A 144,179-nucleotide genomic window follows, 5' to 3' on the forward strand; every position below is an offset into this window, starting at 1 on the left:
AAATTTAAAGATTTTGAAAAAATATTGAAACTAGACTTGTTTTCTACTCACTGAAACCTGGGCCAAGAATTTAGGCGGTGATTTGACATAAATGAAAATTAAATTGATTTTTAAAAAAAACAAAAACCCCTCTATTGCATAGAGTATTTTTGGACAGACACGGAATTGCAAAGTAATGTTCTTTATTCTAATTACTATTAATTCCTTAGAGGAAAGCCTGATACATTCATTTAAATTACAATAATAAAACTATGTCTCTAGAGACTCAAGTGTGCCTGAAGGAGAAAATGGCATCATTGAACTGCAGATCTGAGAACAGTAGAAAGATTAGCTACTTTCCTCTAGCACCAATTATGTTACACATATATTTTTTCAACATAATTTCTTAAAATAATCTAATCTAGAGCAAGATGTAAAAGATGTGTTTGAACACTAGTGCCAATTTGCTTGAGATTAACTCCATTTTATTGGTGGTTACAATTCCTCTGATGCTGAAGTTTTAAATTTTGATACTGTACTACAAGTATCTGGAAAGACAAGAATCATCATTCAATCTAATTTAAACTTCGCTGAAATCCTGCCTATATTTTGAAATGAGAATGATTATGCTGCTCAAAAAAATAAAGGGAACACTTAAACAACAGAATATAACTCCAAGTAAATCAAACTTCTGTGAAATCAAACTGTCCACTTAGGAAGCAACACTGATTGACAATCAATTTCACATGCTGTTGTGCAAATGGAACAGTTGTGCAAATGAAATATTCAATGACAATATTTCATTCATTCAGATCTAGGATGTGTTATTTGAGTGTTCCCTTTGTTTTTTTGATAAGTACATTTGAGGTTTCTAGAGTTTTAGAAACTAAGAAACAGGTAATCATTTTAGAAGTTCCGATTCATTGAGGTTCGGCCCAAACATGCTCTTCTTCCTGGTGAGAACTGTCAAGAATTTAAATGATATCTCCACCATGGATGCTGAGCTTCTCCTCACAAAAGTTTAAATAAAAAAGTGTCTGTATAAGAATGCCTTGATGATGAACAAGCTCAATGTCTTGGACAAATATAGGTTGATTTCTGGAGACAGATTGATTTAAGAATTTACAAACAGACAATTGAGCTTTTTTATCTAGAGGAAACACTTGGCCAGAACCTTTAGATGCTACACTTCAATTTTCAATATGTCTAAGAGGGAGAAATCTTCAGGAATATTCCCAGTCTCCCTGTTGAGGAAAGAACCATGATGTTTGTTGCATTTCAATTTTTGTTCAAGGCATTTGCCATTAAAAAATCCACAAAATCATGTGGATATGGTTCCATTTCAATATAACTTTACAGAATGAAGCCCCTTGATTGCTGAGTTCAGCCATGAATCAGTATTAGCATTCATTCTTCCAAACATTGAAGTGCATTCTACTTGAAATTGGCCATGGCTACTTTAAATTTAAGTACGGCAACAGCTTTCCTGCTTGGGAAGGCAATGAAGGAGAAGAGGAACTCTTTCAAGAAGCCTTCTCAGAGGGCACCTGGTTTGATCTTGCCTCTGATCTGGGTTGCCTTTACTGCTTGAGCACTGTCTACATTTCACATAGAGAAGGAAAACATAAATGCTAACAGGTAAGCAGACTAAAGTGTGTGTGAGAATGAGCCTGTGAGCGCTATAGAAGATATAAAAATATACACATGCTAGCAGCTGTACGGATTTGTCTTAATAATAATAATAATAATAATAATAATAATAATAACAACAATAATTTATTAGATTTGTATGCCGTCCCTCTCCGAAGACTTACTAGTTAATTTTTGCTAAAATAAGGATATAACAATATATATTCACAATATAACAATATACGGTATTCACAACACATGAAGACAATTTTATTTGTTTGTAGCATACTGTAATGCATGAAAGTAGCCAAGAAAACATAAATCAGTGTTGGCGACTTTTCGGCAGAGTGCATGTGCACATTGGGAAGATGATCTTCCGGTTTCCGGCACATACATGCACACTAGCCAACTGCTCTTTGCACTAGAAACCAGAAGACCAAGTCGCCAGTATGCACGCAAGTGCCGGAAACTGGAAGAGCAGCAGCCGGGCGTTGTTCTGGTTTCCAGTGTTCCAGTGCACATGAAGACCAACTGGACAATGCTATTAATTCTCCTAGAAAACGGATCCAACAGACCTAGCCTCAGAAGAGTCAACCTATCTGCATCTCTGCAAGTTGCAGAAAGAGCAAATAGGGTTAATTTCATCACATCCTTAAAAAAACAGCAATTTGGGATCTGCCTTTTCTTTGAATAGTTTACAAACTGTCTATTTCTGTGGTGGGTTGCTCCCGGTTCAGACCGCTATTTAGAACCAATAGCACCAGCAGTGGGAGGCTCTGCACACCCACTCGAGACTCTTTCGCGCATGCGCAGAAGCATTATGCACACACACAATCCAGGGGCAAAATAATTTACAACTCACCACTGTTCTATGTGTATTACAGCTGTTTCAGCCTTTACTTTTCTGCATTGGGATTTCTTTCAATTGATGTTTATCATCAGACACAAGCAAAGGGTGTCAGGATAAAATAGCACTCGCTTTCTTAGTTATTTTAAAGGGATAAAGAAGAATTCGGGGGGTGGGGGGAATGGGCAAAAATGTAATTCTCATGAAATAAAACATACAAATCCAGGGATTTCATGTCCATGATGTCTATAAATAGGTTTTAGGCAATTACATTCTCAACACATTTTCAATAAATAGTGTTGAGCTACTGCACAGTTTGGAAAAATGTAATGGATAAATGAGAAAGATGATCTCAAATAATTGGGGGTATGAAAGAAAAATGCTTGGAAAATCAATTCAATATTACTAGCAGCTTAAGAAAGCTCTTCATATCCACACGGGAAATCGATTAATATTTTGCACTGCTAGCTCATTAGTACACTTCTTCAGGCTGGTGCTGTTTTAAAATAACATATAATCATTCGATGTTTGCTTCTACCTTTACCATGTTGCTAAATTTTCTTCAAATCAAACAAATCTTTGCTTTAGCATTTACTTATTTTTGCTATTTAGAAGATGATATATTTTAAGGTGAAGTAACGTGAGAAAATATTATTTTATTGAAAGAGTAGTAGATGCTTGGAACAAACTTCCAGCAGACGTGGTTGGTAAATCCAGAGTAACTGAATTTAAACATGCCTGGGATAAACATATATCCATCCTAAGATAAAATACATGAAATAGTATAAGGGCAGACTAGATGGACCAAGAGGTCTTTTTCTGCCGTCAATCTTCTATGTTTCTAAGTAATCAACATCTGAAAATTATTTTTCTTTCTTCAGATTAGAAAACAATATAAACGGGACACTTTTGAAAAAAGGCACATTTCCTCACAGAAAACATTTATTGGTTAGTTTACACAAATGGCTGCTTTGTGGTATGATTCTTCAGTTGAAAATAACTCAGCTAAATCAACAAAATATTCATTTATCCAGCATAATATGTTATGCAAATATATACTGAAGTGATTCAATCTGACAGTGAAGACTTCTAAATTTAAAATATGATACTAAAAAAACCCTATTTATAGCATATTTGAGCAGGCAGAAACTACCCGAATATCCATTGTGAAAGGAATTTGAAGCACATCCTACTTCTAATTCCCTGACCAGGATATTTTTCTTAGAACTAGTTAAGGGAGTTAAATATTACAGGGACTAGTGTTACCTCTGGTTTACTTTTATGTTTCATAAGTGTGACTTATTAAAAGGGACATCTTTTATAAATAGAAATAGTTGCAAGGCATAAATTAAACACAAACTTCAAAATTACCTTTTTAAAATGTGGTAGCTCCATTTCTTTTTATAAAAACAAAGTCTTTCATAGAAAGTTCTTAAAATGTGGCTTGAATATGACTTCTAAAGGCATACAATGTATTGAGTTCAGTATTTGTCAATGACTAAACTCCTGGTCAGCAAAAAACAAAACCATAACTTTCCTATATTGGAATGTTACTAAAAGCTTGGCATTTTCAAGATTTGTTCCAAGATTGTTTAGATGACATCTCTAATATCAGCACAATATCTTGCTGCCACGATCCAATAGGTGCATGGCAATACTTTCAGAATCATCCGTCTCTTCCTATGCCTCTCACTAAACTTTCTAGCTACTCCAAGAACCCTCCCTCCTCCACTAATTTTCAACTGTGTATTTAATGGAAATAGTGAAAGCAAGGTTCTGAGTGCTATTCAATGGGTTTTCTATGCTGGGAAAATTACATTTCCCACAATTCCTTGTACCCGACATGCAGCACAAATGTAGGTGGGAGAATTTCAGTAAATAGTAAGGAGGTTGGAAGAGGCTTGAAAATTATGCAAATGCAGGAAGCTTAAAATTCCTCTCCTGCTCAGACTAGATGTTGAATATTTTCTTAGGGTTAATATTTCAAAGCCTACAAGAAAATTGGCTAGTTTTGTGGATCCATCACTAATTGGGACTAGTTTCAAGTTCTGTTTCTTAAACAGAAACATTTTTTAAAAAGTCACATTTTTAGCAGATGGGGTTGATTCTAAAGTAACTCCTTGATACTGCAGTTTATTACCATCAAGCAATTAGAGGTACAATTATCTTCTTTTTATTCGTGGATCATACCTGTAAATTAAGAAAAAGGATGCAAATACAGGTTACTTAAGAAATATTTAAAACTTATTTTGTGTTTAATAAACAGAACCTTAAATTGACTAACAAATCAAACAATTAGGAAACAATAAAGTCACTAGAAATCCTACAAAAATATTAAATGATATAAAGTAATGCAATTTGACTACAGTAAAACAAGCTATTTATTAAAATTCCTATATAAGCCATGAAGGAGCCTGGGTGACTTCAGTCCTATCATTAATATACGGCCTAACTATTTTTGAAAAATTGTCACCAGGTCACGACAGGAAACCTGGAGGAATATATGAGATCAATAAAAAGAATCTTGAATACAATGGCAGTAAACAAGCATCGGAAGTTTATTAATATTTCTACTGAAATATTTTTTTGACCAACATGATGAAACTATTTGATTTGATTGGATTGGATTGGATTTGTATGCCGCCTCTCTCCGCAGACTCGGACCAGCTAACAACAGTAGTAAACAGCATATAACAATCCAATATAAACAGTTAAAAACCCCTATTGTAAAACCAAACATACAGACAGACATACCATGCATAAAAAAACTATGCAGGCTGGTCGTGTTGGGTGCTCTCAGATGCAAAAGAACAAAAATGCCAGGTCCATACATGAAAGTTCAATTAAAATGATTAATTGCTGTAGCCTAAGCACAAGAATCTTTTCAACAAATGGTTGAGACTAACCTTCTCTAACTGCTTAAGAATTATATAAGGGTCAACAGCACTCAAGAAGGGTTGGATTTAGTTCAGTTGTGGCTATGTAGGGATGTTAGATTGATCCCTCTTTTCTTATATTCCTTCTCATACAGATGCATTAATACTGAACTATTCTGATGTTAATGTAAACATATAACATCAAACCACACTCTTCCATTCCACTGAATCTAACATAGGAGATTCCAAGTTTCATATATTATATCTTATATCATAATTTCGTCATAAAACTGAACATCATTTAATATTAACTTTCCAAAATACAGGTCTCCATCCATTGTCCAGAAACATGTAAAATTACAAACAGAACAAAAAATATTGACATACAGTGATCCCCCGGTTATTGCGTCCCCGACCATTGCGAACAGGGTAATTTGCGATTTTTCAACCCGGAAGTCAAAATACCATCTACGCATGCGTGCCCTTTTTTTTCTATGGGCACGCATGCGTAGATGGCAACCGGGAGATCAGCTGCTGGGCGGCTTCCCTGGGTCTTCCCCCTCTTGCTGGCATCAGCGAGGAGTTTCCCCACCGCCCACGCAAACTCCTCGCTGCCGCTCGCCCGCCCTTCGCCTGCCCACGCCGTTCGTTCCCCCTCTTGCTGGCGGGAGGGCGAGAAGCCCTCCCCAGCACCCGCTCGCCCGCCCTTCGCCGCTCGCCCGCCCGCCCTTCGCCCTGGCGGAGAAATTCCAGCCCCCACCTGGTCCTGCCCGATCCTCCTCCCTGAGGCAGCTCGCCCTCCCATGGCCGCTTCCTCCACCCTCCATCGCAAGCCCTCGCCACCGCAGCCAACGCGCGCTGCGATCTTCAAGGCCGGCTCCTTTCGGCCCAGCATCCCGGGCCAAGCAGCTGCCTTCCGTGACTGAGCCTGGCTGGCCCTGAAGATCGTAGCGCGCTTTGGCTGCAGCGGCGAGCGAAGCCAAGCCGGCAGCAATATCGCCGCCGCTGCAGCCAACGCGCGCTACGATCTTCCGGGCCAGCCAGGCTCAGTCACGGAAGGCAGCCGCTTGGCCCGGGATGCTGGGCCGAGAGGAGCCGGGCTTGATCCGCTGAGCCTGGCTGGCCCGGAAGATCGTAGCGCGCGTTGGCTGCAGCGGCGGCGACATTGCTGCCGGCTTGGCTTCGCTCGCTCGCCGCTGAGGAGCCGAAGATTGGGGGGCGGCGCGGCGAGCGAGCGAGCGAAGCCAAGCCGGCAGCAATGTCGCCGCCGCTGCAGCCAACGTGCGCTACGATCTTCCGGGCCAGCCAGGCTCAGCGGATCAAGCCCGGCTCCTCTCGGCCCAGCATCCCGGGCCAAGCGGCTGCCTTCCGTGACTGAGCCTGGCTGGCCCGGAAGATCGTAGCGCGCGTTGGCTGCAGCGGCGGCGATATTGCTGCCGGCTTGGCTTCGCTCGCTCGCTAGCAACCCCCCAAACCCGGGTTGGGGGTTCGGGGGGGTGCTAGCGAGCCCCCCATGTCGTCGGCGATGTTTTAAAAGAGCCGCGCCGCCCCCAATCTTTGGCTCCTCGCTAGCGCTGCGGAAGTTTAAAACACCATCTGCACATGCGCAGATGGTGTTTTTACTTCCGCAGCGCTACTTCGCGAAAACCCGCTCGTTGCGGGGGGTCCTGGAACGGAACCCTCGCAACGAGCGGGGGATCACTGTACAGGAAATTATCCTCTCTTCTGATATTGAAATAGGTTTAAAGCCCCCCATTCACTTAATGGAGAACAAAATGATACCAAAAATTAAGAGATAAACAGTAAGAAAAAAATTATAATCAAGTGTTTTCTTCTAAAAGCATACATGGCCAAAAAGCTTTGGTTTGAAGAAATAGCTACACATTTCATATATTTATAAGCAAAGTTACTTACCGGAACAGATCATCTGCAAGTGACTCTTCTCTTGCTTGACAATTCTGTTCCTAGGAAAAAAAAAAATTTCTGTAAGAACAGGTAGCAAGAATTTTTACTATCAATTTTAAATAGAGACATTCATAAATAATATTTTATGCTGTACAACAACGCTATTTCTGTTTACAATACAGTGATACCTCGGTCTTACAAACCCCTCATCATACAAACTTTTCGAGATACAAACCCGGGGTTTAAGATTTTTCTTTCCTTTTCTTCCAAACTATTTTCACCTTACAAACCCAAGCTGCCGCCATTGGGATGCCCCGCGTCCGGACTTCTGTTGCCAGCAAAGCGCCCGTTTTTGCGCTGCTGCGATTCCCCTGAGGCTCCTCTCCATGGGAAACACCACCTCCGGACTTCCGTGTTTTTGCGATGCTGCAGGGGAATCCCTGCAAAAACGGGTGCTTCGCTGGCAACGGAAGTCCGGAGGTGGGGTTTCCCAGCGAGGGGAACCTCAACGAAATCGCAGCATCACAAAAACATGGAAGTCTGGAGGTTGGGTTTCAAGGACTTCCGTGTTTTTCCGCTGCTGCAATTTCGCTGAGGTTCCCCTCACTGGGAAACCCCACCTCTGGACTTCCGTTGCCAGCGAAGCACCCATTTTTCCGCTGCTGGGATTCCCCTGCAGCATCACAAAAACATGGAAGTCTGGAAGTGGGATTTCCCATGGAGGGGAGCCTCAGGGGAATCCCAGCAGCGCAAAAACGGGCGCTTCGGCTGGCAAAAGGGGTGAGTTTTGGGCTTTCATGCATTAATCTCTTTTCCATTGATTCCAATGGGAAACATTGTTTCGTCTTACAAACTTTTCACCTTACCAACCTCGTTCCGGAACCAATTAAATTCATAAGACGAGGTATCACTGTATTTCCTTCCTACTGCAAACAGGCAATATCAAGACTTTCCTGAGGTTGAGGATTGTGTACATGAAAGACTCTAATAATTGCACTCAACGTTCTGCTGTGTCCAGGAAGAATAAGGATTCAATAAAAACAAAAATCTATAGTTTTTTTGAGGTATGTTATTTAGTTTTTGTAATTTCAATAGTTCTTCGTTTATAATTGTTATTAGCATTGTCAGCTGCCCAGAGTTGCTTTGGATAGCAAGATAGATAGCATATAAATGTAATAAATAAAACGGGTTCCTAAGAACTCTTAATCACAGCAAGTATGTCTCTAAGAATCATGCATATAAAGATAAATCATGTTGCATCTTCTATAATATAAAGGATAATAAGCTCTCTACATGGGGCTACCTTTGAAGAGTGTCTGGAAATTACAAATTGTGCAGAATGCAGCCACACAAGCGGTCATGGGCCTGCCCAGACATGGCCATGTCTCTCCTACACTCCACAGTCTGCACTGGCTGCCAATTGGTTTCCGGACTCAATTCAAAGTGTTGGTTATGACCTATAAAGCCCTACATGGCATGGGACCAGATTACTTACAAGACCGCCTCCTGCCGCATGAATCCCAGTGACCAGTTAGGTTCCACAGAGTCGGCCTTCTCCAGGTCCCGTCAACTAGACAATGTCGCTTGGCGGGACCTGGGGGAAGAGCCTTCTCTGTGGGGGGCCCGGCCCTTTGGAATCAGCCCTTCCCCAGTGATTCGTACTGTCCCCACCCTACTAGCCTCCCATAAGAGTCTGAAAACTCATCTATGTTGCCAGGCTTGGGGTCATTAGACACTGCCTCCTGTGCGATGAATGTAAGGTGAGTTTGTTGAATGAATATGAGTGCATTTTTATTGGTTTTTAGATTTTTAACTTAATTAATTGGATTTCGATGTACATTGTTTTTAATATTTTGTAAGCCACCCTGAGTCCTCGGAGAGGGGCAGCATATAAATCCGATTAATAAGTAATAAATAAATAAATATAAAAACGGCAGCTTTCATTCATTACAACTTGACTTAAAATTGCTTGTGAGAACAGTCATGCCTGGAATGTATCTCCCCAACTCTTTTCTTATAATAACCACAGATTTGCTTTTATTAAACCCACTAGTAGACTTATGAGTGGAACAGTGTCCTTCCTTTACTAAGCCAGGATTCACTGATCCCAGTAGTAGAAACAATTCAAGTATAACCATTGATGTCATTAGTATGCATTTAAATCCTTTGTAAAGTTGCCCATATTAGATGAGGTTTGCTATTTTCTCAGGGAACATTGTATCAAATAGCACTAAGGATGGTAGAACAGGCATCAAGAACCAATCTAGCCTCTGAGCATATGTTGTCTAAGATTTCTGATTTATTTAAAAAACTATTTTACTATAGGCATTCACTTATTATTATTCTTGGCTTATAAAATACATCCATCCATGCATATATACATACACGCATACATACATACATACATACATACCTACATACATACATACATTACATAAAGCTATATTGTGTCTAAGCCGTCACTGAACCAGAAGACATATTCCTAACATTTCTGTTCAACAAAATTATCAATAAATTTAAAACATGACTCTAAATTAGAGGCTTGTTTTAAGCCCCCTACGATATGTGTGTGTGTGTGTGTGTGTGTGTGTGTGTGTGTGTGAATATCACAGAAAGGTTAGAATACAGAAGACAGTGAGACACTGAAAGTAAGAAATTAATATTCTACACCTACTTTACATGCTACAAAGTTGTATCCTTTTATAAAGCTAACAACCTTCTTTACAAAATATTTTGAGCATTAGCAATGTTTATATTAGATTTTTTTAAAAAATGTTTGTATTTCCTACCTCTATTTCTTGTCTCAACCAATCTTCCATGTCAGGGTTCCTTCTAGCATTATGAGCTATCAGATCTGATCCTCCAATAATATTTGGAAGCCTCCCTGCCCCAGGATAAGCTATCTGTCCAGGAAATAAAAGGCATATTAATGTGAACAGAAACATTAATTATTGCCCGCGGCTGCAAAGCAAAAGAAAATAAATGCAAATTTGGACCTTGCTTCATTTATTTCTTAAACTAATTCAATACAACATATGCCAGGATGAAAAATTAATTACTCCACCAGCCCTCAGGTATGTATTTGGGACTCAAAGAGGGTCCGCAACTTGGGCGTCCTCCTCGATCCACAGCTCACATTAGAGAAACATCTTTCAGCTGTGGCGAGGGGGGCGTCTGCCCAGGTTCGCCTGGTGCACCAGTTGCGGCCCTATCTGGATCGGGACTCACTGCTCACAGTCACTCATGCCCTCATCACCTCGAGGCTCGACTACTGTAATGCTCTCTACATGGGGCTACCTTTGAAGAATGTTCGGAAACTTCATATCGTGCAGAATGCAGCTGCGAGAGCAATCATGGGCTTCTCTAAGTATGCCCATGTTACTCCAACACTCCGCAGTCTGCACTGGTTGCCGATCAGTTTCCGGTCACAATTCAAAGTGTTGGTTATGACCTATAAAGCCCTACATGGCAGAAAATCTTCGGGACCGCCTTCTGCCGCATGAATCCCAGCGACCAGTTAGGTCCCACAGAGCGGGCCTTCTCTGGGTCCTGTCGACTAAACAATGTCGTCTGGCGGGACCCGGGGAAGAGCCTTCTGTGTGGCGGCTCCGACCCTCTGGAACCAGCTACTCCCAGACATTAGGATTGCCCTCACCCTCCTTGCCTTTCGGAAACTCCTTAAAACCTCTGCTGTCAGGCATGGGGGAATTGAAACCTCTCCCCCTTGCCCATGTAGTTTCTGTGTATGGTTCGACTGTGTGCTTGTTTTTTATATATTGGGGTTTCTTTTGGATTTTTTAACCTAAAACTGTAATCTAGATTGCTAAATATTAGATTTGTTACTATGTATTGTTTTTTACCATTGTTGTGAGCCGCCCCGAGTCTACGGAGAGGGACGGCATATAAATCCAATAAATCTAATCTAATCTAAATGTTATGTTGAGAACTTCACCATGATGAAGAAAACAAAAGTTTGTGGCTTGAATAATTTCAGCCTTGATTTTCTAATGGTCTACTCACACAACATATCTTTTAAATTAACTACTGAACTTGAGGAACATTTCTTTTTCACACTGATATATATGTTATATTATTATTGTTTATGAAATAAAAGAAACAAACACCCATTTTTTATATTTGTTCACTAAAGCTCCTATTCACGTCAGCAGTACCCACATCAATCTCTCAAAATGCTTTTACATATGCAAACATTCAGAAAATACAAAAGGATGCAAATACTTTTTAAAGGTTACTAATTGTACACATGCAAAATCAAGAGAGGAATAAAACAGGATTAAACAAACATTCTTTAATTTTAATATTCTGAACACAACTCCCCTGTTACTATATACAAACCTTTTTAAATTTTTTAAAGTTGCTCAGATGCCCGTAGTCTGAATTTGCTGGAGGAATGGTTTTCTTTGGTTGACTAACAACCAAGGATCTGAATTCCATTAACAAAACCTTACTAGGGAGATAACTTGAAATATCTCCACATTTACCTGGATTCTTATTTAAGGAGAGAAAGGAAGAACAATTAATAAAGGCACTCTAATCAAACTTCTCTATCATTAATGAGATTACCAGAAATACTGTATGCCCTCCTCCTACTCTGGAGATTATAGTGTTCCCTCGATTTTCGCGGGGGATGTGTTCTGAGACCGCCTGTGAAAGTCGAATTCCCGCAAAGTAGAGATGCAGAAGTAAATACACTATTTTTGGCTATGAACAGTATCACAAGCCTTCCCTTAACACTTTAAACCCCTAAACTGCAATTTCTCATTCCCTTACCAACCATTTAGATTATTACTCACCATGTTTATTTATTAAAGTTTATTAAAAAAAATATTTATTAAAGGTGGACGAAAGTTTGGCGATGACGTATGACGTCATCAGGCAGGAAAAACCGTGATATAGGGAAAAACCCCGCAAAGTATTTTTTAATTAATATTTTTTAAAACCGTGGTATAGCCGTTTCGCGAAGTTCGAACCCGCGAAAATCAAGGGACCACTGTATATACCAATTCAATATTTCCTCACGTTTTATAATTAAACCCATTTTATCATGAAAAAAAATCAAACAATGTGAACTCATACAAGAATTGTGTGCTATGAAAAAAACCCTGTGTATCTAATATACACAGGGTTTTTTTCACTCTGACAATTCTTGATCTTTCGGACAATTGGGAAGATAAAAATATTACATACTTTAAATGCAAAAAGCGAAGCAACCACTGGTGGGTTTCTACCAGTGCAGTAGGCGACTCCGCACCAGTAGTGGCTGCCAGATTGCACAATTTGCACGTGGCCACTCCAGTGCCAGTCTGTATGACAGCTCCATCTTTTTTTCTTGAATTTTTCAGCTTTTTTGCTTTCTGCACATGTACAGAAGCAAAAACTCACAAGGGGATGCTTGTGTATGTGAGATTTTGGCTTTTTTTTTTTGCTTCCTCACATGCATAGAAGCAAAAAACCACCAAAATCACACAAGAGCAAGCATCTCCTCATAAGATTTCAGCACGTTTTTGCTTCCCGCCACTGGAGGGATCCATCAAAGTTGCTAAAATGTAGGGACTCTTTCTGATTTGGGAAGCTATGTGAAAACCCTCAGGATCTTGATTAGCCACCTCTGATCTGGGTCATTCTTTGTCAAGTGGACCAGGTGAAATTGAAGCCTTATTTGAAAAGAAACCATCACAAAAACAACATATATGTTGTTATTTCTAATGAAATAAAAATGAAGATGATTGAAAGTGAGAAAACACATTGTAATTTAAAAATTGCTGTTTATAATGAAAATGATTGAAGGTGATGAAACAGAGCTCTCTGTTTTCTCACCTTCAATCATCTTCATTTTTATTTCATTAGAAAGAGCACATTATTTCTATCATGTATGTTGTTTTTTTTGGTGGTTTCTTTTCAAATAAGGCTGCAAATATCAGCCAAGTGGACCCCTGGTCCACTTAACAAAGAATGACCCATCTAATAGTCTCAACTTTTTCTTTTATAGACATTTTCTTTTTAAATCTTCCAACAGTTTCTAAGAAAAATAAAACAAAATACTCCTAATTCTCAAGTGGAATAATTACTGTTTGATCGCCTGACAAATAATAGCAATAGCAAAGGAGAATATTTGTAGCTTGGGGTTTAAATGAAGGGTCCTTGGTGCTCTCTGAGCTTTGTTGTTCTCTTGCAGATACCCAAACTAGGAAACATCATCAATGCTAGTAAGGATTTGAGTTTGCTCTCAATTAATAGCAAGAAAGAGGAAAAGAGTCAGAAAGCACATGGACTATTTTCTTAATGCTACCGCCAATATTGTTTTGGGTAAGAAACAGTTATTTTTAAAAGCTTTGCTTAACACTTTAAGCATTTTTTATTTTAAAAATATTTTCCTTCTATATTCACCTTTTACTAAACTTATTTCTTGCATTTACATCCCACCTTTCTCCAAAGCTCAATGCACCATAAACAGCTGTCCCATTTTACTTTCACAATAACCCTGTGAAGTAGCTTGAGATAAACATGAATATATTCCTTAGATCTGAGTCACTTCTTACGGGTTCTGGTGGCTCTTCTTTGATTTCTTCTTTCTGGTTTTCTGCTGGAAGGGATTCCTCATTTTTTTCCTGTTGAACAAAAATATATAGCCCTTGACTTATGACCACAATTGAGCTCTGAATTTATGTATTTAAACGAGTTTTAACCTCATTTTACAACTTGTCTTGCCCCTTTTGTTAAGTAAATCACTTCAGTCGTTAAATTAGTAACACGGTTGTTAAGTGAATCTGGTTTGGCCACTGACTTTGCTTATCAGAAGGTCACAAAAAGGTGATCACATAACCTTGCGACACTGTAACCATCATAAATATGAATCAGTTGTCAAATCATCATTGTCAATTATGTGACTATGGAGAGGTTGGTCATAATCACTTTTTTCAGTGCCACTGTAACTTTGAACAGTCACTAAACAAACCGTTGTTAAATCAAGGATTACTTGTATATATTGGTACAAAATCCTCCTCCATTTTGTCCACACCTAATCCTATGGGTAGGTTGAGCTAAAAGCAACTGGCTAAAAGTTGTACGATCAACAATGGATGTAACTTAACCTAGGTTTCCTCAGCTCTTCTCTAATGTGTGACTCATCGCCCTATACTCCCAAGAGCATTCCTTTCATGTAGCCACTATTCTCCCTCTTCCATTTTTGGAGCTCCTAGTTTTTCATTTTACAGACAAGGTTCTTTTGGATTTTTAAACGATAATATAAAACAGTTAGCTTTCATTCATTAGCGACTTTATTTAAATTTGCTGCTACATTGTAAACATGAGAACAGCCATGCTTATTCAGGCCTGGAAGGTATCTCCCCAACTCTTTTCTTATAATAACCAGGGATTTACTTTTATTAAACTTACTAGCAGACTTAAGAGTAGAACAGCATCCTTCCTTTACTAACCCAGGATTCACTGATCCCAGTAGTAGAAACAATCCAAGTATAACCGTTGATGCCATTAGTATGCATTCAAAGCCTTTCTAAAGCTGATCATATTTTGATCATCACCAGTCTCATGAGGTTCCACAATCTTGAACTATTCTATTGAAAAACAATTATAAGAATCTTTCTTTTTTTAAACAATAAATTTAATAATAATAAAAGTCCACAAACACTGTGAGAGCAATCATGGGCTTCCCTAAATATGCCCATGTCACACCAACACTCCGCAGTCTGCATTGGTTGCCGATCAGTTTCCGGTCACAATTCAAAGTGTTGGTTATGACCTATAAAGCCCTTCATGGCACCGGACCAGATTACCTCAGGGACCGCCTTCTGCCGCACAAATCCCAGCGGCCAGTTAGGTCCCACAGAATGGGTCTTCTCCGGGTCCCGTCAACTAAACCAGTGTTTCCCAACCGGTGTGCCGCGGCACACTGGTGTGCCGCGAGACATGGTCAGGTGTGCCGCAAAGAAATAAGCTCAGCTTCTGGTCTCGCAACTTTTTGCGAAGAGAAAAAAGTTGTGAGACCGGAAGCTGAGCTTGCTTCTTTGCGCCTTCCAAGTTTTCCAGCAGTTGCGGCGCCCCGCCCGGCTGGAGCTTCCCTGTCAGCAGGTGAGCTTTGGGGCTTGGTGGGAGGGCAGCGGCAGCGGGAGGGCGGCGCGCAGGGGGAGGGGGAGGGTGGCGGCAGCGGCAGCGGGCAGGAGCCATGCCGTGGGGCGGTGGCAGGGTGGTCCCTCTCTCTCTCCCCCTCTCTTGCTTTCTCTTTCTCTCCCCCCTCTCTCCCTCTCTCTTTCTCCCAATAGCCGTGGGGCGACGTCAGGGTGATCGTCGGTGCCTCTGTTCCTCTGTTCCGGAGGCGGAGCTCCGGAACAGAGGAACAGAGGCACCGACGGCGGCGGCTGGAAATGCTGGAATTGCGTGGCTGGCACTTGCCTGCTGGCTGGACCAGGACGGAGGCTCAAGCCCCACGTCCATGCCCAGCGCAACGCCAGAAATGTACGGCGTCTAGCCACCGCCGTCTGTGCCTCCGTTCTGGAGCTCCGCTTCACAGCTGATCACCCTGCCGTCGCCCCACAGCTACTGGGAGAAAGAGAGAGGGGGAGAGGGGGAGAGAAAGAGAAAGCAAGAGAGGGAGAGACAGAAATAGAGAGAGGAAGAGAGGGGGGGAGAGAAAGAGAGAGAAAGATATAGCAAAAGAGGGAGAGAGAGAAAGAGAGGGAGAGAGGGGGGAGAGAAAGAGAGAGAAAGAGATAGCAAGAGAGGTAGAGAGAGAAAGAGAGAGGAAGAGAGGGGGGATAGAAAGAGAGAGAAAGAGATAGCAAGAGAGGGGGAGAGAGAAGGAGAGAGGGAGAGAGGGGGAGAGAAAGAGATAGCAAGAGAGGGAGAGAGAAGGAGAGAGGGAGAGAGGGGGGAGAGAAAGAGATAGCAAGAGAGGGAGAGAGAGAGGGGGGGAGAGAGAAAGAGATAGCAAGAGAGGGAGAGAGAGAAAGAGAGAGGGAGAGGGGGGAGAGAAAGAAGGAGAGAGAGATAGCAAGAGAGGTAGAGAGAGAAAGAGAGAGGAAGAGGGGGGGATAGAAAGAGAGAGAAAGAGATAGCAAGAGAGGGAGAGAGAGAAGGAGAGAGGGAGAGAGGGGGAGAGAAAGAGATAGCAAGAGAGGGAGAAAGAGAGAGGAAGAGAGGGGGGAGAAAGAGAGAGAAAGATATAGCAAGAGAGGGAGAGAGAGAAAGAGAGGGAGAGAGGGGAGAGAGAAAGAGAGAGGAAGAGGGGGGGATAGAAAGAGAGAGAAAGAGATAGCAAGAGAGGGAGAGAGAGGGAGAGAGGGGGAGAGAAAGAGAGAGAAAGAGATAGCAAGAGAGGGAGAGAGAGGGAGAGAGGGAGAGAGGGGGGAGAGAAAGAAGGAGAGAGAGGGGGTAGAGAAAGAGAGAAAGCAAAAGAGAGAGAGAGAAAGAGAGATAGCAAGAGAGAGGGAGAGAGAGGGGGAGAGAAAGAGAGAAAGCAAAAGAGAGAGAGAGAAAGAGAGAGAAAGAGAGAGGGAGAGAGAGGGGGAAGAGAGAAAGAGAGAAAGACAGCAAGAGAGAGAAAGCAAGAGAGAGAGAGAAAGAGGGGGGAAGGAGGGTGAGGGAAAGACAGAGAGAGGGAAGGAAGGAGGGAGAGAGAAGGAGGGCAAAAAAGAGAGGAAGGAAGAAACAAATAGAGATGCAGAGAGAGGGGAAAGAAAGAGGAGGGAAGGGAGAGAGAGAGAGAAAGAGGGAGAGAGAAAAATAGAGCGAAAGGGAGGAAGAGAGATATTTTTGTCCAAACTTTTTTTTACACCCACCCCCCCCCCCGCTCAATGTTCCCCAGGATTTTGTAAATGTGAATTATGTGCCGCGGCTCAAAAAAGGTTGGGAAACACTGAACTAAACAATGTAGCTTGGCGGGACCCAGGAGAAGAGCCTTCTCTGTGGCGGCCCCGGCCCTCTGGAACCAACTCCCCCCAGAGATTAGAATTGCCCCCACCCTCCTTGCCTTTCGTAAGCTACTTAAAACCCACCTCTGCCGCCAGGCATGGGGGAATTAAGACTTTTTTCTCCCCCTAGGCCGTTACAACTGTATACATGGTATGTTTGTATGTATGTTTGGTTTTTTATATATTAAGGGGTTTTAATTTGCTTTTAGTATTGGATTTTATTGTATATTTTCATGATTGTTGTTAGCCACCCCGAGTTTTCGGAGAGGGGCGGCATATAAATCCAATAAAACTTGAAACTTGAAACTTTTACAATATCACCATTCAGCCAACCCTTAAGCCCATGAATTTAAGAAAAAAATGCTTGAAATAATGCATTCGACTGTACTACTGTAATTTAAGAGGTTTAGATTTATTCAACGATTACCACAATGTTATGTTTTGTGTATGTGCATTTTTGTGCTTTCCCGGAATGCAAATCTGTAATTGCTAGTTACATTACATTGTACAGTACTACCTCTAGATACGAGCTGCTCCACATGCGAGTATTCCAAGTTACGAGCTGAGACGCGAGCAAACTTTCTGTTCAACACCCGAGCTCAAATTCGGGATACGAGACGAGCTTCCACTAGGTGGCGCAATAATTCCTTGCTTCAAGTTATCTCGGTGCGAAAAACAAAGTCTAAAGGCATTTGTTCGAGATGCGAGTTGATTGACACACGAGCTTGGGTCTTGAACGTATTAGACACGTATGTCGAGGTACCACTGTACAACCAAATTAAGGCATTACATGCAAGGATAGATACATGAAAGGAAATCAAGTAAATGCTAACTGATTAATCTAGTAAAATGTCTGCAATTTGAAGGACTTAATATCTCAATAGATCCCATGAGGAAAAGCAGGTCTTACCAAAAATCTAGTGGCTTCTCCTTTTGATTCTTTGTTTCTTAAAGTGCTTTCTTTAAGATCCAGTTTCACCTTCTTCTTTGCATTCTGAGTGTTTTTCTCATACTGATCTCCTATATTCTCTTCTGGATACAACTCTTGACTTGCAAACACAAGTTCTAAAGAAGCTTCATCTTCCACGGGATCTTCTATTTTCTTTCTCTTCTTTGATGCAGACATTTCAACAGGGATACTTTCCATTCCTGTTTGCTTTGACTTGTCATTTCCCACTATTAAAGATTTTCTTGAGTCCATCAATGAGTCACTTACTCCTTGTGTTGCTGCACACTTTCCTCTTTGAGAATCCACATTGGTTTCCCGTAGCAAAAAAGGTACAGATGAAATTTGTGATGACTTCTTATCCACCTTTGCATGTTTTGAAAATGGTGTTTCTAATTCCTCATTCCTTTCTCTTAAAATAGAAAAAAGAGACTGAGAATTGGCCTTACTTTGAAATACTTTTTTAGTCAACAGTAGATAATTGAACAGTTAGAGGGACTATGAATATTTCAACAAGATAAGGAAGTGGTTAATCCTGCTTTAGAAGCAAGACCAATTCTAAATCCCATGGAATTCTAAGCCCCAATTACCCTGTAATAACCATTATTGGAATAAATATAAAATAACAGCTCCCTTTAAGACCTACGAAACTACAGGAGTATAAGAGGCACCTTTTTCCTCCCTAAAAGAGGCTGATAATTTAGGTGTGTCTTACACCCTGAATGTAGCTGTTTTTTCAGCCCTAACTAGCTGCTATCTTCCCAGCTCTTACCTTGAAGGCTCTTTCATTGTTACTCTTTGCAAAGAATGTTTTCCAAGCGTCAAGTCTTTGCAGAGTTTTTTTCATTGCTCTAACTTGCTCTGAATAAGTTTCTTTCCAGCCCTTACCAGCTGTTAGTAATGTTCCCAGTTCTAATCGGCTTACAAGCTCTTTCATTGTTACTCTCTGCAAAGAATGTTTTCCTAAATCTTTGCAGGTTTTTTTTTCATTGCCCTAGTTGATCCAAATGTTTCTTTCTAGGTCCTAATTATGTTCCCAGCTCCTACTGGCTTGCAAGCTCTTTCACTGTTACTCTCTCTGAATAAGGTTTTTTTAAAGCTCTAACCAGGGGATAAAATAATGTGCTGAAGCTGACCAGACTAAGGACGCTAGCAAGATGAATATCTGGTAAGCAGATACTTTTCCCTATTTTCCTCCCCAAAAAATAAGGTATCTTATACTCCGCTGCGTCTTATACTCCGAAAAATATGGTAAGTTAGCTACATTAAAATAAAAGTTAAGAAAGAGAGCCCTTCTTTTAACCTTAATACTCAATTCTGAGAAAAAAATGTACCTTTTTTTAACAAAGTAATTTTTAATTGAATTGGGTTGCTGTGAATCTTCCTCTCTGTTCCTGCTATGACTTGAAATTTCAGAAGATAAACACGCTAGACTGGTGAGGTCAGCTCCGTGTGTCTTCTTTAGCTGGGGCAGGATTTTCTCTCTCTTTACACTTCTTGTTCTTTCTGGAGTTTCCATAACAGTAATTATACCCTGTGACTGGGTTACAGGCTTTGATTCCCCTTGTGATAATTCCATACTGTAAAAGCAAACAGATTAGAAAAAATATTAATCAAAACCAAGATAAGCGCACTCCTTGAGAACTATGACCCACAGAATCCTGGAAATAACTGAAGAATTCTAAATTGTCTTGACATATAAGAAAATGTAAACACAATGCAAAACTAAATCTTATCCCAATCAAAATTTGTCTACTTACTGATCCACAATGATTTTAATCTTTTCCTATTATCTAATACAGGAGTATCAAACTTGATTTCATTGAGGGCCGCATCACAGTTGTGTTTGACCTCGCGGGGGGGGGGCAGGGTCGAAGGTCAGGGTGGACATGGCCAGCTCAACATCACTCCTGTTAGGGGTGCCTGTGACGTCCCGAGTGCTTGGCCATGGAAAAGAGGCTCCCAAGATCGGTTTTTGGCTGGTATGGCCTCCTGCAACCTTCTGCCAGTGAAAACGGAGTTCGGGAGGGTTGCGTTGCAGGAGGCCATAGCAGCCGAAAACAGAGCTTGACCCCGTTTTCGCTGGCAGAAGCACTACACTTCAGTTCTTTTCTGTTTCCAGAGCCGTCGCGCAGGCCAGATCTGCCCAGGCCTTGAGGTTGACATGAGAAAAAGTCTATTACAGTAATACCTTGTCTTATGAACTTAATTGGTTCCGGAAGTAGGTTCATAAGGCGAAAAGTTCGTAAGACGAAACATTGTTTCCCATAGGAAACAATGTAAAAGCGATTAATGTGTGCAAAAAGAAAAAAAAATCGCAAAATGGCGCTCCGCTGGGCGCCGCCGCTCGGCTGTCACCTTTTAAAACAGCCGGGGGGCTTCTCAACATTTTCCTGAACGCCAAACCCAGAAGTTCGGGTTTGGGTTCTGGAGGCCGCCGAGAAGCCCTCTGACTGTTTCAGAAGGTGACAGCCGGGTGGCAGCGCTTCTCGGCAGCCTCCCGAACCCGAAAAGTTCGGGTTCGGGAGAATGCTGAGAAGCCCCCCGGCTGTTTTAAAAGGTGACAGCTGGGTGGCGGCGCCCAGCAGAGCGCCATTTTGCGATATGTGGTGGGTTTGTAAGCTGAAAAAAGTTCGTAAGAAGAGGCAAAAAATTTCTGAAGCCCGGGTTCGTATCACGAGGGGTTCGTATCACGAGGTACCACTGTATTTAAGATTGTGTATTTGCATGCTATTTCAAAAAAGATCGGATATGTCAAAACAATTAAAACTTTTGTTAATTGTTAATTTGTTAAAAACTTTTGTTAATTTTGTTAATATAGAACAAAATACATGTATTTAAATATAAATATATGTTGTGAGCCGCCCCGAGTCTACGGAGAGGGGCGGCATACAAATCTAATTAATAATAATAATAATAATCATCATCATCCAATTAATAGTCCAGTGCAATTAATGTTGACATGGTAAGTGTAGGTTGCTATTTTGTAAAAAGAAAAATCTTGTTTGCTGAAAATAGCAAATTTCAAACACCAATTCCTATGAATGTATAGTATAGTATACATTGTATACTTAGATGTCCATCCACAATTGACTGATTATTTATTTACTCATTTTCTATAACTGCCCATCTCAGCCAAGTGATTCTGAATTGAATGAACACGCAACTCGAGTCCCCTTAACAAGCAACTTAATTGTTTAAAACGATCATTTGAAATTCAGTCCAGAAGTTGTAAATGTTTCATTTACAGTATTGGTGAACCTTTTCAGCACCGAATACCAAAATGAAAGCACATGCGCGCGGTTTGGAGTGCCAGAAACTAGAAAAGCAGCTCCCCAGCACGCACGCATGCAATCCCCAATTTCAGCAATTACTAAAGTTTTGGAAACAGTTAAAAAAAATTGGAATGATAATTTACAGTAATGTGTCCATCACTTCATCCATTTCTGTGTCAGCTACAAATGCACTGATGTCCTCTTGGTTAGAAGGCATTGTTGTTTCGTCAACTGCCACACTCTGAGCCTGACTTTGTTCAGGGACATGGGATGCTACGGCAGCAGTTTTTATATCTGCAATTTAGATACAAAGGTAAAATGAACAGCCATTTTATCAGAGTTACGTAAATTAAATTCATATAATTCCAGTATTTGATGTTTATTTTTACATAGAGCATTAGGTTACAATACTTACACTCCTATTTGCTTTACAGAATACAGAATCTCTAAGGCTAACATACAAAGTAAAAATATTAAACATGTTATTCCTACTATTCCTAGTGATGTTTTCATTTTATATACGAAGTGTATAAATGTTGCCTTGAGTTCCTCAAGGAAAGGCAGATTATACATCTAACAAATTGTGGTATTTGCAACCCACAACCTCATTGCAGTTCCAAAAAAAATCAAAACATCTATAATAAAGTCCACTACTATTACTGTAAATCATAGCAAGCTTCATAACTGAATCAGTAAAACATAACAGGTAATGGCAATACCAGGAAGCATTCAGGTAATGCAGGTGTGATGTAGCCCATGGTTTTATGACAGGGGTCCTCAAACATGACCTACTCTGCACTTCTAATTCAATTGTGGTCCCCAGGTGTCAGTATAGATCAGGGGACCCCTAACTAGGCAACTTTAAGACTTATAAACTTCAATTCCCAGAATTCTCCAGCCACCTCTGCTGGGATTTTGGGAGTTGAAGTGCACAAGTCTTAAAGTTGCAAGGCTTGAAGACTTCTGCCTTAAACACAGGCAAATAATGGGCTCACCGTAAATGTGATAATTTGCATTGGACTAAATGCTATTTTAAAAGATGGTCACTGCTTAGCGCTGCTAATCAAACAGCACACACTTATTTGGCATTTTTCGTGAAAAAAAATAGAAGACAGAAAGACAAACATATTTTGGAAAAAGAAACAGGAAAATTATAAACTTCAGAATGCAAATTTACAATGATAGTGTTATTTGCTAGCATTCCACATGAAGGTCTGTATTCAAAGCACCACTTGTTCATTAAATATATTGAATATATAATATCCAAAGTATCTAATCAAACTTACAGAATTACTGGTATGATAATATGAATAATAGGAGTGGCTGCTGCTATATAAATATATCTGAGCTGGAATTAAATCTTGGGCTACTAGGCTTTATTCATCAACAGCAACATCTTTTATTAGGTAACTATTCATTAAAATATTCATTGTAATATCAACTTTTAACAATTTTTCCCTTGTGAAATATTTTATCAAAAAAGAGAAAAAGCAAATAATTACTTTTACTGTATAAAAAGGAAGTTACATGTGATTTTTCCCTCTATATATGATTTCCCTCTCTTTAATGTATTGATGAAATTATAACTTGTTGGGGTTGAACTTTGAAAAACAGTTCGAGTTTCATTGACAAAAAGATGACATCTATATGGAAGGAAATTAGAAATTATATCAGAAATTCTCTCTGAGTTAGTCAATGCTGATGGGTTTTGGTAATTCAAAACTCACTTTTTGCTATATAACAAATTTCAGTGTGCTGCTCTCAGTTATGGTGGTGGGGACGTTCTCCCAGGTTCACCTGGTGCACCAGTTGCGACCCTATTTGGGCCGGGAGTCTCTCCTCACAGTCACTTATGCCCTTATCACCTTGAGGTTCGACTACTGCAACACTCTCTATATGGGCTACCTTTGAAGAGAGACTTCAGGTGGTGCAAAATGCAGCTGCGCGAGCAGTCATGGATCTTCTCAGATACGCCCATGTTTCTCAAGTATTCCACAAGCTGCACTGGCTGCCGTCTGGTCTCCCAACGTAATGTTGGTTATGACCTATAAAGCCCTATATGGCATTGGACCAGATTATCTATGGGACCGTCTTCTGCTTCTTGTATCCCAACAGCCGGTAAGGTCCCACAGAGTTGGCGTTCTCCAGATCTTGTCAGCTAGACAATGTCACCTAGCAGGGCCTAGGGGAAGAGCCTTCTCAGTAGCGGCCCCGGCCCTATGGAATCAACTCCCTCCAGAGATTCGTACCACCCCTATCCTCTCTGCCTTCCATAAGGCTTTAAAGACCCACCTCTGCCAACAGGCTTGGGGCCACTAAGTTTAATATCTAGCCTCGGCCAACAAATTAATTTATATATACGATTAGGTGGAGGTGAGTGACTGGTTTTAAGAAATTGGGGTTTTAGGATGTCTTTAGATTTAATTTCTAGATGTTGTACTTTTTTCTTGATGTGAGCCGCCCAGAGTCTGAAGAGAAGGGTGGCATAGAACTTAAATAAATAAACAAACAAACAAACAAACAAACAAATAAACCAGGTAAACAGCTATCCTAGTGCTATTGACTAAATATCAATTTCTGAAACGACTAAAGAGAAAAGATAAAGGTGAAAAAAGGGGTTTTGTTACCTCCACTGGATGAAATTTGAGGATTACAGTATTTTTCTGTAGATACAAAAATAACTGCTAAACCGATTTCTGCCTCTGAAATTGTTCTATAGTTCTTCCTAACAGAAACAAAATGTGTTATTAAAGAAGTATCATTCATCTAAAAATATCCAGGAAAACATTTAAAAACAGACTTCCACAGAGAATTCAGAGTAGGACAAAAATAAATTAAAGTAGGCGTCCACATCTTTCCCTATTCTTTAAAATGTTTTCTTGAAATACAGGGAATCAATTCTATTTTTTAATGTGCAGTTTTAAGTCTACAATCCACAACTGTACCAGTTTGGAAATCCTAAAGGTCCTCATGGAAAAATTAAAAATGATTTCCTGTAATTGGTAATAGCACATATACTGCTTCACAGTGTTTTACAGCCCTTTCTAAACAGTTTAGTCAGCATATTACCTCCAACAATCTGGGTCCTCATTTTACTGACCGGGAGATGGAAAGCTTGAACCTTTCAGAATTGAATTGAATTCCTGGGGTGAGCAATGAGTTAGCTTTGCAATACTGCATTCCAACCACTGCACCATCACGGGTCTTTCTTTTAATCAATCAATTGTGAGGTTCTTTTTAATTATTTCACATTGGATAATTATATACAGTGTTCCCTCGATTTTCGCGGGTTCGAACTTCGCGGAACGTCTATACCACGGTTTTTCAAAAATATTAATTAAAAAATATTTGCGGTTTCCCCCCCTATACCATGGTTTTTCCCGCCTGATGACGTCATATGTCATTGCCAAACTTTTGTCTGCCTTTAAAAAACATTTTTTAAAATAAACTTTGATAAATAAAAATTGAGAATAATAATCTAAATGGTTGCTAAGGGGATGGGAAATTGCAATTTAGGGGTTTAAAGTATTAAGGGAAGGCTTGGGATACTGTTCATAGCCAAAAATAGTGTATTTACTTCCGCATTTCTACTTCGCGGAAATTCGACTTTCGCGGATGGTCTCGGAACGCATACCCCGCGGAAATCGAGGGAACACTGTATTTCAGGTTTTGGTAGCTACAGGAACCCTAGTATGTTAAATAAAATCTTAGAATGTCAACCTATGTGTCATCTTGAAAGTTTATTTTAAAATTAAATTTTACAGAATTTAATTTTATTCTGTAAAAATACATTTCCCTGTAACAACTGATAGTGGGTTACACAGCAAAATGTTCCAGAATTTCTCTAAAAGCTCATCTAGAATCCTCATAGCAAATTGTGGAATGAAATGAAAAAATCCCCTCTTAATCAAATTCAAATTGTATTTTCTTGCACAATAAACTACGGTGTAAGAGGAATACTTCCTTTGTGTTTTTAATGTTGTACCATGTCACAAAATGTTGATGACTCAGCAATTCAGTTTGAATTATAAACAGTAAGCCACACCTTTGCAAGGCAGCTGTAATATTATCAATCCATTTTTTGTCCAAGGTAGAACCTGATAGTTGGGAGTTTGTAGATCCTACTTCAATGACACAAGTGTTAGATGTTATTAAAGCAGCAGCATCTTCTGTTTTGTCAGTCAACAGTCTTGCTTCTCCTCCGCCAAGCTTAATTGCTGAACTCAATTTTGCATGCTAGAATGAAATCAAATTTAAATAACTGAGCTGGTATTGATGTGTACTTTTAAAATAAATTACACACACACACACACCTACATACATATATATACATATACATACATACAAACATAGTCAAACTTACAAAGAACTGATAAATAAAGGCGCTATGCTCCCTTTTGGGTATATTTGGGTATATATTTTCACATAGCAAGTACCTTCTCTGACATTTTTTTTTCTCACTGAAAAAGAGGTCTTTTTGGTGGTATTTCATCCGTAGACAAATCAATTCCAACTCCACATAGCCCCTTGGGAGCCCTAGACAAGGGTTTGAATACTGAATCATTTACCTGCTTTGCTGATAGAAACATAATTTTTTTCCCTCTGAAAATAGTTCTTCTTCTAGGACACTTGGTCAGATCTATATTTTCATTCTCAATACTTGGTTCATCAACTCGTGGAAAAAATCTAAAAATGGAGGAAACTTATAAAAATACATAACTTATTTATAAAGAAAGCCTTTAAAAAAAACAAAGTCATGTGGAAACACATTTAACTATCGGTATATCATAAAATTGTAATTCCAAGCTCAGCTACAGCCATAAGATGAAGCCTTTGTATCCCACCTTTCTTCAGGAGGTCAATTTTCCTTCACAGTTAAAACAACGGATATAGGTTAGACTCAGAGATTGTCTCAAAAACCATCCAAGGTTTTTCTGTGGCTAATGGTGAACTAGTCAACATCTTCATCATTATACTAGTAGGGATCCATTATGTACCCACACCATATATCACTTATCAGAAGAAAAGTTGGTGGATCCAAAAAAGATATGTGATGTTGAAATTTAATTAAACTGTTCAAATATGAGCTCCTCTGTAGTGATAATATTAATTTCAGTTTTAATTATCAAATCTGACCAAACTGCAATGTTTAAGTTTTTCTGCTAAGATATTGATGAATATACACTGAAATTAGATACATATGTACAGTGAACCCTCGAGTTTCGCGTCCTCAAGGATCGCGAAAGGGCTATTTCGCTAGTTTGTAACCCGGAAGTAAACTCCACCATCTGCGCATGCGTGCCCTTCCACGCATGCGTAGATGGTGGAGTTTCCCCGCCGGGCAGAGGCTTCCCTGGGTCTTCCCCCTCTTGCCCCGTAAGACCCCAGTGGCGGTGGGCTGGAGCGAGAGCTTGGGGCACCCTAGCTCCACTTCCCAGCTGGGAAGCGGAGCCGGCAACAGCGTGGGCGGGCGCGCGGCGCGCGCGAGCTTGGGGCAGCCTAGCTCCGCTCCCCAGCTGGGAAGCGGATCTAGGGAGTCCCCACCGCGCGCGCGTTGCTGGGGAAAGTGCGCGCGCTTGGGAACATCCCAGCTTCGCTCCCAGCTGGGGAGCGGATCTAGGGAGTCCCCACCGCGCGCGCGTTGCTGGGGAAAGCACGCGCGCTTTCCCCAGCAACGCGCGCGCGGTGGGGACTCCCTAGATCCGCTCCCCAGCTGGGAGCGAAGCTGGGATGTTCCCAAGCGCGCGCGCTTTCCCCAGCAATGCGCGCGCGGTGGGGACTCCCTAGATCCGCTTCCCAGCTGGGGAGCGAAGCTAGGATGTTCCCAAGCGAGCGGGCACCCAGGGAAGCCGTTGCGCGAGCAACGGGGTGGGCGGGCGAAGGGCGGGCGGCAGTAGAAGCAAAAACACCATCTGCGCAAGCGCAGATGGTGTTTTTACTTCCGCACCGCTACTTCGCTAAAAATCGATCATCGCGTGGGACGGAACGGAACCCTCGCGATGATCGAGGGTTCACTGTATTCATATTTTAGAGAATATTATTTACTGCACAAAATTATTATAAAGAATTATTTAAAATCTTGGTTAGTGTACCTACAGTATCTCCTACACCGTCTTGAATATATTACTATAGCAACTTGATGAAATTAAGCCAATGATGTTCTTATAATACCGTAATTGAAAATACATGGTTACCTTTTCAAAGTGCACATAGCCCTGTATCATAAATGTAATATACACAGTTTTGACTGTGGTTTCTGTAATGGCCAGGAAAAATGTTTTAATTATGTAATGGTCCTCATAAAGAAAAAATGGGAAAACATACAGTAGGTATAGGTAATAACTACTGTATTTTAATGGAGGTCCTATAAAGATTCTCAAAACAGAAACAACTGTGATCATCTTTCTGTGAAAAAGTTAAAGATGTCTTCTAGACTCCCAATGATTACATGGATATAACCAGTAATAGGCGGCCAAAATTTTTACCGCCACACTGTGGGTGTGGCTTAAAGTCATGTGACTGGGTAGGAGTGGCTTGCCAGCCACGTGACCAGGTGGGAGTGGCTTGAACGATCATCATCGTTCAAGTGAACTGTTCAGTCCTCGACATACAACCTTACCAATGTCACTCGCTGAGGTGACAATTTCCTTCACATTTCCAGCGCTTTCCTTCCTGGGTCGCCCCCCCTTCTCTGGCTGGGTAGCTAGGTGAATGGGTGCTGCCAGAAGCATAAATGCTGCCAGCACCACTTCCACCCACACCTTCTGCTTGCATCTCAGGCAGGAGGTGGCCGCGTGAGGCTGGAGGGGAGCCAGGCAGGGGAGCTTGTCCGAGGCCAGGAAGGAGGAAAGAGGAAAAAAACAAGGAACGCAGACGCAGCAGCAGGGAAAAAGAGGAGAGCCGAGCCGAGACCAGTAATCCAGGAAGTGACAGCTGCCGATCAGCTGGAGCTGCGCACATATCTTCATTTCCGCCGGTGGAACTACATTCCACCCATCCTGCCTGCTGCCCACCCCTGGATATAACTATGTCTAGCGGTGGGTTGCTCCCAGTTCAGGCCAGTTCAAACCACTGGTAGCAGCGGCGGGAAGCTCTGCCCACCCACCCAGGATGCTTCTGCGCATGTGCAGAAGTGTTACACATGCGCAAGAACAAACCGGTAGCAACAGGATGTAGAACCCACTATTGACCATGTTGTTTACTTGGCAGCAATGCAAAAATGTTTTGCCATTGCATTTTTTCTGCATTTCAGGACATTCTTCAATTTTCCAGTCTAGCCTGATATTATCTGCTTATCTTCCATACCAGTCTAACCAGGGTTAATCCTATTTAGCTTTTAAGTCCAGACAAGATCAGCCAGATGCTGCCATCTGAGGCTACCTGATAATTGGAAGTTTGCAAAGTCAAATGCTATAACCTTTAAATCCCATGAACCCATCTTCAGCCATTCCGACATCACTAGAAGCATTTTCTCATCCGAATGGACTACTCTGTTTAATTGACCCAACTTTGAAACATAGTTTTAATTGTAATAGGTAATTTATACTGTAACAGTCCTTTTCCAGATCAGACCATTTCAATTACTATTAGAATAGCCTTTTTCAGAGCTTTTCCAGAGATTGCAGCAGGAAGAGATCATATTTAGTCCTCAAAACATTATGCACCCTTTGTTCAATAACCTTCACCCAGAAAGAGAGTGAAAGTACATGCTATGTCTTCTGACTTTTCACAACATTCAAGAATAGCAGGTTCTGTTACTTTCTCAGTGGACAATTATAGCGTACAATATAAGGCGGAATCTTTCTGTTTTTATGAAGTACTGACTGGGAGTTACAGAAATATATATTATTAATGAATAGATTATACAGTGGTCCCCCGATTATTGCGAGGGTTCCTTTCCAGGACCCCTCGCAATGATCGGTTTTTCGCGAAGTAGCGGTGCGGAAGTAAAAACACCATCTGCGCATGCGCAGATGGTGTTTTTACTTCCGCCGCAGCAGCGAGGAGCCGAAGATTGGGGTTTCCCCACCGCCCATGCAAACTCCTCGCTGCCGCTCGCCCGCCCTTCGCCCGCCCACGCCGTTCGCTTCGCGCCGTCCCCAGCTGAGTCCTGAAGCCAATTCGCTTCAGGACTCAGCTGGGAAGCGGCGCGAGCGAACGGCGTGGGCGGGCAAAGGGCGGGCGAGCGGCGGGCGCGCGGGCAGGCAGGCGGCGGACAAGCCGTTCGCTCGTGCCGCTCGCTCACGCCGCTTCCCAGCTGAGTCCTGAAGCCAATTCGCTTCAGGAATCAGCTGGGAAGCGGCGCAAGCGAACGGCGTGGGCGGGCGAAGGGCGGGCGAGCGGCAGCGAGGAGTTTGCGTGGGCGGTGGGGAAACTCCTCGCTGATGCCTGCCGCTCGCCCTCCCGCCAGCAAGAGGGGGAAGACCCAGGGAAGCCGCCCAGCAGCTGATCTGCCCGGCGCCATCTACGCATGCGTGGCCATAGAAAAAAAGGGCGCGCATGCGCAGATGGTGTTTTGACTTCCGGGTTGAAAAATCGCCATATAGCCGTTCGCAATGATCGGGATCGCGATACCCGGGGGATCACTGTATTCAGCTTTTTTTTCTATTAGAACTGAATATAATGGCTGAGTAACATCCTGAAATCTGTAATAGGGCAGGTAAACATGAATACACTAAATTACAATCCATTTGTTGTGCCCCCTGGAGATATGTTTACACCTTACATGCTAAGAATTTTGTGATGCTTACAGACAATAATAGATTAAAGTTATGTTGCTTTCAATAATACTATACTTGCAATTAAAAGAGGACTTCATCAAGGAATATATCTGGCTTTTAAACTGATAGCAGAGTCTATCTTTTTTAAATGATGCAGTCTGCTTTGGAGATGGTTTTTAAAAATCTGTTTCTTTAAATTCAGGATGAAACTCTGCAGGACATATACTGTATATGCCAACAACTGGTCAATTCTCAATTTACAAAAGTATTTTCTGGAATGAACATGAAATATAGGAGTAAAATCGCTTTATTCTCATGTTGTCTACCTCAAATTTAAGGACAGCCCAGAAATATACAATTCTTAATGGTATTAAAACTTGTTTAAAAATCAAGACAAGTAAGAACTTGTTGTTTTCATTGCTTATCTCCTTTTTAATCTATTCATTAGGATAAAATTGGGTCTACAAGTCTGAAATGTTTCTTTGCTTTGGCAAAAATCCAGAATTTTTTTTTGGATAAGTTTATCTTCCATCATAAAGATTTTATATATTTTATTAACTTTCATCATCTGAGGTTTATCAAATCCAGGCGCTTCATTGATATAAGTATCCAGGGTTTTTGGACTTTTAATCCTTAAAAGATACTAGGATACACATGGAGCTGGATACCAGTGTCTCATTATTGATCCACTTATTGTTTAAATTAGTATTTTTATGCTTTATTGTTCCCTGCATAGATAAATACTGAATTGCAGAAAGAATGCCATTCAATAGCAAAAGGCCATGCATAATCAATAGAAGAATGTAAGCTATTTTCTTATGAAATAATAATAGAAGTAGCATTTCATGCAAAATGAATTTCTAATACAATTAAACAAAACTGCATACACAGTCAAAAAAAGATACCAAACATAAAACCAATTAAAGTGTATTATAACCTAATATAGAAACTTTTACTGCACATCAATACATGATTAATGTACTTTGGATAATTGCATTTGATCAAGGCATACTTCAGCAGTTTGGGAAGCGAATGTAATCTCAGCAAATGTTAACTGGTAAATTAATATAAGATGAAATATTAAAACTTTTTTTAAAATGAGGATGTACCTTAGAACTTACCTTTCAGGCAGTGGTAACTCTTGTTTTGCTTGGATGGCTTTGACTAATTCGTCAAAATATTCTGGCTTCATAATTGGTCGACCACAAATCAGTGCACATATTGTCTACAACAGAAGTGGGAAATTATAGTAACAATTCATAGTAGTGCAAAACATGTAGTCTCCCTGATCTTAATTCAGGTTTCTCAGCCAAGTACAGTGATGGCGAACCTTTTTTTCCTCGAGTATCGAAAGAGCATGTGTGCGTGTTACTGTGCATGAACGAGTGCCCATTCCCATAATTCAATGCCTGAGGAGGGCGAAAACAGCTTCCCCCACTGCCCGGAAGCCATCTGGAAGCCGGAAATGACCTGTTTCTAAACTTCTGGTGGGACCAGTAGGCTTGTGTTTCGCCCTCCTCAGACTTCCCGGGAGCCAGGGGAGGGTAAAAACGCCCCTCCATCGCGCCAGAGGCTCTCTAGAACAGTGTTTCCCAACCTTGGCAACTTGAAGATATTTGGACTTCAACTCCCAGAATTCCCCAGCCAGCGAATGCTGGCTGGGGAATTCTGAGAGTTGAAGTCCAGATATCTTCAAGTTGCCAAGATTGGGAAACACTGCTCTAGAAGCCTAAAACGCACTCCCAGAGCTGCTGCGTGAGCCAAAATCATCTGGCCTCCACACACATGCACATTGGAGCTAAACTATGGCAACAACTCGGGTGCGGGCAGATATGGCTCCACATGCCACCTGTGGCACCCGTGCCATAGGTTCGCCATCACTGGCCTAGTACAAACCATCCCGCTTCTAAACTTATTCACTGATTATCTTCCAAATTGAAATTCCCTTACAAAAGGAACAGAAGTCCTATAATAAAATTCTCTAACCACTGAACAACAATTTGCACTGTTTTATTATATCCTCCAGTCAGTATCTTGATTTTACAATACACAGGAGAAAGGTCTGCTATGAAAGGATTCCCATTAATATAAGTAGTCTTTGTTTAGCACAATTGAGAACTGGCAACTGAGTCATTAAACAAAGAGTTGCTAAATGCCATCGCCACAGGGCATAATATCTTAGCCCAGAGTTCCTCAAAGTCTTTTTGCATAAATATCTTAATTGCAAACAGTTGCTAAACTAGGTTATTGCTTAAACAAGGACAAGCTATATTTTCAACTGTCACTATTAAATATGTGGATTTCTCTGTAAAAAAATTGAATTGGGACACGCCCCCCCCCCCCAAAAAAAATTGTGGAAAATACTTTTATGCAAACTAATATGATTCGAATTAAAATACATATAGTTCTTGGCCTATGTCCCTAGTTGATTGAGATTATTAGTTGAAAATGCTGAACACCCCTACCCACCCCCCACCCCCCAGGTTTCTGTGTCAGGAACTCTGTTAACTATCTCATTCCAATCAGTTCTTCAACTTATTGAACTCTTCAACTTATTGAACATATGACTCATTCTTCTCTTTATATCATGTGCATTTCTCTTAGCTGATCCAATATAACTGACCTTTTCTACGTTTTCTTCATTTAAATGGTTTATATTAAGTTAATTATATTTTTAATATTGAAATGTCAATATATCCTAACATTATTCACCCAGAGAAATCATTTATTAAATTACAACTCTACTATATGCCATAAATATTCTATTCCTTTTCTGTTACTTGCTGTATTGTAGCCATATGCAATATATGCATACAGTGATCCCTCGATTTGCGCGTTCTCGATTAGCGCGAAACGCTGCAACGCGGTTTTTCAAAAAATATTAATTAAAAAATAAGTCCGCGTTTTTTTTCCTACACCACGGTTTTTCCCGCCCGATGACGTCATACTGATTGCTGATTGGCCAAAATCAGGAAGGAAGGAGGGAGGGAGAGAAGGGAAGGAGGGAGGGTTGCCATTGCCATTGCCGCCAGCGCTGCCCCAAGAAAGCCGGTGAGAGGAAGGAAGGAGGGAAGGAGGGAGGGAGAGAAGGGAAGGAGGGAAGGAGGGAGGGTTGCCATTGCCATTGCCGCCAGCGCTGCCCTGTGGGTAGCGGCAAGGAGCCCGGAAAAATCACCATTGCATTGCCAGCCTCCGAACTTGCGTCGCTCCACCTTCTGCGCATGTGCGGCCATGGAACAAAGGGCGCGCATGCGCAGATGGTGTTTTTACTTCCGCATCCAGTATAACACGGAAATCGGTTAGCGTGGGAGGTCTTGGAACGTAACCCCCGCGCTAACCGAGGGATCACTGTATATGTATATATATATGTGTGTGTGTGTGTGTGCCTCTTGGCCCCACCAGGGGTTATATTCCAAGGCAGATAAACTTTTTTATAACCGACAACTATAATCTATAGATGTAACACATTTTTGCTGATAATGAAAAGGAAGGGAGACTACTATAGATCTATTTCAGACTTATTTACCTTCATCAGGTAATCATACCCTTTTACTGGGATTTGAACCTGGGGCCTGTGCCTTGTAAGCAGAGGCCTTAACCTTTAGGTTACAGCTCGTCTCCTGTATCAGCTTGTATGAGGGAAGAGTTATGTGTGATATTTTTTTTTGCCGAGTCACCGTGGTATATGGATACAGCTATATGGATATGGATACACCCTGGTATATGGATACAGCTGATACAGGAGACAAGTCTGTAGCCTAAAGTTCAAATTCCAGCAAAAGGGTATGGCTACCTGATGAAGGCAAATAAGCCTGAAATAGATCTATAGTAGTCTCCCTTTCTTTTCATTATCAGTAAAAATATGTTACATACATGCATGCATGCATACATATGCATACATATATATACATATATAGCTGCTTAGATTTATTGGATATGAATGGGTGGCAAATAAATTTCATAAACAAATAAACAAACACATTATTAGGCATCCAAGCATACACTCCTATATGGGACTTACTTCCTAAAAAATCTTGTGTAAGAGTGCAAATAAAACATTTTCCCCATCTACCCTTCCAGTGACCATTGCAGCGATGCCTCCATTTGGTTGCGTATCACTCACCTTCACAGTAACTTTGACTAGAACCATAACAAGATGAGTACATTCTTCGTTCCACTCATTTACTACATGGCCACCCAGCTGAAGAATATTTTTATTTAAAGTATTTTTCTGTGAAACATTTAAACAGGAAGAACACACTATCAGTGGTTCATATTCTACTCTGCAAAATACAATAAAACAGGATTTGATTATAAATAATGCCAAACAGCCAAAATCATTGATGATTTCTTGAATTCACTGAGACTCATTCCCTACTACAGCTCTAACACTTATTTGGCAATAAGATCTACTAAATCTGTAGATATGCTTGTACTGTAAGTTAACCTATGTAGGGTTACAACTTCATATCTAATTTGAAAGAATAGAAATAGTGTTTGTTTTTATCAACAAATTTCAGTCCTCTATAAGCTTCAAAGTTATGAACATTTTGTGTTATACATTTAATTCACCCATAATCATAATCTATCTTGTGTGAAATATGCAGTAAACTCATAGATTTCCCCTTAACTATTTCAAGGTTAGCACGAGTAAATCTATCATACCTGTAATTGCTTTGATAGACTCCAAAAGTGATTCTGTCACCAGTATTTAATTTTCTGGTAGCATTGTGTAGCTCTTCTCCATTAACAAAGGTACAATATTTTGAAGTGTCTTTTAAAATTAATTCAGGAAATGATGAAGATTGACTCTGAAAATACAAGAAAGCTCATAGCATTTAAGGTATCAAAGATAGCAAGCCTATTCATTATACTCCTCTCCTGTTTAAAAAAATCATAATATTAGTAAAACAAACTATACCTTAAATCCAATAAATTATTATTAATTATTATTATTAATGTGGTTTGTTTTACTAAGACTCTATTACTATTATTCTACTCATCCTTCCTATTACCTATCTCTTCCCACTTGTGATTATAACCACGTTGCTTGTATTTTTATTATTTATATTGTTCTCTTTGTTTCCTAGTATGGTTTGGTTGATTAGTAAGATAAGGTGTTGTATCTTATGATTCTTGATGAATATATTTTTTTTCTCTCTTTTGCCTCCTTTTATGTACATTGAGAGCATGTGCACCAGAGATAAATTCCTTCTGTGAAGTGTCCAATCACTTGGCCAATTAAGCATTCTATTCTATTCTATTCTATTCTATTCCATTCCATTCCACTCTATTGCATTCCATTCCATTCCACTCCATTCTATTCCATTTCATTCTTATTGGTTTTCATACAAGAACCAGTTTGGTGTAATGGTTAAAGGCATCAGTCTAAAAATTGGGAGAATGACTTCAAATTCTGCTATCTTGCCAACACAACTGTAAGCAGTCTGTATGGTTTAAATTGAGTACTTAGGTATAGTTATGGTATTGGTAGTCCTCAACCTATGACCGTAATTGAACCCAAAATTTATATTACCAACCAACTCATATTTGTTAAGTGAATTTGAACCTATTTTATCACCTTTCACGCTGCAGTTGTTAAGTGAATCTTTGCAGTTGTTAAATTAGTAAGATGATTGTTAAGTGATGTTAGCATCCCCATTGACTTTGCTTGTGAGAAGGTTTCAAAAGCTGATCACATTATGATAACTGCAATTGTCATGAATATTAAACCACTTGCTAAGCATCTGAATTTTGATCACATGATCATGAGAATGCTGCAATGGTCATAAGTGTGAAAAACTGTCAAAGCCCCTTTTTTGAACCTTGAACTGCCACTAAATGAACGTTTATTAAATTGAGGACCACCTGTATTTGCCAAACAAACCAACGATATTAAATAATGGCTTGAAATGGATTTGTTTGGATCAACCAGTTCAGAGGTATAATTGATTTAAAATAATTGATTTAAAAATATTTCTAATCATAAAGCCAAAATGAAAACTTTATATGAAGATGTTGCAATAAAAAACTTTTCTCAGCATTGCAGATTGACTGAATATGTATAATGAATCATATTTATCTGCAACAAGCTACCAGAATATTGTTACCTAAATGACATTGTTACCTAAATGACATAAATTACTTAATTTTTGTCAGTGGTTTCAGATCCCAATTACATAATTTGTGTATTTTCTATAATGCCATCAGGATGCATTTGGTACTACAGTGATCCCTCGATTTGCGCGTTCTCGATTAGCGCGAAACGCTGCAATGCGGTTTTTCAAAAAATATTAATTAAAAAATAAGTCCACGTTTTTTTTCCTACACCACGGTTTTTCCCGCCCGATGACGTCATACTGATTGCTGATTGGCCAAAATCTCGACCAATCGTTGCAAACGCAAAAAAAAGCTTTGCAACTGTTGGAACTTGTTCAGACTTGTTGGAAGATGCCTCCTAAACGTTGCACACGGAGTGGAGGCGGCGACGCTAAAAAGACCAGGAGGATACTCACAATTAAAGAGGGAGGGAGGGAGAGAAGGGAAGGAGGGAAGGAAGGAGGGAGGGAGAGAAGGGAAGGAGGGAGGGTTGCCATTGCCATTGCCGCCAGCGCTGCCCCAAGAAAGCCGGTGAGAGGAAGGAAGGAGGGAAGGAGGGAGGGAGAGAAGGGAAGGAGGGAAGGAGGGAGGGTTGCCATTGCCATTGCCGTCAGCGCTGCCCTGTGGGTAGCGGCGAGGAGCCCGGAAAAATCACCATTGCATTGCCAGCCTCCGAACTTGCGTCGCTCCACCTTCTGCGCATGTGCGGCCATGGAACAAAGGGCGCGCATGCGCAGATGGTGTTTTTACTTCCGCATCCAGTATAACGCGGAAATCGGTTAGCGCGGGAGGTCTTGGAACGTAACCCCCGCGCTAACCGAGGGATCACTGTATTTGTACCAAGTCAATAAATGTTAATTTTTTATTTCAAAAAACCCCATGCTTTTATATAGTGGATAATTGCCCAGGAGAGTTGGCAGAAAATTAAAAAATGTGATACTTACAAGATTCACTTGTGGATGAGTAACTGAAAGAACTGCATGACTTCGGCTGATTGATGCATCATTTGGAATTAAAATTCCACAATTTTTTCGTCCAACAACATACTCAACACCAACTAGAAGCCGATACGATGGTCCTGAAATTAAAAAGAAAAATGTTAGTTTTAAGAATGGTCATAAGCAACAAAAACATGATAAGAATGCTTAGTGTGAAATTACTAAAAGATTGAAACTAATAAATAAGAAAGGTAAATGTTAGCGTGTCACTGAATAGGCATATATTTATGCACTATAGTTTGATATCTCATGGAACAAGATTGTAATGAAAGGTTCAGTTTTTGAAACAGCTGTATCTAATTGTTTTATATGTTTATTATCTTCTATTATTGATTGATTGATTGGATTTGTATGCCGCCCCTCTCCGTAGACTCGGGGTGGCTAACAACAGTAATAAAAACAGCATATAACAATCCAATATTAAAACAGTTAAAAACCCTTATTATAAAACCAAACATACATACAGACATACCATGCATAAAATTGTAAAGGCCTAGGAGGAAAGTGTATCTCAGTTCCCCCATGCCTGGCAGCAGAGGTGGGTTTTAAGAAGCTTACGAAAGGCAAGGAGGGTGGGGGCAATTCTAATCTCTGGGGGGAGTTGGTTCCAGAGGGCCGGGGCCGCCACAGAGAAGGCTCTTCTCCTGGGTCCCACCAAGCGACATTGTTTAGTTGACGGGACCCGGAGAAGACCCACTCTGTGGGACCTAACTGGTCGCTGGGATTGCTAAGCCATTTTGAAGCATACAATAATAAATTGCCCCTAATTAAATATATTTTAAAACACAAATACAAATGCAACATGTTCGTTTTAAAAAATGATGGACATAAAGATGGTATGGAAAACATTTGAGAGAAGAAACATTCCAGAATACAGGGCTAAATAGGTAAGCTATCCCTGCAAGCAGCTGCCAGGTAGCATTCACTGGATGGCTCAGCTAAGCAACAGCACCTAAACGAATTTGGCTGATCTCAAAAAGACAAATACTGTATTTTTTTCAGTATAAGATGCACCTTCCTCCCCCAAAGAGGCTAAAACATGGGGGGGGGGGGGTGTCTTTTACTTGGAATGTAGCTTTTCTGAATCTTTTTTTTAAACCTTAACAAGTTGCTAATGATCTTCCCAGCTCGCAGGCTTTTTCATTGCTACTCTCTCTGAAGGAAGGTTTTTTTTCCAGCCATAAGTCTTTGCAGGCTTTTTTTCATTGTTGGTCACTCTGAATAAGGTTTTTAAAGTCCTAATCAGGAGATAAAATAATGTGTTGAAACTGACCAGACTAAGGATGCTAGCCAGATAAATACCTGGTAGGTAGGCAGATTTCTTTCTTCCTATTTTCCCTCGCCAAAACTAAGGTGCGTCTTATACTCTGAAAAATACGGTAGTTGGTACTTGGATGGAAGTCTAGTAGGTGATTCCCTAGGTTAAAAGATTAAGTGGGAAATCCCCCTCAGCAATCCCAGACATTAGTGAAAAATCACTTCCATATTATTTCCCAAACCATGGACTTGACCATAAAGTTATCAAGAATCAAGTTTGGCTTTACTTACTGTACAGAGCTAAGCGTAATTTTCTACTTCCTTTCCCCACTTATATATAAAAAAAGAGCAAAATGGTTCGGTAAAGATTAATTCACCCATTATTAACTAGAATAATGCCACTGGTGGTATTTGTTCTTTCAAACATGGTAGAGGAAAAAAAGATTGAAAATAATTGTCAGGATAAATTTTATTTATGAGATTGAAAAATAGGGCTGTATTTTTTCATAAAGAAGAGAGGTGTTGCTTTTTTTATAAGTTTTTTTCTCCATATTTAAAAACATACATACCACATCATATACCTTCAATACAACTTCATAGGCATATATCACTTTTTAAGTACAATAAGCTAGAACACGTTGCAATTTTGCTTTCTCTTATTCAGTCTGTATCAATCTTTCCTCTCTCCACTTCCCTCTTTCTATCTCTGGTGGTTATTCTGCTGAATAGAGAGCTGTTGTTTGGGTGCTCTTCTGAAATCATCATTGTCACTGAAGACCTATACAGTTCCTAAAACTAAAGTCCCCATTGACAGCTGCAGCCTTCAAGCATTTAGATCAAGGGTATCAAACTTGTGGGGTCATATTGTCCTCACTTGATATATCAAGACTTTTCCCCCATTTGCTAAACCTGGGGGTGGCGTGGCTAGCAAGTGATGCATCTTGCCAACAGGCTACGAGTTTGACACCGTTGATGTAGGTGCTGCTGCCGAGCTGTGTTAGCCCAAATCAGCAACCATTTGCAAGCTCAGCCTATTTCTCTTAAAACTAATGGATGGATTACTGGACAGATTTTAGGAAATAGTCATATTCAATGTTCAACAATCCATAAAAGACAAATCTAGTAATAGTAATATCAGTGGGGATACATTTCATATGGCCCCAATTTGCCTTGACTATTGCAATGTGCTCTACATGGGGCTACCCTTGAAGAACGTCTGGAGACTTCAGCCGGTGAAAAATGCAGTGGCGCGTTTAGCAAGGTACACCCGTATTACTCCATCTTTACGGGAACTGCATTGGTTGCCAGTAGGTTTCCGAATGCAATTCAAGGTGTTGGTTATTACCTTTAAAGCCCTAAATGGCCCAGAGCCAGACTATTTACAGGACCACCACCTCCCTCATACCTCACTGTGGCCAGTAAGTGCCCACACAGTCGGCCTTCTCCAGGTCCCATCCGCCAAACAATGTTGGTGGGCAGGACCTCAGGGAAGAGCCTTCTCTGTGGCAGCTCTGACCCTGTGGAATCAACTACCCCCAGAGATTCGCACTATCTCCTCCCTACCTGTCTTCTGGAAAGCCGTTAAGACCCGGCTTTTCCAGCAGGCCTGGAATTAGGATTGATTGTGAGTATACTCCTTTCTCATATGCTCCAAGCCCAGGATTAAGGAAGAAGCACTCCATTAAAGTGTATGTCAAAATAAATTTGATTTGTTGACTTTAGTTTTACTTCAACTCGATACTTCAGTTTCTTCATCCACCCAACTTACTAAATTCATCTAAGCAGAATGTTTCAAGCATGTTTCCTCTTGGTTAGGGAATTCTAGGAGTTGATGTGCATAGCAGTGTTTCTCAAACCGTGACAATTTTAAGGGGGATGGACTTCAATTCCCAGAATTCCCCGGCCACCAAGGCTTTGCCAGCAAAGCTGACAAGAGAATTCTGGGAGTTGAAGTCCATCCATCTTAAAATTGCCAAGGATGAGAAACAATGCTCCAGCATAACATTGATAAGGCTGAGATATCTGGTAAGATAAACTACACTAAAGTAAACCCTATTCAGACATTCAATTATGAATGAATGAATGAATGAATGAATGAATGAATGAATGAATGAATGAATGAATGAATGAATCTGGAAAGGACTTTGAAGGTCTTCTAGTCCAGCCTCCTGCTCAAGCAAGAGAACATATACCATTTCAGACAGGTGATTTTCTACAGTTCAGGGGTAAGCAAAGTTGGCTCTTCTATGACATGTGGACTTCAACTCCCAGAATTCCTGAGCTAGCGTGATTGGTTCAGGAATTCTGGGAGTTGAAATTCACAAGTCATAGAAGAGCCAACTTTGCCTATTTCTGGTCTAGACTTTTCTTAAAAACATCTACCTACCTACCTACCTACCTATCTATCTATTTATCTATCTAGTCAGTCACTCAAGTACGTACTGGTAATATACAAAGAAATAACAATGTTTATATACATGATATAAGTTTATATACATATGCTTATATACATATACACAGTAGAGACCTTCAAATTTCTAGGTTCTATCATATCTCAAAACCTAAAATGGTCACTTAACATCAAAAACATCATCAAAAAAGCACAACAAAGAATGTTCTTTCTGCGCCAGCTCAGGAAGTTCAAACTGCCCAAGTATCTGCTGATACAGTTCTACAGAGAAATCACCGAGTCTGTCATCTGCACCTCTATAACTGTCTGGTTTGGTTCTGCAACCCAACAAGACCGACACAGACTTCAGCGGGTAATCAGAACTGCAGAAAAAACAATTGCTGCCAACCTGCCTTCCATTGAGGACCTGTATACTGCATGAATCAAAAAGAGGGTGGGGAAAATATTTACTGACCCCTTGCATCCTGCACATGAACTGTTTCAACTCCTACCCTCAAAACATCGCTACAGCGCACTGCACACCAAGACAACTAGACACAAGAACAGTTTTTTCCCAAACACCATCACTCTACTAAACAAATAATTCCCTCAACACTGTCAAACATTTTACTAAGTCTGCACTTCTATTTCTACTAATTTTTTTCTCATCATCCCTGTCATCCTTTTCCTTCCACTTAGGACTGTATGACTGTAACTTGTTACTTGTATCCTAAGATTTTTATTAATATTGTTTCTTCATTGCTTATTTGACCCCTATGACAATCATTAAGGGTTGTACCTCATGATTCTTGACAAATGTATTTTTTTCTTTTATGTATGCTGAGAGCATATGCACCAAGACAAATTCCTTGTGTGTCCAATCACACTTGGCCAATAAAGAATTCTATTCCATTCTATTCTACTAGTAAGAGGGAAATAATAATAATAATAATAATAATAATAATAATTATTATTATTATTATTATTATTATTATTATTATTATTATTTATATTTGTATGCCACCCCTCTCCGGAGACTCAGGAACGGGGGGCGACACTGGTGCATTTATTTAGTGATGGCGCGCCCATGATTTCTGGAGGCAAGCTGTTCCACTGGTTAATATCTGAAAGTTTCTAATTGTTTTGGAAGTTTCTCCTTAATTCCAGGTTGCTTTTGTCTTTTCCAACCATTGTTTCTTGTCCGGCTTCAGGTGCTTTGGAGAATTTGACAACACAGAAAGCAACAGAGTAAATAGGCACCAAACCGAAGGAAGTCCACATATGAAAACACGCCCTCTCCCTTTTCTAGATTCATACGATTATCTGACCCACTAAATTCTGCCTGATCATTAAATGGCACCAAAAACACTCAATCACACTTTCTCTTGTCTTGCCCCGTAATGATAATCCGGAGTCTTGCAGTCTAGACTTATTCGGTTTACCTTTCCCTCCCCACACCCACCTCATGTGTTCTTGCTTACCTCCTCCGGCCTCGTCGACCGGGCACAGTTTCCACATCTTAAGCCTTCGAGGGTACCGCCGCTCTCCCGAGTCAAGAAAAGGCCCCCCAAATCCTCAAGCCCCGGAGGCGGAAAAGAAGAGTGCGCCTGCGCGCAGCTCATCTCTAGGTTGGAAAAACCCGGAAAGAGCGATCAGCGCCATCTACAGGCAGCGAAAGGAAAAGGTTTCTTTACCGTACCAGGAATGTGACTCGTCATTAGTTTTTTTAAAAAAGGGTTTTCCAGGAATAAAAGCAAAATCAATGAAAAAGTAAAGTCTTACAATGACGTTCCTTTGTGGGAATCGGGAAACAAAGTATACTCGAGGAAGCTTATTATTTTTTGGTTAGATTATTATTATTATTTGGTTAGATTATCTTCTTCATCATCATCATCATCATCATCATCATCATCATAATTATAGAATAGAATAGAATATAATTCTTTATTGGCCTTTATTCTTTATTATTCTTTAATTCTTGATTATTCTTTAATTCTTGATTATTGAAAAGCAACTTAGAACTAAGGAGAAATTTCCTGACAGAACAATTAGTCAGTGGGCCAACTTGCCTCCAGAAGTTGTGACTGTTCCAACACTGGAAGTTTTTAAGAAGATGTTGCATAACCATTTGTGTGAAGTAGTGTAGGGTTTCCTGCCTAAGCAGGAGGTTGAACTAGAAGACCTCCAAGGTCCCTTCCAACTCTGTTATTCTGTATTTTAGGTTTATTATTTTCTTATTTTTATATTTATTTATTTATTTTGAGGTTAGTTTATTGCCGGGTTGTTTATTTTGTATTGTTTTTGGTTTTTAAAAATACTTTTAACAATTGTAAACACGCATTTTATCTCAGTGCGGGATAAGAGAAGACGAATCTGCCTGTGAAGTTTACAAAAGCCGCCCAGAGTCCCACGCCCAGATTTGTGGGCGGCATATAAATTTAATTCATAAATTTAATTTAATTAATAAATAATAAAATCGCGCTTCGACGATAGGCGGGGACTTTTGCTCACCGCGGCGATAAAGTTGCTCTAAAAGTTAAGCGAAATCCTATGGGGGCAGGGGTCTCCAATCTTGGACACTTGGAGATTTGTGGACTTCAACTCCCAGAGTTCCTCAGCCAGCTTTGCTCCCAGAGTTCCTTGGCTGTGGAACTCTGGGAGTTGAAGTCCACAAGTCTTAAAGTTGTCAAGGTTGGAGACCCCCTGGTTATATAGGAGCAAGTTTGCCTTTCGTGAAGGGCAGGGCCTGCTGTTCTCTGCAAAAGAGGGGTGGGAGGGGCTTCCTACCAAGCCCCGCCCCTCGGTCTCTTAGAAGGCGGAGAGAGGGAGGGGGGCGTTTCCGAAGCGCTGCTACAGAGGGAAAGATGGCGATGGGTGTGATCGCTCGGCGCGGCTCTCAGACTTTATTTGCTCCGCGGCTTTATTCGGCGGCTGTGCGGGTGAGAATCTCAAAACCACTTCTTCTCCTTCGGGCACCGTTTCAAGCTCTCTCTTCAGGGAGGCGGCGGTTTTACACAATTGCTGTTTGTAGCCATACCCCCATGAAACTTTTACCATTAAGTAGTAATAGTTAAACCCAAACGTTTAACTATTATTACTCACTTCTGGCTTTCAAAGAAGCGTTTAGTACCTAATTTCTATACATATATGTATACATATATGTTCTGTCTAGAACAATGGGTCACAATCTGAGGTTAGTTGGGGGAAAGATTAGAAGTAACGTGAGAAAATACTATTTTACTGAAAGAGTAGTAGATGCTTGGAACAAACTTCCAGCAGACGTGGTTGGTAAATCCACAGTAACTGAATTTAAACATGCCTGGGATAAACATATATCCATCCTAAGATAAAATACAGGAAATAGTATAAGGGCCGACTAGATGGACCATGAAGTCTTTTTCTGCTGTCAATCTTCTATGTTTCTATGTCTGTGTGTATGCAACTTGTATATATTTATTTATTTATTTATTTATTTGATTTTTATGCCGCCCTTCTCCTTAGACTCAGGGCGGCTTACAACATGTTAGCAATAGCACTTTTTTTAAACTTCTATACATACTCTATACCTATAATACTATATGTATTATATGTATATAATAGTCCTTATTTTGAGCAAGTTCTTAAAAGAACTGTTGTCTAATTGCTACCTCTATTTTTTGACTACATAGGGAATTCTATATCCATTTGGGTCATTGTGTGTATAGACTTTTAGCTTTAGTTGAAATACAGAAAGTTGCCCAAGATTTTACCATTGTTGGAGGTAATCTATACTCCATACCCCATCTTTATATTATATGGTCCATATATACCCCATTATAATATCTATCCCATTGCAGTTCTATGACTCCATATTATAATTATTTTATTATGGCTTTACCTTAATTTAGTATATTACATCCTATGTTGTGTATGTGTGCGTGTTACATGTATGAAGTATAGATAGGAATCCTGCCTCATGTTGTTGGGAAGGGAAGATCTGGCTGACTTTCCTAGTTTTAGGCAAAACTTTTCATTTTGCCTAAAAATACTGTGGTTGAGTTGTGTACAGAATTATGTCTGAATGAGGTATTGAATCATTCTTGTATGAGGCCAACACCTAAGCTTCTTAAAACCAAATTTTAGTAAATATTTTTCTAATTATTTCTTACTAGTACACATAGAACAAATTCTTAGCACTTCTGTGGATTATTGAAAAGTTTGAGCACTAATTCAAAAATATTTGCTGCTGTTGCTCAAGCTAGTTCCTGCTGGAATTCCTCTCATTTCTATCACAGATAAAACTTTTGTAACTTTTACCAGTTTTTAAACTGTTAAGCTGATGTCCTTGAGAGCACACCTGGAGAACAAAGTGCTCTAGTTATCTCCTTAGTAGCCTAGAATCTTGTTTTTCCCAATTGACTCCACAGGTGTGGGGGGGGGTTTCTTTGTTTGCAACTTTATGACCTGTTTTGTCATTCTACTATTCATACTTATGTTGCACTTAAGTTGTACAATAAATAAATAAATACAGATATGGTACTACTATTAAATGCCTTTTGATTACAGGAGTTCTAATAAATAGCAAACATTATTAATCACTTAATAGAAAAAGGGGAAAAATATTCTCTAGAGATGTTTTAATGTGAACTTTGTCCTAAATGCAGCTCAAATGATGAGTAATGCTATTTCCCAACCAAAAGGAGCAGCTTGTTAATAACTTGAAGCTCCTATGTATGGTGTAATTATTTAATATGTGGATGATTTGCATAATTTTTAGATGGAGCATAATTTATTTGTAAGGATGTTCTAATTCACCCACCATAATCCTCTCTTAACATCAATGATATTTTAACCTACCACTCCTTTTTTTTCAATTTAATGATTTTAGGAAGAGCAGCATTTGTGCTAACTCATACTATGTTCATAACTTCAAATTGAAGTTTGTGTAAACTATCCAATTTCTTGTACATATAATACCTATAGCAGCCTTATTTTTAATACTAAGAATTTTTGATTTTTCCCCCTTATTTTCTTCCAAATTAACACTTAAGCAGAATAGAACAGACTTTGCTGCAATGCTTATTCTTTTATCGCCAAATATAAAATATAAAGGAAAGGAAAGGAAAAAAGAAACAAACTAGCACCCTTTACTAACAAGAAAAAGAAAAAACCTGTGTGCCAAAAAAAAATATAGCCCAAATATAAAATATATCTACATTAAACATAAAAAATCTACCCCAGCTGAATCTTGAAAAATGCATTAAAAAATTTAATATATTGTCCTCCTCTTATACAATGGTATAAAAAAAGTTATACACTTTTTCATTTTATTTAACAAAAATACTGTATTACATAAACAAATATGCCTGATATGAAAATCTATTTGAAAATTGATCCAACATCAATAGTCAATAGGTTACTCCAAAGTTAAAACTAATCTTCAAATCCCTCTGTTAACCATCTGTCATTGTATTTAACCTGTAGAAAATCCACAAACAGCTTCCAGTCTCTTGTAAATTTGTCTAATCTGTTGTCTCTACTCAGAACAGTTAATTTTGCCATCTCTGCTAATTCAGTCAATCCCACTCTTTGACAGTCAGTATCCCCCTGAAAAGAATAACATTCCAAACTATTTTTCAATTGGTTTATTCATAATATCTAGAAGAAAAGATTCAGGTTTCATTATTGTTTATATTCTAAATATTTTTTCTGAATTATCAATACTATGGTTATTTAGTATGATTTAGCATACTTCCAAGACCACCACATATAGGGTAATAGAATGTATCTGGATTTTGGTTGCATTTCCAAAACTTGTAAAACTCTATATGTTTGAGCCTAGTCTACTTGGGCTAAAATACCAATGGTACATCATCTTAAAAACATTTTCTTTGAACTGTAATCCAAAGTAAATTTTAAACCATTCATATATTTTCCCATCAGTCTAATGTTATATTGTAGCCAAAGTTTTTCACCTATCTACAGATCTAGATGTGTCATTTGAATTAGAATTTGTGTTAATGAGAGTTAGCCCCAAATACTTTACTTGTTTTATAAATTTAATCCAATTTTAAATTCAATTTCCTCTGTCCTTCACATTCATATATTTAGACAATATTGTCATCTTTAATTTATTTATTTTTAAACCTGCCATTTCTCCAAATATTTTAATCTTCCTCATAAAATATTCAATGTGCTCTAACAAGTCTTATAAAATCAAAATGTATCAGCAAAAGTCATCAGCAAAAGCACAAAGTTTATAATTATGTGCTTTACTTTGTAATCCTTTTACTCTTGTCATCTTATCTAATGGCCCTATTTAGCAGTACCAGTAGCAGGATAAATAATAAGGGGGATAAATGACACCCTTGTTTTGTTCTTTCCGGATTTCACATGGTTTTGTCAAATTCCATTCATCATAATCATGCTTATTGGAGTTTATAAATGGACTTCAAGCCCTATAAAAAGCCCAATCCAAAATGCATCTTTTTGACTACTTTAAACTTTATGTTCCAATTCAAATTATCAAAAGCTTTTTCTTCATCTAATAAGATTAGATTAGAAGATTAAAACAGGGAGCCTATTAGTCACTATGATGCTGTAAATGTTCAGTTAAAGGAAGATTACTCTCACATTGTCTTTTAATTAACTTCTGGATAACTACAGTTGTCTTTAAGATCTTCAATCTTAAAAAAGCATTGAAGTCTTTCACTAAAATGGATGTAAACATTTTATAGTCATAATTAAGAAGAGGAATTAGTCTCTACTTTTTCACAGAATCCATCCTTCTGGTATCAAAGAAGTGTAGGCATTTTTCCATGAACGAGACATAGAATTTCCTCGTAGAATAGAGTTCATTAAATCCTTCATTGAAAGAAGTAATTTGTCTTGTAAAGTTTTATAGAATCCACTTGATAAACCATCCAATATCAGAGCTTTACTCAAGTTAGATCTGTTAATTGCATCTGTTAATTTAGAGGTGGTTATTGAACTATTCAAAATTTGCTTGCTATTTTCCAATAGTTTAGGAAGATTTTGAGTCAAAATGTAATAATGCTTCATATTTCTTGCATAATTTCATCTTTTTTGTTTCATGTTTCTTAAATAATTAGTATAATAGTTTTGAAAGAGAATGAATATTTTTGTTATCAATGCAGATTTTATTTCCTTCCTGAAGCTTAATTATCTTATTTTCTGTATGGTTTCTTAATTTATGCATCAGCCAACTCTGGTTTATTTGGGGGGGAAAGTGTTGTTTTTGTATATTTCAATATATGAAGCTGTCAACAAATAATTTTTTGTTGCAAGTTTTAATTGGCTAAGAATGTTAAGATTGTCTGGTGATTTTTGAAGCTTTCTTTTCAGTTTAATTTCACTTCTTGAATTTTTACATCCATTTTCTTCTTAATGTTGTATAAAATATTCTCGTATCTTGGGTTTAAAATCATCCCAAACTGTTGTCAAATTAGTTTCCTTGCCCAGATCATTTTTTAAAAAGAAAATATAATCTTTATTGAAGATAAATAGGGGAGGAGATACATAAAGCAAAAGGACTATGCAAATATTGGTACAAATGTATATGAGTTTTGAGTGTACAGTTATAAGTTAAAATACACACATATATACTGTATATATAAAGAGCTTTGACATCACGAAGACGTCCTTCCTGGAGTCCACTTTTCTGCCGGCCAGGAAGGACATCTTCGTGACGTCAAAGCTCCGCCCATGGAATTCCCTATTGGGATTCCCCACCTCCGTTTGAGCCTCCCGACCGGCCCGACAGCTCCGTGGCTCTTTTGCAAAGCTGACAGCCGGGCGGCGGGGCTTCTCAGCATCCTCCTGAACCCAAACGCCGAACCCGAAGTTTTGCCGAACTTCCGGGTTCAGCGTTCGGGAGAACGCCGAGAAGCCCCCTGGCTGTTTCAAAAGGTGACATCCGGGCGGCGGGGCTTCTCGGCGGCCCCCCAAATGCCGAACCTGGAAGTTCGGCAAAAGTTCGGGTTTGGCGTTCGGGTTCGGAAGGACGCCGAGAACCCCCCCGGCTGTTTCAAAAGACAACAGCCAGTCAGTGGCGCCCAGCGGAGCACCATTTTTGCGGGTTTTTCTTTTCTTGCACGCATTAATTGACTTTACATTGTTTCCTATGGGAAACATTGTTTCGTCTTATGAACCTTTCACCTTTACGAACCTCCTACGGTAATTAAGTTCGCAAGATGAGGTATTACTGTATATATTATATTTGTACTGTTTATAAATTAATAAATTTTGTAAGATTACATGTATCCACTCATTTTCTTCCAGTCCATGTAGAAAGGTAAAGTTGTTTTTCTTTGTATTATGTTAGTTTGTGTTATGTAGTTGTTAGTTTTTGATTATATCACCTGTCCCAGGTTTTGTAGAATTCCGTTTCACCTTTATCCTGTAGTTCCAATGACATCTTAGTCAATTATTCACATTCTAAAACTTTGTTGATGAGTTTTAGCATAGATGGGGTTGATTCCATTGTCCAGTTTTGAGCATATATGATTCTAGCCACTGTTAAGATATGTAAAATGATGTACCTGTTTTCTTTTCTGGTCTTTTGTGATTATAAGATTTTAAATGGAATGTTAATGAGACAAATTTCCCACAAAAAAGAAAAAAGCTATTTTACTATCTGAAAACATTAAATCAAGACATGATATGTTTGCAAGAAGCTCATATTCAGGGGACTGATGAAAAATACCTAAAATAACAAAACTTTAGATTTGTAATATATCTCTGTGAATTGTAAAAAGAAAATCAATAGGATAGTTTTGTATATAAACCTCCAATTACTACTGGTTCCACGTTTATAAAGTAGATATGTAATTGTGCAAATTGAACTACAAGGAATAAAATCAGGCGGGGGTTCCACTTACCAGCAGCTATCGGTATGTTCTCTGTGCTCATTGGTGCAGTTTTTATTGACAGTAGCAGTTGCCTTGGTGCAATGTCTACAGTTGAAAAATACTTCTAGGTTAAAATGGTCCTCATTTTTTTTTCCAGCATTTCACCCATGGAACAAACATACTATATCAAACGAAGAGTAGTCAAGGCGCCTTCTTTTCACCGCTTCAGAAAGTGATGCTGCCACCAGATGCTTTTCGTGGGAAAGTGGCTTTTATCACAGGCGGTGGTACGGGAATTGGAAAAGGGATGACAAATGCGTTGTCTAATCTGGGAGCAGAATGTGTTATAGCAAGCCGGTAAAAACAAAACTTACTATATCTCCACATTCTTTTTCTTTCCCATTCATTCTAGTTGGACGATAAATTGTTCCTTGCTGGATAAACTCCTGTTTTGTTTTGTATTGTTTTGTTTAATGTTGTGTACTGGATGAGGCACAACAGTGATAGATTCTTACTACGAGGGCAGATAAATTCTTAAGAGCATGTTTGCCTCTTCATTATCTGGAGAATTCCATAAATTCTCAGAGAACCTAAGGCATACAAATCTAAAAGATAGATAGATAGATAGATAGATAGATAGATAGATAGATAGATAGATAGATAGATAGATAGATAGATAGATAGTCTCCCATAGACCTTAAGACTCTTAGTCCTTTTCGTGCATGAATCTGGTGTGAATTAGCACAGAGTAACCATTGTATAAGGCAGTGTTTCCCAACCTGGGCCACTTGAAGATATTTGGACTTCAACTCCCAGAATTCCCCAGCCAACAAATGCTGGCTGGGGAATTCTGGGAGTTGAAGTCCAGATATCTTCAAGTGACCAAGGTTGGGAAACAGTGGTATAAGGAACAATATGAAGAATCTGTAACTGCATTTTCTACACTATATACCCTATAACACACTGTATGGCGTCATATGGGACATCCAGCCAATAAACTCTCAGCTCCATGCAGTCACTCCAACTCTATCCTAAATTAAGGGATTAAAGCAGTAATTCTCAACCTGGGGGTTAAGATCTCTTTGGGGGTCAAACGGCTGTTTTGCAGGGGTGGCCTAAGACCATGGGAAAAGACAAATTTTCCATGGTCGTAGGAACTAAAGCTTCTTTTACAATCTGACCAATCAGACTTTTACAGGGGGAGTGTCCCTCTGACCTTCCTGCCAATCATCTTAAAGCTCTCTTGGGAGAATTGGCGCTTATGGTTGGGCATCACCACAACATGAGGACTCTATTAAGGGGTCATGGCATTAGAAAGGTTGAGAACCACTGGATTATAGGGTCATAAATATGGAATGTTTATTATCTTAACAATAATAATTCACATTTATAACTTTGTAGGAAACTTGATATATTGAATGAAACAGCAGAAGAAATATCTTCTAAAACTGGAAATAAGGTATTTAAAATTGCTATTAATATGTGTGCACCACATCGGAATCTAGTATGCAAAGCTGTATTTTAAAATTCTTTAAACATTTTTTTTTTTGCTGCTGGTGGTTAGGAAATTATTTTCCTATATTACTTTATTTTACTTTATTACCAGATTCATACAATTCAGTGTGATGTGAAAGATCCAGAGTCTGTTACCAATGCAGTCAGTAGGCTAATTGAAGTGGCGGGACACCCTGATGTAAGTAGCCGAAAAGTTTAATTTATTATTTCTGGAAAAAATAGTGTATAGAAACATAGAAGATTGACGGCAGAAAAAGACCTCATGGTCCATATACCCTTATACTATTTCCTGTATTTTATCTTAGGGTGGATATATGTTTATCCCAGGCATGTTTAAATTCAGTTACTGTGGATTTACCAACTATGTCTACGGGAAGTTTGTTCCAAGCATCTACTACTCTGAGTAAAATAATATTTTCTCACGTTACTTCTAATCTTCCCCCAACTAACCTCAGATTGTGCCCCCTTGTTCTTATGTTCACTTTCCTATTAAAAACACTTCTCTTCTGAACCTTATTTAACCCTTTAACATATTTAAATGTTTCGATCATGTCCCCCCTTTCCCTTCTGTCCTCCTGACTATACAGATTGAGTTCATTCAGTGTTCCCTGATAAGTTTTATGCTTAAGACCTTCCACCATTTTTGTAGCCAGTCTTTGGATCCGTTCAATTTTGTCAATATCTTTTTGTAGGTGAGGTCTCCAGAACTGAACACAGTATTGCAAATGTGGTCGCACCAGCGCTCTATACAGCGGGATCACAATCTCCCTCTTCCTGCTTGTTATACCTCTAGCTATGCTGTAACAAAAAAGAATGTCATATAAGTAAAATAATCAAGCAAAAGGCAATACATATTGCCTTTTATTGTAATTTCAATAATATTAACTACCATATAGAGTATGTATATACTAATCAATAATTGATAATACCCATAAAGCCCCATCCTATGAAACAGACCATAATATAACATAAGGTCAGCAAATCAGAATCTCATGAAAAATAATTTATCAGAAAACTAGTCAAGAAGATTAAGAGATTTGCTCCTTCTCTCTTGATTAAAAGCATCTTCGATAGAAATTTTGATTTGTACTATGAGCATATCTTCTAATGCAGTGTTTTTCAACCGGTGTGCCGCGGCACACTAGTGTGCCGTGAGACATGGTCAGGTGTGCCGCGAGGGGGCTCCTGCAAGTGGGAGCTCCAGGGCTGAGGCTTCCACTTGTGGCTGTCCCCGCCCGCCCGATCTGTCCTTCTCTTCAGCTTTCTTGGGGCGTGGCTACTCCCACAGCGGTGGCTGCAGCGGCGCTGGCGATCCGGCCGCTAGCTGCTCCGAGCGCTGTGGGAACGCCCACCCCTCTCACAGTCCGGTCCCGGGCTGACAGTAAAGGGGCTGCTTCCCATCCTCCTTCTCAGAAGGTTTCCTTCTGAGCAAGCTGGCAGGAGAATGGGAAGCAGCCCCTTTACATTAGCGGTGGCTGCAGCGGCGCTGGCGATCCAGCCGCTAGCCGCTCCGAGCGCTGTGGGAACACCCACCCCTCTCACAGTCCGGTCCCAGGCTGACAATAAAGGGGCTGTTTCCCATCCTCCTTCTCAGAAGGTTTCCTTCTGAGCAAACTGGCAGGAGGATGGGAAGCAGCCCCTTTACTGTCAGCCCGGGACCGGACTGTGAGAGGGGTGGGCGTTCCCACAGTGCTGGGAGCGGCTAGTGGCTGGATCGCCAGCGCCGCTGCAGCCACCGCTGTGGGAGGAGCCTCAGAAAGAAAATAAGAGAGAACAAGAGAGAGAGAGAGAGAACAATAGAGAGGGAGAGAAAGAAAATAAGAGAACGAGAGAGCAACAGAGAGAGAGAGAGAAAGAACAAGAGAGAGAAAGCATGAGAGAGAGAGAAAATAAGAGAGAGAATGAGAAAGAGAAAGAACAAGAGAGAGAAAGCATGAGAGAGAGAAAGAACAAGAGAGAGAGCGAAAGAAAATAAGAGAGAGAACGAGAGAGAGAGAGAAGGAAAGCAAGAGAAAAAAAGAGATAGCAAGAGAGACAGGAGAGAGAGAGAAATGAGAACAAAAAGGGGAGAAAAAAGGAGAAATGAGAAAATGATTGAGGCAGAGAATGAGAGGAGAAACAAAAGAGTGAGAGAGAGGTGATTCTTGAAGCATATGGTAAAAAGCACCCAAATAATAACACCCCCCCAGCCCACACCTGTTTTTGAAAAGAATAAAAGAGAAAAAAAACCCAGCCCTCAACTGGTTTTGGAAATGGTTCCAGTGTGTATATACACACACACACACACACACACACACACACTTAAGGGGGTGAGAGAGACAGGGATGGAAAAAGAGGAGAAGTGAGAGGGAGAAGGAATGAGGGAAAAAGGGAGGAAGAGAGAGAAATGAGAAACATGACAGAGAAAAGGGGGAAAGACAGGAGAAGTACCCAGAAATGAGACAGTGGTATAAATTTGAGGAGGGATGATTGATGATTGACTGTATTTATAAGGGGGTGTTACATGGGATTGTATATATGAGGGGGTTATTTATGTATGTATGTATGTGTGTGTGTGTGTGTGTGTGTGTTTGTTTGTTTGTTTGTTTGTTTGTTTGTTTGTTTGTTTATTAGATTTGTGTCATTTTGGTTGGTGGTGTGCCCCAGGATTTTGTAAATGTAAAAAATGTGCCGCGGTTCAAAAAAGGTTCAAAATCACTGTTCTAATGTACAGCATTTCCCATATTTCCCAGAATTGTCTGCCAATTGTTTTGGGCAAAGCCCTAGTGTGGTTTGTTTATATTTAATTTCTGGAATGAAAGTCATGATCTTGGAGTGACATGTCAGGATATGTAGTTGAAAACCATGGTCTAATGACAGAAACTAATTTTGATTTATTTCATTTCTAATTAAAATTTGTAATATTTCTTGATTTCATTTTGACATCTTAAGGTTTACATTTTAGTAAGAATTTTGGGCATCTTTGCGATCCAGCTTTTTTAAATATAAAATGTCACTCATGGAAGCATACATAAACAAACTGGGAAGCTATGGTACTATTGTCACCATTCCCTTTCACGCCTTTTCCAGCTGTATTTCCCATCATATAAAGATTGAGAAACTCTGGAATCATTCATTCATTCATTCATTCATTCATTCATTCATTCATTCATTCATTCATTCATTCGACTTCTATGCCGCCCAAGCCCAATGGGACTCAGGGCAGCTTACAGCAATATAAAAAATAAAATACAATAAAAAGAAGTCACATGTTGTTATTATTATTATTATTATTATTTATTAGATTTGTATGCCGCCCCTCTCCAAAGACTCATTAATTACTAAACCAATAAAAACACCCAACACAATAAACCAAACAAATATACACATACATACCATTTAACAGAGTTTGGTTGTGACAAATGGTAGTAATCATGCCCCCCAGGCCTGCCAGCAAAGCCAGATCTTCATAGCCTTTCGGAAGGCCAGTAGGGTGAGAGCAGTATGGACATTGGAGGGAGAGTTGATTCCATAGAACTGCGGCAGCCACAGATATGGCCCTCCCTCGAGGTCCTGCCAACCTGCATTGCTTAATCGATAGGACCTGGAGAAGGCTAACCCTGTGTGATCTTATTGGTTTCTGGGAAGGAGGTGGTCCTGTAAATAGTCTGGTCCTAAGCTATGTAGGGCTATAAGCAATAGTGGTTGACTTGCATGGATTATGTTATTATTAGCATAGTTTTACTTGCCAATTAGCAAATAAAGACAAAGCCATGAGAAAAGTACACACCATTGAAGGTTTTTTTAATTAACCTATTTCAACATACAATAATACTGATAAATATAACAAATACCCTGCACATTTGCATTTTATAGTCCATTGTGTAATTTTAAGTAAACCTCAATGCAGACCTTTGATGTGGAAAACATAAGTATCTTCCTATATTCATCACTAGCTCAAAATCTTAAAATTAGACTCAGGTACATCAGGTCAGGTCCACAGGGTTAGAACATCATTAGAGAGGATCTGGAAGGACACTATTATTTAAACTTTAGACATTCAGTTTGATTTATTCTTCATTGAGATGAGAATGATATTGAAAGAGGATTGAAAGAGGAAATGATTTAAAAAGATGTCAAATAATTGCAAAAGAACCATTCGTATTTATCACGGTTGAAAAATAAATCTCCACTGAGAAGTGGGGAAAAATTCCTGCAGATGTCAGAGTCTGATAGACGGTTATAAGAAATAACCAGTGACGGGCTGCTGCCATTTTGAGCAAAGTACTAATTCCGACCACCACCTGGGCCTGCCCTCCAGCCCTGATTTTATTTATTTATTTATTAGATTTGTATGCTGCCCCTCTCCGTAGACTCGGGGCGGCTCACAACACAATAAAACAGTTCATAACAAATCTAATAATTTACAATTTAAAATATTTAAAAAAACCCATTATTAAGCAGACATACGTACAAACATACCATACATAAATTGTATAGGCCCAGGGGAGATATCTCAGTGCCCCCATGCCTGACGACAAAGGTGGGTTTTGAGGAGTTTACGAAAGGCAAGGAGGGTGGGGGCAGTTCTAATCTCTGGGGGGAGCTGGTTCCAGAGAGTCGGGGCCGCCACAGAGAAGGCTCTTCCCCTGGGGCCCGCCAAACGACATTGTTTAGTTGACGGGACCTGGAGAAGGCCCACTCTGTGGGGCCTAATCGGTCGCTGGGACTCGTGATGCTATCCCGTTCTATATATTTCACACTGGCTCGCTCACCCTACCCTCACAGCCCAGCTGGTTTCCCGCTCTACTCACTGCTGCTGCCGGAGAAGCATTAAATATCCGTGTGAGTGACATCATGCGTAAGCATTCTCACATTTTCAGTTCACTAGGCGAACTGGTTGTTAAATCACCTGAAGGCCACTTCTGGAAACAACTACTTGAAGTTATTTCTGTCAGAGGGATAGTGCCATGTATACCCCTCAGATATTTTTTCACATGACTGTATTGAATAATACTCACATAGTCGACTGAACAATGTCATCTGGTGGGACCCAGGGGAAGAGCCTTCTCTGTGGTGGCCCCGACCCTCTAGAATCAGCTCCCTCCAGAGATTAGAACTGCCCCTACCCTCCTTGCCTTTCGTAAACTCCTTAAAACCCACCTCTGTCGTCAAGCGTGGGGGAACTGAAACATCTCCCCCTGCCTATGTAGTTTTAGTGCATGATATGACTGTATGTATGTTTTTTATATTGGGGTTCCTTGCTTTTAGATTTTTAAATGTACAAGTGTACATTTAAAGCTTTTAAAAGCCAAAAGTACATAATAAGTTTTGTCTGCCAGTCTTCTGTTTATGAAGAAATTGGTAGATGCTTATTTGTTATCTCTAAGGTATTTTTCTTTGTTTCAGGTAATAATAAATAATGCTGCTGGAAATTTTATTTCTCCTTCTGAACGTCTTTCTCCAAATGCATGGAAGGCTATCACTGACATTGTTTTGAATGGTACTGCATTTGTAACTTTGCAGATTGGAAAAGAATTGATTAAAGCCCAGAAAGGTAAACTCAGATTTATAAACATTACTTTTTCCCCCTCACTGAATGCAAGTGAAACCTATGTTTATTTCCTTGCAGATGTCCGGAAATTTCAGTTTTTAGTAAAGTTCATTATTGTGAAAATAGGCCTCATGCTTTGTTAGTTAATAGCAAACCCTTTTGAGAAGATAAGGTAACTTTTTCTACCTGTCCACCTCCTGGAGGAAAAGAAAACAGCTACTTTACAGTCATCAGGTACCAAAAGAAGAGTTTCTTTAGGCTGTCTAACGGTTCCACTCTTGCCATTGCTATACATTATACACACAGTGTATTTTGTTGTAGATATAAATTATGCAAACTATGGAGGCATGTTATGGAATGTTAGCCACTTTTCACATAACCTTTGCAACATGATTATTGAAAATGACTTTTATCGTTATCTGACTCCTCCAAAACATCTTGGCTTTATCTCACTTGACACTACTTATGCCAAGCATAATATGGCTGCTTAAAGATTATACTGCTACCATTTTTAAAGCACTTTTTAAAATAAAAAAAATAAGATTATTATTGTGTTAATTATTATTTGCAATTTAATTATTTGTCATATATTTAAATACATAAATACTGAGCCACAGTGGCTCAGTGATTAGAGTGTAGTGCTGCAGGCTACTTCTGCTGACTACCAGCTGCCTGCAATTTGGCAGTTCGAATCTCACCAGACTCAGCCCTCCATCTTTCCGAGATTGGTAAAACGAAGACCCAGATTGGTGGGGACAATATGCTGACTCTGTAAACTGCTTGGAGAGAACTGTAAAGCACTGTGAAGCAATATATTGTCTTAAGTGCTATTGCTAGTAATATTTTCTCTTTAACTTTATATTGCCAGTAATATGTTTAACATGAAATGTACATATTTATTGTTTAAGTACACGTGGTCAAATATATGCTCTGTTTCTGCTTTACTAACAGTTAGTCAACAAAACTACAGCCTTTGGAACTGAGCTGCAAAGTAAAGAAATAAAATATAATAATCCATTTAATTGTCTAATGAATGATGACTTAGTTGCAAATCACAAGTAGTACAAATAATATTTTTTATAATTATTAAACATTTATCATCCCTCTCTGTTGCCAAAGTTGTGCAGTAAATATGGGTATGAATTTCTTGTTTAAAATTGTATTCTTTCTTATTCTTTTTGAAATGGATTTTTTTAAAGTCTACAAACAGAAAACTGAAATTACTGCATTGTATGCATCCACTGTATTTTTCGGAGTACTATAAGACTCACCTTAGTTTTTGGGGAGAAAAATAGGGAAAAGTATCTGCTTAGCAGGTATTCATCTGGCTAGCGTCCTTAGTCTGGTCAGCTTCAGCACATCATTTTATCCCCTGGTTAAGGGCTTTTTTTAAAAAAAACTTTATTCTGAGAGAGTAACAATGAAAGAGCTTGCAAGCCAGTAAGAGCTGGGAACATCATTAGCACATGGAAAGAAACGCCTACAAACACAGGGTTTGAAGAACATTCTTGGCAGAAAGTAACAGTGAAAGAGCTTGCAAGCTGGTAAGAGCTGGGAACATTGTTAGCACCACATTAGGGCTGGAAAGAAACTTACTCGGAGCAAGTTAGAGCAATGAAAAAAAACCCTGCAAAGACTTAGGGCTTGGAAAACATTCTTCGCAGAGAGAAACATTGAAAGAGCCTGCAAGGTAGGAGCAGGGAAGATCGTCAGCTAGTTAGGGCTGGGGAGAAAAGCTACTTTCAGAGTATAAGACGCACCCTAGTTATCAGCCTCTTTTAGGGAGGAAAAAGGTGCGTCTTATACACCGAAAAATACAGTATATGAATAGAAACAGATACACAGATAAGTACATGTTCATAAAAGTTTAGATGGTAAATGCTAGTGTTTCAGTCTTGACTACATACATCCTGATTTCTACAAGAAATATAAGAATAGCTCAGTCAACTGTCAGGTCAAAGTTATAATGGCTCACATTTGTTTTCCTGAATTTTTCAGGGGCAGCATTTCTGGCTATTACAACAGTCTATGCAGAAAGTGGGTCTGGGTTCGTAGTACCAAGTGCTGCTGCCAAAGCAGGTGTAGATGCCCTATGCAAGTGAGTACTATTTAAAAATACATTACTTTCTCTTGAATATCCTTCATTGTCTCATTGAGAGGTAAATTTAGCTGTTTTCCTGCTTCTCTTGTAAACCTTTGTTTTAGATCTGTCTATACTTTTACATTTAGCAGCTCTATATTCTGCATCCCTCGATGCAGAATATTTAATTAATCTCTGCTGATTTCTAGGTCTCTTGCAGCTGAGTGGGGTAGATATGGCATGAGATTCAATGTGATTCAACCAGGCCCAATAAGGACAAAGGTACATTATTACCTATTAAGCAATTAAGTGAGTTCTGTTAAGGTTGGGTATGGATTTAACTTCAATTTTTGACAACACGGTTCCTTCAGCAAGCCAAGGGTTGCTTAACCATTGTGGATTTGCTTAACTACAAAAAAAGGCCACCAAAAAAGTCATCAAATCGGGTCAGTCAGACGAGCGACCTGATTTACAACTGCATTGGTACCTCTACTTACGAACTTAATTCGTTCCGTGATCGGGTTCTTTGTAAGAAGAAGCAATTTTTCCCATAGGAATCAATGTAAAAGTAAATAATGTATGCGATTAAGGAAACCACAGGTAGGGTGGAGGCCCTGTTTCTTCCCAGGAGATTCCTAGAGAGGCCCCACGGAGGCTTCTCCCCGCCTTTTCTGGCCCTGTTTCCTCCCAGGAGATTCCTAGAGAGGCCCCACAGAGGCTTCTCCCTACCCTTTTTGGCCCTGCTTCCTCCCAGGAAATTCCTAGAGAGGCCCCACGGAGGCTTCTCCCTACCTTTTCTGGCCCTGCTTACTCCCAGGTGATTCCTAGAGAGGCCCAATGGTGGCTTCTCCCCGCCTTTTCCGTCCCTGTTTCCTCCCAGGAGATTCCTAGAGAGGCCCCACAGAGGCTTCTCCCTACCCTTTCTGGCCCTGCTTCCTCCCAGGAGATTCCTAGAGAGGCCCCACGGAGGCTTTTCCGGTTAACAGTTTTGGGGGCTCGGGTTTGTAAGTGGAAAATGGTTCTCGAGAAGAGGCAAAAAAAATCTTGAACACCTGGTTCTTATCTAGAAAAGTTTGTAAATAGAGGCGTTCGTAGGTAGAGATACCACTGTATCTGGAGTTACATCTGTGTTGTAACTCAAGGAGTTCCAATAATTGTGAGTGACCTTTTAGCAATGGAAATGCTTTGGGAAGGGTGGAACGATGCTTCCTTGTGACCACAGTTTTTCTTTTCTTTTAGTGTTCTTTTTAAATTTTATTTATTGTCTTTTTTTGCAAGCCACAAATTCTTTTTCTACAACAATCGTTTTTTCCCAGGGAGCCTTCAGCCGCCTGGACCCCACAGGGATCTTTGAGAAAGAAATGATCCAGAGAATTCCTTGTGGTCGCCTGGGAACTGTGGAAGAGATCTCCAACCTTGCCACCTACCTCTGTAGTGATTATGCAAATTGGGTTAATGGAGCAGTAAGTTGATTCTGGGTGCACGAAGCTCATTGCTGGTGTTAGAAAAGTCTAATCACACCCATGTTCCACCTGGTTCCTTGAAGGTGTTTAATTCCAGCATTTTTACGGAGTTCTGTGGGCTTGATGGGAATGCTTTATGAATCACTCTTTAACTTTTTAGAAACTACCTACGGCTTAGTGGAAAGAATGCTTTATGGGGCAAATTTAGTACAGTACAGTAAGTCACAGAAGTTGAGTACTTTAAAGGCATTTCTTCTTGTACAAAAGTTCCACTGAAGTAAACTAATTCAGTCGAATAATTTCAGTTTCTTAATGGAACAACCTCTGCCATCAATCTTACAGGTCATTAGAATGGATGGTGGTGAATACGTGTCTATGGCTGGAGAATTCAATGAATTACGTAAGGTAATAATTTACAAGGAAAACTTTGTAACGAAAGGTTGCAAAATGGAAAAGCCGTTTCAGGTGTTGTAATCCTGCCTTCCGTCCTGCTATATTTCCCATCGTATTTTTCTTTTATCCCTTCCACCTCCAGGGCGGATTTGATTTAAACCAAGTGAATTTTAATCATGATTTAAATCAGTGATTTTCAACCTTTTTTGAGCCGCGGCACATTTTTTACATTTTACGAAACCCTGGGGCACATTGAGCGGAAGGGGGGGGGGGGGGGGCTAAAAAAAGTTTGGACAAAAAAATTCTCTCTCTCTCTCTCTCTTCATCCCTTTGGCTCTATTTCTCTCTCCCTCCCTCTTTCTCTCCCTTCTTTCGCTCTCCATGCCTCTTTCTTTCTCTTCCTTCCTCTCTTCCTTCCTCTCTTTCTCTCCCTCCCTGCCTCCCTCTATGTCTTTCTCTCTCTCTCCTTCCCTCCCTCTCTTTCTCTCTCTCTCTATTGCTTTCTTTCTCTCTCTTTCTCTCTCTTGCTTTCTTTCTCTTTCTCTCTTGCTTTCTTTCTCTCTTGCTTTCTTTCTCTCTTGCTTCCTTTCTCTCTCTGAGCTTCGCGGCACACCTGACCATGTCTCACGGCACACTAGTGTGCCGCGGCACACTGGTTGAAAAACACTGATTTAAATCACTAGCAAAAAGGTTTGATCTAACCAGCTTGATTATTTTTTAAATTATTTTAAGAGTTATTATTTTAAGAGTTATTTTACCTCTTAAAATTTTAATGTATTACCATATACTTTTGATTTGAATACTAAGCTATAAGTCCCATTGATTGAAAAACATTGGAAAACTTTGAGGATCTGTTCTGTTCTGGCGGCAATTTAAGAACATTATCACTGCCAGGGTCATGCCCATTATAGCGACACACTACATGATGATAAGTTTTTTAAAAATCAGCATCTCAACTAAAGTGTTTTCTTTTCTATGCTAGGTCACCAATGACCAGTGGAATATCATGGAACAAATGATACGAAAAACAAAAGGCTCATAATTAACATTTTCATGTGACTTTTTATATAGCTTCTTTCTAAATTTTTCTGTATTCTAGCAAATAAAATGCACCGCTGCTGATAATTATCTGTATGTCCACGTGTATCCATTTTACATTAACAGACTCCAATGTTGCATTCTTGATAGGCAATATTTTAACCGACATACACAACTTATTAAATTTTAATACATTCACAGTTTCTTTTTCTCTATGAGACTTTACCACAATTGGGTCCTGAATTTCTGTTATAAGTTGTTGAGGTTGAAAGTCAAGCTGGACTGGATTTTATGACACCTTTTAGACCAGCATTAAACTAATCACTGCAGTCATTAAATAAATTCTGCTGCTAAGCAAGCACAGCTTCCCCAAAGAATTGGGTGGGGTTTTTTTTCTTTTTTTGCCAGAAATCATTAAAAAAAGATTGCAAATCTTGATCACAAGACCACAGGATGCTGCAACCGATGATAAATATAAGCCAGTTGACAAGTGCCTATATTGAGGCCATGTGATTCCAGGAGTGGTGCAACAATTGTAAGTTTGAGTACAGGTCATTGTTCACTTCCAAAGCCATTGCAACTCTGCAACATTGTTAAATGGGAAGTTGTAAGTTGAAGACTGTGTTATTATTTGTGGTCAGTAGTCTATCTTGAGAAACAAGTGGATTTTTCACTTGTTTGAAATGCCTAGGACAGGGGTCCCCAAACTTGGCAACTTTTAAGACTTCTGGTCTAGAATCTTAAGAATGGGGGTTGCCTCTGTACAAATATGACCATTTAATATTAGGCTTGTGAGATAAGGAGACCACAGCTGTAATATAAGGATATCTGTACGAGGGATTTATAGACCTTGGGAATGGACATTAATAGCTGGGAAACCTTGACCGCTGATTGTTCAACTTGGATGCTAAAGATGCAGCATGGCCTTCTCCATTTCGAGGAGACACTTATTCGGTAGACTGAGACAGAGATGGATCTGCCCTCAGCGTGGAAGGGGTTGGCCTTTTTAGGCATACTAGATGCTTTTTTAGGAACTTTTACCAGATCACAATACCATAGTCTGTGGAGACTGAAGGTAGCCAATGCAATATGAGATGGGACACTATCTTTTCAGTCTACATTCATATTAAGTGAAAATCAGGCAGGTGTCCATAATGCTGAAGGAATTAGATTTGAATTTTATTTATTTATTTATTTGTTTGGATTTGTATGCCGCCCCTCTCTGAGGACTCGGGGCAGCTCACAGCATATATAAAAAAACAGAACAATAATATAATCCAATTAGTACTACAATATTAAAAACAAAAAGAGAAGATTAACCTAAAAAATTAACTTATTAACCAAACATTCAGCAATCATACTTAAGGCATTCAGTGGTCAGGGGAAGATATAAGAGTCCCAAGCCTGGCGGCAAAGATGAGTTTTTAAGCTCTTTTGGAAGGCAAGGAGGGAGGGGGCAGCGAATCTGGGGGGAGTTGATTCCAGAGGGCCGGGACTCCCGCAGAGAAGGCTCTTCCCCTAGGTCCCGCCAACCGACATTGTTTGGTCGACGGGACCCTAAGGAGGCCAACTCTGTGGGACCTAATCGGTCGCTGGGATTCATGCGGCAGAAGGTGGTCTCGGAGATTATCTGGTTCTGTGCCATGTAGAGCTTTATAGGTCATAGACAACACTTTGAATTGTGCCCTGAAACTGATTGGTAGCCAATGCAGTCCGCGGAGTGATGGTGAGATGTGGGCATTTTTTGGAAGGCCCAAGACTGCTCGCGTGGCTGCATTTTGGACAAGTTGAAGTTTCCGAACACTCTTCAGTGGTAGCCCCATGTAGAGAGCATTGCAGTAGTCGAACCTCGAGGTGATAAGGGCATGAGTGACCGTAAGCAAAGACTCCCTGTCCAAATAGGGCTGCAACTGGTGCACCAGGTGAACCCGGGCAAATGCCCCCCTCGCCACAGCTGAAAAATGGTGTTCTAAAGTTAGCTGTGGATCGAGGAGGACACCCAAATTGCAAACCCTCTCTGAGGGGGTCAATAATTCTCCCATGCCTCCTGGAAGGAGAGTCCAGCATGGGTTTAGCTCAAGTCTTATTGGTAGGACTGAGTTTCAAATTAACATAAATAAATAATAATTAGGTACCGCCCCCTTGCTGCCCCAAGTACCCACTTTTAAAAAACTCAGTCGAGGTTAAGGACATGAGTTTTATTTCTCCCTCTAGGTTGAGTATGTTTAAATATTAATAAATAATGTGTTGAACTTTGTAATTTTTTCCCTTTGTCGTTTTTACAGGTTTGCGGTTCAACTAGGGGTCTCTGCCCTCCGCGGGCACCACCCCCACCTTTTCTCCTTTTGGGGCCTCTTCTCTCCGTGGGTACTGCCCAGCGAGGAGCAACTGGGCACTTATTCTTGACCCCAGCGGTCAGACTTAGCCCAATTCACCCCAGATGGGAGGGGTCCGTCCCTTCCCATCGTCGGGGGCGGCGAGGAAATATTCGCTATTACCGCAGCCGCCGCAAGCCGCCAAACAGCTGATTGCCGCTTGCAAACGGCAAGCCGAAGACGGCGTTTTTAGTGGCAGCCGAGGCGTCTGGCAGGGAAGCGGCTGGCGGCTTCAATCTCGGCCTTTCCAATGGCGGGCGCTCGCTCTCATGAGGCGATTCATCGCGCCCGCCATGTTGTTTTAATAAAGCTGAGGCGCGAACGGCTTCTATCGCCGTTTCAAAAAGGCGCGAACCGGGCAGCTGGCCAACTTCGGAGGCCTACAGTTCTGCCTAGTGACAGCCGAGGGGGTCACGTGGGGCGCTGACAGCCAATTGAAAAACGGCTTAGCTGTCAGTTTGCCTGCATGTCTCACTTGCGAGTGAGAACTTTGCTTAAACACCTGCGGCTGTGTGAGAGTTCATTTGTGGATTTGTGAGTACGCTGCCCCGATATAATTGAATAATATGGCTGATCAAGTGGTCATCAGGGAGGAGCAGGCCCAGGCAGTCCAGACACCTGCCAAAGGGAAGGACAAGGCTCCAAGCAAGCCTAAAAGTAAATCCTCCCAGTCTGGTTCCTCTCTTCGTGAGGCTGAGAGGAAGATTAAGGCCCTGGAGCAACGTTTGGAGGCGGCCTTGTCCCCCCCCATTGTAGGTGGACTGTCCATAGGCCCTTTCCAGCCTCTTCCTCCAGCTGTTTCCATGGGTCTCCAGGGCACCGCAACTGAGAGGGACTGGTCCCCTGACAGGCAAGCCATTCCTCCATTGCCATCAACTGCAGCAAGGCCTGAGAGGCCTTCATCCTCTCATAGCCAGGCAGTGCCTCAGGGGGAGTTACAGATACCATCTTATGTGCCTTCATCTACTTTCACCCCCACGGCAGCGGGGCTTAGAGACAATGCAGATGCTTGGCAGGCCTTTGCCCCTACTATACAGGACATTGTGGCCAATGCATATACGCAGGGCATAGCTGCGGCAACACAACGAGCCAATGCCTTTCCATCTCAGCCTATCCAGCCCAGGGACATCTGGTCAGCACCACCGCCCCCTACTGGGCTGGGTTCTATGTCACTTGACCACACTGACTTTGAGGAAGACAGTGACCACGGAGATGGCCTGTCGGATGATGAATTCACTGTTCCAGAGCAGCCAGCGGTGGCGGGCCTTTTTAAACCCTCCTTGTATAGGGTTTTATTGCGCAAGGCAAAGCAAGCCTTAGATGTGCCAGGAGCGACGCCACTAGTGGAGCCATCAGACGGGCTACGCACCTCGGCTGCTTTATGCAAGGAACCCGCCCAGGAATCGGACAAGGTTCCTGCACTGGAGATTTTCCTCGAGAATGTCAAGCGCCCGTGGCAACATCCGGCTGCGGCACAAGGGCCTTCTAACCTGGAACGCAGGTTTTATACCTTTGATGACAGCATGGAGACGCTACTCCAATTTCCCCCTGTGGACAAGCCGGTGGCCACTTTGGTTTCCCGCACGGTTGTGCCTTCGGAGACGGCGGACAATTTGAAACCGGATGAAAGGAGGGCGGAGACTCTTCTCAAAAAGACCCACCAGATGGCCGCTTGGGCTCTTCGAGCAGCTTCCACTGCCTCCTTCTTCAGTCGGGCCTCCATTATGTGGATTCAGGAGGTTCAGGCGAGACTGGCTCCTGAGGAGACTCGGTTGCGGCAGGACTTGAATAAACTCCTCGCGACTGCGGAATTTTCCACGGATGCCACCCTGCATGCCGCGAAATTTGCCTCCAGGGCTATGGCTTCCACCATTTCGTCAAGGCGCCTGCTTTGGCTTAGGAACTGGCAGGTGGATGCCAAGTCCAAGTGGACTCTGTCCTCGGCTCCCTTTGAGGGTACAAAATTGTTCGGGGAGGCCCTAGATCCTGTCCTGGTGGAGGATAAGGATAAAAGGAAGGTCCTCCCAAGATCTTTCCGTCGCCAGGACCGAAGGGCTGGTCCGTACTCCCGTAGGCAGTCCTTTCGGTGGGACTCGTGGTCCGCCCCTTCTCAGCAGGCCAGACCTTACTCACAGGGTGCCTTTTCCACATCCTACAGGAATGACCGACAGTATTCCCAGGAACGAGGCAGAGGTTTCTCCCAGACCAGACGACCATACCGTGGATACCAGCAACGGAACGCCAGACGTGGAAAGTGACTGTCTGGACGGCATTCCTTTGGGGGGCAGGCTAGAAAAGTTCAGCGAGAGATGGCGAGCTACTACCTCAGACCCTTGGGTTTTAGCCACTATCTCGCAAGGGCTAAAGATCGAGTTTCTACACGACCCTCCACACCATTTTACCGCCTGCCCGGTCCCCAGAGACTTCGAAAGGAGGTCTCTGTTATATCAGGAAATTCTCCACCTTTTACAGATCCAGGCGATCGAGCCTGTTCAGGACAATTCCAAAGGTACGGGATTCTATTCACGGGTGTTCCTTGTACCCAAGGCCTCCGGGGGTTGCAGGCTCATCTTGAACCTCAAACGTCTCAACCAGTATATTCTGTACCGACGGTTCAAGATGGCCTCCCTCCGCTCCATCCTGGCCTCTGTTCGAGCAGGGGACCTTCTTACGTCAGTGGATTTAAAGGAGGCCTACCTGCACATCCCCATACACCCGTGCCATCGACAATTTCTTCGATTCTGTCTACACAACGTCCATTACCAGTACAGGGCCATGCCCTTTGGCCTGTCATCGGCCCCACGTACCTTTACGAAGGTACTGGATGCACTGCTGGCCGATCTGCGGTCCCGACCTATCCGGATTCTCGCATATTTGGACGACATCTTACTTCTGTCTCCAACCCGCCAGAGGGCGCACAAGGACTTGCAAACCACGATGTCTTGTCTACAACGTCATGGCTTTACCATCAACAGGCCAAAAAGCCATTTGGGCTCCGGCCACCAGACTCATTCATCTGGGTGCGGTGATAGATACGATCTCTCAAAGAGTGTATCTATCCCCGGAGAGACAGCACCGCATCTGTTCTCTCATAGACGGCCTTCAACAGAAACAAACGGTGCCGTTGTCTTTCCTGTCAAAGGTACTCGGGACCCTAGTTTCCTGCGTGGACATTGTTCCTTGGGCCCGTTACCATTATCGACTGCTCCAGTGGACCTTGCTTCCGTTTCAGCGTCGCAGATTGAGTCATACACACCGTCTAACCGTCGTGGGACGCGAGTTGCAACTCTCTCTCCGCTGGTGGAGATCTGCAGCACTGCGGCAGGGCACTTCCTTCGGACCATGCCATCACACGATCCTCACCACAGACGCCAGTCTGCTGGGGTGGGGGGCTCACGTCCAGTCCCAGGTGGCTCAAGGCTTCTGGAGCCCCCAGGAGCTATGCCCAATCAACATCAATTTTTTGGAGCTGAGAGCTGTCCGCTTGGCCTTGCTGGCCTTCGCCACCTTACTGGAAGGTCACCACGTCCTCGTACGCACGGACAATGTAGCGACCAGGGCGCATTTAAATCACCAGGGTGGAACGCGCTCTCTCAGGTTGATGGAAGAGACGGTCCTCCTCTTCAACTGGGCAGAGACTCATCTTTGTTCCCTCCATGCAGAGCACATCGCAGGGGAGGACAACAAACAGGCGGATTGGCTCAGTCGCCAGGAACTGGACCCGGCGGAGTGGCGGCTCGATCCGGGTCTGTTTCAGGAAGTCTTGCGTCGGTTCGGGGAACCAGTGGTGGATCTATTCGCCACCCCCCAGAATACCCAACTCCCGAGATTCTACTCCCGTTTTCCAACTCCGGGAGCCGAAGGAATCAATGCACTACATCTTCAGTGGCCAAAGGTCCTACTGTACGCCTTCCCTCCGATTCCACTTATTCCATCAGTGGTAAGGAAGATCCTGACGGAGAAGGCGGAGGTGATCTTGCTAGCGCCTCATTGGCCTCGGAGACCGTGGTTTGCGGACCTCAGAGAGCTGTCCATTTCTCGACCGTGGAGGATACCGGACGACCTGATATCCCTCAGCCAGGGGTGCGTGTACCACCCGGAACCTCAATGGTTCCACTTAACCGCATGGCATTTGAAGGGGACAGGTTGAGGAGCTGCCTCCTTCCCGAGAATGTCATCGCCACTATTCAAGCGGCTCGACGCCCTTCCACAGTCCGAATTTATCAGGCAACATGGGCTGCCTTCCATTCCTTCTGCAATGACAGGAACCTTCAACCACAGGATTCCACAGTCATCCCTGTCCTGGAATTCTTGCAGAAAGGTTTGGAGAAAGGTTTGGCGCCAAACACGCTAAAACGCCAGGTCGCAGCGCTTGCCACCATTGTAAAGCGGGACGATGGGGGACCTTTAACTAGTCACCCTTGGATTAAGGATTTTTCTTAGAGGGGCTACCAACACACACACCCCTCCTGTTCGTCATTTTCCCACATGGGACTTGACCTTGGTCCTTCAGGCTCTCACGGGACCACCATTTGAACCATTGAGGACTGTTTCATTACGTTACCTCTCCTTCAAGACGGTTTTTTTGGTGGCAGTCACCTCGGCAAGGCGGGTTTCCGAACTGTCCGCGCTGTCGGTCAGAGCAGACTTGTGTCAATTTTATCCAGACAGAGTTTGTTTACGCCTGGACCCCACCTTTCTCCCAAAGATCAACACCCACTTTCACAGGGCTCTAGAGCTGGTGTTACCGGATTTCTGTGCTCATGGTACTCACCCTTTAGAGCTTAAGTGGCACAAGATAGACGTACGCAGAGCATTGAAGCTTTACATCAGGCGTACCGGCAGTTTACGCAAAACTGAGGCTTTGTTTGTGTCATTTAGTGCTAGTAAACTGGGCCTCAAGGTATCTTCTAATACCATCAGCCAGTGGGTGAGACTATGTATAGTTGAGGCATACAAGGCGAGTGCAAGGACTCCACCGAGTGGTATTCAGGCTCATTCAACAAGGAGTGCGGCTTCTTCGGCAGCTTGGGCGTCGCAAGCTCCCCTGGAGGATATCTGCAGAGCCGCGGCCTGGAGTTCACGCACAACTTTTATTCGCCATTACAAATTGGATACCTTCGCTTCCGCTGAAGCTGCCTTTGGCAGGCGGGGTACTCCAGAAGGTGTGCGGGGAGGTACCACCCATGGTTCACAATCTCCCTCCCTGAAATTTGGACCTTGGGTATATCCCATGCTGGACTCTCCTTCCAGGAGGCATGGGAGAAGAACCGTTGTACCTACCTGAACGGTCTTCTCGATGCCCTGGAAGGAGAGTCCATACCCTCCCGAAGAACCATGGGAGTTCTTGTTTAATGATACTGTTTCTTATATTATTATTGTTGTTAATAAAGTTCATTATCTTTACATCTTTTCGTTTTTTAAAACTGGGTACTTGGGGCAGCAAGGGGGCGGTACCTAATTATTATTTATTTATGTTAATTTGAAACTCAGTCCTACCAATAAGACTTGAGCTAAACCCATGCTGGACTCTCCTTCCAGGGCATCGAGAAGACCGTTCAGGTAGGTACAACGGTTCTTCCCCCCCTCAGGGTGATGGATGGACAGATTCACGTGTCCTTGGGAGGCAGTACCCACAGCCACTCTGTCTTGTCTGGATTGAGTCTGAGTCTGTTGGCACCCATCCAAACCCTGACAGCCTCCAGACACCGGCACATCACTTCCACTGCTTCGGTGAGTGGACATGGGGTGGAGATGTACAGCTGGGTGTCGTCAGCGTACTGATGGTAACTCACCCCATGCCCTTGGATGATCTCACCCAGCGGTTTCATGTAGATATTAAACAGCAGAGGGGAGAGAATCGACCCCTGAGGAACCCCACAAGGACCTTGGAGACGACCTCTGCCCCCCCACTAACACCGACTGCGACCGACCAGAGAGGTAGGAGGAGAACCACCGTAAAAGGGTGCCTCCCACTCGCAACCCCTCCAGCCAGCACAGAAGGATACCGTGATCGATGGTATCAAAAGCCGCTGAGAGGTCACGAAGCACCAGGACAGAGGATAAACCCCTGTCCCGGGACCGCCAGAGATCATAATTATAGTGATAATATATAAAATTATTGCAGCTACAGCATTGGTAAGAGAACATTTTAAAAAATGCACTGTAAAACATTTTTTTTACGATGAAGAAAAACAAAGATGTGTTTGCTTAGACTATAGGAAACATCATGCTACAGTCTACATAAAGAAGAAATTGTGCCATTTAATAAAAGGATGGAAGAAGAGGCAGGGATTAAATCTGAATGCTTCTAATTATATCATGATTTTACGTTGACAATATTGTAAGAAGCGCAGTGTCCACCAGAGGGAACTGTAATACAATATTCTAGATATAAAAGCCTGAAAATATTTGACAGTGTATATCACGTATTCCTTCATTCGAAAACACTATGAGACATCACTGATGCAATGAATTAAATTCACATGCCATCATGAGTTGATGCTGTTCCGATTTTTTGATGCTGACAATTACTGGAATGCATCCTTGAACTGAAAATTTTTTTTGCAAAAGTTGGCAGAATCATTTAATATGATCACCTTGTGGAAGTTAAAGGAGTGTCAGTTCCCTTCATTCCAATTTGGCATTTAGAACATTGGGGATAAACTGGATGGCCCTGAAATCTGATGTGTTTGTTGGTGTCTGCTTAATGCACAACTGTTGAATTCTAATTTTGTCACAGACAAAATTGTCACAGACTTCTAAGAAAAGAATGTGATTAAGCAGGTAGAACAAGATTCAGTTCTCAGTAATTGACAATGTATTATATAGAGTAAATCAAATAATTTGTAAAAGAAATCAAATTTATACATTGCTTGAATTTGGACCACGTTCTTAAGGTCAGTTGAAGGAAACATTTTCACATTCTCTTTAACGTTTTTTTGAATTTCTTTGGCTTATTGACTTAAGCTAATCAACTTGATTGGGTTTGTGTGTGTGTAATGATTTAATAAACCTGTACTGCATAAATCCAAAAATAGATTAATTCTGTAATCCAAATAAATATCTGAAAATCCATCTTCAGAGCAGACTTGTTTTGTCTAGCTTGGCACTGTCTTGTGATGCTACATGGCAGTTTCCCTAACTTCTAGTCATCAGGGCCAGAAATAAACATAAAAATATTTAAAGACCACCGATATATCCCCTTTATTCTAATCGGGTCTTCAGGTTTCAATCAGGAATCTTTCTCAGCCCTACCTGCTAATGCCCTATATAGTTTGTGAACTCTGAAGCTGACCTGTCCGAGGCCAATTTGAGATTTCAGTGTTGCCACACTGGAGTTGAAGGATAGGGCGGGGGAATAGAAATAGCTGGGGTTTGTAGCCAAAACAAAATACTTTCTCCTGGAAACCAAGGACATTCCCACAGTTGGTTGGAGAGAGGAGGAGTGAAATTACCAGGCAACCAGGCAACTCCTTTATTGGACCATATGACTGATTGGGGAAAGAGGAAAACTTTTATTTTTAATTAGATGAAAACCACAGGAACATTTACAGTTGGTTTTCACCAGTCTGTGCCAATATGATATATCCAATAAAACTATTCTTTGAGGAATTAACCTACCTTGGAATTCTATTTGCTATATTACTTGGAACCCTTACATAGATCTTGAAAATTTGCCTGAAAATTCTTTCTATCACTAAACACTAGTGTTTTCCTTGGATGACGACAAAAAGGAAAAATAATGGTGCTGGGATCATTTCTTGAGAACATAATTTATTTTCTTTTAAGAATATGATATTGTTTTCATTTGACACTCAAGAATAGCGATGCAGTTGTAAAAGTCTAGAGAAACGATAGCAAATATCATGGTATACAATGTATGACTGTTACCTTTACATTTTCAGCTCCAGTTTGAGCTGATCCCATTCATAGAATAAGGGTTTTTTCTCTTTCATGTAAAGAGTTGGGAGTGAACATCCAGCAAAATATACATATATCCTTGTGCTTTAATTTATAATAAAATATACTAAGATTAATTGGTAATTAATATTCATTGACCTAATTTCTGAAGATTCACAGCAACTGCTCTTATTAAATGCCAGTGGGCTTTGTAGCCACACATTAACAAAAATTAGGGCATGTATATTTAGATGCTTAATTATAGATTCATCTTGAGTAACATTTGAGTCACTCGAGATTTATATTTTGATCAATAGGAGTATTGATACTGTATGAATAAATATCTACCATGGTAAATAAAAGGAATATTCTGTAAGATGAGCGTTTTCAAAAGCCATAATTATATATTGTTATTTACCAATGTCTGGTATAATTATATAATTTCCAGTTATCTAAATGTAACTATCTCTTCATAGTATTCCTAAACGCTAATAAGCAGTCCTATAACCATGTGAAGCTGCCTATTGCTGAAATAGTATGCAAATCCTTTGAACATGCAACAGCTCATTCAAATTACCATTGTTTAAATGGTTAATGCTTGAAGTAGAATTAAGACGAGCCTTCTGACCTGATTAAGCAGTAACCTTGATGCAGTAACCTTTCTGATGAAGAAACTGGTAGTACAATTTTTTTTTAAAAAGATACAAGCACTTGCTATTTGGATCTCATTTGTATCAATGAAATGTACATTCTAGTCATATGGTACCAATAGGGAAAAATTGCACCCTTATATTAAGTAACTGTCTTTGAAAATATATTTAAAGGAATATAGAATGATCAAGAAAAAATACAGTAATAAAGTAGATGCATTACAAGTTAAATTAACACTAATACAGACTTGGGAATATTATCACATTTGTTTGGAAGTTATATAGATCTGATTGGATGCAATGAATGAATGTCAACCCAGTGAAATTCAGTTTTCCCGAATCCATTAAAATAAATAAATGGATGAAGATTTGATAAGAAATATTTGAATGTTTTATTTAATGCCATTTGAACTGATATGATTGAGAGTCAACGTCTATAGCTCTCTTTTGAGATAAACAGGTAGTACAGTGTACTTTTATTGGATTGTTATAACTAAATGACAAAATCCTACCCAAAATAATTAAATGGCATTTGTGATGTAGGTATGTATAGAGTCAACACATGTTTTCTGTGCTTGCGTCATTTCTAGGTTAGGTACAGTACATGGATGATAAAGCAATTTTATTTGGACTGAATATGCCTCCACCACTAAATAAATATTTATTTAAATTGACTATTTCTTGTGCAAATTGGAGAATTTGCTAGATTTGGGAAATTAGTTGGGTTGTGAATTGATTCATGCGATTGTGTAGCCTTTATTATCTGTGATAGAATATCAAACAAATTGTGGACCAGTATATTAGCATATTAAATTTAATTATAGGTTACATAGAATGATGTAAAAACAGCAGTTTGCAAGAGTTATATTATGGAAAATGTGGAAATAGTTTTAGAAAAGTGGACTGACGTTCTCTGACATAACAGCATTTACAAATGCTAAAGATTGAAAGTAAAATATGAGACAAATTTGTGTATTGATTTTTAACTGATTAGAAATATGCCACTTGTCCAGTAAAAATACAGTGTTGTTCTTGCTAGGCTTAAAAACTCCTCAGGAAGTTCAGCACCTTCACATCCAGAGCCCCTATTGACCATGGTAGTGAATTTAAGGAAGCTGGAGAGCAAGACATTTATAAACATATTGGAAGTTGACCTAATCATAGTAAACTAAAGCACAGCTGTTGTGTCTATGTCCAAATCTTTTCTCAACTGAAACTGGTTTGCTAACAATGAACTTCTTAAAACATTTCTCAGTGGTTTCTGATATATTTAGATATGGAGTATCTCCTAGCAAGAGGTGATTAGACTTTTTGGACTGATTGACTTAAAGTACACTTGACAAAAAGGCTTACCACCACTTTCTAGAAGATGAGCAAATAGATTCTAGAAGAAATCCACCATCATCCTAAACTGATTTTTAATGTGTACTTGTTTCTGACATGGTCGAAAATCTATTTGCTCAATGGAGACCTAGCAATCTCAGCTGTGCTCTCAAAACTTTCTCCCATGTCTCACGGAAAGAAAGCCATATTTATTGGTAAATGCATTGACAGACTGGCCCCGGGGTAATTTAAGACATCCTCTTTAGTTACAAAAGCTGTACATTACACCATAGTAGAAACAAGCTGAAAAGAATATGCCACATAACCTGGCTAATTATCAATATGCGATTTTAAATTTACAAAGTATAAAAGAAATAAAGCCTACTCTTATAATGCACAGTTAATTTTGGGGGGTTTTGTTTGTTTTTTAAAGATACAATATATTACTAGTTGGAGTGGAAATGAGAGACGGACTCTTAATTTTCCCCAGCGCAGAGGATGAGTGCAAGTTCTGTTCTGTAAAGTTTTCCTCCATCAGACAAGGCCATAATGTTCTTCTTGTAGGTTGCAAGGTTATTGATATCTAATTCCTGTTTTTAAAAAAAGAAAATGTATTTTAAAGCCACTAGATAGCATTCCTCTCAACTTGACATCCTCCAGTAGTGTTGAATTGCACTTCTCATATTGACACTGATGTAGCTGGGAAGAGGAGTAGATGTTAATTCCAAGCCGTTTGAAAGGAGTCGGTTTAGAATTGTTTGCCAGGATGAGAAGCATTATGTCTTTCTGGGATGGTGTGTATGTTTCGTGCTAAACTAAATTACTGTTTGTTTTTGCAGTTGTGAAGAATTCAGCTATTGCAGATTATAAACCTGCTTTAATACAATAGGCAGATGGTCCTCAACTTACACACAAAACAAACACAACGTTAAAAAGTTAATTATATTTTTGTAGTCACTTACCTGGCACATCTAAATTACATTTATTATTTGGATTTCTATGCCGTCCTTCTCCATAGACTCAGGAATTAAAGAAATTGAAGAATTTGCTCAAGAAATTAAATATTAAAGTATCCAAAATATCTTTACCATCCCCAAGGCATGTCACAACTTTTGAGCATCCCCTAATTGTTTGAAAGTTGAAAAATTTGACATGCCCTATCAGTTCATTTAGTGACTGTTCAAAATTACTGTTCAAAGAAAAAATGAGTTACAACCATTTTTCACACCCATGAGCATTGTAGCATCTCCGTTGTCATGTAATTTACATTTGAGTCTCAGGAGAAGGGCGGTGGATGGATGGATGGACGGATGGATGGACGGACGGACGGACGGACAGACATGCTTGACAACTGACTCACATTTAGGATGGTTGCAGTGTCCCAAATGTGATCCCTTTTTGGAACTTTCTCACAAGCAAAGTCAATGGGAAAGCCAAATTCACCTAAGTACAGTAGTACCTCTAAATACGAGTTTAATTCGTTCCAGAACGGAGCTCGTATGTCGAACAACTCATATCTGGAACAAATGGCTTTAGACTTTGTTTTTCCCCTCCGAGATAACCAGAAGCAAGGATTCTTCCGCCACCCAGTGGAAGCTTGGCTCGTATCCCGAATTTGAGCTCGGGTGTCGAAAAGAAATTTTGCTCCCGTCGTGGCTCGTAACTTGGAATACTCGCATGTGGAGCAGCTCGTATCTAGAGGTACTACTGTAATTACTTATTTAAAACTGCACTAATTTTTACTTACTAATTACTTATTTAACAACTGCACTGTTACTAATTTAACAGCTGCAGTGATACACTTAACACGTGGCAAGAAGAGTCATGGTAAGATGGGGCAAAACTCAACAAAATTCTCACTTAACAAATTTTGAGCTCAATTGTGGCCGTAAGGACTACCTGTATTAATTCAATTCAATTCAATTCAATTCATTAGATTTGTATGTCTCCCCTCTCCGCAGTCAACAGGTTATTTTTTAGAAAAGTCAATAGCTAAAAAGTCCTGCTGTTTAGCATAATAGTCCTTTGCTAGGTGAGGATTATTTATTTATGCATTTGTTTATTTTTTTTATTTGCCTCACAGGTCACAGTGAGCACAGTCAGTGTTGTGGTGCCAAGGATTGAATTTCTGGGCTGGGACACTCAAATCAAAACATTTGTGTTAATAAGACTTCATGCACACATTTTAAAATTTATTCTTTGCAAAATGTGCAAAATAAAATACTTTTGTGGGAGCAAAGAGCAAAAACCCCCAAACCCACATTATTTCAGAGTTTTGGTATGAGAAGCCACATACAGCCTGTTGACTATGGGGTGCTAACCCTTGCCCTTAGCAACCTATGTGAATCCTGCCCCAGGAGTGACATTGTACCATACCGACAACTGTGTTTCCATTCTTTTGTCACTAAGTGCATGTTCCCAACCATTTTACTATGAATTAACTACCAGGGGTGTTGCTAGCTATGGGCTTCTTGTTTGACATTTATGGTCCTCTAAAGGAATATAGCTAATTGCTGCTCCCTGAGGGCTGCTTGAAAGAAAACAGTAGAAAGGAGTTTGAGGAAAGAGCAGATATATTTGTCTTTGTTAAGACAGAGTATTGTGTGGTTGTTTTCAATTTTATTGTTAATAGACACTCAGTTCAAAGAAGGAAGACACCTACTATACTTTCAGTCTGGGGATTCATCTAAGAGAAGTAGTGGCTATTTTACTAAAGCAGTGATGTGAATAGATTAAGGTAGGAGTCAACTGTGCTGCCTGGTATTACATATACAATTTCATTCCTTTTCTATCCAGAATTCTAAATACAGTAGTACCTCTAGATACGAGCTGCTCCACATGCGAGTATTCCAAGTTACGAGCTGCGACGCGAGCAAAATTTCTGTTTGACACCCGAGCTCAAATTCGGGATATGAGCCAAGCTTCCACTAGGTGGCGCAAGAATCTCCTTGCTTCCAGTTATCTTGGCGCAAAAAACAAAGTCTAAAGGCATTTGTTTGAGATGCGAGTTGATCGACTTACGAGCTCGGGTCTGGAACGAATTAAACTCGTATGTCGAGGTACTACTGTATAGAGCATTTCAAAAGAACTTCTGGAACTGGCTAGACTTGGGAAGAGAAAAAAGCCCATTTTAAGTACAATTTAAATGGAATTACCTTTTTATTCTTTTCACAGAGATCTTTTAGCAAAGCATCTAATTCCTGTTCATCTATGTAGCCATTGCCATCCTGAAAATAAAAAAAGAAAAACCAGCACTTTGAGTTTTTCTATTATTCATTCCTGCTGCTTTCATTGACTTGTTGCAGCTTAGAAATACATTGAAAACTTTGATTCATAGACTTAATTTTTTTTAAAAAAAAGAAAATCTACTTACTGAATCAAATGTATCGAAAACTTTATTAAATTCCTTTCCACACATTTTAATACCCTAATATTTAAAAGAAGGACAAATATTAGAACGGAAACGAATCAAGATTTCAGAATATGAATACATAGAACACTTTTTAAAAGGCATACCTGAAATTTAAGGAGAAAGTTTTCCTGTACTGGCAATAACCTTGGGAGAAAACAAGAGGAATTTAGAACAATTCCATAGCGAATAAAGAAGTAGAGTTATTTCAAAATGAAAACATTAATGTTTCATTGCAGGTGTTTTCCATTGGAAATTATTTCCAGCTCTCACCGCTTCTTCAGTGAACAGCTGGGTGAACTCAAAATTGAGCACTCAAATTGAAACTGTTTCTAGGTCAAAATACTTTGGCTTCGAAACCCCTTGCACGCATATAGTTCACTCCCTTTAAAGATTAACAGATGCTGAGAAAGTCAAATGAGCTGAAACTTCCTGTGTTTTGTAGACAAACCCTTTGAGAAGATAGTGTTTTTTTTAAATGTGTATTTATTTGAAGCATGGAATTAGGTAAATGGGTGACCTTGGGCCAGTTACTCTCTCTGCCCAACTCACCTCTCAGGGTGGTTGTGGGGACAATAGGAGGATAAAGGTGTGTTGGATATGTTCACTGCCTTAAATTATTTGTAATAATAATAAAGGGATACAAATATTAGAACAGAAATGAATCAACATTTCAGTATATGATTCAAGATCCAAAGACGGGCTACAAGAATGGTGGAAGGTCTTAAGCATAAAACGTATCAGAAAAGACTTAATGAACTCAATCTGTATAGTCTGGAGGACAGAAGGAAAAGGGGGGACATGATCGAAACATTTAAATATGTTAAAGGGTTAAATAAGGTCCAGGAGGGTGGTGTTTTTAATAAGAAAGTGAACACAAGAACAAGGGGAAACAATCTGAAGTTAGTTGGGGGAAAGATCAAAAGCAACATGAGAAAATATTATTTTACTGAAAGAGTAGTAGATCCTTGGAACAAACTTCCAGCAGACGTGGTAGATAAATCCACAGTAACTGAATTTAAACATGCCTGGGATAAACATATATCCATCCTAAGATAAAATACAGAAAATAGTAAAAGGGCAGACTAGATGGACCATGAGGTCTTTTTCTGCCATCTTCTATGCTTCTATGTTTCTAAGATGGCGCCGACAAAGGCTGCCTCCGTGAAATGCTCTCAAATGCTTTCTTCATTTTCTACTATTCCCTGCAATTCTCAACGGATCTCATGATAGACCGGTTTGCCCAATCTGGTAGCAAACCACTTATGATGTCACAATGACATCATGGAACTGGTTCTGTTGGTGCCAGTCTCTGGACGGCATCATCTTTTAAAAAAAAATTTCAGTTTTTTTAAAAAATATTTATTTTGGGGGGGATTCTTTTTCCCAGTTTTATTTTCTTCTATGCATGCACAGAAGCCAAGTTTCCGGCACTGTGCATGTTTCACCATCTTGTTTCTGGCTTTTTTTTTAAAAAAATGGGATTTTTCAACTACTGTGCACGCAAAGTGTGCACCCGCCTATACAGCACGGGAGGAAACTTAGAATCCACCCCTACTAATGTTGGACTATTATCTTGGAAGGAACCATTCCAGCACATCCTACTGTATAGGATTGATTTTGTATTAATTACTATTATTCCTTTGGCCCACCCATATTGTGTCATGTTCCACAATCAATCGATGAAGTTTTCTACCTTTTTTCTCCAAATATTCTTACCGGGCCATTTCTGTCAGTTCCAGCTTTCCATCATTGTTTTCATCAAACATCTGGAGCTGAAAAGATTAAGTTATATTAAGTTTATTTTTTTTAAAAATCAACCAGAAGGGGGAAAGTTTGACTAAAAGCACAGTCCTCTCATGTTTGGGAAATACGCTTAACTCGATGAAACCCAGTAGCCTCCCATGAAATCACTGTCACCTCTTCAAATATCTGGATTTTTAATGATATGTACTTTATTACATCATATTCTTCAGCAGATTTTATATCTGCTTTTACATTTTGTTTTAATCAGGTTGGATCCCAAATCCTGGCATTGAGTTCTGCAATTAGGGTTCATTGCTAAAAGCTTGGGAGATCTCCAAGAAAATGTAGAAAGTTATGCAGGGGGAATTGCTAGTTGTCGTGCTCTTCTCTAAAAGCCATCAGATCCAAAGTCATTCTTTACATAGAAAAACACCTGGCAATGCAGTCTGACACTTTTTTGTAGCTAATTAAGAATTCTAAGCCACATTAAGTGTAGGTTCACAAAGAAAAGTTGGACAAAATTAATATAAATTCTGTACAAATGTTAGACTTAAAATGGTAGAAACTAAATGTATTATTTATTCCACCGCACCTCTCCAAATCCGCCTTCTGAGGTTGATTATGCCAAATTTTTCCCAAGGCAATGGCAGTTCACTACAACATTAATGTAGCTAAAACTATGCTATGTATATGCAGTACATGGCATTCCCAAAAATCTCTTGAGTTTCCATTGATTATCTCCAAAAGATTTTGAGAGCAGACTCTCCTAACATGATGTCCTCAACTCCCAGATTTCTCCACTGGGATGTAGATGATTCTGTAAATGAAATCCATGCAACACAAATGCACAAAGATGATGGCATACTATTCTTGTACACACAAAATGGACCTGTGTTATAGATGAGCCTGTTGGATTTCTTCAGTTATAATTTCAGACATTAATTGCCCATTGTTTATGAAGTCTATGGATCCAACTAAGGCTGAGGTAACAGAGTATTAATACAGTTATGAGATAGGTCCTGTGTAGATAACTTAAAATTGAACAGGGCAATTAATTCCAACAAAGAAATAGCAGTTCTTACCATAATATCTGTATATTCCGATAGTTTTGAATCATCAATCTGTTTGTTTGCTTTGTGCAGTAAATCGTTCAAAAAGCTCTGAAATGAAATTAATATATTCAAAAAACAATACCTTGCCTGATCTACCTGCAGAATAAAATCTTTTTCTTCTGGTTAATTATGGCTGGATAAATAACATTTTCCCCTCACTTTTCTATTAAATCATGTATGAATTAGGCTATAATCTTAATATAATATAATGCTAGTGTTTAGATTTACATTCTTGGGGGTAAGAATCATTGACCTTAATAGATCTTCTTTCTAAGTAATCATGGATTGCCACATACATCTTTGAAATGCCAAGGACAGAAGTATAGTGAGTAGCACTCATGCCAATTGGAAACCTAACATGTCTCCTATATTCCAGGTGCCCACTCCTCTAGATGGAGATGATCAGGTAGACTAGGCTGCATGATACCATAATGTAAATCTAATTACTAGGGTTATAATTACAGAATAGAGTGTTCCCTCGATTTTCGCGGGTTCGAACTTCACGAAACGTCTATACCACAGTTTTTCCCGGCCGCTGACGTCATATGTCATTGCCAAACTTTCGTCTGCCTTTAAAAAACATTTTTTTAATAAACTTTAATAAATAAACATGGTGAGTAATAATCTAAATGGTTGCTAAGGGTATGGGAAATTGTAATTTAGGGGTTTAAAGTGTTAAGGGAAGGCTTGGGATACTGTTCATAGCCAAAAATAGTGTATTTACTTCCGCATCTCTACTTCACGGAAATTCGACTTTCGTGGAAGGTCTTGGAACGCATACCCCGCGAAAATCGAGGGAACACTGTAATTCTCTATCCAGCTAGCAGGCATAAAGAAGCTTCTATTCCAGTTTATGTTATGAGTGTCACATAGTTGAGAGCTCAACCTCATTCCTCTGACTAACTGGTAGGCCTGTTAGTGACTTCATGAATGTTGTTTATTTTGTGATTTGGGGCAATGATGGGTTCTGCTTACTTTCCCTACTGGTTCTGATTGCGACGGAGGTGTGTTTTTTGCGTGCATATTGCACGTGCTATATTCACGCATTGGCACACCCCATCGCATCATACAAAACACCCAGAAATGACTCTCTGCCCATGTGCAGAAGCCTTTGCACATATGCAGAGGGTTTCCCCCCAAGCCACAGCAATTGGAGGACCGGTTCAAGAGCATGGACTGCTGATCAACAATGCCAGTTCGACGAGCGACGGTAAATTTCCGCTACCGGTTCTAAAGAAACGGCCCAAACCTGTAGCAACCCACTACTGATTGGGGGCTACTTGAAGATGGTTGGGGTACAAACATCTTGCCTTATTCATTTATTTTATAAGGACAGGAGTCAAACGGTAGGGAAACAGGGTATATGTTCGGAAACTTCAGATCGTGCAGAATGCAGCTCCGAGAGCAGTCATGGGCTTTCCCAAATATGCCCATGTTATACCAACACTCCGCAGTCTGCATTGGTTGCCGATCAGTTTCCGGTCATAATTCAAAGTGTTGGTTATGACCTATAAAGCCCTTCATGGCACCGGGCCAGATTATCTCAGGGACCGCCTTCTGCTGCACGAATCCCAGTGACCAGTTAGGTCCCACAGAGTGGGCCCTCTCCGGGTCCCGTCAACTAAACAATGTTGTTTGGCGGGACCAAGGGAAAGAGCCTTCTCTGTGGCGGCCCCGGCCCTTTGGAACCAACTCCCCCCAGAGAACCAACTCCCCCCCACCCTCCTTGCCTTTTGTAAGCTTCTTAAAACCCACCTCTGCCATCAGGCATGGGGGAACTGAGATATTCTTTCCCCCTAGGCTTTACAATTTACGCATGGTATGTTTGTATGTATGTTTGGTTTTATAATAAGGTTTTTTAAAATTGTTTAGTATTGGATTGTTAAATGCTGTTTTTTTATCACTGTTGTTAGCCGCCCCGAGTCTGCGGAGAGGGGTGGCATACAAATCTAATTAATAATAATAATAATAATAATAATAATAATAATAATAATAATAATAATGTGACTAAGTAGTACTGCTTTAGCACTTCCCCATCAGCTAGTCCTCAACTTGAAATTAGAATTGTGTTTCCTAAACACAGTGCTTCTTTCAGTTGCAAATGTCATCATTTGAATGAGTTTCATATCCTGCAGTGATGGGCTCCTATTTGTATGGCCAGGTACGCAGAACCCGTAGAAAAATTTTGATTTTTTTTTTCCCCTTCTGGGCTCTGGGTATGTTTTTCCTATCACAGTAAATGAGGTTAAATGTGTATAATTTTAGAAGAGCTGTGCGTGCATGTGTGTACTTACCCTTTATATAATAGATATTATTATTATTATTTATTAGATTTGTATGCCGCCCCTCTCCATAGACTCTGTAGATAATATATATTTTTGTGTGCCTGTGTGTAATATGTATAAACACATATGGCATATATACATAGAATTAAATAGTATATTTTGGATGTTCAGTAAATAGTAAGGGAAATTGTATCTCTTTGAAGCGAGGAGAGGCCAGGCACCCTAATCCTAACCCAAATCTTTGAAGTGAGTGATGTCAATTTGGCCACCTTTAAACCAGTCACATGACCTTTAAGCCACCCCCCAGCAACATGAGCATCAAGCCACTCCCACCTGATCACATGGCTGGCAAGCCACACCCACAAAATAAACCACGCCCACAGTGCGGCAGTAAAACATTTTGCAGCAATTCACTGATATCCTGAATAGAGCTTTATGTAAGAATAGGATTCCCTGTGGTAGCTGAATGCTGGGACAAGCTGTAGCTGAGGTCAAAACTAAGTTGGATAAGGTCATTTTTCATGAAACACTCCTGATTTTCTCAGATACTGGCTTCTTCCAAGCAACAAACTCCAGGAAAGGGACATCTTAGGAAAACCCTCGGCCCTTCCCAGAAGTAATTTCAAATTAGATCACAGTCTAGGCTACAGGCTTGCCATTTCTGATCAGTCAGTTCTGGCAGTGCCTGTTCTTTTAAATGCAGGTTCCATAATTAGTTAGCAAAGCCTAAACTTGCTTTTCTGACCTTGTAAGAAGACTTTGTTTCCCAGATGGGCAGCCATTGCCCTACTTCTGTGACATGATAAAATTCTTTATTAAGCTAGAAGTTTTGAGAGCTGGGGAATTATGAATGCCTATCACCCACAGACACACACAAAAAATCCTGCATATGCTTGTTCTAAATTTCTTTCTGGGTATTATTCTTGGTATTATTTTTGCTTTTAATAAGAATGGGCAAAAGTAGGAAAATATGTAGGAAATTCAGGTATTCAGGTATTCTAGGCTGCTCATATTGTAACCGAGCAGAAGCCCATTATATTTTGGTTATTCTATCTGAGAAAACTATTAAAGATCTTAAGATCAGATAGGACATATAATCTGTATGTGTTTCCTGAGATCATCTCTGACAATGTTTCAAAATAGAATCTGTCCACTTCTGTAAACAGCCGTTAATGGCCTATCATCTATCTATCTATCTATCTATCTATCTATCTATCTATCTATCTATCTATCTATCTATCTATCTATCTATCTATTTATCAAATTTATATGGCTGCCCATTTCATTAAAAAGTGAGTTGGAGTGGCATATATTAAAAGTACATTGATTTGATTTGATTTGATTATTTGATTTGTATGCCGCCCCTCTCTGTGGACTTGGGGTGGCTCACAACAAACATAGAATGCATAATGACACAATTGGATCCAATTAATAACAGTTAAAAGACTTAAAAAACATCGTAAAAGCTTAAAAACATTCAATTCTCATTCACTCAATCCAGATTATTCTCTCTCTCTCTCTTCTCTTTCTCTTTCTCTTTCTCTCCATCCATCCATCTCTATCTCTATCTATCTCTATCTATCTCTATCTATCTCTACCTACCTACCTACCTATCATCTATCTATCTATCTATCTATCTATCTATCTATCTATCTATCTATCTATCTATCTATCTTATCTATCTACTTACTTACCTACCTACCTATCTATCTATCCATCTATTTGTATCTATCTCTCCCTCTCCCCCCCACCTCTCTCTGTCTCTCTCTCTCTCCAGGAAAAATGCGATAAAATTGAGGGCAGCAGATGTCAACTACAATGGAACTTCCTCAGTACATCACTCATCCCCTGGGATATCCTGGCCTGATCGTATAACCTGGTTTTGAGGGATTTCCGTAAATCAGCAGAGATGGAGCTGGCTTCATTGGGTTATACCAAGTACATTTCCCTAGCAGACGGGATCCATAATACACCTCTTCTGGATCTGATGGGATCTGATGATATTTGTGGGTCTATGCTCAGAAAAACAATTTTGTGGTAGGCCTTCTTAATTCAATAGTCATCCATTATTGAAAATGTTTATGCCAATTGACACATTAAAAACCTACCTATAACTCTTGGCATTATCTGGCTTAGGACATTAAGACTTTTTATGCTTTATGTAGTCATATCTGGTTCAATTATATAGAACCAGATTATATATTTAGATATTAATTTTATATCTTTCAGTATTTTATTATATTTAATATTTAAAACATTTGTTGTTTTAAATGTAGCTAAAGGGCAAATTATCTTTAGCAAAAATAAATCAATTCCTAGAGAGCTTCATGCTCTTGGAAGATGTAAATATATAGATATCCTACTTTCACAGAGAAAGAAGGAGTTTTTAAGACATTTAAGCTAAGGCCTATCTCCGTGGCGTTTAGCTTTCTGTTTTCCTATATAGTGTTCATTCCTCCAATCTGGTCAGAACAATGGTACAATCCAGAAACAATAGTCTGTGTTCTGATCCAGCTTCCTGATAACAGATCCCAATACAACATAACATCTATAAAAACCTTGTTTAATAATACAGCTACTAATTGGCTTGTTTAGCAGTCAATCTAAAGTCAAATACATTATAAATCAGTCTTTTTAGAGCAATAGCTGTTAATTAAGCTCCTTAACAGCCCCCAATAGTTCAAACAAAATAACTTAAATCAGATTAAAGAGTCTTGCAGATAACAGTAGATAAACTACAGGAACCTGGCTGTTTGGCAAAATGCCCAGGAGGAATTTGCAGGCAACTTTGATGAGTTCAAATGGGACCAGACACAGAAGCTTGAATTTCAGAGATGAGAACTTGAATGAACTAAATTCTTGCAAATTTCTTCCTCAATTTCACCATTTAAATAGGCTATGGGAATGGCCAATTACCCCAAGCCTTACTCTCAAGTAGTCTTTCCCCTCAAGAGCCATTCCTGCCTTTTGGCAGCTCTGCACACACACATTGAGAACAGGCTCCTCTGAATCTCTGCCTTTGGCACCAAGTCCTCTCCTGCCTTCTCACTGTCCGACTTTGATACCATCTGCACAGACCACTAGCAAATCACAACATCAGCCTCTTAACTATCCAAATCAGCTACCAGCTGCACAGTCCACTGGCAGGCCACACCAGTCTGATTTCAGAGAAGTTATCCTGGCAAACATTTAGCAATTGATAATTGCATTATGTAGGTTTTCCTCTTTGGAATTATAATTTTAAAACGTGACTGGTATCATATACAGTGTTCTCTCGATTTTTGTGGGTTTGAACTTTGCGAATAGCGTATACAACTGTTTTTCAAAAAATATTAATTAAAAAATACTTTGCGGGGTTTTTTTCTATACCATGGTTTTTGCCGCTTGATGACGTCATACGTCATCGCCAAACTTCCGTCTGCCATTGCTGATTGGCTGAAATCTCAGCCAATCGGCGTTGTTATTGCAAAAAAAATATTGTTAATAAATAATTATGTTTATAAATATCAGGATCACTAAGTGTCTTATTCAATGGTGAGTACCAGTAATAATGGTGAGTAAATGATTGTTAAGGGAATGGGAAATGATAATTTAGGGGTTTGAAGTGTTAAGGGATGGCTTGTGACACTGTTCATAGCCAAAAATGGTGTATTAACTTCCGCATCTCTACTTCACGGAAATCTAACTTTCGGGGGTGGTCTCGGAACCCATCCCCTACGAGAATCGAGGGAACACTGTATTCAGGACAGAAACAGTACAGTAGAATAAACTCTTAAAGTGGTACAGCTGTGTTGTATTGCCTGTACTTTTAAACATTTTTTTTTATTTTCACAACTTATTTCTGCAAATACTTTTGATGTAGAATACCCCAAATATTTAAGAATATAGAGATTTCCTTACCTTAAGCTCTTCAGCATCAATATATCCACTATGGTCACTATCATACTTTCGCCACGTCTGGAATTTAAAAAACAAATAGCAATTTGCATACATCCATAAGCAAAGTTTTACACCTTGCCAATGAAAATTTTCACAAGGCTAAATTTATGTGGTTTACCTGCATGAAATCTTCACTAGACTTCAGCTGCTGGCATCTAAAGAATAATAGGAAGTTTTCTTCTGTTGGCAATATCTGAGCAAGCTGGAGAAAAAAAATAACAACTTTGATTTAGAATTATTCTTCAGAGTAGAATAAAATATAAATTACTGCACTATGTTTCCAGAATGAAATAAGAAACATTTTCATACACCTGTTTAGTAGTTTGTAAATACCAGATATGATCCATGAATAATTTCTTCTGTATCCAGTACACTGAACTATCACATCACTAAATCAGAAGTATAAAATGGTAGGAGTCCTAATATGATTGGTTTTGTTTTAGCTTGGTGCAATATGGGTATTTAGCTTTTACATTTTATAAGTGGCTAGCAGTGATAGGTAAGCTAACAAAGAGTCTTCAGCTTGTTGACCCAACCTGCACATTTCTATAGGACATTTAAATCAGTAATTTGCCTTACTAAATTTCTCCCATTTTCAAATGGCTAATTATCACATGCTAATGAAATCTTAATGTTGTAAAGATGTTTCATTGTTAAGAGAAGCAAAATAATTTTTAATATGGATTTGGAGATGAGAAAAGGTTCTTCCAACTACCCAAATAATTTTGGTTTTTAAAAGTTGGGGTCTTTTCCACTAATATTTTCAACTTTCAATAAGCTTCAGATAAAGAAGGAAGGATGATAGGTTCAACACTGTATTCCACAATTTCTTTTAAGTTATACCATTAATGTATTATTATTGTTATTATTATTATTATTATTATTATTATTATTACTATTATTATTATTATTGTTATTAATTAGATTTGTATGCTCCCCTCTCCGCAGACTCGGGGCGGCTCACAACAGTGATAAAAAACAATATACAATAACAAATCTAATATCAAAGTCTAAAATAACAATTTTACATTAAAAAACCTAAAAACCTAAAAAATAATAAAAAATAAAAAATAATAAAAAAATATAAAAAGGGTACATACAAACATACCATACATAAAACTACATAGGCAAGGGGAGATGTCCCTGGGGGGGATTATTGACGCCCTCGGAGAGGGTCCGCAACTTGGGCGTCCTCCTTGATCCACAGCTCACATTAGAGAACCATCTTTCAGCTGTGGCGAGGGGGGCGTTTGCCCAGGTTCGCCTGGTGCACCAGTTGCGGCCCTATCTGGACCGGGACTCATTGCTCACAGTCACTCATGCCCTCATCACCTCGAGGTTCGACTACTGTAACGCTCTCTACATGGGGCTACCTTTGAAAAGTGTTCGGAAACTTCAGATCGTGCAGAATGCAGCTGCGAGAGCAGTCATGGGCTTACCTAGGTATGCCCATGTTTTGCCATCACTCCGCAGTCTGCACTGGCTGCCGATCAATTTCTGGTCACAAGTCAAAGTGTTGGTTATGACCTTTAAAGCCCTTCATGGCATTGGACCAGAATACCTCCGAGACCGCCTCCTGCCGCACGAATCCCAGCGACCCGATTAGGTCCCACAGAATGGGCCTTCTCCGGGTCCTGTCAACTATACAATGTCGGTTGGCGGGCCCCAGGGGAAGAGCCTTCTCTGTGGCGGCCCCGACTCTCTGGAACCAACTCCCCCCGGAGATTAGAACTGCCCCTACTCTCCCTGCCTTCCGTAAACTTCTTAAAACCCACCTTTGCCATCAGGCATGGGGGAACTGAAACATCTCCCCCAGGCATGTACAATTTATGTATGGTATGTTTGTGTGTGTGCTTGTTAGTATATTGGGGATCTTTTAAAACTTTTTTAAATATTTAAATTTATTTGGATTTGTTACGATTTGTTATGCTTTGTTATGAGCCACCCCGAGTCCGCGGAGAGGGGTGGCATACAAATCTAAATAATAAAATAAATAAATAAATAAATAAATAAATAAATGTCACAGTTCCCCCATGCCTGATGGCAGAGGTGGGTTTTAAGAAGTTTACAAAAGGCAAGGAGGGTGGGGACAGTCCTAATATCTGGGGGGAGATGGTTCCAGAGGGCCAGGGCCACCGCAGAGAAGGCCCTTCCCCTTGGTCCCGCCAACCGACATTGTTTAGTCGACGGAACCCGGAGAAGGCCAACTCTGTGGGACCTAACCAGCCACTGGGATTTAAGGGATGAAGTACAGTTTCATTAAAAAAACAGTGGGAGGAAGAAACAAGAAATTGACTTTTTTAATAGTGGAAAAATGCAGAAAGGATGGATGAAGTGAACATCTTCTAGAAAAATCAGTAACGGGAGTCTGAGAAGAAAAAAGTAGTGCATTCACCCCATTACTATTTTAGAAAATCATCTCAAGATGACGTGCAAATAACAAATGAGTTCACTTCAGAATGAGAACATCCACAGAAGAGAAAAATAGATTATTTGTCACCCTTTCCACTCCTCAGACTAGAGAACTATAATTTGACTGGGCCACAAGACAAAACATGGCTGTACCTTAGTTTTACACTGTAAATTATAAATGTATTACAGTATATGCATACCACATATAACACCCTTATTCTGCCAACTGCCCTGGGTACCAATTTGTTTCCTGGTTCAATTCAAGGTGTTGGTTATTACCTATGAAGCCCTACATGGCACAAGATCATGTTACCTCCAGAACCAGCTTTGCCCAATCTCAGCAGCTACTCTCACTTGATCAGGCAGGGAAGATAAGCTACAGATCATGTCAGTCAAAGAATTTTGACTGGTACGGTCTAGGACAGGGGTCAGCAACCTTAAACACTCAAAGAGCCATTTGGACCTATTTCCCACAGAAAAGAAAACACCGGGAGACAAAAAACCCTTTTGACATCTAAAATGAAGATAACACTGCAGATATCATTATTTACCTTTTATGCTATGTATATGTATAAAAAAAACCTATAGTGTGTTGCATTTGTGAGTTATATTTTGAGTGACGGGGTAGCAGGAGATGTATGAAAGAGCCACATGCAGCTCCAGAGCCACAGGTTGCAGACTCATGGTCTAGGAAGAGAGACTTCTTTTCTGCTACCTCTTGTTTTCTGGAACATCTTGTTCCCAGAAGTAAGGAAAGTCTCTCGATCTCTTGGCCTTCCGCAGCTATGGGGAATGGCTAATCCTTCGAGATTTCCTCCCTGCCTGTAATAATCCAATGCTAAGTGGCTTCTTTGAGAGAGATGGGTGGTTTAGAAATATGAAATATAAACAAATACCATATTTTGTGTCTCTACACAGCTATGACCGCACAGAATGTAAATTAATGCAGAATAATAAGCAATCTTACCTCTACAATTCCTATTTTTCCATCAGAACTCTTTGAAAAATGGTCCACAAAAGTTTTCATTTCTGCAGTTAAGCCCTGTAAATATAAAGCATGTTGATTATTTTCTTTTTAGGCAAAGACAAAAAGGAAGCAAGATCATAATCCATCCCGGAAATTTTGCCCAAATTCGAAAGCAATAAATTATTGCACAGCAGAGTAGAGGGAGGGAGGCTGATCTCATTCACAAAAGAAAAGGTGCAATCTAACTCATTAAGATATTAATATGAAGAGGAGCCTTGGTTTTAAAAAAAAGAATTAAGTTCATGGATGGCTGAAAAATGAATTTATAAAATGAAAAAATTCTATTTGATTTTAATTAAATGTCAGATTAAGATTTAAATACTGAGGAATCATTGAGTCTGTCATCTGCACCTCTGGTTTGGTTCTGCAACCCAACAAGACCGACACAGACTTCAGAGGAAAATCAGAACTGCAGAAAAAACAATTGCTGACAACCTGCCTTCCATTGAGGATCTGTATACTGCACAAGTCAAAAAGAGAGTGGGGAAAATATTAACTGACCCCTCGCATCCTGGACACAAACTGTTTCAACTCCTACCCTCAAAATGTCGCTACAGAGCACTGCACACCAAGACAACTAGACACAAGAACAGTTTTTTCCCAAACACCATCACTCTACTAAACAAATAATTCCCTCAACACGGTCAGACTTTTTACTAAATCTGCATTTCTATTCTACTAGTTTTTCTCATCATTCCTATCATCCTTTTCCTTCCACTTAGGACTGTATGACTGTAACTTGTTGCTTGTATCCTAAGATTTTTATTAATATTGATTGTTTCTTCATTGCTTATTTGACCCCTATGACAATCATTAAGTGTTGTACCACATGATTCTTGACAAATGTATCTTTTTCTTTTATGTACGTTGAGAGCATATGCACCAAGACAAATTCCTTGTGTGTCTAATCACACTTGGCCAATAAAATTCTATTCTATTCTATTCTAAATATGTAAAGAAATCTATGAATTAAAAACAAAACCAGGATTCTTGTTCTAACTAGCTATAATGAATATTAGTCGCTGCTCTGTATTGTTGCCATTTTCACATTTCCAGGGTGTTCCCCAAACTTGGCAACTTCAAGACTTGTGGACTTCAACTCCTGGCTGGAGAATTCTGGGAAATGAAGTCTACAAGTCTTAAAGCTACCAAGTTTGAAGACCTCTACTTTAAATGAACTATTTTTGCCTCTTGACAAAGTATGTGAAAAGGGTTCCAGAAAGGGAGATATGCTTTTTTACACCAATTGTTCAAACAACAATGATGAGCTACTCCTTCAATAGTGTATTCAATCAGGAGTATGCATAAGATGGGTAACAATATCTATCTATCTATCTATCTATCTATCTATCTATCTATCTATCTATCTATCTATCTATCTATCTATCTATTTATTTAGTCCAATACACAATGAGGGTTTTAGTGGGTATATATCTATATACACATAGTAAAATACATGATGGTTATAGAGGAGATACTCATAGTAAAATATATTTAAGAAATAATAGAAAAGAAGATATAGTAATAGAACATATCAATGAAAGAATAGAAGAGGAGATATAGGAATAGAAGAAAGGAATAGGAGATATAGTAGAGCAATAGGACAGGGGACGGAAGGCACTCTAGTGCACTTGTACTCGTCCCTTACAGACCTCTTAGGAATCTGGATAGGTCAACCATAGATAATCTAAGGCTAAAGTGTTGGGGGTTTGGGGATGACACTATGGAGTCTGGTAATGAGTTCCACGCTTCGACAACTCGGTTACTGAAGTCATATTTTTTACAGTCAAGTTTGGAGCGGTTAATATTAAGTTTAAATCTGTTGTGTGCTCTTGTGTTGTTGTGGTTGAAGCTGAATTAGTCGCCAACAGGCAGGACATTGCAGCATTTGATCTTGTGGGCAATACTTTGATCTTGTTTAAGGCGTCTTTGTTCTAGACTTTCTAGGCCCAGGATTGAAGGGTATTCTGTTTCGAGTATCTATTCATATGTACTTCTAAATGCATACAGAAATACAATAATCCAGGAAGAGTGGGTCAGCCCATTGCCAAATAACTCTCTCTTTTTTAACATGAACTAATCATGCATATAACTATGGCACAAGAAAACCATGAAGCCATCAGCACAGCAGAACATAATCAAAAGTGATTGCCCGGTTTCTTGGGAAAGCATTTATTTCCTTTCTGCTCAGAATGGGATCAGTGGGAAGGTTTAATCTGCACTCAGTTTGCATGGTACACTGTAAAAGCTAATTTTCTGCCTTGGGGTGAATCTGTATTAAGCTATGCTACATTAAGCTAGTTAGTGTTCCCTATGATTTTTTAGTGGGTTTGCTCTAGGCGTAACTGTTTGCATCTGACATGTAGTTACAGTATACGCTATTACCAATGAGTACCATATGTTGCATGTGAACGCTGACAATTCTCAGACAAAGAAAATTCAGTTACACAGTACTGAATACTTAGTATATATGAATGCAGATAACCAGATGTTGTTGCATGATGGTTATTAACAGTATCACTTTACAATGAAATCTGTTCCAAATAAAGCTGCCTTTTGCAATTGAGCTCCAGATGTTTTTGGAGTGGGTCTAAGGTGTCTGTTACTATTGGTACTATCTGCTTTCTTTCGCCATAGTTCTACTTCTATTACATAGCCATTGCCATGTCTTGTCATCTGCTTTGTCTGCAAAGTTGATTTTTAAAAAAATATTCAGGCCATCAAATACTTTGCCTTGCCATCTCTCTCTTCTATTCTTCATTTGGTTTGGTTTCTGTTGTGGTTAGCTCTGGCCCAGCTCCTGCCCCAAGGACTGTGGATGTGGGGGAGACATCCACATGCTGCAGGCCTGTTTTGCCCCCGGTGGAATCTGATGATGAAGGCTCCTCTGACCAAGAAGACATGAGTGACAGGGAGGAGGAGAGTGTGGCAGACAGCTCAGAAGGAGATCAATTATCTCTCTCCTCCATGGATTCAGAACAAGAGTTAATGATACAGCCACGCATGCGGAGAGCGATGCATAGGCAGCAACAACTGAGAGATTATTATCAAAGAAAATGAGGCCACCTGTGGTTGGGTGGGGCTGTGGTAATTAGTGAGGCTGCTATAAAGAGCAGCCTGTGGGTTTGGCCATTGTGGAGGATTATCTGATCTTTGTGTTTTGTGACTGCTTTACTGACTTTGACTTTTTGCGTGCTGATTTTTCGCTGCTTTGAAACTAAACCAGAGCAAAGTGTATTTCACTTTGTGAAAGAAGGACTTTGAATTGCCTCACAGCTGCAAGCTAAGTATCACAGGACTGATAAGGGACTTGTATAAATTACCAGTTTGTTTGGAGACGAGTGCTCTTTGCTATAACAAAAGAGGGCTTAGTTTAAGTGAATTTTCATTATAAAGAACATTGTTTTGAATTTTCAAACGTGTGTGTGTCTGAAATTTATACCTGTGAATTTTTGGGAGGATTCTACCAGAGAGCCTGACAGAACAGGTTTCTCTATTATTCATTAAGCTTTCATGATGTACCAGCTTTAATGCATATTATTCACTGTCCTTCAGATATTTTTCTCTAACTGTCTGTGGTATTTGCAACATTCATGCCTTCCCATGCTCGCTAGTAAGTAGAGTCTGTCAACATTGATGCTTGAATGATAGACATGATTCATCGTCATTATCTTTTCGGACTTCCTATCCAAAAGCTTTTAGTTTTGCTGGAGGCTAACCTCCTGTTTCAGATGTGTATCTAATGACGGAAACTGCACAGGTGTTAATTGCCTTGATAGTATTGTTTAGACTTTATGATCATTTTCACTCAAATGTTGCTAATAACATTTATAACATTAATATCATCATACCTGATCTCAGAATCAGATGTTTATTCTGGATTTGTTAATCTAAGGACCTGGGATAGGCCAATGATGTCTAATTTATTTATTTATTTATTGGATTTGTATGCCACCCCTCTCTGCAGACTCGGGGTGGCTAACAACAACAATAAAACAGTATATAACAAAATCCAATACTAAAAACAGTTAAAAACCCATTATATAAAAAACGAATCATACATACAGACATACCATGCATAAAATTGTAAAGGCCTAGGGGGAAGTGTATCTCATTTCCCCCATGCCTGGCGGCAGAGGTGGGTTTTAAGCAGCTTTCGAAAGGCAAGGAGGGTTGGGGCAATTCTACTGTCTGGGGGGAGTTGGTTCCAGAGGTCCGGGGCCACCACAGAGAAGGCTCTTCCTCTGGGTCCCACCAAGCGACATTGTTTAGTTGACGGGACCCGGAGAAGACCCACTCTGTGGGACCTAACTGGTCGCTGGGATTCGTGCAGCAGAATGGTATTGTCACAGGATGTAAGCTGTTTCAAATAGCTACCTTTTGCAATTGACCAATGGTGTGAGGTTGCAATTGACCAATTGTGAGTTCGTCAGTGCCTCTGGTGTCAACTGGTGCTCCAGTTCTTTTGGTATCATACCCAGCAAGGCACCTATTATGATTGGAATAATCTTTGCTGTCTTTTACCACAGTTATTTTACTTCTGGCTGCATATTTTTTATTTTGTGATTTTCTCCAGTTTGTTCTTTTCTATTCTGCTGTGTACAGTATTCTTCAATGTTCTGTATCGAGACATTTTTGTTTTCTTTTTCTTATCAATAATTGTTAAATATGTTATTATTATTTTTACCATATTATGTCACTTTTTAAAATTGTGCTTCTTATTTGTAAACTGTTTATAGTCCTATGCAGAAATACACAAGGCACAACAATAAATAGAAATAATACAATTATTAACTTTTCAATCAACAATCCATATTAATTACAACTAAGGCATCAGGTTTCAATGTGAAATTTTGTATGACACAGGATTCTCATAGATCCTGAAGATAAACTATTGGAAGGTATAAAAATAGTATAATCACTTATAATTATTTATCAATGCAACAGTTAGCCCTTGGAGTTATCAGTGACCTTTTTTTGTAAACCTTGCAGGTGAAGGTAGATTTTTCCATTCTCCCTATAATTAAAGCAAATCTGAAATGGAACAAAGGCATCCAGAACCTAAGGCAATTAACTGTGGCATGAATGAAATTGATTCTGGAACTAAATGTAGCTGTGCAACTAGCTAATGATTAAATGTTACCGTAGTACCAAGCCATGTTCATACTGTGGTAATTTTATTGGGCACTTATTAATTAGATATAAATTTCATCAGAAAGCAAATTTTCAACAAGCCACCTTCCTTAAGCTAACATCACCTAACTATCTTGTGACAGTAAACAACAACAACAAAAATAAAAACACCAGCTAAAATATTCATCCTACAAGTTGTAGTCCTACTAGGACAGTGGTTCTCAACCTGTGGATCAGGAGCCTTTGGGGGTCAAACGACTGTTTCACAGGGGTCACCTAAGACCATGAGAAAAGACAAATATTCCATGGTATTAGGAACTAAAGCTTCTATTCTGGCGCTTTGGAACATATTTTTACAATCCGACCAATCAAGCATGTACATTGGGGGTGTCCTTCTGACTTTCCTGCCAATCGGCTTAAAGCTCTGTTGAGAGAATTGGTGCTAGACTTATGGTTGGGGATCACCACAACATGAGGTAAGGGGTCGCGGCATTAGGAAGGTTGAGAACCACTGTACTAGGATGTCTCATTATGAGAGGAGCTGTTGCAGATAAAACCTGCCCAGAAACCAGTAAAAATTAGTTTTCAGCAATATTCAGAAAAAAAATATGTATTATGTGCTATGAATGCCAACAACTTTTTAAAATATCAAGTCGCACATTTATTTATTTATTTATTTATTCATTCATTCATTCATTCATTCATTTATTTATTGGATTTGTATGCCGCCTCTCTCAATTTATTTCTATTTTATTGTTCTTTCAAGAAAGCTTGGAGGCTGTGAGGGTCTGGATAGAAGTTAATAGGTTCAGACTTAACCCTGACATGACCGAATGACTGCGGGTATTGCCTCCGAAAGACTATACTGACTGTCCATCCTTGGTTCTCAGGGGGGAGAGAAATTGCCCCCCTCAGAACGGGTTCACAGTTTGGATCTCCTCCTAGACCCACAGCTAAGATTAGACCAACATTTGACAGCTATAGCTAGTGAGACCTTTGCACAGATTCACCTAGTGCACCAATTGCGACCCTACTTGGATCAGGAGGCTCTTCTCTCAGTCACTCATGCCCTTGTCACCTTGTGGTTAAATTATTGCAACACGCTCTACATGGGGCTACCCTGAAGAGTGTTGGAAGACTAAAGTTGGTCCAGAATGCAGCTGTGTGAGTTGTTGTGGGTTCACCTAGGTACGCCCACATTAAACCAATCCTCTGCGAACTGCACTGGCTCCTGATTGGACTCTGGATGCAATTCAAGGTGTTGGTCATTACCTTTAAAGCCCTACATGGCTTAGGGCCAGACTATCCTCAAGATTGCCTTCTACCACATAGCTCCCAGCGACCAGTAATGGCCCACAGTGTTGGTCATCTCTGGGTCCCATCAGCTAAATAGTGTTAATTGGTGGGTCTGCAGGGGAGGGCCTTCTCTGTGACTGTCCAGGCTCTCTGGAACCAGTTACCCCCTGACATCTGGACCTCCACCCTATTGGCCTTCTGGAAAGCGGTAATGACTTGGTTTTTCCAACAGGCCAGGGGCCATTGATCTTATAGTGGTAACCAGCGAGATCTGGCCATGAATGGTATGCAGGGGTTTAACTATATTTTAAATTGCTTTTAAACTGTTTTTAGAGGCTTTTGTACTATTATTGATGTTTTATATTTTTGCTGTGAGCTGCCTAGAGTCCCTAGGGAGTTGTACGGCATAGAGATTGAATGAATGAATGAATAAATAAATAAATAAAATTTCCAAGCATCTATGTTAGACACATAGATTCTTAATGATTCCAATGATTAGCATTTAGTACCCTGTTTCCCCGAAAATAAGATGTACCCCGAAAGTAAGGCATGTCAGAGGTTTTGCAGAATTTGCTAATATAAGGCACCCCCCGAAAATAAGGCGTAGTCAAGTTTACATACGGTACAGTGGAAAAACATATGGTACCATTCAAAGCTGTTTATAGCGGTACCGTAATAATGTGGTGTCCCCTGCTGGCCCCTTCCATCGCTTTGTACCGTCCAGTACAGCAGACACAGTCTGCTGCTGTCTCATCACCGTTACAGCCTCCACTACAGTGCGTAGACTGTAGTTCCTCTGGTGGCCGGAAGCTACAATAGCAGGAGTGTACTGTTGTACCATATAAGTGCTGTCGTTTGTGTGTGTGGGTGCCATATTGACAGGTACCGTACCATAATCAGTGTACCGTACGGTAAACTTTCTTTGGGGGTGTCAGCTTTTCTGCCTGTGAATTTGTCTCATTTGAGAAATATAAGGCACCCCCCGAAAATAAGACGTAGCACAACTTTTGGAGCAACAATTAATATAAAACAGTGTCTTATTTTCGGGGAAACACGGTAGATATGCAAGTTTGTGAGAGTGTACATTTTTGAAACTCTGTATCTGTGTATACTGTGTGCAGATCTGTTTCTTGGCCACAAAGGGGCAGAAACATATTTCAAGCTAAGTTATAAGGTTGTATCCTTATGCTAAAAGAAATTCCTTTTATCCACAATTTAAAAAAACAACAACACAGTGCAAGTAAACATTTCAATAGGCAAGGAACCAAGATGGCAAAGTGAAAGCATCTAGCAATCAGAGTGCACAGTAATTTTCTATTTTTATCTTATATTATCAGACTAATCCACTTTTTTAATTACTGGTTCTGGAGCATAGCCGTATTTAACTAATCTCCAAACAACTAGCTGACAAGAACTGTGTACACATTACTGCCAAGAGATTAACACACGGGAAGGAGGAAGAAATGACAAAGAATGAACTCTGTCACACAGATGTTGCTCAAATCATCTAAGCAACAAAACATATGACATAATGAGATTTGGTCTGAAAACCAAAATATAGATAATAACACACCTGCATCAGCATTATCACTAAACTCTGGGATAGGCTTCAAACAGGTATGAATTAGGACTTAACAAGATATTTCCAGCAAGAAATTTCTAAAAATGGAACTACAAAACTTGCATCTAAGAAAGCTCATTGATTGCACAGACTGCATTACTGATTTCTAATTGCTTAACAGAACAATATTGAACGTGGACCAGCTGAAAGAGTCCCTTGTTGCATTTACTCAATCCTTCCACAATAAATTGACTCACCTTGTTTAAGCAGGAAACCGTGGTCCAAAAATGCTCAAGCTACTGTAACCCAAAGCACAAACTTTATACAGTACTGCAAACTGATGGAGAAAAAGGAAGCAACACCAAAGAAATCTGCCCTCCAAACCTTGAGCACAGAAGGGCTGAAAATCCAGATCAAAGCAAGCATGGGTTGCAAACTAATCAGATTTACTTACAAATCAGCTTTAATAGAGTCAGCAGTAGATGGTGAGGTTCAAGAAAGCAATACATTATTCTCTAAGTTACCTACTTCTATGTCACACAAGAACAGTTTTTCCCCGAACGCCACCACTCTACTAAACAAATAATTTCCTCAACACTGTCAGACTTTCTACTAAATCTGCACTTCTATTCTACTAGTTTTTCTCATCGTTCCTATCACCCATTTCCTCCCATGTTGACTGTATGACTGTAACATGTTGCTTATATCCTAAGATTTTTATTAATATTGCTTCTTCATTGCTTATTTGACCCCTATGACAATCATTAAGTGTTGTACCACATGATTCTTGACAAATGTATATTTTATTTTATGTACGCTGAGAGCATATGCACCAAGACAAATTCCTTGTGTGTCCAATCACATTTGGCCAATAAAAATTCTATTCTATTCTATTCTATTCTATTCTATTGCTGTGCAATTGACTTACATTGGGTGAAGCAATGTAATATCAAGATGAACTACATGCAAATTTTAATTGACATTCAAGCAGTCTATAATCCCAAATATGCTTTTCAAAATTAAGTCCACGCTGACCACTTTCGTCATATTTCCCCTGTGTATTATTTTAAGGCACATATCTCCCCACACATTGAGCAATTGCATCAAGATACTACCATACTTCATTTTTCAGAAATCAGGGATGGATGCTGCTGCCCCGGTTGCAAAGATAACAAACCAGTCCTTTTCTTTGGGAGAAGCTTATTTAGATAAGCAACTTCAGGCTGAGAGAGAAGGACAGATTGCAGCTGAACTGTTAGAATCAGATATTTGGAACCTTGGCAGATTACAAACAGGAGGACTTAGTAAAGAAGTTAGAAAACCTTACACAAACTTAATCCACTGTGGACAACTGCCCCATTGATTTGGTTTCTGTGCCCCATGCAGAGGGGTCAAAAGTGCTATTAATATGCATTAATATAAATAATAATAATAATAATAATAATAATAATAATAATAATAATAATAATAATAATAATTTGTCTCCAACGTTCATCACAGATAGGCAATCAGATAGGCAATCAGACACAACTAGCTTGTATCATTGTGTCATACCACCAGAAGCTGCAAATTTAGCCTTACTGAGTTTGCAGATCAGAATTTACAGGATTTCATCTCAGCCTCATTTAATGGCATCTGGATATCTGATATACCCTGCTCAGTTGACAGTGCAGGAGTCATCATGGGATATACAACCCTTTTCTCAGTTTTTCTCAAGAAATGCCTACAGCAATAACTTTGCCCTGCCCAACTGAATGACATTCAACCAATATTTACTTCCCTGGCTTTTATTTCCTGGAACGTCACAGAATGGAAATACAGAAGCAGAGACCCATTTTTCTGGTATATATCTCTAGTTATTATGACATAATTTTTTTTCCAGGAAACATTGTATGTGGCTAAACTGCTAGTCGATGGGCTTAAGACAATTACATTGGAAGCTGTGCCTAGAATAGGACATGGAAAGCTTTGTGGGGGTTAAGGAATTTTAACACCTGCCTCATTACAAGCTCAAATAACTAGTTTACAACTATCCAACTGGTATGCATTGGCAGCTCTCTTGCAATTCAGGAAGAGCCAACACCTCGTGGTTAATGAGTATATTCCACCTCTGCAAATATGGTTACAGATGAAAAAAGGGATAAAATATATACCTAGGTGGGAGATTTAAGGGTTGCATACTTAATACTAGTGGTGACGTTAACACAAGAACCGAAGCAAACAATAAATCAATCTTTGCTAAACTCCACTGCCTGCCATTGTTTTCTGTAATAACATCTATTTACTCTGCCAATCTAAGGATGTAAAGTACACAATGACTGTAGAAGATTTCATCTTGTTTCAAACTTTTACAAAACAATCTGGTAGTATTAAACGGGACCACCAGTTATGATGTTAAGTTTACCCACGGGTCCAGTAGCAATGTTTTCCTATTAGACTATGCTGGGATTTCCCAAAACTTAATTCTGTATCTATCTAACTTTGTTACTTTGCATTTGAAAAATGTTGCTAGTTTTTTTTTACCACACCGCAACTGTGAGCCATGACCTTTGCCCTATTCATGATAAATGACACCTCAGCATCCAGCACTAATCAAAAGCTTTGTTTGAGGGGAGCCAACCAAATCTCTTTACTCAGCCATAGTGGATAGCAAGCTAACTGTAATTGTTCTGGCTAGTTTCAATAACCTAACACAGACCTGGGCAAAGGGTGGCCCGGGGGCCGGATGCGGCCCACCCGCTGTCTGTGACCGGCCTGCGGATGTTGGAAGGAAGGAAGGAAGGAGAAATGGATGGAGGAAGGAAGGAAGGAGAAATGAAGGAAGGAAGAAAGGAAGGAAGGAAAGAAGGAAAAATGGAGGAAGGAAGAAAGGAAGGAAGGAAAGAAGGAGAAATGGAGGAAGGAAGAAAGGAAGGAGAAATGGAGGGAGGAAGGAAGGAAGGAGGGAAGGAAGGAGGGAGGGAGAAATGGAGGGAGGAAGGAAGGAAGGAAAGAGAAATTTTCTTTCCATGCCCTTTACAAAAGTCCAATAAATGCTCATTTTTTAATTGTTCATTGGTTTCATTGGCCTTTCCAAGAAATTTAAAGCAAATCCCCCCACCCCACCTCTTGGAGGGAAAAAGGGAGAAGGAGGAGAAAGAAGAGGAATCCAAAGCTACTTTCAGGCAAAGCCTTCACTATGTTTTCTCAACTGACAATGTAGGTCAGTTGAAGAGAGGCAGCTGAAAGGAATATTTTGAAAGAGAAGTAAAGAACTGCCCAAAAGCAGAAATAAAAGGCAGAGAAAATCAGAGAGACAGAAGCTTCTCTCCATCTGGAGATGGAAGGAAGGAAGGAAGGAAGGAAGGAAGGAAGGAAGGAAGGAAGGAAGGAAGGAAGGGGTGGGCAATTAATTTATAATTATAATATAAAATTATATATAATATAATATATAATTATAATTCATAAATATAATATAATCAACTCAGTTCTACCCAATAATGTACAGTATTGGGTAGACCTGAGTTAATTATATTAATCCGGCCCTCTAAAACCATCCCAATTTCTCAAATTAATTAATTAATTGTCCTCCCCTGACCTAACACATGATTTCAATCATTATTAACTGCCCCCACCAACCTATTACACTTAGGCATGATCCACAAACACATCATGGGAAGCTTGCAATTCTCTCAATTGTCACCTAAAATTATTTTAAAGCAAACAAAATTGAAATTTTGTCCAATTTCTAACCTAGTGATTTTTTTTTAAAAAAAAACCCGTACAGTTCATCTATCACCCCCAAAAAGAGGGTGGGGTGCAATGTAGGTATTCAGTAACTCTTGATTGTGGTTGCCAGTGCAAAAAAAATCCTGCCATCTTTTGGAGAATGGTAACTCCATCCTTTTCCAATAGCACTAATAAATCTTCAGTGCATGCCATTTTGTTGCCCTACATCAGGGGTCCCCAAATTTGGCAACTTTAAGACTTGTGGGCTTCAACTCCCAGAATTCTCCAGAATTCTCCAGCCAGCCAAAACTAGCTGGAGAATTCTGGGAGTTGAGATCCACAAGTCTTAAAGTTGCCAAGTTTGAAGACCTCTGCTCTACACGATCAAACGGAGAATTCCCTGACCAACTTGGGTGTAACCTCTCTTCCCCACTGATATTGTCACATGTTCAGAGGTCAGAAATACAACTGAACAGTTTAAACTAGGTATAAGGCCTCAGGTACAAAAATTATTATGTATGATAATTTAAAAAAAGATAATTTGAAGTGGTGGATCCCAATGCTAGTTTCACTTTTCACAGCAGTAGGTCATGATACCAAAGGACTAGGGCTTGACTATTATAAGAAGGGCAAAAGGGATGATCCAGCTAACAACCGCCCAATCAGTTTGCTAAGACAGATTAACAAAATGTATGCCAAATATCTACAGGAGGCAAAACTAATTGACGGGCTTGTATCTAAGGATATCCTTAGGGATGAAGGAGCTGAGTTTAGAACAGGTCAATCAACATTAGAATTGATGTTGAAAAACCTAGAACAACTCAGGACAATTTTTTTATGCAGCATTTATCAATGTCAGGTCAGTTTAGATGAATAGCTAATTGATTTAATTGACACAAATTAATCAATTTAACTGACATAAATTAATTAAATTGGCATAAATTTAAAAATACCACAAATAACAACTACCACAAAAACAAACAAATGTCTATTGTGGCTTCTCCTCAAAATGCCTGAGATAACTGATGACTGATGGTTAGTAATCCAGGACCTGTCACAAAAGAAATACCTGTAAGGAAGGGAGATAGACTGGACTTTCTATTAGTTCCAAATTTATTCAACTATTATGTAAACTCATTAATTCTTCACCTAAGTAGCCCTGCCTTCCATCCCCCCAAATTAGCCCAAAGACATATCAGTTTACTTCTGTGTGCCAATGAGACAATAATCCTGTTATTAACCTTCATTGGCCTTAAAAGAGCTCTGAGATCACTTATCATCACTGCACTGAGGAGGAACTAATAATACATTATGCTAAGACCAAGATCAAAACTTTCTCTAAACGCTCAAAATAGAGAAGCTGGAATTTAGGTGGGCAGTCCATTGAGCAGGTTAAGATTTTTTTTAGATATCTAGGAATAGTTTTTCAAGCCTCAGGAAGCAGAACTGATCACCTGGATTAGGTTTCCCATAAGGCACAGAGATCTGCATCAACTACATAAACCTTATTATTTTTCTAGAGACCACAGTTTATTCCTGCTGCAATTAAGTTTTTGGAAGATAAAGCCCAAGCACAATTGCTATACAGGGATCAATCAAGGCCATAGAACAGTATGCTCATCTTAGGAAAGATTCAAACAAAATTTCTAAGAAGTATCTTCCAGGTTATCTACTATATTGCAAATGCAGCACTTCAACAGGAAGCCAAAGTCACTAAACTTAAAAATCTCTGGATAAATATCTTTACCTACTGATTGCAAACACTTCACCATTCTAGCGTTCCGACCTATTTAATATTGACAGACAATATCTTTTGAAGATTTTTTCCTTCTCATTCAAGAAGCTTCTTGACATATCAGATATCACTATGGAGTCCGGTAATGGAACTCAGTACCGGACTCCATAGTGTCATCCCCAAACCCCCAACACTTTACCCTTAGATTATCTACGGTTGACATATCCAGATTCCTAAGAGGTCAGTAAGGGGCGCGTACAAGTGCACTAGAGTGCCTTCCGTCCCCTGTCCTATTGCTCTCCTATATCTCCTATACCTTTCTTCTATTCCTATATCTCTTCTTCTATTCTTTCATTGATATGTTCTATTACTCTATCTTCTTTTCTATTATTTCTTAGATATATTTTACTATGGGTATCTCCTCTATAACCTTCATCATGTATTTTACTATGTGTATATAGATATATACCGACTAAAACCCTCATTGTGTATTGGACAAAATAAATAAAAAAATAAAAAAATAAAAAATAAAAATAAACCTCCGAGTGCTTCTACAAGGAATATAAATCCTTCCATTCCCCCACTATCTTGTCAGAGCTGAAGAAGCTTCTTAGATGACAAGCGAAATGTCTTCAAAACAAAAAAAAAACAGCCAAGGAAGTCCAGCTGCTTCCTGAAGTGAGCCTCTATGGTTTCTCCAGTGATGGCATCCTGAAGTTAGATCAAGCCAGATCAGTACTAAGACAATGGATCTTAGATATAGAAACAGAAATAGCTGCTTTTTATCACAACATAACTGGAAATTCAAATATTAGTCTAAACCAGTTTCGTATTTATATCATACCACAGCACCCAGTTAAAGAGAGTTTTATTCTTAGTTCCATTTAATGTTTTTCCCAGAGCTATCCTGCAAGAGAAATATAGGAAAACCCCATATAAAACCCAATACTGCCCCTGTGATATGGGTGCTATAGAAACCACAGCCAATGTTCTTCTGTATTGCCAATACTACAGGAACCTTTTCAAGAAGTTGATCACACATGTTTTATTCAGATTGCAAGGCACTCTGATAGCTTTTATCTGCATTTATGTTAAATAATAAAGATAAATTTATTTCTCTAAAGGTAGCAAAAATATGTATTAGATCTACCCACAAATAGTTGCTAATACTTTCTGTTGTTATTCTGTTGTTGTGTGTTATTCTGTGTTATTGTGTGTTGTTCTGTGTTATTCATTTCATTGACTATATTTTTATTGGCCGTGAATGGAATAAAGTCTTTCTGTCTTTCTTTTCAAATGCAGTAGGCTGTTTAATATCAACCCAGAGTTGAAATGATCTAGTTGAGGGATGATTCACAAGATTATACTTTTTTATTTGGATTCCATATTTTCCGGCTGTAACTTTTCCATTTCTCCAGTTTTAACCATTTGCATTTAAGCTGATATTTTAGAATTTAGAATAGAATGGAATTCTTTATTGGCCAGGTGTGATTGGACACACAAGGAATTTGTCTTTGGTGCATATGCTCTCAGTGTACATAAAAGAAAAAGATACATTTGTCAAGAATCATGAGGTACAACACTTAATGATTCTCGACAAATGTATCTTTTTCCTTTATGTACACTGAGTGCATATACATCAAAGACAAATTCCTTGTGTGTCCTATCACACTTGGCCAATAAAGAATTGTGCATGACCAAACATTTATATATCATAGCCATCCATTACTAGAGCATGGTTATTAGAGTTAAGTATTGTTAAAAAAATTTAAATTTTATATGCCACCCAACTCCCAGCTACTCTGGGCATTTTCTTATTCTTATTATATTTACGAAAGAATAATTTTTTTTAAAGGCCCATCTTAACCTACCAAGCCAGCTTTCTGTCTCGCCTGCTGCAGTTGTTGGACAAAACCCTGCAGTTCGTTTCCATCCATGTATCCATTACCTGTAACACCAAAAGAGAGAACACAATGGTTACAAGCTCTAACCGGTTTCCTCTCTTTCTTTCCTCCCTTGCCGGTATATAAACACATTCGCAAATTAACAGAGCAATCCTACGCTTGGATCCAAAAGTACCATTGAGCGCAACCCGACTTGGAAAATTTACTTATCCAAAGGGTTGCAGTCTTGGTTTCAGCCTCCCCGAGGAGAACGCTCCGTTTCCTTCAAGATTGCGCGGCTGCGTTTTTACGCGCGGCGCTCTGGACTTTTTAGAGGCGTTCAGGCGCCGAAGGAAGAGCAAATAGCTCGAAGTCCCAACGCCGTCAGAGCAACCGACTGCTTGGAGGCCGGTCCGCCCTCGTCCTTCTGAAAATGTCGGGTTTTCCCCCACCCTCAAACGTCCCCTCGTTTCGGATGGAAAGAGATAAAAGTTGTCACTTGCGCCCGGCAAAGTTTCCTGCTTACAGTAGAAGCGAGGAGGAGGAGAAGGAGGACGCCTAGTTTTGTAGTTGAGCGCGTTCTCACCCACACCTCCCCTCCCCTTTGAGTTCCGAGCCTGACAGGGTTAGGAGAATGGGACAATGCTGCAATCAATCACCGTCAGCGTCGTAATGGCGCCAGATGGCGAAAAACTGGCTCGCCGAGACCGTCGCTTCTTGCAGGTAAGCCTCCGCGGTCATGGCGCGAGTCTTGAGCAACCGGCGGGCGCAGGCGAAGCAGGGAGGTCAACGGCGCGCGCGGTTTGCTGGATGCCTCTGTCCGCGGTGCTGACCGGCTCTCTGCCCGGAGAAGTTCTCCTCGTCCTCAGCCGAGGACTCCCTATTTATCCACTTCTTGGCCTCCGAGCTCCGCCCTTGGAGCGCTCCCTCCCTTCTCCCCCGTCTCTCTCTCTCTCTCCCTCCCCCCTCTCTCTCACACACTGTCTCTCTCCCTCTGTCCCTCCCTCTCTCTCTCTCTCTCTCAAAAAGTAACAAAGATCATCCAGTTCTGGAGTCTTCCCCCCTTCCTCCCCACAGAACCACATTTTCCACATTTGAGGTGCATTTAAATACACACCCATTGACCATTCTTCTGGAATAACAGGAATTAAAAGGCCTATTAAAGTTTTCCATCCAGGCAAGTGAAAGAGGAATTGGGTGCATAGAGGAATTCAAGCAGGAAATTTATCCAAGTATTTTTCTGCCAAGAGTGAAATAATTCTTCTAGCAAGAGTAAAATAATTCCTCTAGCACAATGGTTCTCAATCTTTCTAAAGCCGCAACCCCTTAGTGCAGTTTCTCATGTTGTGGTGATCCCCAACCATAAGTCTAGCACCAATTCTCCTAACAGAGCTTTAAGCTGATTGGCAGGAAGATCAGAGGGACACCCCTCCTGTAAATGCCTGATTGGTCAGAATAGAAGCTTGTAGTTCTTAACACCATAGGAAATTTGTCTTTTCCCATGGTTTTAGGCAACCCCTGTGAAACGGTCACACGGTCAAAAGGGGTTCCAACTCCCAGGTTGAGAACCACTTCTCTAGCAAGAGTAAAATAATTCCTCTATCATTATCTTGATTGCAGAATTTGTGAGGTGATAACATCATTATAACTGAAAAAACTCTGAGAGAAGTTCCTTCAGAATATTATCCCTCGGTATTTAATTTTCAATATCACACATGCATAGCTTGGCTGCAGAAAGAATTCTACCTTCCACCCATGAATTTTCCTTCCAAAATTTTCTGCTTCTTTGAAATACAATCTAAAGCCGATTCTCTTCCTGTAAACCTAATAAAAGCATGGGACAATGTGTTTGTCTGGCAATTAGAAAATATAAACATTCCAACTCCAGTGAGCCAAGAATATAAAACAGAGTTTCCCACCAGCTAATTAGATAATAATTGTTTATACAGTTCTCTCTATGAGTTATGTTATTTATCTTAGTCAGGTGGTATCTAAATGAGTTCGATTTCAGTTGCCATTATCCTTGGCCAGCTCAATGTCCTTGCTGGCCTTGTTCATATCCTTCCAACTTCCCCATTGATTTTGCTTGTTGCAAATGGTGATCACATAACTACAGGATGCTGTGACCATCATAAATGCATGATGGTTGCCAAGCACCTGAATCAACATCTCATGAGTTTGGTGGTGCTGTGATAGTCAGAAGAAATTGGAAGACAGATCACAAAAATTTTCTTCTTTTCAGTACAGGTCAAACTTCTCAATGGACACTAAACAAGTGGTTGGCAAATAAGGATTACGTGTAGCTCTTTAAAACAACAACAACCACCATTTTTCTGACCTTGTCCTCCCAAATCATTATTTGTAAAACACTAATTTATTGTGAGAAAGCAGGAAGGAATAATTATTCCACGGTGATGAATTCAGAATAAATGGCATGAAGATGTTTGTGCAGTTTCAGATAATTTATGAACCATGGGAATTTAAGGATAATAAATATGTATTCCACAGCATTTGTCATGTATGATTAGAAGAAGTGATTGGAAATCATTCTGAGTCGTAATCTTTGAAAACCATCAAGTAAATGTGCTTGCTTTATATTTAATAATCATTCCAGCTCTGCAGAGTGCTGCTAAATAGATATTTTCATTACAGTCCAACACTTTTCCCAACATAGAAACTTTCCCCGGAGAATTTCTAACACCTGATTAAGAAAAAGCAAAAGAAATTGATGGCCAACAAGTGTTTAAATCCATAGACACCTGAACAAACTTTGCAACATGTTTTGCTGATTAAAAGGCATCTTGGTTCCCACAGAAGCACAGAAATGGCAGATAATTAACTGTCGGTTGTTCCAGCAATATCTAAGAGAGAATTATTCTCAGTGGATAATGAAATCATGTTTGTCAGAAGGCTTTCTGAGATGAATCAATGTGCCTGAAAGAGAGAAAGTTAGAAGGCTAAGAGATAGTATTGGATAAGAACTTTTCAGGTATGATGACCTTTTATATCTGCCAGGTAAGTTAAACTTCTCAGCACAGTGTAACATGTTACACATCTTGCAGCAGCAATCTTAGTAGAAATTCAAGGTTGAATCAGTTTCCATTGTCATCTTCCTTTTGTTGATATTGGTAGTAGCTGCTGGTGAACACAGGGCATACATTGTCTTCCATTGGTCTCTCTGACCCTTTATTCAGGGAAAGCTGGATGAGTTCAGATCAATTATTCTTAATTATACCTATACTGAACAGTGAATCTTTTTCAGAATGAGATATTTGTCATAGATAATAACTGTGGTAGTGTTTCCTACAGAATTCACATATTTTAGTGTGTGTGTTTTTTTCCTTTCATGGATGAATAAAATGCAATTTTACATTTTATGTACTTGATTGATCTGCAGTAGAACTATTAGTTTAATTGTTATATTAATCAGCCCAAATTATAGTCAATTAACCTGTGGAGTCCAACATTTATTGGTAAATGCTAATGGTTTTAGGCTTTTGTTTATTTTTTAAAACTATTTTATTTCTATCTTGAAAGTACAGGAAGAAATGGAAAATAATATATTGAAACACCATTGCAGAGAATTTTAATAACCTCTGAATTAAATTTATATTAACAGTTCAGCATTAACAGTTTAAAATGGTTGGGTATTTTCTAAAAAAATAGACAAATTCGTGTCCTTTGTAATAAATTAAAACAGAAAAGCTATGGAGCTATGAAAATCAAACTGTACATCAGTCTGACCAAACAAAGCATCTATATATGAGTTTAACTATAGCTCATTTGTACCTTGAAAAGTTCTACTATGTGGGAAAGATACAAATTATACTTAATCGACCTGGAATGTTAGAGATAATGATACAGCAAAGGTGAATATTTGCATTCATGCATATGTAAATGAATCTGTAGTTTTCTTATATCAGTCGTCTTCAAACTTGGCAACTTTAAGACTCACAAATTTCAACTCCCAGAATTCTCCAGCCAATATAGCTGACTGGAGAATTCTGGGAATTGAAGTCCACAAGTCTTAAAGTTGCCAAGTTTGGGGATTCCCGTCTTATATTGTGGGAACCACAACTCTTGAAATCTTCTGTGCAAGGCACACTTTCATTGCTGAGTAAAGAAATCAAGTTTATGTTCCTTATAGAGCCATTTAAAGAGATGAACCAGAGCATGTTGGTTGATTAAAACTAATTTTGCTCACAGACATAAAGGGACCAGATATTTACATAAGAAAAATAATTGTTTGAGTTCCAAATATCCATTGAAATAACTTTTAATATCCCTAGAGAGAAACCATGATATTTGGAAGGCTGCAAATTCAGCTTGTACTGTATTTTGGGGTTAAGCACATTAAGCAAATAAGAAAGATAAATCAAAACATATATGGACAGACCCTGAAATGTGCAAATTTCAAAGATTCAGAGAACAAACTAAACCTTAATGCTTAAACACAATTGCTGCATTGGGGGGGGGGGACAAAATATAAGCTCCAGCATGGAACAGGATTAAGACATTGCTAAACCTTTTCCTATGTACTACTCTCCCCCCCAAAAAATATATTTTAGGTATTAAAGATTTATGGGGGACAAACAGAAAGATAAAACAGTATAATTGGTTATTATTTCCACACTATTACCATTTCTATAGGGAAAATTCTATATTGGAAGTCGCATTGTGTTAATCTTCATTAGGAATCATACATTTGGAATGCTATTATTCTTCATCATTGGATCTAGAATGGATAGGTGAGAGGTGGTTATATTTTTTGTGTATGATCTATAATTGAGCAGTGTACTTTATTCCTCTTTTCAGTAACAATCTTTCATTCATTTTCCTAACTAGCAAGAAAGAGAGCAAAGTACCAAACAGTGAAGTAATTATCTTCTACAAATAGCAAAAGCTCAGTGTTATCTGTTTCCATGGACCAAGTTAATCTATAGTCATGTTTCCATGGAGAATGATTCCACTTACATTATGACCATCAGACATCCAGGCATCCAAACTATCCAGGAGAAATTTGCAAGCACTTGCTAAAGGGATTCCTCAAAAATCCCTCAAAAAATTTGATGGATTCAGAGAAGGGAGTGTGAACACTTTAGAACAATGCCAGCGGGGAGAAATAATCTATTTTGTTTCATATTGCCTTCACATAGATTTCCTTCATGTTTGTGCCATCCATTAGCCTACTTCCAATTCCAACTCATTTTTGGATTTCTCAGCTAGCGTTCCACTTTGAGGGAAAGCTGGCTATAAAATATTTAATGCATATACATTGGCAATGTGTAATTCCTTTAGTATCAATGGCACTTCCTATTACTATGATTTCTATTTTCCAGTCTCTCCAAAATAACATTTATCTATCTATCTATCTATCTATCTATCTATCTATCTATCTATCTATCTATCTATCTATCTATCATCTATCTATCTATCTATCTATCTATCTATCTATCTATCTATCTACCTATCATCTATTGGATTTCCATGTCACCCCTCTCTGAAGACTCGGGGCGGCTTACAATATATAAAGGAACAGCAAATCACAATAAAATCAATCCAATTACTTAAAATTAAAAAAACAATCTAAAATTCCTGATTAAATTAAGAATCAATCACACTCATTTGTACAACAATCATACAATCATTCGTTGACCAGGGACAAAGATCTAATTGGCCCAACCCTGATGACATAAATGAGTCTTAAGACTCTTACGAAAGGTGGGGGGCAGTACAAATCTCCAGGGGGAACTGATTCCAGAGGGCTGGGCCCCCCACAGACCCCACCAAACAACATTGCCTAGTTGACGGGACCTGGAGAAGGCCACCTCTGTGGGACCTAAACAGTCGCTGGGATTCACGTGGCAGTTGGCAGTCTTACTAGCAACTATCAACTAGTAGGCAACTAGCAATGTATCATAGAATCATCATAGAATCATAGAATCATAGAGTTGGAAGGGACCTCCGGGGTCATCAGGTCCAAATCCATAATGGTTTTTGTTCTTTCCAATCTCAAAATGTTAACAACATAGTTCATCATAGTCAGCACTATTTAGTCCTTCCAGTTGACCAATAGGGCAAAATTTCAACAATAGCAAAACAATCAACGCCACACTTCAACTCTGTCCATGACACTATCTATCCTCAAATTAAAAAAACAAAGAAGTATGGAAGTTACCCTCTCACAAACCTTAGTTATACCAGTAATCATATCTCTTTATTTTGTAAAGGCAAAATAATAGAATATTTATTTATTACTTAGATTTGTATGCCGCCCCTCTCCGAAGGTCAAACAAAGTCAAACAGAGTCAGTCAAACAAAGTTCTCATGTAGAGATGCCCATATCTCATAATAATAATTCACAGCTGATGCTTCTATGTTCATATGAATGAACTTTCATATTCTTTTGTTTTTTACAAAACACATCAATGTGGAAAATTTTGCATGTAGAGCCAAAAAAGACCTATTATCAGTGGTGGGATTCAATTTTTTGGTACTACCAGTTCTGTGGGTGTGTCTTGGTGGGCATGGCTTGGAGGGCTTAGCAGGGGAGGGATACTGTGAAATTCCATTCCCTCCTCACTCCAGGGAAAAGTTACAGATTATCTCAGGGACTGTCTTCTGCTGCACGAATCCCAGCGACCAGTTAGGTCCCACAGAGTGGGCCTTCTCCAGGTCCCATCAACTAAACAATGTTGTTTGGTGGGATCCAGGAGAAGAGCCTTCTCTGTGGTGGCCCCGGCCCTCTGGAACCAACTCCCCCCAGAGATTAGAATTGCCCCCACCCTCCTTGCCTTTCATAAGCTTCTTAAAACCCACCTCTGCCGCCAGGCATGGGGGAACTGAGATATTCTTTCCCCCTAGGCCTTTACAATTTTATGCATGGTATGTTTGTTTGTATGTATGTTTGGTTTTATAATAAGGGTTTTTTAGTTGTTTTAGTATTGGATTGTTACATGCTGTTTTTATTATTGTTGTTAGCCGCCCCGAGTCTGCAGAGAGGGGCGGCATACAAATCCTATAAATAAAAATAAAAAAATAAATAAACCACCATTTCCTCTTGATCAGCTGGGACTCAGGAGGCAGAGAATAGATGGGGCGGGGCCGGTCAGAAGTGGTATTTATCAGTTTTGTATACTATTCAAAATTTCTGGCACTGGTTCTCCAGAACTGTTCAGAACCTGCTGAATCCCACCTCTGCCTGTTAGTCAATACAGATTGGAAAACCTTGTTATGCTACTTGGTTTCTATAAATTAATTGTGCAACCAGTTTATCATACTTCAAGGTCAGTTGTGGGGCATTTTTTTAATTACATCCACATTGCACTCACACTTCAAAAAGTATTTCTCTAGGCAAATAATAATAAGATTACAGTAGCAAAGACTAAAACATTAAAGACTGGATATCTGTAAAATCAGCATAATTGATAAATCAATAGCAAATAAAATGAAAGCATAAATTTCATCCCATTATTAACAGTCTATTGGCTGTTTATAAATGCCCAATGAAGCTGATAAAAAGGCAACATTGTGGCTCTTATCTAATGTCTGCATAGGATTACGTTAGATAATTCTACAACTTGGGACAAGGAATCATCCAACAAAAATAAATACTAATAAGATAAGGACAACAGGTGACAAGTATATATTTGCACAGCACAAAATAAGCTTTAGAATTTCATTATTAATGGAAACTCAGTGCCAGGCTTGGCACTCTGAAATCCTTTAGATGTTCTAGCTCATAGATCCTTCCTCCTTTGCCATTACCCATTCTATTAGAAACTGGACTTTTTAAACATGAAATAGAAAAATGCCCACACTTAGCTTAGAGCATTCAGCAAGGTTTATATAAACTTAATAGCATTTCTTGCCAAGAAAACCTTTGAAGCCTGAAACATTTTATTAACAAACTGAATTTCCTTATTTTGAAAGTTCTGTTATTTTGCCAGGTTTTGCAAATGACTAATTAAACTCAGAGCTTTAAGATCGATAGATCGATAGATCAATAGATCAATAGATTGATAGATCGATAGGTAGGTAGGCAGACAGACAGGCAGGCAGGCAGGCAGGCAGGCAGGCAGACACAGATAGATAGATAGATAGATAGATAGATAGATAGATAGATAGATAGATAGATAGATAGATAGATAGATAGATAAATAGATAGATGAATAAAGATATAGATATTTCTAGGTAATCATATCTACCTTTCACAATGGAAAACGCAATTAAAATTCATGTAAAAAATATCTCTATTGGCATCTAAAAACATGAGATCTGTCCCTGAGAGCAAGGATTATCAGAAAGCAGCCAATCTATTTTTAGAAAACAATTAACATACACCAAATTTTTGCGGAAATATTAATGGTTCAATTATGGGTTATCCTATATCTCTTTTTTCCACATACTGAAGGCAAATTTCTGTGTGCAGTGAATTGTACCCTTAACCTCTGTAGGGCAACATATTATATATAACAGTGTATCTTTATTTTAAATAAACATATACATACTTGGTTCCACTGTCTTAGTATAGGGATCACATAAATATATATGGTGAGGCAGAGAATTGATTATAGAAAATATTTTAGAAGTTTTTCAGGTAATTTTTTATCTCTTTAAATTGGATAGTAAATTTCAAGGACGTGAGGGAAAAGATCCCAATTTTCATCAAAGCTTGATTTTTCTTTGAATAGCTTTATCATTTTATTCTAGTTTTTTTAAAAAAGAAATTGAAGTTGAACTAGTACATAAAACATCTGTAGAACTAAAGTTTGGTTTCAAAACTACCTTCGGGAATAAATCTACCAGAATAAACTCTCTGGAATAAATAAATTACTTGTGGTATAAGTTTTCCAATAAATCTTGAAATAAGAAGTTTAGAAATGCAGAGAGAAATATCATCATCTGAATTGGAAAAAAAGTTGGTTTACCTGAAATAATTTTAACCCACATTAATGCATGAATAGGCAGAATTTACAAGGCACTATGATTCATTTCAGTGTAGAAATATACTATGCATTACAACTCTTTACATTTTTCTGTTTTTCAATTCCATGAACAATGTTCTCTTAACATTATTAAATGCAACATATTAATCTCCCCAAATTAGCCACGTTAAATGTGATGTCTTCCTGAAATGTTGAATTACAATTTTTATAATCTATGGTCAAAATTTATGGAAGTAGTAGCCACTGCAGATCTTGGCTGATCATGACTGATCTCAAAAAGTTAAACAGGATTCAGTTTGATCAGGGGTTGCACGGGCTATAGGCGACACAAGAAATATTCTAAAAACATTTTAGAAGGCAATAAAAATTTTCTTCTATAGTGTTGCCATGAAAAACACATACATGTAACATGTCCAAGAAATCAACAGGACATCAATGGGTGAGCAGTGTGGTCAGGCAGTAGGAAAAGCAAGTAGGATGCTTGGCTGCATAGCTAGAGGTATAACAAGCAGGAAGAAGGAGATTGTGATCCCCTTATATAGAGCGCTGGTGAGACCACATTTGGCATACTGTGTTCAGTTCTGGAGAGCTCACCTACAAAAAGATATTGACAAAATTGAACGGGTCCAAAGATGGGCTACAAGAATGGTGGAAGGTCTTAAGCATAAAACGTATCAGGAAAGACTTAATGAACTCAATCTGTGTAGTCTGGAGGACAGAAGGAAAAGGGGGGACATGATTGAAACATTTAAATATGTTAAAGGGTTAAATAAGGTTCAGGAGGGAAGTGTTTTTAATAGGAAAGTGAACACAAGAACAAGGGGACACAATCTGAAGTTAGTTGGGGGAAAGATCAAGAGCAACGTGAGAAAATATTATTTCACTGAAAGAGTAGTAGATCCTTGGAACAAACTTCCAGCAGACATGGTTGGTAAATCCACAGTAACTGAATTTAAACATACCTGGGATAAACATATATCCATCCTAAGATAAAATACAGGAAATAGTATAAGGGCAGACTAGATGGACCAGGAGGTCTTTTTCTGCCGTCAGACTTCTATGTTTCTATGTTTCTATCATTAACTTTACTTTTTTGTCAAACACATTTGGAGGATATCAGAGGAAGGAGGGCTACAATAATTTTTTTGATAAAAAGATTGCTTTTTGTATTTTGGGAGAGAAAGCATCTCATGTTTGCAATAAAGTTTCTAATAAATGAACAGGAATCTATTCTGCGGTTGCCAAGCAACTGTAGCTTGGCATTTTTTCTGAGGATAAAGAGTAGGGCAGACTGGACTTGAAGTATAACAGGAATACGTCTACCTGAAGTAAAACTGTTGACTGATCTGATACTTATTTTCATTTCTTTTCCAATACTAGCATGTACATCTATTATTTCATTGAAAATGGGATATGAATGTTTATCTGAGAAAAACACACATTTCTGGTTTTTACACAGATGCAATGTCTTGTTTTACCTTGGATTAAAATGCTCTTTGCTTAAGATATTGGATATAAAGGATGGCTATTGTTGTATCTAGGATTAAAAGCCCTGCAACCTCAGTTGCTGGAGAGCACAGTGCCCTACAAGTGAACTTTCCAAAAGCAGCAAAATGGCCCTCTTTGAAACAAAATAGGGGTTCGATTAACCCACTTCCATGATTCTGCTGGTCTCTTGTTAGTTTTGCGTTGCAGTTGCAATAATGCATTTCCTTTTAAGATGACAGTAACAGCTCAGACACAGATCCCTTCCGGGGAAATTGTATTGTCTTTCTGTTCCATCTTTGAGGTTATTCTGTTGTTAAAATAAAATGAAGAGTGTGTGGCATTGGGGTTAAAATATATGAAGCACAGATTTTAGAGACCCAAACTACAAAACATGGTGAGCAATCAACCTTGCTAGATGACCAGGGGGCATACAGAATTCTTTAGCCTAATTTTATCTCAGGAGTGTTGTATGGGCAACTTTAAGACATGTGGACTTCAACTTCCAGAATTCCTCAGGATGAGGAACTCTGGGAGCTAAAGTCCACAAGTTTTAAAGTTGCCAAGCTTGGAGACTCCTGTTGTAGGGGATATATGCCTGTCATATCATCCTATCATTTGAAAACAGAGAAATAAATATTTCTCAAAAACACCAGTCAGTATTCTTAACTCATTTACCCATTTTTCCCTGACAAGGTACCTTTGTTGGTGTTCAAGATATTACTGAACTCCATTACCCAGGATTCCTTATCAGTGATTATGGCAATTGGAATGTCTGAGAAATATAGTTCAGCAATGCTTCTCAAATTTTGCCACATTAAGGTGTGTGGACTGTAACTCCTAGAATTCCCCAGCAAGAAAACTGCTCTAGACGGACATATATTTCACCTGGCTTTATAAATTCAGTCTCTGCAATAAAGCTTCCCTTTTTAAACTCATATACTAGAAAATTAACACATAGGTTAAGTTTCCATAAATTTAGGAATGGTTATATATAAGAAAGGGGAAAGAAGAAGAAGGACTGTTGATCATTCTGCTTTAATAAAGTAAAGATATTGTGGTTTGTTCTGGCCCAGCTCCTGCCCCAAGGAATTTGCAGGTGGATGTGGGGGAAACATCCACATGCCACAGGCCTGTTTTGCTCCCGATGGAATCTGCCGATAAAGCCTCCTCTGACCAAGGAAGCGTGAGTGACAGGGAAGAGGGGAGTTTGGCAGACAGCCCAGGAGGAGATCAATCATCTGTATCATCCATGGATTCTGAACAAGAATTAATGACACTTCCACGCATGCGTAGAGTGATGCATAGGAGACAACAACTGAAGGATTATTACAAGAGAAAATGAGGCCACCTGTGGGGCTGCTTTAATTAGTGCTACAGATAAAAGTGCAGCCTGGTGTTTTAGCCTCATGGCAGTTTATCTGATTCATTGTTTCGTCAAGATCGTGGTTTTTGTGCTGTTCAAGATTGTGTGGGGACTCTCTGGATTTTAGAATTGGACTCAATTTCCCAGTTATTGGGTGAACAATTGGATTGCATTTAACCTGTGCCTTGTGTGTACCAGAAAATCCCTTTGACATTTAAAAAGGGAACTGTTTCTGTTTTTCTGTTTATAAAAACTTTTGGGTTTTCCGTTTATCATGTGGTGTGTGTCTTCCTGGACTAATTACCATGTAATTATGGGCGGTTGAAACACGCCGGCAGAACAAAAGATGTGGCGAGTTTAACTATAAAATGCTTTTGCTAAATATTAAGAATCCAAAAGGCAAGTCCCAACTCAGGCAAAAATCCATCAAAGTGCTCCATACAAGCTCTTCTTTTCAGATAACTCTGCCCTGACACTAATCTATTGAAGGCTGAAATAATAGATTCATTTGAAATCTGCATTTTTATTTCCTTCGTGGGTAACTTCAAGGTTCCTTTGATTCACGAATACAGCCGACATTTCTGTGTGGAATGCATAAAGAAAAATAAGCTATTCATTATTTCTGATTCAGATTACCTTTCATTTGAGCCGTGATTTTCTGTGTAAGCATATTTACAGGTAGTCCTCAACTTACGACCACAATTGAGCCCAACATTTATGTCTCTGAGTGAGAAATGTGTTAAGTGAGTTTGGGATCATTTTACGACTTTTCTTGCCACAGTTGTTAAGTGAGTCACTGCAGTTGTTAAATTAGTAACATGATTGTTAAGTGAATGTGGCTTTCCTATTGACTTTGCTTGTCAGAAAGTCACAAAATGTGATCACATGACCCCGGGACACTACAACCATCATACATATAAACCAGTTGTCAAACATCTGTATGTAACTCACATGAAAATGGGGATGCAGCAATGGTCAGAAGTGTGAAAAATGGCCATAAGCCACTTTTTACAGTTCTGCAACTTCGAACAGTCACTGAACAAACTGTTTAAAAGTAGAAGAATAACTGTATACATTTTGATTAACAAGACATATCAAAAGACCTATTAATTGATTGATTGATGCATTGATTGCATTTATATGCCGCTCATTCCAAACGGACTCTGAGCAGCTAACAACAGGTATAAATACAATATAAGTAAAAAAAAACAATTAAAAATATCACTACAATCGCATTTATAATAAAACCATACTTGCAACAATCAGTCTTAATTCCAGGCCTGCTGGAAAAGCCAGGTTTTAAACAGCTTTCCAGAAAACCAGTAGGTAGGAGATAATGCGAATTTACTATACAGTATGCCCATATGGTCCAACCTAAAGGTAAAGCTAACAATAATCCAGATGTGTGCATCTCTAGGGGTCTGGTGCTTATCTCTGTTTTTAGTTGAGGAAGCCAGCATTGTCTGAAGACATTTCTGTGGTCATATATGAAAATATGTCACGCTGTACAGAAACATCACCAGTGGGTCGCTACTAGTTCAGGTGAACCCATCCAAACCAGGAAGAACCCACCTCTACTATAAATTAATAAGCAAATAAAGACTTCTAGGGTATATTGATTGCCTTAATGTTATTTTCCAGCACAAACTTAAAGGGACACAGTTAATTCTATATTGGATTAACGTGGTCCATGTGAAAGGAAATTTCAAAATGCAGATGTGCCAATCTGCTTCCTCACCCTTTTACAAACATCTTCTAACACAATGGTTCTCAACCTTTCTAATGCCGCGACCTCTTAATAGAGTTCCTCATGTTGTGGTGACCCCCAACCATATGTCTAGCACCAATTCTCCCAACAGAGCTTTAAGCTTGGCAGGAAGGTCAGAGAAACACCCCCACTATAAACACTTGATTGGTCAGATTGTAAAAATATGTTCCAAGGTGCCAGAATAGAAGCTTCTACACTTGGAGTACTGTCTACAATTCTGGTCACCTCACCTCAATGGAACTGGAAAAGGTGCAAAAAAAGGGCAGCAAGAATGATAAAGGAAATGGAGTATCTCCCTTATGATACCAGGTTGCAACGCCTTGGTCTCTTCAGCCTTGAAAGATGGCGTTTAAGGGGTGACTTGATCGAAGTGTATAAAATCATGCATGGGATAGAAAAGGTGGATAGAAAAAAAATATTTTCTCTATCACACAATACTAGGACAATACTAGGTAAGAAAGCGAGGACAAATAAAGGGAAATATTTCTTCACCCAGAGGGTCCTTGGTTTATGGAATTCACTTGCAGAAGAGGTCGTGACAGCTGTCAGCCTTGATAGCTTCAAGGCAGGATTAGACAGATTCATGGATGCCAAGTGTATTGGTGGTTACTGAAACGGATGTCCATGTGCCGCCTCTATGTTGGTTGAGGCAGGCAGGATTCCCTTGAGTACCATTTGTTGGGGGTCAAGGGAAAGGGAGGATCTTGCCTTCTCTTTCTGCTCAAGATCCCCATGAACAATTGGTGGGCCACTGTGTGACACAGAATACTGGACTCAATGGGCTTTGGCCTGATTCAGCATGGCTCTTCTTATGTTCTTATGTTCTTAAAGGCAAAAAAATTCACATTGCGTCATGATATGACTGACACCCGTGGTATATGCTAATGCCTGGAAACTGGTGGTTTTTGTATGGCAATGGAATATATCCATCTTTCAATGCAAATTGGCTGTTCTGGGGTGGAGCTCCATTTTCCCTACCCCTCTGCATCCCCCCCCCCCAATCTGGGAAGTAGCCCACCCCTGTCCATAGCATAGTGAAACTACTAAACTCACTTGCTAGAGAGCATAAATTCCATTGATTGTGGTGGAACCTAATTACAGAGAAGAATGTGTAGTCCACACAGAGAATTATAGGTACTGGACTGATCAGAACCAGACTTAGAAAATACATATTGAATTGTCTTTGCTAATACTAATTATTATGACTTCCCAGGAATACAATTTATCAGTAACGCAAGACTGTGGCTTACAGAGTAATAAAATAAAATTTATTGCCTTATAAATAGGTTTCCATTATAACAGTTGTAACCTATTGAATTTTATCCTTTTTTTTGTACTCTTGCCAGTCCAGTCCAGCACAATCTCTACACTGTAAGAATCTACTTTATTACTGCATAATTATTGACTAAGAAGTCATCCATTCAAGCAGAATTATAGAGTATGGAGAGATGTTTTAATAGATATTCCCCACCCTGGGTAGAATAATGGAAAAAGTGGATTATCTCAGCCAAATACTTTTATTACAGGTGAACTTGTGTGACATAAAACAGCATAATTACCTGACTAAAGTCTGAATAAAGCATAGTATGGAAAAACCAATAACTACAGCAAACAGACTGCATGGGTGAATAGGTTCATTTTATAACACTTGCTGAACTTACCTCTTATTCAGCACATTGTCGCAAGTGCTGGTATAATAAAAGTCTCTTGTTAGACAAAGTGCTAATTCTCAACAAAACTGGTTTACTTGTAGAGATGGAAATTTATATGATAGCTTTTAATGACTCTTTATAAAGTCTTCAGGCATTTAAGTAGTCAGTTGGGCAAAGATCTACAGGGATAAGGTACTTTTTTATTTGAATGTTTTAAAATGTATTTGGAAAACTCAGCTTAGAGGCATTGACATAGTTACAGGTTCAGGGGCTCACCGGTCAAGATGTTTCCACAATCTTGACCTGAACTCTTGATTCTCAAATTTCTGGAACTTATCCTGGAACAATACTCCTCAAGGCCTGAAAGCACTCAAAAATGTGATCATTGTCTCTACAATAATAGCAATAGCAATAACACTTAAACTTATATAGCACTTCATAGTGCTTTACAGCTCTCTCTCAGCAGTTTACAGAGTTAACATATTTCCCCCAACAATCTGTGTTGTGGTTAGCTCTGGCCCTGCTCCTGCCCCAAGGACTGTGGATGTGGGGGAGACATCCACATGCTGCAGGCCTGTTTTGCCCCCGGTGGAATCTGATGATGAAGGCTCCTCTGACCAAGAAGACATGAGTGACAGGGAGGAGGAGAGTGGGGCAGACAGCTCAGAAGGAAATCAATTATCTAGCTCCTCCTTGGATTCAGAACAAGAGTTAATGATACAGCCACGCATGCAGAGAGCGATGCATAGGCAACAACAACTGAGAGATTATTATCAAAGAAAATGAGGCCACCTGTGGTTGGGAGGGGCTGTGGTAATTAGTGAGGCTGCTATAAATAGCAGCCTGTGGGTTTGGCCATTGTGGAGGATTATCTGATCGTTGTGTTTCGTGACTGCTTTACTGACTTTGACCTTTTGTGTGCTGATTTTTCCCGCTTTGAAACTAAACCAGGGCAAAGTGTGTTTCACTTTGTGAAAGAAGAAGGACTGTGAATTGCCTCACAGCTGCAAGCTAAGTATCACAGAACTGATAAGGGACTTTTACAAATTACCAGTTTGTTTGGAGACGAGTGCTCTTTGCTATACCAAAAGAGGGCTTAGTTTAAGTGAATTTTCATTATAAAGAACATTGTTTTGAATTTTCAAACGTGTGTGTGTGTGTCTGAAATTTGTACCTGTGAATTTTTGGGAGGGTTCTACCAGAGAGCCCGACAGAACAATCTGGATCTTCGTTTAACTGACCTCGGAAAGGTGGAAGGCTAAGTTAACCTTGAGCAGGTCAGGATCAAACTCCTGCAATACTGTGTTCTATGTACTATGCCATCACAGGGCCTAATGTCTTGCAAATTGTGATGTTTAATCATCTTTCTTTTTCCTATTCCTAACAATGAAGGAGAAAGCACTAGTGATTTAACTTGAGAACAAGAAACCAATTTGCATTTGAAATGATGAATAGGAGAACATGATGAGTCCCCCCGTTCAATTTTGTCAATATCTTTTTGTAGGTGAGGTCTCCAGAACTGTACACAGTATTCCAAATGTGGTCTCACCAGCGCTCTATATAGCGGGATCACAATCTCCCTCTTCCTGCTTGTTATACCTCTAGCTATGCAGCCAAGCATCCTACTTGCTTTCCCTACTGTCTGTTTGCTCGTGCCTATTGGTTGTCAGAGAGCGATTGCAAAGGAAGCGTGAGGCTCCGCCCACTCACCCGGATGCCTCCAAATGGGTTCTTTTACCCTAAAGGCACAGAATGCTTTGCGCAAGCGCTGAGGATAAAAGGACCCAAATGGCGGCATCTGGATGGGTGGGCGGAGCCTTGCACTCCCTTTAAGACTGGTTCTCCGATGACTGATAGGCATAAGCGAACTGGGTGCATTTCACCCTGGCCCTAAAGACAATCATCTTTTTTTAAAACTCAAAATCCAAAGTACACTTAGTCCTCGACTTACAACAGTTCATTTACTGGCTTTTCGAAGTTACAATGGCACTGAAAAAAGGGATGTTACAACGGTTCGCTCATGCTTATTGGTCATTGGCGAACCAATCATGAAGGAAGCGCAAGGCTCCGCCCACCCGCTCAGATGCCTCCGTTTGGGTTCTTTTAACCTCTGCATAGAAACATAGAAGACTGATGGCAGAAAAAGACCTCATGGTCCATCTAGTCTGCCCTTATACTATTTTCTGTATTTTATCTTAGGATAGATATATGTTTATCCCAGGCATGTTTAAATTCAGTTACTGTGGATTTACCAACCACGTCTGCTGGAAGTTTGTTCCAAGGATCTACTATTCTTTCAGTGAAATAATATTTTCTCATGTTGCTTTTGATCTTTCCCCCAACTAACCTCAGGTTGTGTCCCCTTGTTCTTGTGTTCACTTTCCTATTAAAAACACTTCCCTCCTGAACCTTATTTAACCCTTTAACATATTTAAATATTTCGATCATGTCCCCGCTTTTCCTTCTGTTCTCCAGACTATACAGATTGAGTTCATTAAGTCTTTCCTGATACGCTTTATGCTTAAGATCTTCCACCATTCTTGTAGCCCATCTTTGGACCCGTTCAATTTTGTCAATATCTTTTTGTAGGTGAGGTCTCCAGAACTGAACACAGTATTCCAAATGTGGTCTCACCAACGCTCTATATAGCGGGATCACAATCTCCCTCTTCCTGCTTGTTATACCTCTAGCTATGCAGCCAAGCATCCTACTTGCTTTCTCTACCGCCTGACTGCACTGTTTACCCATTTTGAGACTGTCAGAAATCACTACCCCTAAATCCTTCTCTTCTGAAGTTTTTGCTAACACAGAACATGCTCTGTGCATGCTTGTTACACTTACAACTGCAACATCCCCTTGGACACTTGATCAAAATTCGAATCCTTGGCAACTGGTTCATATTGATGATAATTGCAGTGCCCCAGAGTCACTTGATCAATTTTTCTGACTTTTTGTTACCAACTGAACAACTGCAATGATTCACTTAACAGTTATGGCAAGAAAGATCATAAAATGGGGCAAAGCTCACTTAACAAATGTTTCGTTTTGGGCTCAATTGTGGTCGTAAGTCAAGAACTATCTGTATATTTCTGGAAAGATATCAAGATGGAATATCCCCCCTTCTTGTTAGTCAGAATTGATTTGGTCACTTTCATATCTGTCTTGGTATCCTGCAGATTAGATTAATACCATCTACTATACGATGCTGCTTTTGAAGATTTTTCAAACACTTCAATCAGTTCAGAAAGTAGTTGCTCAGTTAATAACTGGAACCATCCTTAAGGAAATTGAATTTTCAGGCATCATGTTCAGATTTTTCCCCAGTAGTGGGTTCCTACCAGAACGGTAAATGACGCTGCACTAATAGTAAAAGTTGAGCTTTGTGCATGCAAGATTTCAGTGATTTTTTTTGTTTTGCTTTTGCGCAAATGGCTCATCACATATAATAAAACAATACATAACATTTTGGGTCCAATTAATTAAATATAAAATCTAAAACTAAAAATCCCATAAAAACCAGTCATTCCCATTCAATCAGTTTTTCTCAGTCCATTCATTGGCCAGGGGTCAAGAATCTAATGGACCCAAAGCCTGGCGACATAAGTGAGTCTTAAGACTCTTGCAGAAGGCAAGAAGGATGGGGACAGTATGAATCTCTGGGAGGAGCTGATTCCAGAGGAATGGGGCCCCAACAGAGAAGGCTCTTCCCCTAGGCCCCGCCAACTGACATTGTCTAGTCGCTGGGACCTGGAGAAAGCCAACTCTGGAGAAAGCCAACTCTAACCGGTCACTGGGATTCATGCGGCAGGAGTAGTCCTATAGATATTCTGGCCTGATGCCATGTAGGGCTTTATAGCTCATAACCAACACTTTGAATTGCATCCATAAACCAATTGGCAGCCAATGCAGTCTGCTGAGTGTTGGAGAGATATGCCCATGTCTGGGTAAGCCCATGATTGCTCGTGGGGCTGCGTTCTGCACAATTTTCAGTTTCCGAACACTTAAGAGGTAGCCCCATGTAGAGAGCATTGCAGTAGTCAAACCTCGAGGTGATAAGGGCATGAGTGACTATGAGCAAAGACTCCTGCAACTGGTGCACCAGTCAGGCGGTCTTGGGAGAAGGCCCCCCCTTGCCACAGCTGAAAGATGGTGTTGTAAAGTCAGCTGTGGATAGAGAAGGACGTCCAAGTTGCGCACCCTCTCTGAGGGGGTCAACAATTCCCCCCCAGGCTAATGGAGAGACAGATGGACGTGTCCTTGGGAGGCAGGACCCACAGCCACTCCGTCTTGTTGGGATTGAGTTTGAGCCTGTTAGCACCCATCCACCCTGACTGCCACCAGACATGTGCATGTCCCCTCATGTGCAGAAGCAAAAACACACTGGTATGCACACCTCAATGCACTGGCAATGGCAAAAATGGGAATCCGCCCCTGCTTCCCCTCCCCACAAAATTTGGTGGTTTAGAGCAGTGTTTCCCAACCTTGCCAACTTGAAGATATTTGGACTTCAACTCCCAGAATTCCCGAGCCAGCATTCGCTGGCTGGGGAATTCTGGGAGTTGAAGTCCAAATATCTTCAAGTTGGCAAGGTTGGGAAATACTGTTTTAGAGACTGGTATTTTAAAGCTCATTGGCTGAATGCCTTCTTTTCAACAATGTTAATGGCATCGTGTGGTATCTATCATTTGTTTCTTGTGCTCTGATATGTTTCGTTTTACATTTCATTTTCAGTCATCTTGGAATATTAAAAAAGAAAACATATAAATACTTGAAAGAAGGCTTCATCTTCCTGGATTTGAAATCGTCGCAAAAGCTGAGACTCCATCTCAAAGCACAAATCCCCTGCAAGGCTTGTTTTAAATCCCTCTGTGTCAGCCTGGTCCAGGTCCTTGAAAGGCTGTGCTTTGACATGGATCAAGATCTTCAGCTCCCTCCTGACATTTCACTGGTGGTAACAGGGGAGATGCCTTCAGCCAATCTGCCAGGATATGATGGAAATTGTAATCTAATATTTCTGGAAAGCAGCAATTTGTTGCTCCCAGGCTTCGCTCCTTTTTATCAGTTGCACGCTGCCTTAGAATTATGTTATTGCAGGATTTTATTTTATAAGTATTTTCAACTGTATGGGCTCCTACAAAAAATTGTAGGAGAGAAATTGAACAGGGAGAAAAATGTTCAATTTCTCTCTATTTGAGTAGGTTATTAAAGACCAAGTTTCATAATGTGTTGGTTATGACCTATAAAGCCCTTCATGTGTGGGTTATGACCTATAAAGCCCTTCATGGCATTGGACCAGAATATCTCTGGGACCGTCTTCTACTGCACGAATCCCAGCAATCAGTCAGGTCCCACAGAGTTGGCTTCTCCGGGTCCCGTCGACTAAACAATGTCGTTTGGTGGGACCCAGGGGAAGAGCCTTCTCTGTAGCGGCCCCGACCCTCTGGAACCAACTCCCCGCAGATATCAGGGTTGCCCCCACCCTCCTTGCCTTTCGTAAGCTCCTTAAAACCCATCTCTGTCATCAGGCATGGGGGAATTGAGATATTTCCTTCCCCCTAGGCTTATAAAATTTATGCATGGTATGTCTGTTTGTATGATTGGTCTCTTAAATTGGGGTTTTTAAAATTACTTTTTATATTGGATTTGTTATATTTGTCTTTTTTACTGCTGTTCACTGCCCCGAGTCTGCAGAGAGAGGCGGCATACAAATCTAATAAATAAATAAACAAACAAACAAACAAACAAACAAATACATAAATACATAAATAAATACATAAATACATAAATACATAAATAAATAAATAAACAAACAAACAAACAAACAAACAAACAAATGATTTCCTACTCTTGCCTCCCAATCCTAAAGATAGCTCTCTTTTTTAAAAGAGAAGCCTAACTATTTCATTCCACAGAAAACTCATGTCAGAGAAGCAGAAGACCTGCTTATTCATATTTATGGGCATCTTGATCCATTCTGACTGTATTTTATTTGCTCTCTTCAGATTTGCTGCGACCACAAACAGCTGCTGATGGGAAAAAAATCCAAGGAACTGATATTCTCTGCTACTGCCATTATGGGATCATCAGTATGAACAACAACAAATCTGAGTTTGCTACGAATGATGCAAACTCATCAATACAAGACATTATTACTTCTGTTACACAGTACATACTCCTTTGCTCCCATTTTCTGTAGACTGAGCAAAACCTATTATATTGGCAGCGCAAAATAAGGTGAAAAGTTGATTCAACGGCCATCTGAAAATAATCCATATGAAGCAGCTAGATCTACATTCAATTTGTATCCTTCATAATGATTCATGTCAGGCATATCAATTTGTGTCTAAGAGTTGAGGTTTGCACAGCTTAAAGTTGCCAAATGTGAAAAACACTGTTATAAACATAACATGGTGACTCCAAAACAAGGGAAATGGAGAGAAAGATTTGGCTTGTTTTCTAAAAAAAAATGTTCTTTGTAAAAATACTTTCTGGCCACTGTCATTTTGGATGATGTATTCACATTTTGTGTGAAATTAAGATTTATCTTTTGCAATCTAACCTCTAATTCTACCTCACAGAATCATACAACAGAAGGACCTTATTGTACTGTTTGATCTCTTCCCAAAACTTACAGCATTATTTATGGCACATTTCTTTGTTTTTGGATCTGTTAATGATGTTAATTTTTGCATAAAACTTTAATAGGATTTTATGAATCAGCTGCCATACAAAGATGATTGATCCAGGCTGGATTTGCCCATTCGGTTATTGCTATTTAGTTTTAAATTATGTAAATAAAGATATTGGGGCTTATAAAACATAGTTAATGGCTTACCATATTATACAAACTAATCAATTGATTACTTTAGTAACTCGCTAATAAGAAAAACATGACTTGATATGAAGTATTAATTTATTTAATCAAAATTAGATGACTAACAACCTCAGATAAGGTGCTTCTGGGTGGAATACCACAAAACCAAAATTTGTACATATTATATCACCAATTAAATTAATCATTAAAACCAAGAAGACGAGGTAGGCAAAATTAGAACGTTAAGCATAATGCAACCACTGTACAACTCTTTGTTATCAGGTGATCCCCAGGCTTGATGAAAAAAATATGTTTTGAGAGTTTTCTATAAGGTCATAAGGGTTGGAAAAGCTTCATCTCTGGGTGGGATAGTGTTTTAAAGGACAGGTGCTGCGGTAGAAAAGACTTGTCTCCTGCGTCTCATCAGACCAAATTCTTTAGCAGTTTTAAGGAGTTTGCGAAAGGCAAGGAGGTTGGGGGCAATCCTAATCTCTGGGGGAGTTGGTTCCAGAGGATCGTGGCCACCACAGAGAAGGCTCTTCCCCTTGGTCCCACCAGACGACATTGTTTTGTCGACGGGACCCGGAGAAGGCCAACTCTGTGGGACCTAACTGGTCACTGGTATGGTACATGCTGATCCACCAAAGCTGTTAGATATCTGAGGACAGAAGAAGAAGCATAGCAAAAGAGAAGCGAGCACTCTGCAAAGGCAGAGCTGCAAATGCTGTGACAATAGTGCCCACACATGCCTGCCCAACATGTGGCAGAACATTTCGTGCCCATATAGGCCTTACCAGCCACCTGCAGACACATTGTAAACAGCTCACATTCTGCTAGATGTCAAGGTCCTTTTCAAACACGATGGACGAACATCATCATCAGAGCCTCACAATCTCGGAATGGGTTCAACTATTGCACTACACAAAGTTATTCAAAGGCCCTTGGGGCCAGGTTGGCTACCTACTCCTCAAGCAGGAGCTGTGGCTCCAGGAAGACCCCCAGGTTGTGTACTAGGTCTGTTCCGGGCAGTGCCAGTCCAATCAGTACCAAACATGGTAAAGCCCCAGATTTGGGGTAACTCTAAAATTCAAAGTCAATCAGTCTTGAAGAAGCATGTTGTTCTACACCCAGACCCTCGCAACCTCATAGGCACCAGGATACATCAACAGCAAATAAGAAATATAATATTGACCTGATTTTGATTCGATTTGACATTATTAAGACAAATATATAGGACTTGGATGCAAATATATAGGACTTGGATGCGAGTCTACGGAGAGGGGTGGCATACAAATCAAATAATAAAATAAAATAAAATAAAATAAAATAAAATAAAATAAAATAAAATAAAATAAAATAAAATAAAATAAAATAAAATAAAATAAAATAAAATAAAATAAAATAAAATAAAATAAAATAAAATAAAATAAAATAAAATAAAATAAAATAAAATAAAATAAAATAAAATAAAATAAAATAAAATAAAATAAAATAAAATAAAATAAAATAAAATAAAATAAAATAAAATAAAATAAAATAAAATAAAATAAAATAAAATAAAATAAAATAAAATAAAATAAAATAAAATAAAATAAAATAAAATAAAATAAAATAAAATAAAATAAAATAAAATAAAATAAAAATAAAAGATTCCCCCCACAAAAATTGTTTATATTCTTTTGCATTTCTGATATAAAAGGACTATAGCCTCATGTAGTAGTTGTTTAAATTATTACATTATACAAGGATAAATCATTACATTATACAAGGACAATTTTATTCCCTCAAGCTGATTTCTTCATAAATTTAGCTGTACAGTGGCACTGTAAAGATTACAACATATTCATTTCATTTCCCAATCTGAACTGGTTAATCTTTTTCATACTTGGCTTGTGTTGATGTCTAAAGTTTAGTCTGGGGTTTTTTTGCAGCAGATAAATGAAGTCCCAGTCCCCAATATGTATATGAAATAGGGGAGGAAATGAATGGCAGATATGAACAAGCAAATATCAAGATGCATCTTGTGATAGAAATAAATGCTGAGTACAAACATTATTGGCACAGAAAATTTCAACCTGTTAAGACAAGAGAATCTAGTAATTTTTTCAACATTACAGTGTCTAGTTATTAACTGTATCCTGCTGTAGTATCTTAAACTCAATATTCAGGAGTCATAAAAAAAGTTATCTTTATTGTTCATTATATCAGGGTAGATATGGTGCAGCATTTAAAGTTTTCACATTTATCATGACTCAGAATTAATTGCCCTGCACTTATTGGTACAGTGTTTTGAGTTATGGGTGGGAATATTTCAGGCATGATTCCATCCACAAGTACATGCACACTTCCTTGCTTCAATCTATCAAAAAGCTGATGGGACAATATCTCATAATCAGTCTTAAAACAAGTGCAAATTTCACACTATTTTATAAAGCTTGAGGAACATTAATTGAATTAGAGTCTAAACTCTAAGCCAGTGGTGGTGAACCTTTTTTTCCTTGGGTACCGAAAAAGTGCATGTTCACACACTATTGCACGCTTGTGCGTGCCCACACCCATATTCAATACCCCTCGATGTGCCCATGGTCCCCCAGTTCTGTTACACTTTTAAAAATAATCTACAGGAACTATTCTCCAAAAGTCTACCTCCACCATTTGCTTATGCATATAAGCATAAGCATATATGCATAGCAGCTGATGTGCACAACTTATGGACTTGGATTTCTGTATTAAGTTTTAATTAGATGAAGATGTACTCAAATGACTCTATGATTTATTTATTTTTTGTAGTTTTAATCCATCCAATAAGCAGTTAGCTGGGTGGATTACAACTTAAATTAATTAGAAGGTACTAACATCAATAAAATAAACAGTGATTAGCATTAGGAAAAATATTAGAAAATGTACAAAACTACCATCCCAATAGCAGATATAAAGCAAGCGGTAATACTAAGAATGAGAAATAAACAGAAATGATCTGTTGTTTTATATCATTTCACGGGCAAAGAACTCCTAACTAGCCTTTTCTTTGAGCTTATCTACACTACAGCGTTGTCCCATCAGAATAGGCAGACAACCCTCTGTGCAGAACAGAAACAGATGGTATGACCCTCTTTTAATTCCCCTGCCACTACAAAACCCCAGATCTCAGGATACATTTTTCTGCTCCACTTCCAAAGTAACATTATTACTGTTATTCTGCTTCATTGCACAGCCAGCCAGATGTTTTATAGTATATTTGACATTTTTATCCACCCATCCAATCCTTCCTAAGGACCTGGGAAAAGTCAATGTTGTTTTTTGATGGCGTTAAAGAAATCATCACTGGATGAAAGTTGTTCCGGGTAAAGCTGCGTTTTGCAATTAACTGATGAGGATATTGTCAATGCCAATGGTGTTCAAGTGGTGCTCCAGATGTTTTGTGATTGTACCCAAGGTGCTTGTTATCATTGATACTTTTTTTTCTTTTGCCACAATTGTTCTACTTCAATTTACAAGTCTTTGAATTTGGAATCAGCTCTCCCGGAGATTAATACTGCTCCCACCCTTCTTGCCTGAAGACTCACATATGCAGCCAGGCCTTGGACCATTAGATCTTGCTCCCTGGCCAAAGAATGTGTTGAGAGAATGTGGAGTGAATGAAATGATTGTTTTTATGGGGGGGTTTTTTGGGGGGAGGTGTTCGTTCTTTTAATTAGCTAATTGGATTTTAAAAGTTGTGTACTATATATTTTTGTTCTGCCGGCGTGTTTCAACCGCCTGCAATTACAGGGTAATTAGTCCAGGAAGACACACACCACACGATAAAAGGAAAATCCAAACGTTTTTATAAACAGAAAAACAGAAACAGCTCCCTTTTTAAATGTCAAAGGGATTTTCTGGTACACACAAGGCACAGGTTAAATGCAGTCCAATTGCTCACCCAATAACTGGAAAATTGAGTCCAATTCTAAAGTCCAGAGAGTCCACACACAATCTTGAACAGCACAAAAACCACAATCTTGACGAAACCATGAATCAGATAAACTGCCATGAGGCTAAAACACCAGGTTGCACTTTTATCTGTAGCACTAATTACAGTGGCCTCATTTTCTCTTGTAATAATCCTTCAGTTGTTGTCTCCTATGCATCACTCTACCCATGCGTGGATGTGTCATTAATTCTTTTTCAGAATCCAAGGATGATACAGATGATTGATCTCCTCCTGGGCTATCTGCCAAACTCCCCTCTTCCCTGTCACTCATGCTTCCTTGGTCCAAGGAGGCTTCGTCAGCAGATTCCATCAGGAGCAAAACAGGCCTGCGGCATGTGGGTTTTCCCCCCACATCCACCTGCACATTCCTTGGGGCAGGAGCTGGGCCAGACCTAACCACAACATATTTTATATGTTCTGAGCTGCCCCAAAGAGGACCCTAGCGAAGGTCTTTGGAGATTCAATATATTGTGGGATGTAGTGCAGTGACATATTAACAGCATCATCTATCCATCTATTTGCTTGGTATGCAAATTTCAGGAGTCTAACAGTGGATCCATGATGGTTTTCCAATGGGACATCACTAGCCTTTCAAAGGTTTTCATAACTACAGAAGTTAAATAATGTTAATGTTAAATATTAAATAAACTTTTAAAAGTTCACTTGCCTTTTGATCAAGGTTCTGAGATTTTTGTTTTTAATTTTAACTAATACATTATTTTATCTGAAAAGGTCTGAAAACTCCTGGCCAAGATTATAAAACCTGTGAACACTGAAGAGTAAATGAAGCACGTTATCTTTCTTAACCTTCAGACAACACAACATTAAGCTTGATAGGTCACAAATTGTGCACGGGAGCAGTGGAAATGCTATACTTCAGACAGCTGGTTTTTAATTTTAATTTATCGTAGGACAGATGCAGGTTATTAAACTAGTACAGCATATTTCATAAATAATTCCCCAAAAGATTATAGCATTGCATTTATTTAATGCAGATATAATCACTATTTCTTCTTACCAGCTAAATGTACTCCACCAACTGTACATGGGAGATTCAGTACAATGCCAATAAACTTCACTCTTGTTTAGATATACAGTGGTACCTCTGCCTACAAATACCTCTGCTTACCAACTTTTCTAGATAAGAACCGGGTGTTCAAATTTGTTTGCCTCTTCTCAAGAACCATTTTCCACTTACAAACCTGAGCCTCCAAAACTGTAATTGGAAAAGACAGGGAGAAGCCTCCATGGGGCCTCTCTAGGAATCTCCTGGGAGGAAACAGGGCTGGAAATGGTGAGGAGAAGTCTCCATGGGCCTCTCTAGGAATCTCCTGGGAGGAAACAGGGCCTCCACCGTCCCTGTGGTTTCCCCAATCGCACGCATTATTTGCTTTTACATTGATTGCTATGGAAATAATTGCTTCTTCTTACAAACATTTCTACTTAAGAACCTGGTCACGAAATGAATTAAGTTCATAAGAAGAGGTACCACTGTATTTGAAAAGTCAGGACTCCGGTGGTTTGAACAGAACTGGTTTATTCATAACAAGACAGGATACAAGCACTGAAACAGCAGATTCCGAATTGAGGGCAACGGCTAATCCGTTGCCCTATTTATACTCTTCTAAAACGGCGGGCTTTCTTTAACTGACAACGATTTAACCTTCGCGGCTATTTTCTAAATAGCCGCGTCTTAACCAATCACAGAATTCCTGTGAATATTTTTAAATGAACACAACACCCCTCCCTCTTTAGACGAGACCCTGATTACGTGTTAATCCACGTCACATAGTCCTGTAAGCGGATTGGCGGCTTTACAGATCTCTGGGACCTGCGCAGTTCATTTTGCTGGGAGCTGCTTACCTGGACGGCCGGCTCTGTTGCTCCGCTAAGGCTAGTCTCTGACGGGCCTGGTTGCGATGATGCATTTTGATCTCCGCCGGCCGCCAGGGGCAACAGGCAGCCATCGCTGGAGTCTCGAAGTGGTTCTGGTAAGTCCTCTATTGGTTTTTCTATAGTAGGCAAAATGTCTGAGTTAGCTTTAATTCTTTTGCGTAGTTGATCGACATGCCGATGCCAACTACGCCCATCTGTTAATATTATGATATATGTTTTCAAACCAGTTTTTTCTAATACCGTTCCTTCTTTCCATTTATCATTTGAATCATAGTCTTTAGCGTAAATTAAATCCCCAATGCTAAACTGTCTCTCGCTTTGTAATTTAACTTCTTTTTGGTCACTTTGGTAATTTGGGTGAATTCTGTCTAATTTAGAGCGGAGATTTCTGCCCATTAAAAGTTCTGCCGGGCTTTTGTTTGTGGACGCTGATGGCGTTATGTGCTGAATGGTTAGGAATTCATCGATTTGTTGTTGCCAATCTCCTAATGGTGCTTTGTTTAATGCTTCCTTTGTGGTTCTAACCATTCGTTCTGCTTGCCCATTCGCTTGGGGAAAATGAGGTGGAGTGAACACATGTTTTATGCCCTGGTCTGCAAGAAATAGTTCCATTTGACGGGCTGTTAACTGGGGCCCGTTGTCAGAGACCACAATGTCTGGGATGCCATGTGTGGCAAACATTTTCCTTAGTGCCTTTATGGTTGCACTAGTAGTGCTAGATGCCATGAGTTCAATTTCCAGCCATTTGGAGTATGCATCTACAACTAGCAAAAAGGATTGGCCCCTGATTGGTCCTGCAAAGTCAATATGTATTCTGGACCAGGGCCCTCTTGGTGTTGGCCACTCTGATGGTGTGGCTTTTGGAGGGTTGGGTCTTGTTCTCTGGCAGGGTGCACAACCACCAACCCATGATTCTATGTCCCTGTCCAACCCAGGCCACCATAAATGACTTCTGGCAATAGTTTTCATTTTGACTATTCCTGGGTGACCTATATGCAATAATTGCAATGCTTGCTTCTGTAAGGATTTTGGAATAACAACCCCGTCTCCCCATAATATACAATCTTTTAACACATTTAATTCAAGCTGTCTGTTCTTAAAGGGTTGAAATTGATTTGATTGCTGTTCATTTGGCCATCCTTTTAAAATCCATTGTTTAATATATTTTAAAATTGGGTCTACTTGTGTCTGATTGGCTATTTCTGTCGCTGTTAATAAATTTTGTTTACTTGTTTCAATTAATAAAATGCTTGAGGCAGGGGCAGGATCACTGACCAATTCTTTTTGGGGGCACCTGCTTAATGCATCGGCATTCCCTATATCTTTCCCCCCCCCTGTGGATTAAAGTATAATTGTAAGTGACAAGGAAAATAGCCCATCGAGTCATGCGAGGGGAGAGAAAGGCGGGAGTTTGTTTGTTTCCCGCCAAAATGCCTAAAAGAGGTTTATGGTCTGTAATTAAAGTAAAGGAGCGACCACAGAGGTAGTAATGAAATCGTTTAACTCCGGCCACAATGGCTAACGCCTCTTTGTCGAGTTGGGAATAATTTCTTTCAGCTGAAGAGAGAGTTTTAGAGTAATAGGCAATTGGGGCTTCTGTGCCGTCCGGAAAATTATGGCTGAGGACAGCTCCTATGCCGAACGGTGAAGCATCACAAGTTAAGGATAAAGGCATAGCTATATTATATTGTACTAAAACACTGTTGGATGAAAGTAAATTTTTTACTGCGGTAAAAGCGGCTTGTTCTTTTGGTCCCCACGTCCAGGCAGAGTCTTTCTTTAGAAGGTTATGGAGCGGTTCTGCCACCGTCGCTTTCTGTTTAAGAAAGACAGAATAAAAGTTAAGGAGTCCTAGGAATGCTTGCAACTCTGTTTATTTGAGGGGGTGGGAGCATTTTTTATAGCATCAACTTTGTCATTTGTGGGGTGAATTCCAAATCTATCTATTGTAAAGCCTAAGAATTCTACATTGGGAACTGCCCAGGAACATTTGTCTGCTTTTAAGTGGAGTCCTGTTTCTTTAAATTTAGTTAAAACGCGCCTGATTCTATCCCACAATTCTGATTTAGATTTGGCCGATATTAATACGTCGTCGAAATATGGGACGACCCCTGGAATATTGTTTAAAATTCGTTCCATGAGACCTTGAAAAATGCCAGGGGCGGTAGAGACTCCAAACTGGAGCCGGGTGCATTTAAAGGCACCTCTGTGCGTTACAATCGTCTGGGCCTCAGAGGTGTTTTGATCAACGGGAAGCTGCTGATATGCCTGGGCTAGGTCCAACTTCGCAAAGATGGACCCATTTCCTAATGTGTGCAAGAGTTGTTGCACGACTGGGATTGGGTATGCATTATGCTGTAAGGCTTTATTTATTGTGGTTTTATAATCTGCGCAAATTCTAATAGATCCATCCAGTTTAACAGGGGTTACGATAGGCGTTTCCCATTTAGCGTGATCAGTGGGAATCAAGATACCCTGAGCTATTAATTTATCCAATTGTTCATCCACTTTAGGCAAAAGTGGGATGGGAATTCTGCGGGGCTTTAAACGGATGGGAGGAATATTTGGGTCCAAATTAAATGAAATGGGGCTGCCAGTATATTTACCCAGTGTGCTAGAGAAAACTTCAGGAAATTCTTTCAATAAGTCATTTGAGTCAAAAGAGTCACATACATTGTTAACCCCTGAAATTTCAATGCCTAGGGGTTGTAACCATCTAAGTCCCAATAATGTGTGTTTAGGACCGTCAACCACTATGAGAGGTAAAAACCCTTGAAACTTTTTAAAAGCGATTGGCACATTTAAACATCCTAATACCGGAATCTTATGTCCCTGAAAATCACTCAAACCCGGTTCCCAAGGTTCTAAATCAGTCTCTTTTACACGAGGTAAATATAATTTAAGTTTTCTCCAAGGCATTATGGAATGTCTGGAGCCGGTGTCCAATTCCATTTCGCAGGGAAGGCCGTTTAGGAAAAGAGAAACAAATAGCTTGTTTTCCGTAGTGGGGAAATTGAAGTTTACAGAAGAAGGGCAGTTACCTCGTTGGTTTGGAGAGTGTGAGTTGTCAGCCGGGCGGAAAACGTTGCGTGAGAACGGCGGTCGTCGATTCCTCGGTGAGAAGTACGGTCGTTGGTTTTGCGGATTTGCTGGAGTTGGATTGGCGGCGCAGCAGACCTCTGCGATATGGCCGCGGCGCTGGCAACGGCGACAATAGGCGTCCTTGAAATGGCAGCGAAAACGTGGGTGATTTCCGTTGCAGCCGGCGCATCTGTCTGAGCGGGGTGTCTCTTTGGCTTCGTGGTCGGGAGCTCTTCGGATTTGGAGGCAGGTGTCGTCTGGAGTGGTGGATTCCAGGTGTTTCTCCTCGGGAGAGCAGGTGTGCCAAGCCGATTCATCGGGGATGTGATGAACGGTTGAGGTTGCGCGTTTAATCTCGGCAACAGATGTTTCAGATACCTCGGAGGCTTTTGCTGCCTTAAGAATGTCTTGGAGGGAGGCATCCTCATCTACTAGATATTTCTTCTGTAGCGTGATGTTGGTTAATCCGAAAATGAGGCGGTCACTCAACTGTTCCTCCGGATCCTTGTATTTGCATTTCGGAAGGAGTGCGCGGAGCCGAGTAATGAAATCGTTAGTAGATTCTCCGTCCGCTTGCCGCATTTGCACGAATTGGTGGTGGTATACGCGGACAGGAGTTGTCGGCTGGTAATGTGCGGCGAGTTTTGCTTGTAGAGCTGACCATGCGATGGTTTCCAGAGTGTCTGGGTCAACGAGTGTAGAGGCTAAGCTGTAGACTTCTGTGCCGCAATAAGCGAGGAATATAGCTTTCTTTCTCTCATCATCGGCGTCATGTAGATTGCTCGCTTTAAGGAAAAATGTGAATTTGGACATGTACGAGGTCCAAGCTTCCGTTTCGGAGTTGAATACAGGCGGTGGTGGAGCCATGGCCGAGTTCATGTCTGCGTTCGCGGAAGTTCGACCTCCTTGTCGCCACTGAAAAGTCAGGACTCCGGTGGTTTGAACAGAACTGGTTTATTCATAACAAGACAGGATACAAGCACTGAAACAGCAGATTCCGAATTGAGGGCAACGGCTAATCCGTTGCCCTATTTATACTCTTCTAAAACGGCGGGCTTTCTTTAACTGACAACGATTTAACCTTCGCGGCTATTTTCTAAATAGCCGCGTCTTAACCAATCACAGAATTCCTGTGAATATTTTTAAACGAACACAACAGTATTTATTTTATTTAATCATAAAAGATAAAATATATAACAAAAAAACAAACAATAAACATATACCCAGCATTAACAAAAAAAGAAAGAAGATTGGTGCACCCAAAAAAAGGAGAAAAGGTGATCCAAATAGCAAGGAAAATAAATTAATTTAACATTAAACATATAGAATCCACCCTGGCTGGACACTGAAAAAATAGGAAACAATAAATTAAATCCCTCACTCCCACGCACTATACTTACGATATATTTACTATTACTGTACATATAAAAGGAGTGAGTTCTAACTTACTGACCCACTGGTTCACTTCCTCTTGAGTTAAGTGGCTGAGCGCGCATTGTGCACCATGTGGTTGCACTGCACATGTGTTTCACACAGGCTCATGTGCATGTGCAGTGCTGAAAACTCAGCTTCTACACATACGCAGAAGCAAAAAAACAGCAAAACACCTACAAAAAAAGAGCTTCTGCGCATGCACAGAAGCCAAAAACAAAATGGCAGTGGCAATGGACCGGGACTGAGAGAACTGGCTCTGTGACATCACCACCAGTTTGCTACTGGTTCTATAAAACTCACTTCTGATATGCAGAATAGTCAACAGTTTAAACTAAACAGTACACTAATCTTCACATCTCTCTATTAGCCGTCTGGCAGAAAGTCCATAAACAGCTTCCAGTCTCTTACAAAACTGTCTAGTCTATTATGTCTGATCAAAGCAGTTAATTTCACCATCTCTGCTAATTCAGCCAATTTTAAAATCCATTCTTCAACAATTGACATCTCTTTTCTTTTGCAGTGCTTGGCAAGTACAATCCTTGTAGCAGTTACCATGTGAAGAAATTGCACTCCAAATTATTTTTCAATTGGAGTGCACTACAAATAATTTTCTAAATTATTTTTCAACCTTAAAAAAAGGTTCAGAAAAAGGTTTTATTAATATTTCTATCTTAAATATTTTCTGTGTTATTATTATGTTTATCCAGAAAGTTTTCACATATTTTCAAGGCCACACATAAAATGAACCTGGATTTTGGTTACATTTCCAGCACTTATTAGAAGTCCCTTTATACCTTTTCACTAGTCTGTCTGGAGTCAGATACCAAAGATACGTCAATTTATAAAAAAAATATTTCAAGCTATAATTCGATGTAAATTTTAGTCCATTAATCCATACATTCTCCCATTTATCTAGCATACTCAAATTGTTTTGCTGATTTTACCATACAATCTTTTACATATTTGTCATATTCATTTTATATACTTTAACCAGAGCTGAGTTTCAGCAGATTCTGACCAGTTCTGGAGAACTAGTAGTGGAAATTTTGAGTAGTTTGTAGAACTGCTAAATACCACCTCTGACTGGACCCACCTCCATCTATTCTCTGCCTCCCGAGTTCCAGTTGATTGGGAGGGAATGGAGATTTGACAGTATCCTTCCCCTCCATGCCCATCAAGCCACACCCACCAAACCATACCGCACCCACCAAGGCACACCCACAGAACCAGTAGTAAAAAAAATTGAATCTCACCACTGACTTTAGCAATCAAGTGGTCATGTCCAGATCATAAATTGATATCCAGTTCAGATTTAGTTCCTATTTGTGACTTTGTCATGTCACAAATAGGTATGCCATCCAAATCTCAAATCAGAACCTTCAAGGTCTAACAATCTTGGATTGTTTAAAATTATCCAATATTTTAACCAAATCAGTTATCAAGCATCATAAGTTAATCTAAAATCCAGCAAACTTCACTCTTGATACTTGCCTGAGACTACAAAAACAAATGATGGGTGTTAAGGAGTGTTAAGAATCCTTGAGTTATCAAGGACATGCACAGAGGAAAATGTGGGATTCCAGCAGATATCCAGGAGATATGAGTAATTATTCAGTCATACAAGACAGATACATTAAAGTGTATAAAATAGTGTTTACTTTAGAAATAGCACAGTCAAGTTAAACAGTCCGGTCATACACATTCAAATCAGTCAATATCTCTTAATACAATATTACAAGCCTGTCTTTGTCTTATATATCAGACATATATTACAGTTTATAAATACATCATCTCAGTAAACCAGCAGAAAGAATACAGAGAGCAGAGAGAGAAAATAATGCTTCTGGCTCCATCTTATGGCAATTTGCAATACTACATCTTAAAGCCATAGTACTTCAATACATACAAACATTCATTGTTAGCTGGTTTATATATTGCTGTTATAACTGTTATAACTGTTTTTACATAGTACTAACATTGGGCCACCAATGCTACATATGATGGGCTGTAGCTGTTTCTCTGAATTGGTAAATGTGAAATTATACAGGCTAATTTATGAAGAATTACCCATCTCCTACTGAAATTTTCCAGAACAAATTCCCTTTTCTGCACAATGATTATTCATGGTGCAAATGTTTTTTTTTCTAAACTGAATGCTGCAAATATCTTTTTAGGAAGTGCTGGACACTTTCCTCCAAAGGTGAGGTTGGGACAAAACCTTTAAAAATGATTGGTTTCATTTATATTGGATAAAAATGCTTGCTTTCCTGCTATGCAACTAATGTTTTCCTGTTACCTGAAATTACAATTTGATAACAACTCTTAAAAACTTTTGAGATTCATACTTAAAGGCTTCTGTGGGGGTTTATGCAAGCATAGAACTGAGGTTATCAACCTTCTCATTATGTGAATTGGGGTGGGGTCATCTCCAGCTTCTGGATTATTTCCAGAATCAGTTTCAGCTATAATTCTGTTGGCCTGGAGGAGCAGAGAAGTATAAATAAATAAAATACATGTGTTCCGTGTTTCTATCTCTCTTTCAATATCTGCATGAGATTATTTCTGTTTAATCAAACTGAGACCATCTGCAGCATTCTGTGCAATTTTGTATTAAAAGGAAAAAAAATATGGATCTAGCTAGCCAGATCAGGTACAGTTCACTTCGCTTACTGTGATCTATTTTTAACTCTTGATTAACAAGTTAGTAGTATTGTAGGCAATATACCAGCAGGCTGGCTAACACCAATTGCTCTTCGCTGCCTACAAACTAACCAAGCATGAAATCTAAATATGCATTCCTATTTAAATTGGGGTTATCCCCATCAAGCAAAATGTCCACCTATTGCCCTCCTACCAATGTTTTCTAAGTGCATCTGTTTCACTGTAAATCATTGTGGTATAAGATGTTACCACACTTTGTATTAAATATATAAAATTTATGCATGCTTATTTTCATTACAGCCAGCCAGATGGATATAATGTTTAAAACACCAAGATAGAAAACTGTGAGGCTGTGAATTCTAGTTCTGCCTTAGGTACAAAGCTAGCTGGATAACGTTGGCTCAGTTACTGTCTTTCAGCCCCAGGAAACAAACCATTTCTGAAAATTTTGCCAAGAAAGCTGCAAGGACTTGTCCAGACAGACTCCAAGAAATGGACATGATTAAACAGAAGGAACAAAAATAAAAATCCAACCCAAACATCTCATTATAATTCTGAACTGTTAAAGCAAAAATAATAATTGTCACAAGAGCCCTGGTTGCTATCCATACTGCTACACCTTGTCTCTTTCCTTTGTAAGGCAAAATTAATTCTCCCCTGTCAATACAGGGATAGTTAATTTTATTCTGAAGGCCAAGCATAATTCACTAGCAAGGCTGAATATTGCTTTAGCTTTGCAGATGAATTATCAAATGAATGTTGAATTGCATATTGTAATAGGGTAGATAATATAGTCCATGCCCTCTGAATCATGCCTTATCTTCTTTAGGTAACAATCTCATCACTTCTGGCTATGGGTCAAATTTAGCTCATGAGTCTAGTTTGGCTCCAGTTGTGACATTTTTATAAATTCTATTGAATGGAATTCAGATTATCCTTTAAGGGTTTTCTTTTGGTGGAACCCATTTGGTTCAGGTGGAAGTGCTTTTTGATGACTTCCTGGGAAGGAGAGTGAAGAGTGACCCCTTCATCATCCCCTTCTCCCAGAGCCTGTCAGCAATGATATCCAGTGAAGGACTGCAAAAAAATTTCCTATCATACTGTGGCTGTGGCTTATTTTGTGAGGGTGGCTTGCTGGCCATGTGACTGGGTGGGAGTGGCTTGAAGATCATGTGACTGTGGGTTGCCTTAAAGGTCATGTGACTGGCTGAAAGGTGGCCAACTTGACATCACTCACCTCAAGGGTTTGGCTTAGGGTTAGGGTGCCTGGCCTCTCTCCACTACAAAGAGATACAATTTCCCTTATTATTACTGAACATCCAAAATATACTATTTAATTCTATGTATGTATGCCATATGTGTACATACACACAGACACACAAAAATATACATTATTTATTATATAAAGTGTATACACATGCACAGCTCTTCTAAAATTATACACATTCAATCTCATTTACTGAGATAGAAAAAACATACCCAGAGCCCGAAAGAGAAATAAAATTCAAATTTTTTCTACCAGTTCTACATACCTGACCAAACTTTTTCTACCGGTTCTGCATACCCGCCCATACCCGTAGGAGCCCATCACTGATGATATCACAGGACCTCATCATCCTCGAGGACCCATGCCAAGGGCTTTGTGAGTAGGGCAATTCCACGTTCAGCATTCACCTCTGCTGGGTGGCAGCGGGATTGGTGTTTTCTGAAGCCCTGTTTGGTTTTAAAATGTAGACCACAAAAGCACAGGAATCTGGGATTTTTGGCACTGTGTTAGGTGCCTGTATCATTGGCGCTCCCATCTCTATTGCTGGAGTCTGAAAGTCCAGGGGGACCAGGACTCTACTTTCTTAGTCATTTTAGTAACCAGCAGCAAATCTTTTACAAATTGCTTGACCTCGTGGGGGGTGGGTGGGTTCTGACAGTGAGGACAATCAACCAATGATTGTGGAAAATGTGTAGCCATGGGATGGAAGGTGTTGTGGTTAGCTCTGGCCCAGCTCCTGCCCCAAGGAATGTGGAGGTGGATGTGGGGGAGACTTCCACATGCCGCAGGCCTGTTTTCCTCCCAGTAGAATCTGCCGACGAAATCTCTTCTGACCAAGGAAGCGTGAGTGACAGGGAAGAGGGGAGTTTGGCAGACAGCCCAGGAGGAGATCAGTCATCTGTATCATCCCTGGATTCTGAACAAGAATTAATGACACATCCACGCATGCGTAGAGTGATGCATAGGAGACAAAAACTGAAGGATTATTACAAGAGAAAATGAGGCCACCTGTGGGGTGGGGCTGCTATAATTAGTGCTACAGATAAAAGTGCAGCCTGATGTTTTAGCGTCATGGCAGTTTATCTGATTCATTGTTTCATCAAGATCGTGGTTTTTGCTTTTCAGGATTGTGTGTGTGGACTCTCTGGACTTTAGAATTGGAGTCAATTTCCCAGTTATTGGGTGAGCAATTGGACTGCATTTAACCCTGTGCCTTGTGTGTACCAGAAAATCCGTTTGACATTTAAAAAGGGAGCTGTTTCTATTTTTCTGTTTATAAACACTTTTGGGTTTTCTTTTTATCGTGTAGTGTATGTCTTCCTGGACTAATTACCCTGTAATTACGGGCGGTTGAGACACGCCAGCAGAACAGAAGGAGTAATGAAATGTCGGCAACACAAACATTTCACCTTACGTATGACATTTTCATATAAGTATGAAGGGGTGAAGTTTGCAATGAGATGTCACAATGTACATTTTATCATTTTGATGCCATTGTGATCAAGAACGTATGCATATGGTAACACTGGTAATGCCCAATGGCATTTCTGACCTTCTGATCCAGTCTTTGTAGACCAACTGTTAGCACGTTTGGGACAACTTTAATCTTTCTTTAACCATTCTTACTCTACATATTTATGAGAATAAATATGTAGCTTCAAGATGTTTTACTATTTCACTTATATTAACATTTAATTAAAATTAAATAAAGTTTATTTATATACCTTCCAGAGTTAAAGCAAATTAAATTTAGTTGAAATGCTTTTTAATATATATAATGTGAATGTTGATGAAACAAGTGCTTGATAGCAAGTAGTGCTTATGTTAAAAGAACTAAAGTACATTAGGTAGATTTTAACCTGTCTATCAGTTTTCTTTTAAAGGTATTCTGCTGCGCTAACTAGTGGGAAACAGCAGTCTTGTTTATTTTTATGACCCAATAAACTCTTTACTCAACTTTATAGGTTTTATCCTATGCCAATGGGTAACTTGAGACTTTAGACTGCTTTTATCCTTATGACGTACAATGGAAAAAAATATCCCATCATTTGCAGATAAGGATCTTGAAGGATCAGTTTCCATGTGACAGAGTTTCAAAATTCACTGTGGAAAAACTTTTCTCCTTCACTAGGTTCTTTAAAAGAGTTACTCCTCATTAGAATAAGATATATGTTACAAAAGAGAGTACACATTCCTCAGAGTATATGTAAGGATCTTGTTCTTATAATAAACCACTTCTCTAAATTAGATTGAAACATAGAAACATAGAAGACTGACGGCAGAAAAATACCTCATGGTCCATCTAGTCTGCCCTTATACTATTTCCTGTATTATATCTTACAATGGATATATGTTTATCCCAGGCATGTTTAAATTCAGTTACTGTGGATTTACCAACCACGTCTGCTGGAAGTTTGTTCCAAGGATCTACTACTCTTTCTGTGAAATAATATTTTCTCATGTTGCTTTTGATCTTTCCCCCAACTAACTTCACATTGTGTCCCCTTGTTCTTGTGTTCACTTTCCTATTAAAAACACTTCCCTCCTGAACCTTATTTAACCCTTTAACATATTGAAATGTTTCGATCATGTCCCCCCTT

General features: G+C 39.7%; 3 protein-coding genes across 5 annotated transcripts; 1 reads left to right on the forward strand and 2 right to left on the reverse strand.

Moving 5' to 3' along the window:
• Nucleotides 1-3,379: 3,379 nt before the first annotated feature.
• NBN (nibrin) lies at nt 3,380-42,463 on the reverse strand. Of its 3 annotated transcripts, none has more exons than XM_070748020.1 (16): nt 42,349-42,463; nt 37,168-37,301; nt 34,790-34,935; nt 34,248-34,407; nt 31,246-31,349; nt 25,973-26,090; nt 25,450-25,640; nt 24,032-24,129; nt 21,548-21,698; nt 19,464-19,709; nt 18,094-18,541; nt 13,797-13,865; nt 11,593-11,745; nt 10,026-10,139; nt 7,246-7,295; nt 3,380-4,645 (listed from the first exon to the last, which is right to left on the reverse strand). In XM_070748020.1, the coding sequence occupies exons 1-16, from the start codon at nt 42,383-42,385 to the stop codon at nt 4,618-4,620; spliced, it is 2,247 nt and encodes a 748-aa protein (XP_070604121.1). In that variant the 5' UTR covers nt 42,386-42,463; the 3' UTR covers nt 3,380-4,617. The 3 variants fall into 3 exon arrangements, 2 of the variants coding, with proteins under 2 accessions (XP_070604121.1, XP_070604122.1); XM_070748021.1 differs by having other exon boundaries at nt 10,026-10,135; nt 11,589-11,745; XR_011558739.1 differs by lacking the exons at nt 3,380-4,645; nt 7,246-7,295; nt 10,026-10,139 and having other exon boundaries at nt 13,645-13,865.
• A 1,220-nt stretch (nt 42,464-43,683) lies between these two features.
• DECR1 (2,4-dienoyl-CoA reductase 1) lies at nt 43,684-61,828 on the forward strand. Its single transcript, XM_070748025.1, has 10 exons — nt 43,684-43,806; nt 49,874-50,073; nt 51,118-51,175; nt 51,323-51,409; nt 56,620-56,767; nt 58,763-58,862; nt 59,054-59,126; nt 60,161-60,307; nt 60,650-60,712; nt 61,683-61,828. Exons 1-10 carry the CDS (start codon nt 43,732-43,734, stop codon nt 61,740-61,742), a joined length of 1,011 nt encoding a protein of 336 aa, XP_070604126.1. The 5' UTR covers nt 43,684-43,731; the 3' UTR covers nt 61,743-61,828.
• Nucleotides 61,829-73,465: 11,637 nt separating this feature from the next.
• Nucleotides 73,466-106,070, reverse strand: CALB1 (calbindin 1). The gene is made up of 11 exons (XM_070748024.1): nt 105,894-106,070; nt 105,223-105,299; nt 89,859-89,933; nt 86,598-86,681; nt 86,441-86,497; nt 80,226-80,303; nt 79,117-79,172; nt 77,505-77,544; nt 77,362-77,415; nt 77,144-77,215; nt 73,466-74,578 (listed from the first exon to the last, which is right to left on the reverse strand). The coding sequence occupies exons 1-11, from the start codon at nt 105,973-105,975 to the stop codon at nt 74,465-74,467; spliced, it is 789 nt and encodes a 262-aa protein (XP_070604125.1). The 5' UTR covers nt 105,976-106,070; the 3' UTR covers nt 73,466-74,464.
• Between the last annotated feature and the right edge of the window lie 38,109 nt (nt 106,071-144,179).

The sequence above is a fragment of the Erythrolamprus reginae genome, chromosome 3 (genome assembly GCF_031021105.1).
Source record: "Erythrolamprus reginae isolate rEryReg1 chromosome 3, rEryReg1.hap1, whole genome shotgun sequence".
Taxonomy (NCBI): Eukaryota; Metazoa; Chordata; class Lepidosauria; order Squamata; family Dipsadidae; genus Erythrolamprus; species Erythrolamprus reginae.

Coding starts and splice junctions, on each gene's coding strand:
- NBN (XM_070748020.1), bottom strand. CDS start 42,385: ATGTGGAAACTGTGCCCGGTCGACGAGGCCGGAGGAG. Junction 10,140..11,592: donor ACTTTAAAAAATTTAAAAAG/GTTTGTATATAG, acceptor TTTCCTGGACAG/ATAGCTTATCCTGGGGCAGG. Junction 4,646..7,245: donor CTTGCAGATGATCTGTTCCG/GTAAGTAACTTT, acceptor CTTAATTTACAG/GTATGATCCACGAATAAAAA.
- DECR1 (XM_070748025.1), top strand. CDS start 43,732: ATGGCGATGGGTGTGATCGCTCGGCGCGGCTCTCAGACTTTATTTGCT. Junction 51,410..56,619: donor AAGTGGCGGGACACCCTGAT/GTAAGTAGCCGA, acceptor TCTTTGTTTCAG/GTAATAATAAATAATGCTGC. Junction 56,768..58,762: donor ATTGATTAAAGCCCAGAAAG/GTAAACTCAGAT, acceptor TGAATTTTTCAG/GGGCAGCATTTCTGGCTATT.
- CALB1 (XM_070748024.1), bottom strand. CDS start 105,975: ATGACCGCGGAGGCTTACCTGCAAGAAGCGACGGTCTCGGCGAGCCAG. Junction 86,498..86,597: donor CTAGTGAAGATTTCATGCAG/GTAAACCACATA, acceptor TTTAAATTCCAG/ACGTGGCGAAAGTATGATAG. Junction 79,173..80,225: donor CGGAATATACAGATATTATG/GTAAGAACTGCT, acceptor TAATCTTTTCAG/CTCCAGATGTTTGATGAAAA.